The sequence below is a fragment of the Quercus lobata genome, chromosome 7 (assembly GCF_001633185.2).
Source record: "Quercus lobata isolate SW786 chromosome 7, ValleyOak3.0 Primary Assembly, whole genome shotgun sequence".
NCBI classification, from domain to species: domain Eukaryota; kingdom Viridiplantae; phylum Streptophyta; class Magnoliopsida; order Fagales; family Fagaceae; genus Quercus; species Quercus lobata.
This window is the reverse complement of record NC_044910.1, coordinates 39,550,426-39,694,604: the sequence shown is the minus strand read 5'-3', so window position 1 is coordinate 39,694,604 and position 144,179 is coordinate 39,550,426. Positions and strand designations below refer to the sequence as shown.

Sequence of the window (144,179 nt, the reverse complement as noted above, 5' to 3'; positions counted from 1 at the left end):
GATAAAATTCAAAGAACTGAATTCCTTTTAAATTCCATTAGTATCTAGCTTTAAGCTAATTGTTGTGTGGATGGAAAAATTAATTGGTTCTTGATTATTGAATATCTATCTATAATATTTTGTACATGAACAATAGTTGGGTTTGTAGTTTTAGATTTTGGATTATGTAATTTTTTTCAACAACTTGATTTTCTTTTTAGAATTTTCTCCTCTTGAATATCTAGAATACTGTGTACATGAGTATTAGACAAAACTTAACAATACTACTATACACTAAGTTTTAAATTTTGAATTTTGTTATTTCTTTCATTATTAAACACAGTATGATATAGTTGATGTGATCCAATGAAGGCAAAAACAACTACTATTTTTGGGGCATAGCAACTGATACAATTTGATAACTTTCCATAGCCATTTGAAGTTCATGAGCTGGAATGCTAATTGCCATCTTCTCCGAGGCAAGAACAATTGGCCGAGCTCAGCAAGTTTGCCGCCAACCTTGACCACAACGTGTTGGAAAATTTTTATAAAATTATTATTATGGATCAAATGGTCATTTAAGTGGAAAGATCAAATTAATTTATTTTTCATATCCTTTTCATTAGTTTTCTTTTTTACTAACTTTTGAGATTTGTAAATTACTTTCTATTTAACAATTAATTTCATATATCCTTCTCAAAAAAAAAAAAAAATCACATATATAGTGATATAAAGCATGGTTTAATTGTTTTTTACCACAAACTTAAAGGCTTAGGCTGAAGCTTTTTAAATCATAGAATTGATTGTCATGTGTTAACTACTTTTATGACAAACGTTTTGAATTCTTTAAATTCATAAACATTATCTATACAACTAGGAAATAACGGGTAGAAAAAGCTACAAGGCAATTAAAATATGGACTTAATTTGGTAAGGCTACATCTGACCACAATATTATATGGATGTACATGGTCAGGTTAGAAAGATATAATATATATATATATATATATATATGCCTATGTTCTTAACTCACTTACTTACCATTTGTATACACACTATTTGCACTATTTTGATTCTTTGTGGGAATTTAGAATATTGATAAAATGAATGTAATGGCAAGTGGGTGATTTGTATATGGACACATTAATAAATGTGTGTGGTGGACTAGACATGGGTGGAATTAAGGGCACATTATTGTTTAACAATTTGGTCTTTGATGGAAATTAGTACAAGTGAGGATCTATTAAATTTGATAATTTTGTTTAAATAAGGTTTGTTTAAACACATTTTATTTATTTACTTTATTGTAAATAAAGTTTTGTACGTGATGATTTACTTGTTAGGGATGTCAATGTTTGACCCAACCCGTGTACACGACACGAGTTTTTGCGGGTTAGGGTTGTGCCTTAATGGGTTTGGGTCATAAACGGGTCGATCCGAAAGCAACATAATAAGAAAACGTGTCATAAGCGGATTAATCCGCATAACCCGCAATAGACATATTTGACATGCCAATTTATTTGTGTCAACCTGAAATGACCCACTTAACACAACCTGTTTAACTCGTATAATAAATAAATATTCATTTTATTTTAAATTTCTCAAATACCTTTTATATCCAACATATATTTTAAATTTAAAAAGAAAAGTGAGTAATTACAAAAAAACTTATAAGGGATATAATTGAAAATTGAAATTTTACAAACCCTAGATCTCTAAACCCTACAAACCCTAAATCTCTAAACCTTCTTATAAATATCCTTTATTTTTTTTTTAGTCGTACTACTCACTCTACTATCTTATAGTCTCATGCTCAATTCTCAAACTCAAAGTCTCAAACTCAAAGTCTCAAATCGATTATTGCTCTCTCTCTCTCTCTCTCTCTGGATGATAATCATAGTCATAATCAAATTAGTCTACTATTTGCCCCAATTCTTTCAATATTGATACTTAGCATTTGGCGAGTTCCAAGGATATTATATTTTTGTTGAACTATGTTATTTTTGTTAAACTATGTTATTTTGAATTTGGATTGAAGTGCATGCACTTCTTTTAGAGTGTAAAGAACTTATATCTAGATGAATGTTATATTTTTGTTGAACTATATTATTTGAATGTGGGTTGAAGAATTGAAGTGTATGCACTACTTCTGGGATGTAAAAAAAAATTATTTCTAGATGGATGTTATATTAAATATTATGCAAGTTGTAATGGGTTATGTTGCATTCATGTCAAGCCAACATGACTCGTTTATTAAGTGTGTCAAATGGGTTGGATCAAGTCAGCTCGTCTTATTAACATGTCTAGTTTTTTTTATACGAACAAGTCTGGTTAGAGTTGAAAGATCATTACACGATTATTAAATGGGCCGGGTTAAGGTTAAGCCATTTAGTCGAATGCCCCTATCTCGAAACGACACGAAGCCAACACGCTAACCCGAATTGACACTCCTAACTTGTTAAACCTTACTTTAGGGTTTTCTTTTTTTTTTTTGGTGGTCTTATCATTTTCTGTTGGCAACTAATGTTCAAATTTTGAGGTGAACAGAGATGAACAGATTATCTTCAATTAATAGATTATGGATTATATCATATTACAAAATAATTATATATTCCCACGCATTGCGTGGGTCTGCAACTAGTTACTTATTAACTTCAAAATTTAGTGAGTGTAATTGAACTTTTGCAATTGACTTTGAATATTATTAGGGATAACATTATAATTATTGTTGTACATTATTATATGGCATTGTGAGAGGATATATTGGAAAATGACAACTCATTTTAGCTTTCTTAATTGAATTCAAACACATGACTGCATTGGCAATGAATTGCTGAGTTATGTTTAACTTTCCTTCAAATAAGAAAACACTTTTTGATATTGCTCTAATTCCTGGAAACATCTTTAGTTTATGAATTGCATTACAAAGAATGAAAGAATTTGAAAAATAAACTTGCAACTGGTTAATAAATGAATACATTGGCTAAGTGTGTGTTTGGCAAAATTATTTTTGCCAACTTATTTTATTATTTAGCTTTTTTTGCTACTAATTATGGGTTTCACTGCCCTTTTTGATATTATTCATGAGTTTCACAGTACTATTTCAGCTAACTTTTACTTTTATTTACTGTACTTTCAACAAAAAATTTTCAATTTTAGCAAAATAAACGGATCTCAAACAGACTCTAAATACAAGCATTGGCTAGAAATAAACAGACCTAATCAGCTAATGGCCTAAGGATAACGATATGGCTCTTAACATTGTATTTAGAGTCACTCCACTCTAGCAAAGCCGAGAGTAGCTTACTCCCAAATGGCTCTAAACCGCCTTTCACCTCAACGGTGAAAGATTGGTTCTCATTCAACTTGCTGAACTTCAAAGTTTCTGGGATAACTTTCACAATTAGACCCCTTGGTGATGTCACCTTCGATGTGTACACCGATGTGGCATATCCTACGTTAGTCACGGTCCGGTAGAAGGTGGCCGAGATACTTGTACTGTTACTGTCGAGCTGGGTATGCATAGTTGGGTAGTTAAGGCCATCAGTGCCTTGTGCTGGCTTGAATTTGGTGCAGTCAATATTTTCTGTGCCCCCAACAATTAGGCCAATTACTGTGTTGTTGTTGCCTTCTTTGCATAGGAAACTGATATAGTCACTCGTGGAAATGTCATAGATGAGTCCAGGGTTCACTGCTTGTGTTGGGTTTATTTGTCCTGATCCGGAACCCAGCTCGGCGTCTGCGTCTATGATTTTCATAGGAGTGGCTAAACCAAGGAGTAGAATAGCAATAATTTTGTCAATAATTTTCAATGAATACTCTTTCAACAGCATACGCTGAGTAAAGATAGTAGAGACGACATTTCATGTCCAGAATTTTGAGACTAATCAATTTGAAAATCCTGTTTCTTTTCTTTTCAAATGGACACCTATAATCAATATAAGAAGCAACAAATTTTGGTTCACTACAAACTTGGTTAATGATTAATTTACTGGTTATAGTTTGAAGGAAAACTGAAGGAGCCTAGGCCTAGAGTTAGACATGGTCAGTCCAAATATATCGACTACAAAATCAGGAGTAAACTTCACTACATGTAAGTTTAGGAGGTCTCACCTGTAGTCATGAGAGCAGACTTGACTGCAGCAGGTGACCAGTCAGGATGGATGGACTTGACATAAACAGCAGCTGCTGATGCATGAGGGCAAGCCATAGATGTTCCTGATATTATGTTGAATACTGTGTGTCGATCATCACTCGGAACCCCTGTTGTTGTTGGTAGTTTTGAATAAGCAGCTAATATGTCTATTCCTGGTGCTGAAATATCAGGCTGTCCATTGACAATTAGTACATATGAGATGGAGCAAGTTGATCAGTTAATTCAATAAAAATGGGTTTAGCACTGCACTCAATTTCGTTGGTACCATCCAATCAAATCCAATTCAACTATTTATTTGGTCAATGAGTTTTACTAATGGATACTCTTAAAGCATCCATTAATAAACAATTTTAGGAAAATGAAAAAGTAACTAATTTTTTTAAAAGTTTTTTTAATTTCTCATAAAAATTTTTCTAAAATGAATGATTAATAGATGCCTTAGAGCATCCGGGACTCTTATACAATTTAAATGAGTGAATTTTCAAGTTCAACCAACTCATTTTTAAAATGTCAAGCAGATGAGTAAAAGTCTTGAGAGAGGTTTTACCTTAAGGATGTTGAGATTGATATTTTGAGGACCTCTGGATGAGAAAGAAGCCACAAAGGGAGCACTAACATTAATAGTAATTGACTTTTGTATTACAGCCTGAGGGTTCCTGCAGTTTTCATCCCAAGATAGAACTCAAGAGGTCAATACTAAAACAATAGGTATTAACACTAGGTTGCTAAATAGATTAACCAAAACAAATTAGTAACATACTTGGTGGAATTAATATACTGCTCAATCATTTTGCTGTCCCTGGGGAAAATGGAGGTCCCAGGGATGACAGTGGAGTAGGCTGTATCTGTGACATCTTCAAGCGTCATGATTGCTCCCGCACCACCGGCCCTTTTGATGCTGTAATCCTGGCCGTTGCTTCCCAGGCAGTACACTATCTTTCCCATCACCTTATTCTTGTCTAGTGTCCCGAAATCACAAGCACTGTAATAATTTTTAAACTCAAATTGATTAGAACTTATTGATTAACTTAGGGAGAACCACTCAAGAAAGTATGTCACTTCAACAAATTTCAGTACCAAATCAAGCTAAAGTCTCATACCTGGCATTCCCATAGGGTTCACTAACATTAACTGCAAGGGCTCCACTTGTTAGTGGGTACATCATTTTTTGTGGTGAAAATGTATTGATTGAAATTCCCTATCAACCACCAACCAATCAATAAAGAGCATTAGAATGAAAGAGCTAGTATGAAACCTTCAAGAATAATGGTTAAATACGTAAATGACTAAATTCACCAATCTCCTAAGAAATTTTTTGGGACAAATAACTATCTTATTATTAGAGCACATGTTCTAAGTTCAAACTCAATATCTGCTTTATCATCTTGTTAAAACATCAATTATTTTTTTGGTACTAGTGGAATTTAAGCTTAGTAAGTTGCTTATTTAAAGATAAGATATCTTATAAATTGAATTTACTGGAATTTATACTCAAAGTGTGGTCTTTGTTCACCATAACAGACAAGTGGTAGAAACTTACAGAAAAGTGCTCGCCACTACCCAGAGTAGCCACAGTCCTATACTGCCTATCAGTACCAGAAGCAGCCACGGTCATTATCCACGGAGCAACATTCTGCACCGTTGAAGTATCAGGCCCATCATTCCCAGCAGAGCAGGAAGTCAGAATCCCCTTCATCATTGCATGAAAAGATCCAATGGCAATAGGGTCTTCAAAAAAGGACCTGGATGGACCACCCATGGAGGCTGATATCAAGTCCACCCCATCAGCAATGGCTTCATCAAACGCAGCCAAAACGTCTTTGTCACTGCAACCATTAACCCAGCACACCTTGTACATGGCAATACGTGCTGATGGCACGCCACCACGTGCGGTGCCTGTGCCTAGACCATAGAGGCTTGCATCCTTGACGAATACACCAGCTACAGTGGATGAAGTATGAGTGCCATGACCATCGTCATCAACCGGACTTGGAGTATCTTGATCAGTATAAGTTTGGTTCAGATTGAAGTATTTTGCACCTACCACCTTTCTGTCCATGTTACAAAAATAACAAAGAAAATATATACATTACACATTGTATAAAAGCAATAGTAGATTTTTTTTTTTTTTATTCTTTATTTTTTTTCACAAGTTGTTAATTATGGTGGTAAGTTATAATTAGATCAAAACCATTTTTACATAGATTTACCATTGACACCATATAATTGCACCAATCATAGCGCACCATTTCAATAATTATGAAAAATATTATATATTAATTGTATAAAGAGTTTCACAAAATTCCTTGAGAAACTAATTTAAAATTTAAATGATCATATATCCACAACCCCGTGTACATATATTTGTACATATATGTGCACTGCATGATGCATAATCATATCATACATTAGATTTTAATTTAAAAATAAACATTTTGAAATTTTTACAAGTATCAACCAGAATAACCAAGAAAAAAGAAAGTACTACCTGTTGCAGCCAGGGAAGTCTACGCATTTGCCTCTCCATTTAATTGGGACAGGTCCATAGCCTGTGTCATTAAAACTAGGAGCTTCGGCCCATATTCCTATTAATAGAAAAGCAAAAAAAAGGTTCAGGTTTCTTGGATACACTTTAATTAGATTTGTAATCTTTAATCTGAATTATGTAACAAATCCCTTTCAAATGGGGCAGGAAAAAAAAAACCAACCTGAATCCAAGAGGCCAACAATAATATCGCTCTCTTTTTGAGCGTTTGCTCGACTCAGTGTTTCAGACATTCCTAAGAAGTCCCATGTTCTCGTTGTGTGAAGTTTGCGCACTGTGTTTGGAAAAACTGATACAACCCTCTTTTCAGCTGCAAGTCAATGCAAGGGTTATATATAATATCAGAGGAAACAGTATCATCAATTTTGAGAGTAGAAGTTTATAATTGTGTATACCTATTAAGCTCTGTACTTCATGAGGCAAGAGCCTGGCTACAAACCCATTGAAGCTCTTTCTGTAGGTATATATTTTAGATTCTCTTGCAATATCCTCACTGCAAAAAAAAAAAAAAAATGAATGTTTGGTGTCACTGAAAACAATTTACAGTATTGAAATAACAAAGATTATTGATGGATGGAAGGTTTTGGAGTAGTACTCTCCAATTGCCGTCAAAAGCAGGTTGTGGTGGTCGACCATCGCAGAAGTTCCAGCACCTTGCAGTGCTCCCATGTAGACAATGTATTCCTTTTATTCAAAAAAATGAATATAAATCCATGTCAGTTCATCAAAGTATAGTTTTTTTGGGACATATAAATTAGCATTAGTAAAGTTCAAGATCAACGTTTAGAAAAACTAGCTAATGAGTAGTCAAATTGATGTGATTCTCTTTCTCAAAAAAAATAAAAAAATTGATGTGATTCTCAACCCAAAAAATAAAAAAGGGAAAAATGCTCAAAGCTCTAGGCTCTAGCTACTGTCAAGTGGGTCAACCAATCATTGATGCATTGAACACATGTCAAATGACATGTTATAATTCAAGTAGTATCATTTTTACACGAATTTACTGTTAGCATCAGTTTATTATGTACCAGTCATAATAAACTATCTCAAAGTCGTGAAATGTTTTATGTTCGTGTACTTATAGGCGATGCATGCACTATAGAACTTAAACCTCCCATGTATGTACCTTTCTTTCATTGTCATTTGATCCATGGACCAACGTTGTTACAAGACACAGACTAAAAACAAGCAGAAGTAGATTTCGGAACATCTTTGATGCCTTAATTAATCTCTCTCTCAACAATGAGAGAAATGAGTGTTTTACTGTAGATCGATTGAGAAGACGGTAGTGAGAGAAATAAGTTTTTTACTGTAGATCGATTGAGAAGATGGTTCTTATATATATATATATATATATAAATATATATATATATATATATATAAAATTATCAGCGCACCTTTGATGATGCTACGTACATATTCTCTGTCATGCGGTGGAATGAAGTTTTGACTGAAGATCAAAGGAGGAAAGAACATACAGATCATCTGTCTAAAATTTGAGAATATGGTGGTTTAAATTTAGGATTTTCAGTCAGTGATTGCCAGCTAAATACACCCCATGAGTAGGTGAAACATCTGAAAAATGAACTAATCAACCAGAGACTTGTTCGTGGCCATGTAAGTAATTATACTAAATGTTGCAAAGTGACAGTAATATATCTTTTTTTTTTTTTTTTTTTTCAAAATACCCAACATTAAATTATCTATTTTTATATTAGATTTTATTAAAATATTAATTTTCTTAATTTTTTTTAATTGTTTCTATTTTTTACATACAACAACTATCATCCACTCTTTTCCTTCAACCTTGAAATACATAAAAAATAGAGTAAAAAATTAAATGTAAAATAAATAGTGCAAGTGTTAATCTACACGGTTACTATAATAACTATGCATTTTTACATAACTTTGTGTGGTTTGAGATAGGTGAATTTTGACATATATAATTGTGGGGACCGTTCGGTTAATGGGCCCATAGGGTTCAGAATGGGTTCAGAATTGTTGGGCCCGTAGCCCATCCGAGGCCGTATACCCGTCCGAGGACACCATGCTCCTCGGCAGTACGCGTCCGAGGACGATCGCGTCCGAGGACGATCAGGATGTGGTCTCACTGCGATCAGATCTCAGAATTAGGTCACCGCAAAGGATAGAGTAGCCGACTAAAGATGAAAGAGATAAGACAAACAAATATCTGAAACTACAGCTGCCTCCGCATTAATGACCTCTCAACTAACTCTCTGGCCGCATTAATGTGGAGGTGATACCTGAACAGTAGGGAAGTAGCCTTACAGCTGCCCATAGGAAGTTCCAGGAGGTGCCAGATGGGACAGAAAGAAATCCTCCGGACACAACCTACACGTGTGCGGTAAGGATGAAGCGCAAAGGGGAGTATATAAACTAAAAGAAGAACATGAAGAAAGGGATCGGGACATAAAAAAGAAGAAAGGAAGAGAAGAAAGAGAGAGTTGCACTAGTCACCAAAGAAAAACATTCATCATACCAGCTTTAAACCTTGAACGTTCTTGAGAGTAAATCTTTGGAGGGGAGACCACAGTAAACCTAGTTCTTTACACCCACGCTCTAAAAATCATATTGTCTGGGCCTTTTACGTGCGAGCCCAATTCTGTTTAGGTTCGTTACGAAATTGTGTCCTTACAATAATTACACATAATGTTGCAAAGTGATAATAATAAATCTCTTATTTCTCTTATATTAGGGTAGGAGCATTCAAGTATAGTCGTCTATTTGCGTAGGAACTTACTTTTTTTTTTTTTTGACATACTATTCAAAACAATCAATACTAAATAATCTATTTTATACTATATTTTATTAGAATCAATTTTCTTAATTTTTAAATTGTTTCTATTTCTTTATACACAACAACTATCATCTACTTTTTTCCTTCAACTTTGAGATACATAAAAAAAGAATAATAAATTAAATGTAAAATGAATAGTGCAATTGCAAATTTACACAATTATTATAATAATCATATATTTATACATAACTTTGCATGGTCTGATGTGGGTGAATTTTAGCATATATTTTTACATAACTTTGCAAAGTTACAGTAATACATCTACCCCCCCCCCCCTTTATATTAGGGTAGGAGCATTCAAGTATATTCCTCTATTTGTGTAAGAATTTACTTTTTCTATTTTATATACTTACAATTCAAAATACTCAATATATAAAATTATCTATTTTATACTATATTTGATTAAAATATCAATTTTCTTAATTTTTTAATTGTTTCTATTTTTTTGCACACAACAACTATCATCCATTATTTTCCTCAACCTTGAGATACATAAAAAAAGAGTAAAAAATTATATGCAAAATGAATAGTGCAAGTGTAAATTTATACAGTTACTATAACAATCATATATTTTCACATAAATTTACATGGCTTGATGTGAGTGAATTGCGAGTTTGATTGGCTAAAATATGATACTTTTGCTTTCCATTGAAAAACCCAACATACTGCTCAATTACAACAATTATACTACAAGGTTCTTGATATTACTAGGTTCTATAATCCCAATATGCCACACATAATATTTGACAACCAGGGGCAACTTTTTGTGCTGGTGAGGGTGGTAACATGACCACTCTCACTTGAAAAAAAAAATTTATATATCTTAAAAATATTAATTTTAAATTAATATGGGGTTTTGACCATTCTTAAAAAAAAATCTTAACTGAACCTAAATAAAAATTTGACCAAATTAAAATTAAAATTTGACCTGTTCAAAATTTTGGTATGTTGAAGGTTAATTTTAGAAATTTGCATCAAAACAACAATTAATTTAGATCAATAGCTCAATTGTCAAACTAAATTTTTATCAAATGTTTAATTGTGAATTTTAAAATTGTGTTTTAATTTCAAAAAGCATATTTTAAAATTTCTATTTGAAAATAAAAATAAAAACACACCTTTTCAAATAGATAGTTTGTTAGTAATTGATTTTGTGGGGCACAAGAATTTAAATAAGGAACTTGTGCCATCCATAGTGGAGGAGTCCATTATCGTGCTGAGAAGGCCACATGTTCGGATATTAAGGCCACGTTAGTGGCACGTTACCAGAGGAGGTCACACTGTAGAGAAAGAGTTTCGAGGAGGGGGTTAGCCTTGACATGACTAAAGGGATGGTGGCTACCACCGCATTTAATGCATCCCACCAACTCTCCTGGCTACATTTATATGGAGAAGACCCTTGAACAGTGTTATCTTGGCTACCTCAACTCACATGGGGCTTGGAAAGGTGTTTGATAGGACAAACACTCAAGTAGTGGCCTAAACGATCAATAAATGAAAGGCCAAGATCATTTAAAAGGAGCTATATAATGTAAGAGACCCTCCAGGGAGAGGGGAGCGGAAAATCTATATAGAACACACTTGAGCAACAAGAACTGAATTGTATCCAAGTCCAAAAGAATTATATACAAGAATATTCTCCTCGGACCTCGCCGAGGAAGGATTTCCTTACTTTAAACTTGTCTTCTTTGCTTTCTTAATATCTTTGATCCATTGTGTGTGTGGCTTGATCCATTGAGGCCTAGCTTTTAAGCCCACCTTCTACAAATTTATTGTGTTGGCTCTTTGGGCCTGGTTCCTTCTATCCTTTGGGCTCAGGAACCAAAAGCACACCCTTATAGATTTAAGGGTCCGGCTCCCCTCCCGTTTGAAACCCTCCCGTTTTCTCCGTTTTTTATTTCGATGAATGACACGTGGCAAACAAGTAATCTAACGATTAGAAAAACGCCAACACAATCTCTCTATTTTTCTAATCTTTCTTTCCCTCACCTCTCCTCTTCTCTCTGCAAATTACCGCATCACCTGAGCATGAGAGACCCATCAATGGAAGCTTTATTCAACACAAGATTCCAAAGGAAATCAAATCCAGCAAATCAGATCCCATACCTCTCTTCTCTAGATCTTTTACCCAGAAAGACAAGAATTAAAAAAAGAAAAAACACAACTCAAGAATTAGAAAAACGCTAACTCAATTTTTCTCATCTTAATTTCATTCTTTGGCTGTCCTCTTCTCTCTACAACATTACCGCCGTCACTGGGCAACTATAAACGCAATCCACACTGCAAGCTATGATTCAAAACCAGATTTCAAAGCAAATCAAACTATGGCTCGTCGGTGTGGATGGGTCTGCAGTTGGAGATAAGAGGCATCAAAATCCTAATTGGGATTGTTTTCCGTTGGAGGTTGGGCATAGTGCTTCTGCTATGTAGTAATATTCCCTCTTTTATGATCCATATTATGTCTATATGACTCAAATAAATTGATAATGGTATTGTCTTCGGATTTTTATATTGTTATATTTAACAATGATTTTCGCAGCAGTTTTTTTTTTTTTTTACTGGGTAAAGATCTAGAGAAGAGAGGTACTGGATTTGTTTTGCTGGATTTGATTTCCTTTGGAATCCTGTGTTGATAAAGCTTCCATTGATGGGTCTCTCATGCTCAGGTGATGACGGTAATTTGCAGAGAGAAGAGGAGAGGTGAGGGAAAGAAGATTAGAAAAATAGAGAGATTGTGTTGGCGTTTTTCTAATCGTTAGATTACTTGTTTGCCACGTGTCATTCATCAAAATAAAAAATGGAGAAAACGGGAGGGTTTCAAACGGGAGGGGAGCCGGACCCTAGATTTAATATATCTTTAGCTAAATTTGTTGGATTTATGTGATACAATTTTTATATGTGCATGTGCACTAAATATCGCCTAAATTCTTTGAACATGATTAGTGTAATGGTTGAATGCCTAAGTTGAGTATGTTAAATGACCTTATTGTTCATCCTTTATTCTTTTACTAGCATTATGGATGAACTTGTTATAAAAAAAATCACTTGTGTTGCAAGATTCATCTTCTAGGAAATTCGTATTAACTTGAACAATCTTCTTTTAGATTCTAGGATATGAGAAAATGTCTCATATTTTCATCCCTTATGATCAAGATGAAATATGAAGAGCATATTTACAAGGAGGTTTTTGTCAACCTCTTAACCATGATTTACTGAATAAAAAAATTAGTGGGGCGTTGCATTGATTTAACGCTGATTGGTTTAAAGAATAAAAAATTTGGTTGGAACAAATCATAAAAAAAAAGGATGATGCATTTTGTTGATGCATTTTGTTCATATTGTTACTTATTTAGGCAAGATGTTGGTAATTGAATGGAAAATTAGTAGACAAACGATTGATTGGTTGTGTATATTGAAAAATATGTAGTTGGTATTATGGAAAATAAAGCTATTATACAATAATATCAAAATATGAAAACTATGAAAATTTTAAACTTTATGTATTTATTTGTATTTTTTTTCTATGTCAATATATTCAATTTTATTTTTATAAAAATTATTTTAATTTAAATTTCTTAATGACCATTCTAGAGAAAATTCTTCGAGTCGCAAATGTTGACAGTATCTTACTTGGTCATCGCAATTATTGTACAACGTTTTAATAAACTCACAATTTATGATCCATTAATTGATTCTATTTCAAAAAACAAAGTAAAAAAATACAAAAAGAAAAGAGATCTTAAAATGCATTGGACACTGCACAACACACACGTCCTAGTCCTACCCTAGCTGTACCTTTCTTTTTGCCCTTGTTGATGTTTATCACAACTGAATCATATTAAATTAGAAAGAAAAGTGATGATGCCAAAAAATCAATAGTAAGCTACACAGTTCTCACGTACTCAAAATAACACCTGCACAACACAAAAAGAGAAAACCTCGCAGAGAATACCGGTGTGATACCGACCAAATACCCTCCGAAAGTTAAGTTAGAATTTCTCACAACTCTAGAATGCCAGAGCGGGTAAATTATGCGTACCTTGGTTAATAAGGGTATTGGAGCTTTTATTGTAGTATAAGGTTGACATCTTTTCCTTGGTTTAGAAGTCCTTTTCTTATAAGAATCCTCATGATCGTATTTTACAGAACCCTTTCCTTGTAGGAGTCTTTATTGTTCAACATTGGGCACAAGGCACAAGAAATTTCCTTATACATATGTGTGAAGACCAAATTTGGGTTACGTTAGAACCGTCAGCCTAGTTCCTCCCTTCATCATGGCGGCATCAACTTTCAATCCCCGTCATAAGTTAATCTTGTCAGCTTTGTAGACTTATGGTTCGTCATGTGTTGATAGACACAAGGCCAACGGGTTGATTCGGGGTGTCACTCTACACCTTGCCATGGGTAAGTCCCAAAACTACAAAATTACCCTTATCAAAAAGAAAATCCAAAATCATATAACTTTACTCCACCCCTTTCTTTGTAGCACGTTGATACTTTTCTCACATAGGTTTGCAGCTTGCAATCCCTTGAATTGGTGTGGAGGGACTTTGTATAGTGTGAGCGTGTAATGGATCTAACATTAAGTACTGTTTACTAGATAAATCTTAACTATATAAATTAAATGATTAAGATAAACCTTAATTATAACTTAACTAGTTACTTTGGGATATAATGGGTGACTAGACTAGACATCTTCTCATGTTGTGACAAATGGTAACTAGACTAGAGGCGCCCCCATACTTGCACAGTTGCACTAATACAAAGCAAATGTTAAAAAAAAAAAAACTGGTTAAGGTCAGGGAAAGCTGATAAGACCTTTTAATACTTGCAACGAAGAAACAATGATAACGATAGTAATAACACGTCATAGAAACCCATGCATCAAAGAGCATGCTGCAACAAAAGGACCCATCCTTACTACCATCAGTGCGGCGGCTCTAGGAATTTTCTTGAAGAGTTCGTTAAGAAACTTAAATTAAACAAATTTTAATAAAAAGATAACTTGAATATACTGTGTTATTAAAAAAAAACACATACATGAAATTTTACAATTTCTTTTTACGAGTTTTTATATTTTGAGATTGTCACATAATAGTGTATTATCAATTGTCATTATCTATTGTCAATGTAAATGTAATCATTTTATTTTGTTAAGTTTGTATAACATTTCTATTTTTGCGTAGTTGTCATTACTTATTAGTTATTTCATAAATTATTGACCTTATATTAATTATTGACCCACATAACTACACTCATCCATACATAATAATATATTTAACAATCACTAACTTTACTAATTTTTTTTTCTTGAATCACTAGTTTTATAACAAAAAGTTATTATAACATCATAATAATATACACATGTAACAAATCTTCTGTATTTCTTGGTTATTAAATTATATAAAGTTATAGTATATTTATACTATACATGTACACCTTCACACATATCACAATTCACACAAATAACATTATATCAAAAAATAAAAAAAAATAATGCGCAAAATTAGTATCAAACACACACACACACACACACACACACTCACTCACACACACACACACACACATATATATAATATAAATTTATAATAAAGAGAGACATTCAGAACTCACAAACACTCATATTTTACTCTTAGAGTCGGAGATATATAGAAAGTTAGATAGAGAATAGAGATGAGATGAGATTCATGAGAGAAAGGGAGAGTGATTTGTGTTGTTAATTAGTTTTGGGATGAACTGATCTATGTTGTTTGATTTTGTGTTAAATTGATTTGTGATCAGGGTGTGCAAAATTTAAGCCAAGTTGTGCAAAACTATTTTTAAGGGTAATTAAATTAATAAAAAAATATTTTATATATATAATTTTTTTTTTCAAGTCAGGGGGTTCATTTGAACCCCTGACTTACAAGTGCAGCCGCCCCTACCTTGTCACTGAAACCCATTCATCAAAGAGCATGGCAGTAACAAAAGGGCCCATGCATGAATTCACCCACGCAAGATATAATAGAGCAATTACATTAAAATGCTACTTATAAGAAGATGAACAAATAGGACTCATCTCATCTCTTCATGGTCAATATATTTCTATTATTGTGGAATTTTCAATAGTTTATCATGGTATCATAATAGAAGAACATGTTAGGGTGTTTGGATTGATGAAAACTGAGTTATATAACTCAGTTTTCATCACCCAAAACTCAAAAAAGTGGGCCCCACTGAAAACCAAGTTGTTTGGATTGATTTTTGAGTTGAGTTTCCATAACTAAAATTCAAAATTCTGAATTTGAGTTACGAAACCTGAAACAAAATTTGGATGTTTTCAAATTTTGAGTTAAGTGTTTCAATGACACTATTGTAAATAACTCGGTCATAGTGGGGCCCTCATCAATGTTTTGCCAAATCAAATTAGTGGGTGACCATTAGGAGCTAGCTCTTTACTCTTTACTAGTCGCATACCCGCGCGTTGCGCGAGATAATTTTTTAGCATGATCTCATTAAATATTTTATTAATATTATAATTTTAGTTATTAATCATTGGTTTTTCATTAGTTTTTAAGTAAATAAAAATCTTAAATATACCTTTTTTTTAAAACCTTTATATATATATATATATATAATGTGAATCTTTACACATGCCTTTAAGTAAACTCTATATATTCCATTTCTTTGGATGCGTAAAACTATAGACTACTACTCCATAATAATAGTGGCTAATTAATTTTATCATTTTTTTAATGATCTCATTTGTAACGCTTCTTACCACTATCATATATTTATTAACTGATAATTTGCATAATAGAGACGTTAAATGAGAGATAGTGTTAGGTTCTAAAGACTTAGGTATTTATGTATATAGAACTCTAATGTGTATTGTTGGTAAACCATGATCAAAACAATTTATTTAGAAGTGTTTTAGTCTTGCTCAAAGTTGTGAATTTTATGTAAAGTTGGAATTGAGCTAATGCAGAAAAGATTATGCATTTCAGCCTGGCTCGATCGATCGAATCTCGGGCAGAATGTTTTTTTTCTGCAGATTTCCAACTCAGCCCTTGTTATTTAAAACATTTTAGGGTTTTCTAATTTGTCCTAAGTATAAAAGGCAAACCCTAGCCACGTTTTAGTGTTGCTCATATTGCGGTTTGTGTAAATCTCTTGTGAGATCTAGAGGAGCTTTCCTTTACATAAACTTAGGGTTTTCAAGGAGAAGATTTTATCTACACCTTGATGATCAACTCGATTGCTGCCATTGAAGCTTAAAGAAAACACAAGCGGGTGTGCTTGTATCTGGTGGTGAATCCAAGAAAGAAGGAGTTTGTGGATTCGGAGCTTGCACGTAGTTGTGTCAGTAAGTTCTACTGGTTGGTAGCAATAAGAAGTCGAGCATGGGGGCTTGTAAGTCTTGTTGTACGAACTTCGATTCTTTCAAGATAGTGGATTCAAGTTTACCTTGAGGATAGTTAGGTTAAATCCTCCCCAGGTTTTTACTGGTTTGGTTTCCTGGGTGATCATATTTTTGTGTTATTTATTTTCTGCTGCTTTGCATGATATGATTTTTGTAATTGTGATAACCTAGATTTGTTAAATTGGACTAAGTAACAACTTGACTAATTACCTAAGTTAAATCAATTGTGTTTTAAGGGGTCTAAAAACAATCAAGTGGTATCAAAGCGGGTTGCTCTCTTGTTATTGATTTTTTGATCACTGATCTGATCCTTAACCCCTGTTGTTATGGATTCTTAGAAATTCTTTTTACTTATTCATCAACTTGCTTATTTTGTGTATTTGTCACTTGTTGAGTTTGTTAAATCTTTCCTTGGACGTCTTGGTCTTATCATATGTGGTAATAATTATTTGTGTTATACTGTCTTAACTGCCTTAAAGGCACGTGATTCTTGTCTTTGGTATTTGGGTAGTGGTTGTTCTAAGCATATGATAGGAAACAAAGGATTATTCAAGACCCTCTTTGAAGGAAAGATTGGGACAATCACTTTTGGAGATGGAAGCAAATCTGTCATCAGAGGCATTGGAACTGTGGATATCCCAGGGTTACCGGTCTTTGAAAATGTTTGGTATGTTGATGGACTGAAGGCAAATTTACTCAGCATCAGTCAGATTTGCGACAATGGACTGAATGTTCTCTTCACTAAGTATGAATGTGAAATACTTGATGGAGGAGGTGACTGTATGTGTGTTGGTGTAAGGACAGTGGACAACTGTTATGGATTGACACCAAGCATAAGCAAAAAGTGTTTTAGTGCAAAGATTGATCAAGTTGATTTGTGGCATCAACGATTGAGGCATGCAAGTCATAAGCAGTTAGAAAAGATTTCCAAATGTGATGCTGTTGTTGGTTTACCTAAGTTTGAGAAGATAGATAAGTGCATATGTGGACCATGTCAGATAGGTAAACAGATAAAATCTAAACATCCGTCTGTGGCTAGTGTTCAAACTTTAAGACCTCTGGAGTTACTGCACATTGATCTTATGGGTCCTGCTTGAGTTTAGAGTTTAGGAGGAAAGAAGTATATTCTAGTGGTTGTGGATGACTTTACTAGATATACTTGGGTTGTGCTTTTGAAAGATAAAGCTGAGGTTCCTGAAAAGGTGATACATCTGTGTAAGAAATTGCAGGTTGAAAAAGATACTGTGATAGCCAGGATCAGAAGTGATCATGGAAGAGAATTTGAGAATACCAAGCTAGCTACCTTCTGCAATGAACACATCAAGAGTTTTCTTCACCCAAGACACCACAACAAAATGGAATAGTTGAACAGAAAAATAGGGTCGTTCAGGAGATGGCACGTGTCATGCTACACAATAAAAAATTGCCAAAATCTTTCTGGGGAGAAGCAGTTAACACTGCTTGCCATACACTCAACCAGGTGTATTTCAGACCTGATTCCAAGAAGACTCCTTATGAACTCTGGAGAGGAAAGAAGCCAGTTGTTAAGTATTTCAGGATATTTGGTAGTGATTATTATATTCTACGTGATAGAGAGAACCTAGAGAAATTTGATGCAAAGAGTCACAAGGGATATTTTCTAGGGTACTCCTCTACTAGTAAAGCATATAGAGTGTATAATCTGAGAATCAAAACTGTCATGGAATCGTCAAACGTTGTGATCAATGATGAAGTATGTCCAAAAGCACATTCAGAAAGTACTACTCTGGTTCAAGATAAGCATATGGAGGTTAATGACTCACTTCCTGTTGATTATGTTGGGAAACATAGTGATGAGGAGCTAATGGTGTTGAATGATGCAATTTTTGTGCCATCAAGTCCTGAACCATCCACTCCGGTTCATGAGACTCAACAGGCTCAACATGAGTTTAGTCTTTCATCAGAACAGAAAGGTACATCCACATCTCTAGTTAAAGGTCCTTCCTCTAGAGTAAGGCTTAATCATCCCTCCTCAAATATATTGGGAAGTCTGAATGATAACATGAGATTAAGGTCAAAGGCCTTAAGTGTAATTACACACTCATGCTATCTGTCCCAGTTTGAACCGAAAAAGGTAGATGAGGCACTTCAAGATGTTGATTGGGTAAACTCTATGCATGAAGAACTTCATCAATTTGTTCAGAATGATGTGTGGGAATTAGTTCCTAGACCAAAGGGTGTAAATGTAATTGGAACTAAATAGATCTTTAAGAACAAGTCAGATGAACATGACACTATTATCAAAAATAAATCAAGATTTGTTGCTCAAGGCTACACACAAGTGGAAGGGATTGACTTTGATGAGACCTTTGCACCAGTAGCAAGATTGGAATCCATTAGGATATTGTTGGCTATAGCTAGTCATCTGAATTTCAAGCTATATCAAATGGATGTCAAAAGTGCTTTCTTGAATGGAATGCTACAAGAAGAAGTATATGTTGAACAACCTAAAGGCTTTGTTGACCCTCACAGACCGGATGATGTGTATAAATTGAAGAGAGCTCTGTATGGTTTGAAACAAGCTCCACAAGTTTAGTATGATAGATTGACTGCATATATCACTGAGCATGACTTCAAAAGGGGATCTGTAGACACTACTCTCTGATAAGAACAGTTTTATTGTAGCTCAAATTTATGTTAATGATATTGTATTTGGTGCTATTAATGATTCTCTTACTCATTTTTTTGCAGATGAAATGAAGGCGAAGTTTGAAATGAGTATGGTTGGTGAACTAACTTATTTCTTGAGATTACAGGTGAAGCAAGCGAACTCAGGGATCTACATCAACCAAGCAAAATATGCAAGGAATCTAATCAAGAGATTTGGACTGGACAATGCTGCACATGCTAGAACACCAATGGTCGCCAATGCAAAATTAACAAATGATCTGTCAGGTGAGTCTGTTAATGTTACATTATAAGAAGTATGATTGGATGTCTTTTATATTTGACTGCTAGTCGGCCTGATATTGCGTTTAGTCTTGGTGTTTGTTCTAGATTTCAATCTAATCCTAAAGTTTCACACTTAAATGCTGTTAAAAGAATAATTAAATATGTTGGTGGAACTTGTGATTATGGATTATTTTATAGTAAAGAGTCTAATCTGCTTCTTGCTGGGTTCTCTGATTCTGATTGGGCTGGTAATGCTGATGATAGAAAAAACACCACTGGTGGGTGTTTTTATGTTGGAGCTAATCTCGTTGCTTGGATGAGTAAAAAGCAAAATTCTGTGTCCTTGTCTATTGCCGAGGCAGAATATATTACTGCTGGAAGTTGTTGCTCACAACTTCTTTGGATGAAAAATGTTTTAATTGATTATGGGATATCCCAAGATACCATGGTTGTTTACTGTGATAACTCTAGTGCTATTGACATATCTAAGAACCTTGTTCAGCATTCTAAGACTAAGCACATAGAGATTATGTATCACTTCATTAGGGATCTTGTTGAGAGAAAGATTATATGTCTTGAGTATATTCCTATTGAACGCTAGAATGCCGACATTTTCACCAAACCTCTTGATAGAAGTAAGTTTGAGACACTTCGTCAAGTAATTGATATGATTCTGTGTCCCTGATCTGTCTTGGCCTTCTTGGTCCTTGTGCTTCATTGCTCTACTCTTTGTGACCATTGTTCTTTGATTTTGTTTTTTTTTTTGTTTGTTTTTTTTTTTTTTTTTTTTTTTTTTTTTTTTTTTTTTTTTTTTTTTTTTTTTTTTTTTTTTTTTTTTTTTTTTTTTTTTCTGGGATTTGCATTGCATAATATTCATGCATTTCATTCTAGGAGTTTTTTAGATAAATAAAAAAATAAATAAAAAAAGGAAAAAGGGAAGAAAAAGGAAGCAAATCGTGTTTTGTACTATTATTCTTGGTTTTTGAGAACAAGGTTGGTCAATTTATTTTCACATAACATGTCGATTGTACCTTATTTAGCTTTGATGAGCTTACTTTTTGCACTTTACTAGTTGAAACTTTGTAGTGCATGTTGTGTGGGAAAGATGTTTATGGTTTTTGATTACACTGTCTTAATCTTGAAATCACATGTTTTTGACTGTCGGACTTGAACTTTTAGAGAAAGGCATAAATAACCATCTCACCACTGTTCACTAGCCAATCATGAACACCTTAGTGCATATCATAAGATTTTGTGCTCGAGAAAGTGTAGCACATGCACAAAAAGAACATAAGGTGAAGTCTCGGTTTAAATTGCTTAATACTTAAAACTAGTGTGTACTATTAGGCTTGATGCCAAAATCACATGACTTTAAATTGGTAGGTATATTATAAGGCATAAATTCAAGAAACTTACATGATTGCAAGCTTATGATCTAGGAGATGTGAGAGTTATATGATGTAATTCTTTAGGTGTTAGTCTCTTTTAAATTCTATGTGATGAATTTTGTAGACTTTGTGATTGATTGCTATTCACATATCACCTCACATGTATCTCAAGCTTTTGCTAGTTGCACACACTACACAAGTTACTCTTTGCTAAAAATTATACATGTTATTGTGTGTGCATATGGTCTGACCAACCAAGTTTTTGCAAATACCTTGAATTTTGTGCAAAATCAATTTGATGCTTGAAAATTTATGGAGAATGCAAGAAATTTTGATTTTGGAAATTTTGGGCTTAAATTCTTGTTTTTGAAAATCACATCATCACATATTCATGCATTTGGTTCTTCAATTTCAATACTTTGAGTTGTTTCTGAATTTTTTTCAAAAACTGTGTTTTTTCCTCAAATTTAGTGAGCCTCTGCCCATTTCAATCAATCCATTCTATTTTTCGATCGATCAAAATTTTTTAAAATTGTTTTGTTAAAGTCTTTGTTTGTTTCAATCGATCGATCGAAACTCTAAAATCAAGTTTTTTTAAAACTCAGATTGGATTGTTTCAAACTTACTTTTTCAAACTTTTTCAAACTTTCCTCTCTCTCTCCGACTTGGCAAGGCTCTACTGAGGATTTTTTGTCGTTTTCGACCAAATTTTTTCAAGGTTTTTGTCTCCCAAGGCCAGTAAGACCTTTATACCCTTCCTTTTGCATTTATTTTCATATTTTCATGCATAAACTCATGCATTTAAAGGGCATTTTCAGAACTTTTCACTATTGGGATTTTTGTTGAATCAATCCTCTTTTTCTAAAATTGATCATTGGGTTTTGCTCCTATATTGTTATATTCATGTTATGTGGTGGTTAATTTGATTAATTTGGGGCTTTGTGAAAAATTGAAAATTCTAGGGCTTGTAATTACCCCGAATTTGGGGATTTTGTTCAAATTTGGCTAAATTGATGAAATTGGCTTGTTTAATTGATGTAATTGGTCATTATTTATTGAACTCTTTCTTGTATGATGATCAATTAGTCAATATCTCTCAAATTGATCAAGTAGTTTTTCAAAATTTTGGGGTTTTTGTGTTAAAAACTCTATGCTCAAGCCAATTTTGTGAATTTGAACTTATTTGAACTTAATTGCACTGCATTAGGACATGCATCATGCCATTTAGATTGTTCATGCATCATATAGATTTTTGTTCTATATTTTTTTATGTGCTAACTTGCAGTCTGCCCTTGGTATTTCTTTTTTGTTTTTGTTCCTTTGCTTTGTGTTTTGGTCCTTATCCTAGCACCATGCCTAGGAAAACTAGAGCCCATAAAACCCCTTCCACTTCCTCTGAGTCTTGCTCTAGGAGTGAGATGTTTAGGAATGATAAAAGCAGAGAGGCCTTTGAGAATTTGAACCGTAAGCGTAAGATTTGGGTTGAGCGTGCTGTGATTTTAGATGAGATTGATCCGGCCATTAAGGCTAACTTTGAGTCTAGAGGTTGGTTGCCTCTCTTAAAGATAGATCATCCACCCCCGACTGCCCTGATTAGAGAGTTCTTCTCGAGCCTCTCTTGCCACATCTATGATTCCAATACTCTTGTTAGGAGTTGGATACGAGGTGTTGAGTTCACCATTACCCCTCGGGTAGTGGCTGAGGCCCTTGGGGTTCCGGTTGTTCGGGAGCCTGACTATCCTTATGATGAGTCTCCTTCCTTAGATGTTGTCATGTCATACATCACTGGGTCATCTATCTAGTGGGGTTTTGATCCTCGAATCACGTCCACTAGGCTTACCGAGACTGCCTATCTTTTCTTTAGGATAGTGTGTCATTCGTTGTGGCCTATTTCTCATTTCCACACCATCCCTTTAGAGCGATGTGTGTTTTTGTATGCGTTTGTTTCTGGTGCGTCTATCAGTTTCTCTCATCTGTTCCTTCGTTCTTTGAACGAGGTTCATAGGAGTTCTGTCGTAGGGCATGCGCTTATTCATCCTATTTTCATTCATAAGATTCTGCTGTTTTTGAGGCTAGATGGTTTCCCTTCTGGTGAGCCTGTTCATGTCGTTGCTCCCATAGGTGCCACCTTTCTTAGACAGAGAGCTGCTTACTTGAGAGTTGCTCCTTTTCATCCTAGAGGTGCGTCATCTAGTGCTGTTCCCCTTCCTCCTTCTTCTACAGGTGCAGATGTTGCTGAGACGTCTGGTGGTGGTGCTGCTGATGCTGATGTTCCTCCACTGACTAATTCGGATGATTCAGACATTTGACGTACGTTGGATCATGTCTTGACCATTCAGGCGGCTCATGGACAGATTTTGGTGGACGTGCTCGATGAGATCCGTGCCTTGCATGCGGAGTTGGCACAGTTTAGACGCTCTTCCACACCACCTCCCTTTTGATGATGAATTTTGTTTGCCCTTTGGCATTCCGTCACAAAAAGAGGGAGTACTTTGTAGAGTTTTTGTTTTCAGGGGGAGAGTATTTTGTTGGCTGGAACTTGTGGAATTTAGATTGTATCTAGGTGCTTCACTTTGTTTTTTTATCTTTTTAGCTCTTACCATGTGAGTATTATTTTTTGTTACCTTATATGTTTCTTGTTTTAAACTGTTTATTGATTTATATTTATGAGTTATTCATTGATATATGTCTTTATTGTGTGTTGTTTGAAATCAAGAATTTAATTTTTTTACTTGTATTTTTTTCCACACATGTGGTTATGCATTTTGTTAAGTGTTTCAGGAAATATACAGGTTGATTCAATTGAGCTGCTGTCTACACTTGCAACTGATGGATAGTAGTTAGGATTGAATTTGTTTTATGAGCATTATTTGTGTAAAGGGCTTTTATTTTGTAAACTTTGAGTTTCTAGTTGTGTTTTGTCACGGATTGCCAAAGGGGGAGTTTGTTAGGTTCTAAAGACTTAGGTATTTATGTATTTAGAACTCTAATGTGTATTGTTGGCAAACTATGATCAAAATAATGTATTTAGAAGTGTTTTAGTCTTGCTCAAAGTTGTGAATTTTATGTAAAGTTAGAATCGAACTAATGCAAAAAAGATTATGCATTTCGGCCTGGCTCGATCGATCGAAGTTTAGGCTCGATCGATCAAATCTAGGGCAGAATGTTTTTTTCTGCAGATTTCCAACTCAGCCCTAGTTGTTTAAAATGTTTTAGGGTATCTAATTTGTCCTAAGTATAAAAGGCAAACCCTAGCCACGTTTTAGTGTTGCTCATATTGCGGTTTGCGTAAATCTCTTGTGAGATCTAGAGGAGCTTTCCTTTACACAAATTTAGGGTTTTCAAGGAGAAGATTTTATCTACACCTTGATGATCAACTCGGTTGCTGCCATTGAAACTTAAAGAAAACACAAGCGGGTGTGCTTGTATCTGGTGGTAAATCCAAGAAAGAAGGAGTCCGTGGATTCGGAACTTGCACGTGGTCGTGTCAGTAAGTTCTACTGGTTGATAGCAGTAAGAAGTCGAGTGTGAGGACTTGTAAGTCTTATTGTATGAACTTCGATTCTTTCAAGATAGTGGATTCAAGTTTACCTTGAGAATAGCTAGGTCAAATCCCCCCAGGTTTTTACCGGTTTGGTTTCCTGGGTGATCATATCTTTGTGTTATTTATTTTCCGTTGCTTTGCATGATATGATTTTTGTAATTGTGATAACCTAGATTTGTTAAATTGGACTAAGTAACAACTTGGCTAATTACCTAGGTTAAATCAATTGTATTTTAAGGGGTCTAAAAACCATCAGATAGTATCATTCATTAGATTTTCAAAAGTAATAGTGTATGAATATATATATATATATATATATATATATTTTATATTATAAATAAGGTTAAATGAAATGTTAAAAATTGAATTTTAAAATTTTCTAACTTTATTACTTGTGTAATTTCTACTATTACAAGAGAACATCTCTTTTTTAGTTATGATTAGAAATGATAATGCACAAAAATCATCAGTGAGCTGATTGTCCTTGAACACTCCAATGGATACCTAAAGAACAAGAAAATGATAACCAAACAAAGAGCACTGGTGGGGTGCCGACCAAAGACCTTCCAAAGTTTAAGTCAGTGAATGAGAAATCTCTAAGAACTCTATAGTGAGAAAGCTAAGATTTTTTGCATACTGGGGAGAAGAGGAGGTCTAATGCTTATATAATGGTGAACAGCAGACCAAGATCCCTTGAATGTAGGGATCTTTCCTTGTAGAGAAGATCTGAAATTAGGGTTCCAAGATTTTAGGGTGTCTTTCCATATGGGGAAGATATGGGCGTGTAGTAGGGTCTTTGAACGTGGTGTGCAAGATATTTCCATATGAGTATATATGTGTGGAGACTACGTAAAGGAATGTGGGCCCCATCATTTCTACCCGTTAGCACGGCCATCCGTTCGTCAGTATAAAAGTGAGGAGATGAGGACCATCCGTTTGTCAGTATCCGTTCACCGTATGTTCGTCCGTCTAAACCTTTATCACGACAGACCCGAGGAGCACTTATCAAGACGGACCTGAGGCCTTTATTATGACTGGATCATGGTCGATAGGCCATGTAGCTTGTCCGCCGGGATGGCGTGGATGGGACCGTCGGCCCCTGTGAGTACTTGGCTAGACGAAAAAAAGGGTCTCATGCTCGACGGGGTCATTGGGATGGATGACCAATGAAAACTCTTGCTGGACGAAAATACCCTTATCAAGAAATATGGTTTCCATAGTTAGAGTTTGATTCATTTTAAGTTTAAATTTAGTACTATGATTCTATTTAATTGTCGATTATTGATTTAATTTTTTAAGTGAATTTAACGGTTTATTTTACTGCACTATAAAGTTTTTAATATTTTCCATATAGTCATCTCTATTTTATATTTTACTTCTCCTTATAACCTCTTTGTTTTCCAATTAACAGTTACTAATTGACGTTTGATTTTTTTTTCTTTATCTACTCTTTATTACTTTGTATTTTCTTTTCTTTACCATCTCTCTCTCTCTCTCTCCATTGGCAACCTATTATTTCCCAAAATTTGATGATGATTCCATGACACTAAATATGCATTATTAGTTTTTCTTTTTTAATTTAGTTTTTCTAAATTGACATTTGTTTTGTATTCTATTTTTCCTTTGATGCATTGAGAGTGAGAATGAGTGTTTCCCTGGCATTACTTTACTTTGTGAGGACAATTTTATTTATTGAATTTAAGCAAAATATTACATGTTTAATTTTATAAAATAAAAAAGGAGAGGAAATATAAATAATTTAATGATATATATGGAGATGTGGCTGAATTTAAATATTGAATAAAATAATATTAGAAGAAAAAAAAAAGTAAAAATAAAATATATAACAATAAATACTAATTTATCCAAATCATTCTATGTAATATAATAATATTATATTCGTATATACTATCTTTGTAGGTTCCAGTTAGTTCAACTAGTAAAGTCTCTGATGGTTGAATAAGAGATCTGGGGTTCAATCCTCGCCTACACCAAAAACTAATTGGTATTTTGGTCTGATGATAAAGAGCTATCATCAGGAGCGGACGCCATAAGTTGAAACTCTCTCAAAAAAAAAAAAAAATTTGAAATGGCAACAATATAACTATACCATATTCAAATAAAAGTATATACTATCTTTAATTCTTTATAATGCAATAGGATAACATTTAATAATCAAAGTGAAAAAAAAAAAAAAAACCTTAAAACACAAAATTAAATCGCATCAACCCAAAATAGAGTTCTAGAGAACACAAAACTTTATCAAGCTAAAGTAGAGATGCAATGCAAAAAAAATAAAATAAAAAATCCACCCAAAAAATGAGGGAGAAAGAAAGGGAAATAACCATTTTTTGTGAGGAAAAATTATGCAAAGAATGGAAGAGTGAAAGACAATTTTACACTAAGAGGATGATAATAAAAGGAAACAAAATAGAGGAAGATAAAGGAAAAGAGGAAGAGTGATATTAAGGTAGAAGGTTTGAAGAGATGAAAAAGTAAAGTGAAGGGGAAAGGTTGGAGAAAGTGTAAATGTTAAAAAAATGAGTACAATTTGATGAGGACAATTTTTTTATTTGAATTTAAGTAAAATATTACATTTTTTATGGCGTAAATGTACTTTTGGTCCCCTACATTTTGTGGTAATTTCTATAATGGTCCATACATTTCTATTTTACCACTTTTAGTCCCTAAAATGAAAAATGCGTTCCATTTTGGTCCTCACCGTTAGCCCACTAATGGAAATTGCTTATGTGGCAAATTGAGTGTATTGCTGGCACATTAAACGTTGACATAGCTAATTAAAAAATAAAAAACAAATTAATTGGCATTTAAAAAAATGTCATCTCAGCTTCTAAATATTAAAAAAAAATTATTAATCAATTTTAACCGAATAAAAAAAGAAAAAACAAAATTAAATACAATAAAATACATAAATTCAAATCTAATTCATTTTAAACAAGAACACAATCATAGATTTAAACATCAACACAAGAACATAAAGCACAAACCCAAAACCAAACACAAAAAACACAAACTCAAATTTAAACATTAACACAAGATCACAAACACAAAGAACACAATAACAAACATAAACTATTTACTCTCAAAATAAATGCCACGACAGATCCAGAAAATCAAACAAACCCAGAAAATCATACAAACCCATCAAGAACACACCAAAGCACAAACCCAAAAAAAATCATACAAACCCACAAAATCAATACAATCATTAACAAAATACCCATACAATTGAACAAACCCAGCTCAATCCCTCAACCATACCAACACAAAGCAAAACATCTCAACCTCTCTCTAAACCTAGCAATCAACAATCAACAAACCCATAACTGAACAAGTACAACAAGAACACTACTTCAACCATACCAACAAGAACACCAAAACAAACCCACTCCAACAACAAACTCACCCTTCAACCCACCACCAGACCCAACAGACTGCTGCTTCACAACCACCGATCGCACCCAATAGACCAAGGCAGAAAGGGGAATCGGAGAAGAAGAGAAAGTCATCAATAGCTAGCCACAAACCCACCAATCTGAGAGAGAGACCCACCGAGGGAGTGTCGATTTGAGCTAGAGAGAGAGAGAAGCACCTTATTGAGCCAAAGAGAGAGACCCATTGATTTGAAAGAGGATCTTAAGGCATTTGGGTTTGGGTTTGAGCAAAATCAAAAGATAAAGAGAGTTCAAGAAGGCTAAGCACCAAGATAGAGGGAGAAAGAAGAAAAAGAAGAAGAAAGAAAGAAGAAAAGGAAAGAATGGAGGTGGAGAAATTGAGAGAGAGATCTGGGGAAGAAAAAGAAAAATAAAAAAGAAAAAGAAACAAGTACAAACAAAAACGCAAAAATCTAAATTCCACTATTTTTTTTAATTATGTTTTTTATAATTTTTTAATTTTTAAAATTGATAAATTTATTTTTTTAAGTTAGAGGTTGACGTGGATGCTGATGTGAGATTTTTTAATATTATTTTAATGGACACGTTAGCATTTACTGTACCAACAGTGCACTATATTTGCCACGTAGGATATTTCCGTTAAGTAAATGACGGTAAAGACCAAAATGGAATGTGTTTTTTATTTTAGGGACTAAAAGTGGTAAAATAGAAATGTAGGGATCAAAATAGAAATGACCCCAAAATATAGGGACCAAAAGTGTATTTACGTATTTTTTTAATATTTTTTTAAAACAAAAAGGGAGAGAAAATATAAATAATTTAATGATAGGAGGATGTGGTTGAATTTCAAAATTGAATAAAATAAGATGAGAAGAAGAAAAAATAATTAAAATTAAAAGATATAACAATAAATACTAAATTATCCAAATCATGCTATGTAATATAATAATATTATATTCTTATCTACTATCTTTAATTTTTTATAATGTAATCAGATAACATTTAACAATCAAAGGGAACAAAAAATAATAATAATAATAACTTAAAACACAAAAGTAAATCGTATCAACCTAAATTAGAGTATTAAAAAACACAAAAAATTTATCAACCTAAAGTAGAGATGTAAGAAAAATAAAAATTCACCAAAAATTGAGAGAGAGATAAACTTTTTATGAGGGAAAAATATGTAAAATATGGAAGAAGGAATGACAAATTTATAGTAAAAGGGAATCAATAAGAAGAGACAAATAAAGGGAAGACAAATAAAAGAAGATGAAAGAAAATATGAATAGTGATATTAAAGTAGATGATAGTAGGAAGATGAAAAGGTAAAGGAATGAGAAAGGTTGGAGAAAGTGTATATATTTAAAATATAAATGAATGTTTAAAAAAATTATAAAAAAATTAAAAAAAAAAAAAAGGATAATAACGTGAACGTTGATTTGGTTTAATTAGAATATAATAACAATAAATACTATGTTATTTATTTTCGGGCAGTTTTTTTTTTCTTTACTCTTAGGAAGTCAATGCCCACCAATTCTCATTTCATAAATGCATTTACTTTTCCTTAACCTTTTCGCCTTCCTCCTTTCACTTCTCTGAAATTTTTCGGGGCAGCCGAAAAAGACCTTCAGCGCAGCCGAAGATTAGAAGTTCCAAAACCTTTGGTTCTATCACTTTGGGTCTATCACTCACCTTCTTCATTTTGCTAGCTAGATCTTGTCCCAAGTGACCATCATCTCTCTCTCTCTCTTTCTCTCTCATGTCCATTGTTGTATTGAGATGTTGCTCTATGACCATCCATACCGTAAACTTTTCTTCAACAGATTCAGTTCAACTGTCCCAAATTATCTAACCCAAAATAGATAATCACTTAAAACCCAAAATAAGCAAAACCCATTGATAAATAAATTCCAAATATGGAAAGACATAGTAACAACCCAAAATTTCGAAAGAATTTCATCCCTGTGACCTGAGGTTTGTATCGTAGGTTGCCTCAAAAAAGCAAAGACAAAACTGATAGGTACAGTACAAAGCAAGAGAGATAGAGAGAGACAAGTAAGGAAATTACCGTAGCCTATTGTTGAATCGATGTCGGCGAAGGTCAGCCATGAATAGTTCCGTAGGAGATCCTTGCTCTCTTGCCGAAGCAGACAATCTGAGTTTGAGAAAAGAGAGACCAAGTGCTTGAAGAAAATGGGTTTTGTTTTAGTTGGTGAGAGGCAAGAAAAATGAAATGAAAGAAAAGGACGAAAGAGAAAGGGCATGCAGGTATGCGTTACTGTTTTGAGATATATAGCACAGTAAGTGGGGCACCATTTTATGCACAATTTTGAGGTTTAGAGCTAAGATATGCACCCAAGAATCTAGATACAAACCAAACAAATATTTTTTGAGGGAGTGAAATAGTGAAGTTAAAGATATTAGTTATGGAAATTGAGTTGTGAGTGATGCTCAAACCAAATACCCAATAATTTAATTTGAACAGTTTTAACTTTTGAGGGCAATTGATACTTTATCAATATACATTACTCTGGCCATTCCACTGCACAACAATTTCTCACTACACTTGTTCATGTTTCACCTCATCCAATGCCTTGCTACAATTTTCAGAGGATAAAGTCAATCGTCCAAATTTCCACTTTTTCATTTTCTCTCCCATCAATTTGGTGGCTCCTTTTTTTTTTTTTTTTTTGGGTCACTCGTACAATTTGGTCTCGCTAACTCTTACAATTTGGTCTCGCTAATAACGTAATGGAAACAACAAAAGAAACCTATACATTCACCCACGTGGAATAGAATAGGGAAATTACATTAAATAGCTTGTTGAGAAAATTAAACAAAATTATACAGATTAGTTAAGAATAGGAACAAATAAATACAGATTAGGGACTCGTCTCATCTCTTCAAGGCCATTTTCCTTTCAACATCGATCAAACAAAACAATCTCCTGAAAACGTACAACTCCGGCCTCTCCACCACAGCACAACCATCTTTCACTACCCTTGCTCATGTTCCATCTCACCCTACGCATTGCTACAATTTTCGGAGGGAAAACTTCAATAGTTCGAGCTTCTGCTTTTCCATTTTCTTTTCCCTGTGTATTTGGTGGCTCTTCATCTCTGCATACCAAGGCTAGGTTATCTTCTGGAGTTTTTTTATTGCTACTTCTAGAATTTGGTCTCTTTTTGCTCTTGGGACATGTCAATGCTTCCTCAGGTCCAGATTCTGTACCAAGGTCGTCGCCATAACAAAGGGCTGCAACAAGATTGTAAGGTTGAATTTAATTAACCATCTTGTTGGCTTTATTCCGTGCCAAATTTTCTTGTATTTCAGCAATTAGTAACCTTGTATTTAGGTGGGATTCTTGTAAGGGTAGTGAGTGAAATAATGTGAAGAAATGCTCAAGAGTGTGCAAGAAAAACAGGGACTCGCGACTGGATCTCGTGGCTGCAAGCCGCCAGAAGCTGCACACGTGCCAGGCATGCTAGAAGTTGAAGCGTCATGCTAGCTGGAGGACTACAAGACAAAATAGGACAACTAGCCGTTCAGTTACCTTGCGGCTGGAACTCGCGACTTAGTCAAGCCGTGAGCCAGCCCTATTTTGAAAAACCTGACTCTTTACATTCCATTCTCACCTTAGTATAAATACCTCTTATACCCATGAAAGAAAGAGAGCTTTCAGAGAGAATTTTGAGAGAGAAACCCTAAAGAAAAACAAGATTGATTCATCCACAATCTTCACATAAAAGACTCTTCAAATTCCTCTACTCTCTTTCTCTCCATTGTCAAATCCTTGAGAGGCTTATTACCAAAACCGTTTCTCACCATATCCATTTCTGTGAGAGGCCTGTTTGGTGCTTTGGGAAGCAGTTAGGAAAGAACCAATTTCACATTGGTTGATGCTATGATCAAGTAGCGGAATCCGGGAAGCTAGAAAAAAAATAGGTTCGGCGCAACCTCGTTAGAGCAAGAAACTTGGAGAGCTTAGGTACACTGGGTAGATTAGGCTTGGAGGATCTATTGCTGTTCATGTATCCCAACTACATTTTCTAGTGGATTACTTACTGCTTGGAGGGCGGCGGAGAGGTTTTACGCCGAGGGATTCGGTTTCCTCTTCGATAACACATCGTGTGTTGTCCTTGTGTTTGCATCTCCCTTCCCTTAATCTTTGCCTTTTATTTTTTGCTGTGGATGTGATTTTAATTGGCTTAGATTGTTTACCAATTCTGTTTATAGTTTGTGTTCATTTTCCGCACACTTATTGTTTGTCATAAAGCTTGAATTGGTAATTTTGTTATTCGGGGTCTAAACATTCAAGGGTGTTTTATACACTATTTGAACTTTCATTTGGTATCAGAGCGGGTGCACTTACTGTGGTTTAATTACCTAAGTGCGATCCTAGACCCCTTTGCTATGGATGCTGCTATGGAAAAGGCCATGCTGAATTATGGTCTAAGTGTTTATGATAATGACTCTATGAGTATGTTTGAAGGGTGTCCTAATAATGAACTCTTAGAGTTATTAAAAACAAAGAAACATGCTAGGATATTTGTTCACATGCTGAAATATTTTGAAAATAAGAATCACATCTTACATAATAGCATATCTGAATCTAAATCTTTGATTAAGAAGTACAAAAGAAAAAAATAGAATATTGTGCGAGAAGGTTGATAATCTGAAAAAGAAATGTCAATATAACAGAAGCATGGAAATTGAAGATAAAATTCTGTTTGAAGGTCAAGAATGTTTGTCTCATGCGAGCTTATTTGTGCATACCTCATTGAAGGTATTTAATTCATGCTTATGGTATCTTGATAGTAGGTGTTCTCGTCATATGACAGGAGATAAATCACTGTTTAAGACACTCAAAGAGAAGGTTGGTGACTATGTGACTTTTGGTGATGGAAGTCATGCTCAAGTTCTCGGCAAAGGGACTATTGAGATACTTGGATTACCTCTATTGAAAGATGTCTTATACATCAAAGGGCTGAAGGCGAATCTTTTGAGAATCACTCAAATATGTGATGAGGATTTCCTTGTCCAATTTCGTGTAGAAGTGCTCGTGTTGACATGTTGGAACTTTGGCATCACAAATTTGGGCATGCGAATTTCAAACAAGTACCTAAAGTATCTAAACTTGAAGCAGTTGAGGGACTTCCAAAGTTTGGAAAGGTGAAGAAGACTATTTGTGGTGCATGCCAAATGAGAAAGCAAACAAAGGCAAGCCATCATAAGGTGAATGTGATTGCTACTTCACGATGTTTAGAGCTTCTTCATGTTGATCTAATGGGGCCTACAAGAACTGAAAGTCTAGGAGGAAAGAGGTACATTATGGTCATTGTTGATGATTTCTCAAGATACACTTGGGTTGAATTTCTTAGAGAAAAATCAGAAGCATGTGAAAAGTTGGAAATCCTTTGCAAGAAACTACAAAATAAGAAAGGGGTTCCTATTGTCAAGATAAGAAGTGATCATGGGAAGGAATTTAAGAATGCAAGATTTGAGTCATTTTGTGAAAAGAATGGAATCAAAAGGGAATTTTCAACCCCCAAAACTCCTTAACAAAATGGAGTGGTAGAGAGAAAGAATCGGATGATTCAAGAAATGGCAAGAGTTATGTTACTAAATAAGCAAATACCTCAAAAGTTTTGGGGAGAAGCCGTGAACACCTCTTGTCACATTGGCAATAGAATATTCTTCCAAGTGGGAACAAAGAAGACCGCCTATGAGATTTGGAATGGAAAGAAGCCCAAAGTAAAGTACTTCCGAGTGTTTGGAAGCAAGTGTTATATTCTAAATGATCGGGAGAACCTTGGGAAATTTGATGCAAAAAGTGATGAAGGTATTTTCCTTGGGTACTCTACTACTAGCCGGGCGTATAGGGTTTTCAACAAGAGAACTAAGACAGTAATGGAGTCCATCAATGTCAAAATTGATGATGCCTTAACAAAGGTAGAGATGATTGATGATGGAGAAGGGTCGAGCACCAAAGAACCCGATGTTGAGGTCAAAGCTCTTGATATAGAAGCTAAAGGATCTACACCAGAAGAAGAATCAACTCCCATGAACCCAAGAATGGAAACAAGATCAATGTCTAGAACATCAAGTCCTCTCACTCTTCCGGAAGTTCATCCTCCCATCTCACGGAATGATGAAGTCTCCACATCAAAAAAGCCATCATCAAGAGTGATTAAGAACCATCCGGATAGCAACATTAGGGTCTTTAGATGAAGGTCTTCGCCTCAGAAAAGGAAACATCCTTTTGGCCAATCATGTAACATACCATTGCTACCTTGCTCAATTTGAGCCAAAAAGGGTAGAAGAAGCTCTCCAAGATGAGAATTGGGTTGAGTCAATGCATGAAGAGCTGAATCAATTTGTGAGAAATGATGTGTGGGAACTTGCTCCAAGGCCTGAAAATGTTCATGTCATTGGCACTAAATGGATATTCAAAAACAAGACCGATGAAGATGGAAAGATAATACGGAATAAATCTTGGTTAGTAGCTCAAGGATATACTCAAGTAGAAGGAGTAGACTTTGATGAATCCTTTGCTCCTGTGGCAAGACTTGAGTCTATTCGAATTCTTATGTCCATTGCATGCACTATGAACTTCAAACTCTATCAAATGGATGTAAAATGTGCATTTCTAAATGGATACCTGAATGAAGAAGTGTTTGTTGAACAACCAAAAGGCTTTGAGGATCCTCACTTTCCTGATCATGTGTTGAGATTGAAGAAAGCCCTTTATGGCTTAAAACAAGATCCTAGAGCTTGGTATGATCGACTTACACATTACCTCTTGAATAGAGGATTCAAAAGGGGATATGCCGATCGGACTTTGTTTGTCAAGAATGATGAAGATTACCTCCTTGTGGCTCAAGTATATGTTGATGACATAGTGTTTAGGGCTACCATTGATGATCGGACTATAGAATTCTCTGATGAGATGAAGAAAGAATTTGAGATGAGTATGGTGGGGGAGCTCACATTTTTCTTAGGCCTTCAAGTCAAACAAAAGAAGGAAGGCATATTCGTTTCACAAGAAAAGTATGCTAGAAACATTGTCAAGAAGTTTGGACTAAACTCCAAAAAACATGCCTCAACTCCCATGAGCTCGTCTACTAAACTGAATGTTGATTCTTCCGGGGTGGAAGTAAGTCCCACCTTATATAGGAGTATCATTGGGAGTCTACTCTATCTTACAGCTAGTAGATCGGATATTGCGTTCAGCGTTAGTGTTTGTGCTAGATATCAAATTGCTCCAAAGGAATCACACCTGACTGCGGTAAAGCGAATTATACGATATATTAATGGAACTCCAGATTATGGTTTGTGGTATTCAAAAGACTCAAATGCTTGCCTTGCCGGTTATTCAAATGCAGACTGGGCTAGTAGTGTGGACGATCGGAAGAGTACTTCAAGAGGTTGCTTCTACCTTGGTAACAATCTTGTCTCGTGGATGAGCAAGAAACAAAATTCCGTGTCTCTCTCTACTGCTGAAGCAGAGTACATAGCCGCTGGGAGTTGCTACACATAACTTCTTTGGATGAAGAAGTCACTTTATGACTTTGGAATTCCTCAAGATACAATGTGTGTCTTCTGTGATAACACCAGTGCCATAAATCTTTCTAAGAACCCGGTCCTGCATTCAAAATCTAAACACATAGAGATACGTTACCATTTCATTCGAGATTTGGTGGAAGAAAGAGTTGTGTGTCTTGAATTCATACACACAGACAATCAAAAGGCGGACATCTTCACCAAGCCTCTCGATGGTCCACGGTTTAAATCCCTCCGTAAGACCATTGGTGTTGGTATAATTCCTTGAATATCTTGTGTGATGTGTGCTTCACCTATTTTTATTGTGTTATTTTATTTGTTGGGGCACACACTACTTTGTTGGCTATCTGTATAGCATGATTTTGTTGATTATTTATTGCTTTGTCTGTTTCTGTTGTTTTTACATTGTTTTTTTTTATCAATCTTTTCCTTCTTATGTGTCAAAAATCCAAAAACCACATAAAAAATAGAAAATCAAAAAGTTTGATTGACACTGTTGAGTTTTGTCTCAAAACTTGTTTTGCCTTGTACCTTTGTGCTAATGGCTTTGTGCATTTACGAGCATAACTTGTTCCTTTGCACTCATATCACCGTGGAAGAAATCTTATATTCTATGTGACTGTTGTAAATAGATTTTCAAACTTGTCATGAATGATTAGTGAATGGTTATGTTGATCTTGAGACATGCATAGACTTGTGCCTATATATCTTTCCACTCTTTATTTTTTTGTTTTTGCTAAAAAGAGCTCACCAAATGTAAATCTCCAAATGTAAAGAGATATTGAATTACAAAAACCTGTCGCACATACTAGTATTCGACTAGAAAAAAGGGAAAGCGACCAAAAATAAAGTGTATAATTTTTCAAAAAGCCAAAGGCTATCCCAATCAAGGTGAAATATCAAACATCATTCTCACAATGAGATGTGATTGTTTCAAAAGGATCAAAAAGATCAAATGTTATGATTGAAATTGGAGCCAAATGTAAAGCTCCAAGTTATGTAATCAAGTCTTGTGGGAGGTCATATATGCATACTTCTATAATTAAGATGATTCAAATGATCTAGTACTAATTGTGTATGCCTTGGTTGAATTAATCATTAAAGCTTCACATTAGACTAAGGACTATCTCATTGTTGATATCCACACACAACACACAAGTTTATGTTCAATGAATACCATATTTATTTGTGTGATTGTACTTGATAAAATGTGTTTTTACATGCTCAATATTTGTTGATTCAAACAAAAAAAAAAGATTTTTGAGTATTTTAGTTGTTTTTGGAAAGTATTTTATTCTTACAAAAACTAAAAATTTCAAAATAGTGTTGCCCTATTTTGGCGACTCAATCGCGGGTCAGACAAGTCGCATGCCACAATCGCAAGCTCGCGGGTCAGTTTTGGCGACTTATTCGCGAGTGGAAGGTCCAGTCGCTTGGGGTACACAGAGATTTTCGCAGCTTAGCTCGTGACTCCCTCGCGAGTAAGACTTCCAGTCGCGAAAAACATTTAGCAATTTTTTTCAAAACTTTTGGCTTGAAGTGTTCTGGAGGCTGGCCCTGGCGACTTGCATGCGATTTGACTCAGTCGCGAAAAACGCGTGTTTTGCATTGTAAGGGCAGTTTTTAAAACCTTTTTCAATTTTCCCTCAAACTTTTAATGACTATTCACTTTCTCTCTCAACTGAAACTAACCCAAACACTCCATGTCACTCTCTACAAACTCCATTTTTGCTTAATTTCTTCTCAAATCTTCAAGAAAAAGGTATGGGTCTTCTATTCCTCACTTCATATTTCATGTTTTGAGTATTATTTTCTTGCTTTATGAGTTGTCACTATGATTTGAGATATACTGTGTTCGAACATGTTTTTACTTAGATTGTTGGGTTTGGATGTTTAGGGTTGGTTGTTTTTGTTGCTGATTCCATTTGCTATCATAATTCAGTCTCATTGTGCTAATCTTTGTTCTGAGCTTTGTCTTTTGTTGGTTTACATACTCATTAGGTATATGGGTTCGGAGTTTTCTGTGTTTTGCTTCGTATGTGAGTTTGGATGTTTAAGAATGTTTGAGGCTTGGGATTGTTTATCTTATAATACTGTGATTTTAAGTTGCCATATTGTGTGTGTGCTTCTGTCTTGAGCTTTTTGAGTCATTTCATACTCATCAAGATATGTCTCATTGACATATGTCTATCCTTTGGATGATGTTATACTCTACAACATTAGAACTTTTCTGCAAAATGCTGTCTGTTCTTGAGTTTCTACTATTGGGTACACTCATTTGAGTTGTTGGTTTATGTTTTGAGTCATTTCCTCTATTCTTGACTTTAAGCCATCTTTGGTCTTGTTGCTCTACGCGTATTTCTTTATGACACTAACAAAGTACTGATTTTTTTGTATACATGTACTGTGCTTTGTTGTTGTGGCATTTTCTGCTTGTCTACAAATGGCTCCTTCATCCCCAAAGAAGAAAACACTTGCCAAGAAAGCAGATAAGAGAATGAAAATGGACCATAATCTGTTTAGGTCTATTCCCCATTTTGAGAGATACAAGAATTTTTTCTTAAGGGCAAGCATCATACAAGAAAGGTATGTGGATTTGGAGGATTTGAGAGACACCTTTATCCCAAATTGTTTTGAGGGGAGAGGATGGGAAAAGCTGCTGAGTGATTTACCAACTGTGTGTGAACCCTTGAATAGGGAGTTTTACTCCAATGCTGTGATAATGGAAGATGAGATGAGCTGCTGGGTTAGAGGAACAGAATTCACCTTAGATGCATATGACATTGATGATGTGCTAGGTCTTGAGGGGTTAGAAGATCATGATTTCATCAACTATAAGGATAGGATACTTTCTATAGAAACTGTACAGCAGAGGATTGGTGGACAGAGAGAGGGGAAATGCCTAAATACCACAGCCTTTCCAGTGGACATGAGGTGTTTCACTATTATCATGATGTTTAACATGTATCCTATAAAGAAGTTGACTACAATTAACAATGCCAGAGCAATTTTTTTGATGGAGCTTAAGGAAAAGACATTCATTGATATCAGCTCCCACATATTTGATACTATTGTGGATGAGACTAGAACCACTTCTAGGCCTAAACTGATCTTCCCTAGCCTACTCATAAGGATTTTCAGAAAGAAGGGTGTTGCAATCCCTCTGGACATCAGTCCCATGTCTACACTTTCAGCAATTAACAAGCAAACCTTCAAGAGGATATGTTTTCGTCTTCCAGGTGAAGAAGATGAAGGTGATGAAGGAGAGGGTGTCCCAATGGAGACTGAGGCAGAAGCAGCAGGTTAGGCATCAACTTCAACACCCAGAAGGAGAGGCAAGAGGACTAGAGTATCAACTTCTTCAGATATACCTCCAGATGCATTTCAGGTTATCCTGGAAAGACTTGATGGACTCAGAGAGGTCTAGACTGAGCAGTTTAAGAAGATAGCAGCCATGCAGGACCAGCTTGATTTTCTCTCAGTAAAATTTGATAGCATCACCACACATCATGAGCAGTGACCCTTAGGCCATTCCGGTCAAAAATGGGGAGAAGTTTTTTGAGAAGCAGCTCTTGAGGGGGAGTACTAATTTGAGGGGGAGCAGTCAAAAACAGTGTTTATCTTGTTTACATTGTTTATGTTTATGGTTATAGTATTATGTTTTGGATAATTGTTGTTATTATGGGTTTGATACACTGTGGTTATGGTTAATGTTAGGTTTAAACTCATAACTCATGGATGGTTTTGAAACTTTGATACTTTTTATATATTGATGATGTTTTTCAGTTTATAATGTGGTTTGTACCCATGTTGCGTTTGTAAGTTTTTAGAGTTTGTTTTCATATTTTGTAGGCTTTATGCAGCCTTTATGCTTTGTTAAATCAGTACTTCTAACTAAATGTCATGCATTTTCCTTTTAAGTACTGTCACTCTTGTGCCCTTGTAAGATTGTTCCTAGATGCATATACTTAGTGTATTATGCATTGGTTGAGTATTAGGCATGCAAGTGATTTGCATTGATCTTGTTAGCTTATATGTCCAAGTGTTCATTCCAAGTGTGAATGAGCATTGTGGTCACTACCTTGAAGTGATTGCTTGTTTGATCAAGCCATGGTTTGTTTCTTAACTCCATCTTTGCTTGATCACATCATGCCTGCTTCATATGCATTTTATGCTTTTCTGCATACAATGATCATGGTGTATTGTTGTGTTTCAGGAGATTCATGTTCATATGATTCAAGAGCTTCACAGTTTCTAGAGTTAGGTGTGAGTGAGTTATGTTCAACTGTTCCCAACTCATATGTTAAGTTTAGAGTCTGTTTTAGGGTTTTGTCACGGAATAGCCAAAGGGAGAGATTGTAAGGTTGAATTTAATCAACCATCTTGTTGGCTTTATTCTGTGTCAAATTTTCTTGTATTTCAGCAATTAGTAACCCTGTATTTAGGTGGGATTCTTGTAAGGGTAGTGAGTGAGATAGTGTGAAGAAATGCTCAAGAGTATGCAAGAAAAACAGGGACTCGCGACTGGATCTCGCGGGTGACTCGCGGTTGCAAGCCGCCAGAAACTGCACACGTGCTAGGCATGCCAGAAGTTGAAGCGTCATGCTAGCTGGAGCACTACAGGACAAAATAAGACAACTGGCCGTTCAATTACCTCGCGGCTGGAACTCGCGACTCAGTTAAGCCGCGAGCCAACCCTGTTTTGAAAAACCTAACTCTTCACATTCCATTCTCATCCTAGTATAAATACCCCTTATACCCACGAAAGAAAGAGAGCTTCCAGAGAGAATTTTGAGAGAGAAACCCTAGAGAAAAAGAAGATTGATTCATCCACAATCTTCACATAAGAGACTCTTCAAATTCCTCTACTTTCTTCCTCTCCATTGTCAAATCCTTGAGAGGCTTATTACCAAAACCATTTCTCACCATATCCATTTCTATGAGAAGGTTGTTTGGTGCTTTGGGAAGCAGTTAGGAAAGAACTAATTTCACATTGGTTGATGCTATGGTCAAGTAGCGAAATTCGAGAAGGTAGAAAAGAAATAAGTTCGGGGCAACCTCGTTGGAGCAAGAAGCTTGGAGGGCTTAGGTACACTGGGTAAATTAGGCTTGGAAGGTCAATTGCTATTCATGTATCCCAACTACATTTTCTAGTGGATTACTTACCACTTGGAGGGTAGCGGAGATGTTTTACGCTGAGGGCTTCGGTTTCCTCTTCGATAACACATCGTGTGTTGTCCTTGTGTTTGCATCTCTCTTCCCTTAATCTTTGTCTTTTATTTTCTGCTGTGGATGTGATTTTAATTGGCTTAGATTGTTTACCAATTTTGTTTATAGCTTGTGTTCATTTTCCGCACACTTATTGTTTATCATAAAGCTTGAATTGGTAATTTTGTTATTGGGGGTCTAAACGTTCAAGGGTGTTTTATACACTATTTGAACTTTCAAAGATTGGCATTAGAGGAAGTTTATAGGATAAAAAGAACTGTTGTCTAGCTTATAAAATGCATGTGGTAGTGTAATTGCCATAAATTACCTTCTTCTATTTTTTGGTGAAAAGGATACTTTAATTAACAACTAGCCAGCCTCTAAAACAGAGGGAACAAAATGATCATACAGAGCTCCTGCCGAATCAAGGCTAAGGAGAAAAACTACATCCGGAGGGGGGTCAATGAAAATAGAAAAATCTTGGCTAAGCAGAGCTCCCCTTCTAGGGAGGGCATCTGCACATTTATTAGCCTCCTGAAAACAATGTTGAATTCTTACACAAGGAAGGGCTTTCAAACTTTCCCTACAATCAGTGACCAAGACATCAATTCCGTTAGGATTGTCCAACTCCTTATTCAACAGATCAACAACCAATTTTGAATCAAGCTCCACAATTATTGCTGGAAGTTTGAGGGCTGAACACAAGCGAATACCATCTCTGAGAGCCCATAGTTCAGCTGCTACGCTCGTTGTAATACCTATCGCTCTAGCATACCCTTTAAGCCATTCACCCCTCTCATTTCTAATTAAACCCCCTCCACCAGCCAGCCCAGTGTTCCCCATTGAAGAGCCGCCCGAGTTTAGCTTGACCCAATTTGAAGAAGGAGGCAGCCATTGCACTTGGATTTTTACCTTAACCCGATTCTGCTTCTCAGTCATCCCAAGGTACAAGAATTCCGAAGCCTTGGCCGTGATCTCAAGTTTCAGGTCCCTGTGAAGGTTTGGATTATCAAAAGCAATGCAGTTCCGGTGTAGCCAAAGAGTCCACACCGCGAAGGGGAAGAGGATGCTCCAACTGATATTCGAAGAAACACTAGTCCTGGAGGTTTTACAATTCAGATTCAGCCAATCCACTAATTGCAATCCATAAAAGAGGTTTCTTTGGAAAGGCGGAGAGAGGGAATTCCATAAGGATTAAGCCTTGGGGAAGTCCCTTAAGGCGTGGAGAATAGTTTCTGGCTCATTATTACACACAGGGAAAAGGAAAGGAATATCCATACCTCTTTGAGCAAGTAAGGCTCGAACCGGGATGCTTTGGTGGCAACATTGCTAGAGAAAACATTTGATCTTTGGGAGTGAAGCAATTTTCCAAACCCAATCACCCTTGAAATGCTGCCTTACCATGTTATTATCATCCCTGTTGGCTAATCTGTAAGCTTCCTTAAGTTTAAAGTCCCCATTAGGAGAAGAAAACCAAGATAACCAATCCTCTCCTTGATTACAAAAAGGAAGAGGAGTGGCTTTCATTTCCAGAGCAAGAGCCTTAGGAAAGGCAAAACAAAGGCTTCCCCAATTCCAACCAGAAAAATTAGAAATATCCCTTAGAGAAAAAACTTCCTCACCTTTATTCAAAGGACCTTCAATTTGACTTCTTAAAGTACCCTTATTCATCCACTTGTCAAACCAGAGAGAGAGGGAGTTGTTTCTACCTGCAGTCCACTTGGAGTCGTTTAAGAAAGTAGCTTCACCTTTCTTTAGACCGATCCAAGCAGGAGAATTGGTGGGAGGACAACCTGAGCTCCTAGTCCTTCTCCGCTGACCTTTGCATTTTTTTGACAAAACTCTAACCCAAAGGGATGATTTTTCTGTGTGAAATCTCCAATTCAACTTGGCAAGAAGGGCAGTATTTTTTGGTTTGGCTGCATGGATACTCAAACCACCCTCTTCCTTTGCTTTTGTAATTTTGTTCCAGCCAACAAGATGAACCTTTTTCCTAGATTCAGAAGTGCCCCATAGGAAGTTTCTATTTAATTTATCTATCCCCTAGAGAATTTTTGGGGGAAGGGCCGTGTACTGCATCACATAGCTAGGAATGGTGGAGGTGACAGATTGGGTTACACAATTCTACCTGCAAGGGATAGGAGATTTGATTTCCAACCTGCCATCTTGCTTTTCATACGATCCAAAATAAATCCATAATCTTGACGAGTGCCTTTATGCTTGATTGGAAAACCCAAGTACTTTCCAAGAGAAGTAGTGGGTTTGAAACCCAAAATATCACACAAGTCTTCTTGAGAATCTTGGTCCACATTGGGAGAAAAATAGACTCGAGACTTCTCACTACTGATTTTTTGACCGGAGAGTTCACAGAAAGAATCCAGAGCTTCTTTGATGGCAACACAATTCAGATGTGGCTCAAATGAAAACTCCTGCATGGATAAATTAAAGGGGGTGTCCCCACTCTTGTTCAGTGACAATTCAGAATGTCCTAGATTTTTTTTATTGGCAAGTCAAGCATCCAATGGGTCCCATATGACCTTACTCTCCACCTTATACTTGTAAAGGGAGCAGTTTCCTTTTGAGTTAGAATTCATTGGAGTTCAGATTGTAATGTATTTATAAAAGGAAGAAGAGAGATTGGGTTTGTTAGAGATCATTTGTTCAAGATTGAATTTGTTAAACCAATCTTTATCAAAAGTGTATTTGTAATTTTAGAATAAGAGTATTTTAGATAATTTGATTTAAAATGCTTTCATTCCATTGCCTTTAGGGTTCTATTTTTGTGTTGTCATCAAACAAATGAATAATAATAAGTATTACATTACAACCTCTTGTATTCTTTGTAATATTTATTTATATTTTTATGCAATCACCATTATAGTGTACCAAACATGCCTTAGTATACTATTATATGTACTCTTTAAGTTTTTACCATGGTAGGTTCGATACAATTTGATTCCAAAGGTGATAATTTTAAGTGAACTTTTTCTTATATCAAATAATTAAGGAAAAAATATTTTCTATATTATAGTTTTTTATTTGAATTTTTTTTTCTATTAATCAAATCAAATTAAAATCAAATTGATACTACAAATTCTCAAATCAATTGTATACAAAGAATAAACTATATAAAGAATAAAATAAACTTGATGGTGACTAGTTCTCAAGAGATACTAGAGTGAAAGAGAAAAAAAAAGGGGTTTATTTAATTTTTTTAGTTAGGCATTGACAATTTTTTCAAGGGGGAAAAAAGGTAGGAAATGTATATTATTTTAAGTTAGCTACATATGAAAGAAAGATATTATGAACAAAATTATGGGGGTCTTTTTACACTTGGGGGGACTAAGGCGATTGCCTAAATAGCCTATATGGTAGATGCGGCCTTGGGTGGTCTTATCCTCTCTTTAAGTTGGGAGAGCTTAGTTTCATTGGTTTATTGGGCTTAAAAAATAAACTTGGCAAAAGTACAACTATATTTAGAAAAGGGAAATGTTATTGGTTTAGGAACTATTTTTAGAAACATTTTATTAGAAGAATGATAAAATAATAAATGTTGTTGTCTTGTTGATAGTTTTTTATATTTTCCATGAAAGTAATGTAAAAACTTTCCAATTATGGTTTATTAACAATTGCCCTAAAGGCATTCGTTAATATGATTCTTAAAAAAAAAATAAAGTTTTAAAAACAAAAAAGTTATATACAAGCTAAATAAGTTGGCAAAAAGCTTTGCCAAACAAGCCGTGGTGATATTTAGAATGTACTAGAACAATACATCTTTAATGTGACAAACAGCTGAAAAGGGAATGGAATTGAAACTGTGGTGATTTCGAGATAGAATTTCTCTGTAACGGACGTAAAGAGACAACATACCTTCAAGGGACCAAATTGCATGTAACATATGGACGCGTATTAGATCAAATCTAATAGATATCAGAGCTGAAAAGAGATGCAAACTTTTTATTTAAAATTTCTTCTGAAAATTTACAGAATGCTGAGCTTATGATCGATGTGGAAGCAGTCCTGTGTGTTGAGTGCATCAATCAAAAGATTCAAAACATTACTTTGAATTTCTCCTTCACTTCTCACTTTTGTTATATCATTTAGGTTCCTAAATTAAGACGAAATTTAACCGAGGTACTGAAAATTTTTCAAATATCATTCTCTGCAATTCTGTTATGTTACTGGCTGCTTGTCTAATTGAACCTTTCCTGTTTAGGCTGAAAAGGAAGAACGGAGAATTCGTAGGGTATTAGCAAACAGAGAATCAGCCAGGCAGACCATTCGACGTAGGCAAGTAAGCATTTAGTCATAGAGAATACTGACCTTTCTGGCTACCAGCCTCATCCTTATTGTAAGTCAAGAACACTCCGTTCAGTGTTGCTGCTTGCAAGTGACCAAATAGTACTAGGGGCATTGAAAAACATTTGGGAATGGGAAAATTTGTTATAATTATACTCCAAGCAGACCCTCTAGCTGGGCATGCATTCACTTATTAAACACGTCTGTTTGATGTTTTCTTTTTGCACTAAGCCTTATGCATGGACAATACCTTCTCTCCGTGGGGTCAAAATTTAAAAAAAAAAAGAAAGCATTTATTGTGATGTAGAAGTTCCTTGAGAATTCTTCCTAATCTGTCTCACAATTTGCTTGGATTTTTCTGTTGAGCCTAAAGTTACTTGAAGTCTGACAAGATAATTAGAAATTTTGATGCCTAGATATTCACCTGCATCAAATATGCTCACTCTAGCCAATATAAAAATGGGCTTTCTTAAGTTTTGTTTTTTAGCAACATACATATGTATCATTGATCTGTCCTGGAATAACCGTGGAAAAGTAATTTTTTGTTATAATGTCAATAAAAATTTATGGCCTCTCTAATTTAGTTTGCCACAAATGTTGGGGTTAAAATAAATTGACTCCAATTAATTAATTCAATTACCCAAGTTAATTAATTAAGTCAAATTACATGCAAGTTGTGAAGGCATCAACAAATCATCAAATAAACTAAATGCAACGGAAATTAAATTGACATGGTGATTTCTTGACGAATGGAGAAAACCTCTCACAAGGCAAAAACCCTACCAAGTGAATTTAAGATCAGCACTCCCAAAAATTCATTAATCAATAATCAACCAAAAATTTATTATTCAATAATCAAGTAGTTACAAGTATGAAAAATCTTATCACTGCCCTGGCCTATCCCAAAATACTAATCTATAGTTGAACTTTCGCTTCAATACCCAATTGAACTTAATCTTGTAGTAGACTTCTTTACTTTGCATAAATCTTTAATTTGTGACTAAATCCTTTGCACGGATCCTAGTACACAAATAACTTCAGCCAGGGACGCACTCAAGTGGGGCCCCAAGGGACCTCGGGCCCCTCCTGAGTCCAATTTTTTTTTTTTTTTTAGTTATAATATTTTTCATTTTTGTAGTTAGCCTCCTTTCAAAACCTTAGACCCCCCTTCTCCACAATAAGCCTAACTAGCATCGTCTAAATAGCAACTATCCAAACAAAAAACTTAACAAAAACAATAAAAATATTCACAATGGTGATTATATATTAGTAAAAAAAAAAAACTGTTTTACCACCATAAAACCAGAAAATCATGTGTTATTGAAGAAGTTAAAGTGAAATTTTTTGTAACTACAATAAACTAGAATAAATACTAGTTGACTGTAGCAAGTTGTTAAGAATAAAATACAATATTTTATTAAAATTATATCTTTTTCTTCAATTAAAAAAATCAAATTCTCTCACTTCCTTTATTATTTTAATGAGTTGTTTTTGTCATTTTAAATGAAGTGATAAAAAAAAAAAAAAAACATTTGATATTGGGTGTATTATAAAGTGAGGAAGTAGATAAAGTAATTTTTTGAGGTGCTAAAAACTAAAATTTTTAGCACTACCAATATGAATGCTCTAACTTCAAAAAAAAAAAAAAAAATCCTAGCTAGCCTAGTATTAAAAAAGACATTATTTTGTTTTAGTTTGTCTTTGTTGGTAAATGATTACATCTTAATGTATTTAGAAATAACGATTTTGAGTATTTATAATTTTTTAATACTATATGAATGTCTATTTGGATTTTTTTTCTTTATACTCCGATCCCTACTAGCTTAAAATTATGGGTTCATCCTTTACTCCAGCAACTTGATTAATTGTTGTTGGTTGTAAAGTTCTTCATTTCATAAACAATGGAGATAGGAAGCACCTGGTTACAAAACCTTAAGGTAAACAAATGCAGTAGCTACACACAGAATATATGAATTTGAGGTCTTTATTTCCGTACTTTATGACTTTTAAAATAAGTCTTATATATGACTAGGGTTAAGGAGAGAGAAACCCTAATTAATCATTCAAGTTATCATGGGCCGAATTTCAGATCTGAGAATTCTGAAATTGTAATTCTTGATAAATCAAGCTTGTATTGAGATTCTTCATTAATCCTCGATAGCAGCTAATGTCGAGCTTTAATGAAACCGTTTTTCTTCACTTATTTCTTGGATCAAACTCTATGTCCTTATTAATACCACTTGATATATTTGAACAATATATTTTTTAATACATTAAACCCAACTTAGATCTATCCAATTACAAGAGAGTGTTTTGTCAAAAGATTAACCAATTATATACAAAACATGACCCTAAAAACAAAGATAAGTACATGATTTGGATGTCTTCTTGAGTGCTTAAAGTAGGAAACAAGCAAGAAACGGTTTTTTTTTTGTTGTCAAGTCAAACGTGCTGGCCATAATGTAAAAGTATAACGTGTCAGTGTGTAACCACCATTGATATATAAAATATTATCAAGTTTTTTTTTTTTTTCTCCATTTTACATATCAAGATAATTTATCCATAATTTAAAAAAAAAATTATCTATAAATGAAATAATGAAATAAATTATTTGCCTTTCTTAACATAAGTTTTTTAGTAATATATGTGAAGACACTACAAAGTGTCCATTTTGGTTTTTTCGACTTAAATAAGCATTGTCTGTGGTGATAGCTAAATGAATCACTATTCTTGAGAACTACACATTACGAATTCTGATGCATTCACAACATTTATTTTATTTTATAAATTATTTTACTTTGATCAGACCAATAATGAGCTCTTTCATTTCTATAGTGCATGATATGGATCCTCTACATTATGCTTTCATGTTATGATGTTTATGAGGATCATTTTTCTTTTTTTTTGAAATAATTAGTTATGAGGATCATCTTCTTCTTTTTTTCCCCTGGTGTCCAGGCTCTTTGTGAGGAGTTAACCAGAAAAGCTGCTGACCTACAATGGGAGAATGAAAATTTGAAGCAGGTAGGGAATAGTACCCCTAAGTTATCAATAATCTTCTTATAAAACTTCCTTTTACTCTCTCCCTCACTCTCTCTCTCTCATGGACAATGGCATGTGGCATGGAAGTAATATAAAAAGTATTTCTGTAGTATGTATATTAGTTCTCATCCTTTTTTTTTCCTTGAACTTTCTTAAACAACGTCCCATTAATTTGTTCACATTTTGTGACATTTCTAATGAGAAGGAAAAGGAGCTGGCTTTGAAAAAGTATCAGTCCGTGGATACCACAAATAAACTCTTAAAGGAGCAAGTTACAGTTTATGTTTAGACATGTTTGACTTTGGAAGAATTACCACATATTTTGACATGCTTCCTGATTTTGCAGATGGTAATGGCAATAAAAGTTGAGGTTGAGGAAACTCCACCTGAGCATAAGTCAGCTGATGTTGCAACCTCTACCTCTTCATCTACAAATTGCCCATTGTTCTTGTTTAACCGTCCACCACTTATGCCTGTTTTCTGGCCTTCCATCATTCCATCTCAAAATCCTGTTCCATCATTACATGGGAGACAAAGTGCCACTGTCATTCCATCAAACATTGACATGCCAGGTATTTGCAGGCCTGATATTTCTCAAGAACAAGATAACCACATAGATGCCAATAACCAATATAATGCTAGTTCATCTTCAAATACTGTAGTTCAATTAGAGAACCACCATTACTCTTTGCCCGTTAATTAAAGTAAAGACAGAAGCTACTGCTTCAACAGAAGCCAGACCTACTAATGACCTAAACAAGACCCCAGTTGGGTGCCCTTCAGATGGAGGTAGTCAGCATACAGTAGTCCACTCTAAGGAGATGCTCTTTACACCTGAACCACAAGATTGTGTCCAACCTGCATCAGATTACACTTTGAGTGAAAAAACCTTCAAAATCTTGTCATATTGTTACTGCTTTTCCAGAAAAGAAGCAAGAATCAGCCATTTACCCAAATTAATAAGAAGCTAACGGACGCGGTTGCTGCAGCAGGAGCGAGAAAGAGGAGGACGGAACTGACAAAGCTAAAGAATCTCAATGGCCGTCAATGTCGAATGCATTGTTGAGTTTTATAGCCAAGATTTAGCTGAAGAGTACAAAAGAAAAGCTTTTTGTCCCCTAGGTTTTTGTGTGGGTTTAGTGCTGAGTTCTTAACAAATCCTTGGAAATTTTGCCAAGCTCAGAATGCTTAATCATAACCATAAAAGGCCCTTGAAGGAACAGAGGCTGGCAGGCCTGTAATCTGATGTACACTGCTCAAGGTTAAAAACTTTTTCTTATTATTATAGGTTAGGTTAACATGACAAATCTTCAATGAAGGGATAAGGGTGATTCTTCAAGAAAGTATTATTTCCGAGTGGATTATCCTAGGAAATTTTGCTGAGTAAATGAGTACAGAGTTGATGGAACAATACTGCCATTCTTCTGGGCTTTAAGTTAGAAAAGGGCAGCAAACGAGAATCACAGGGTGCTGACGTATTGTAACCATACATCATGGTCATGACTTGTATTACTTTTGCAGCAAGAGAAGAGTTCATTAGTGAGGTTTAACTAATGGTATTGGACTGCTCATTTTGGTTTATTTATACTCTTTTCAGAGTCGGTTGACCCCAAAATTTTGAGACTAAGACTTGTTATAATCATACTGTTTCTGGAGTTACTGTTGTATCTGCAGGATTCTTAGTTATATATATATATATATATATATATATATATTTTTTTTTTTGGTTAATGGGAAAACAGATACAAAGCGTTATCTCACACAAGCAGTGAGACCAGTTCCACTACTTCTAATCGGATTCACATCAGGTGCAATACCTCCACTTCCCTCACAATTTTTTTAACTTTTTTAATTTTTTAACTTTAACCCTTTTACTCTTTTTAAATATATTTTATTTAATGGCTGAGATTGAAAGTTACTTTTTCAATCTTTCAATCTCAGCCATTGATTAGGTATTGCACCAGGTGCAATACCCTAGGTATTGCACCTGATGTGAATCCCTTCTAATCATATACATGTCAGCTGTATCCATATTTACTAAATGATTCTTAGTTATATTGCTTAACAAGTAGGCACTCTCTTTAAATATATTATTTAACCTTGTAGACAATGCCTTTTCTTGGTTGTACTTGTGGCACCAACAGGGATGTAGGTCAAAGATTGTTGATTTGAACTACTTGGATAAAAATACGAGCCTAATCCTTCTATACGTGTAGCTTTGAGTTGTCTGAGCCTTCTATACATGTAGCTTTGAGTTGTCCGAGCCTTCTCTATCGAGAAACTCTAAAAATTCCTAAAAAAGTGTTTAAACACTTTTTTAAGAATTTGATGTAAAGCCTTCTCCATCAAGAAACTCTACAGACACTTTTTTTAGAATCTTATGTAGAAGATAATCTATAATTTAATTTTTGTAATTCATTTATTTTGTTATTTTTATATAATTTTTCGTTATTTTAGGTTTAATTTATTTATTTCATTTTTTAAGATGTTTATAATACTTTTTAAGTCAAATTTGATTCCTATTATGATTAAGTATTAATTAGGATATGTTTTAGACTATATTTTCTTCTTAGGTGAATTCCAGACTATCTCTTCTTGTGAATTCAAGGTTATTTTTAGAAGCAAACATGTTTTACTTTTTATTTTCTAGAAGTAGACATTCGTGGACTCGATGTTATTTTTAGAAGCAAACATGTTTTATCTCTTATTTTTTAGAAGTAGACCCTTATGGATTCGAGGTTATTTTTAGAAGCAAATTTGTTTTATTTCTTATTTTCTAGAAGTAGACCTCGTGGATTCAAATTTATTTTTAGAAGCAAATGTGTTTCGTTTCTTATCTTCTAGAAGTAGAATGTTTTGCTTCTTGTTGCTTCTGCACTCCGCTTCAAAACATTCTTTTCCCACACTTTCTCTTAAACTAATCACATCAATGGGTTGGTTGATGGGAGCAAGAAATTAGTTTATTACTAATTACTTATTAACTTTAAATTTTGTGAGTGTAATTGAACTTTTGCAATTGACTTTGAATATTAATATGGATAACATGATAATTCTCATTGTATCTCAAATTTTAGTGAGTGTAATTGGGCTTTGTAATTGACTTAGAATATTATTAGGGATAGCATGATAATTATCATTATACATTATTATATGGCATTATGAGAGGATATATTAGAAATTAATAAAAACTCATTTCAGGTTCCTCAATTAACTTCAAACACATGACTACATTGACAGTAAATTGCTGAGTTGTATTTAGTTGTCCTTAAAATAAGATAACACTTTTTGATATTACTCTAATTCCTGGAAGCATCTTTGTAGTTTATATTCAATATTGAATTGCATTACAAAGAATGAAAGAATTAGAAAACTAAACTTGCAATTGGTTAATAAATGAAGACATTGGCTAGAAATAAACAGACCTAATCAGCTAATGGCCTAAGGATAACGATATGGTTCTTAACATTGTATTTAGAGTCACTCCACTCTAGCAAAGCCGAGAGTAGCTTACTCCCAAATGGCTCTAAACTGCCTTTCACCTCAACCGTGAAAGATTGGTTCTCATTCAACTTGCTGAACTTCAAAGTTTCTGGGATAACTTTCACAAGTAGACCCCTTGGTGATGTCACCTTCGATGTGTACACCGATGTGGCATATCCTACGTTAGTCACGGTCCGGTAGAAGGTGGCCGAGATACTTGTACTGTTACTGTCGAGCTGGGTATGCATAGTTGGGTAGTTAAGGCCATCAGTGCCTTGCGCTGGCTTGAATTTGGTGCAGTCAATATTTTCTGTGCCCCCAACAATTAGGCCAATTACTGTGTTGTTGTTGCCTTCTTTGCATAGGAAACTGATATAGTCACTCGTGGAAATGTCATAGATGAGTCCAGGGTTCACTGCTTGTGTTGGGTTTATTTGTCCTGATCCGGAACCCAGCTCGGCGTCTGCGTCTATGATTTTCATAGGAGTGGCTAAACCAAGGAGTAGAATAGCAATAATTTTGTCAATAATTTTCAATGAATACTCTTTCAACAGCATACGCTGAGTAAAGATAGTAGAGACGACATTTCATGTCCAGAATTTTGAGACTAATCAATTTGAAAATCCTGTTTCTTTTCTTTTCAAATGGACACCTATAATCAATATAAGAAGCAACAAATTTTGGTTCACTACAAACTTGGTTAATGATTAATTTACTGGTTATAGTTTGAAGGAAAACTGAAGGAGCCTAGGCCTAGAGTTAGACATGGTCAGTCCAAATATATCGACTACAAAATCAGGAGTAAACTTCACTACATGTAAGTTTAGGAGGTCTCACCTGTAGTCATGAGAGCAGACTTGACTGCAGCAGGTGACCAGTCAGGATGGATGGACTTGACATAAACAGCAGCTGCTGATGCATGAGGGCAAGCCATAGATGTTCCTGATATTATGTTGAATACTGTGTGTCGATCATCACTCGGAAACCCTGTTGTTGTTGGTAGTTTTGAATAAGCAGCTAATATGTCTATTCCTGGTGCTGAAATATCAGGCTGTCCATTGACAATTAGTACATATGAGATGGAGCAAATTGATCAGTTAATTCAATAAAAATGGGTTTAGCACTGCACTCAATTTCGTTGGTACCATCCAATCAAATCCAATTCAACTATTTATTTGGTCAATGAGTTTTACTAATGGATACTCTTAAAGCATCCATTAATAAACAATTTTAGGAAAATGAAAAAGTAACTAATTTTTTTAAAAGTTTTTTTAATTTCTCATAAAAATTTTTCTAAAATGAATGATTAATAGATGCCTTAGAGCATCCGGGACTCTTATACAATTTAAATGAGTGAATTTTCAAGTTCAACTAACTCATTTTTAAAATGTCAAGCAGATGAGTAAAAGTCTTGAGAGAGGTTTTACCTTAAGGATGTTGAGATTGATATTTTGAGGACCTCTGGATGAGAAAGAAGCCACAAAGGGAGCACTAACATTAATAGTAATTGACTTTTGTATTACAGCCTGAGGGTTCCTGCAGTTTTCATCGCAAGATAGAACTCAAGAGGTCAATACTAAAACAATAGGTATTAACACTAGGTTGCTAAATAGATTAACCAAAACAAATTAGTAACATACTTGGTGGAATTAATATACTGCTCAATCATTTTGCTGTCCCTGGGGAAAATGGAGGTCCCAGGGATGACAGTGGAGTAGGCTGTATCTGTGACATCTTCAAGCGTCATGATTGCTCCCGCACCACCGGACCTTTTGATGCTGTAATCCTGGCCGTTGCTTCCCAGGCAGTACACTATCTTTCCTATCACCTTATTCTTGTCTAGTGTCCCGAAATCACAAGCACTGTAATAATTTTTAAACTCAAATTGATTAGAACTTATTGATTAACTTAGGGAGAACCACTCAAGAAAGTATGTCACTTCAACAAATTTTAGTACCAAATCAAGCTAAAGTCTCATACCTGGCATTCCCATAGGGTTCACTAACATTAACTGCAAGGGCTCCACTTGTTAGTGGGTACATCATTTTTTGTGGTGAAAATGTATTGATTGAAATTCCCTATCAACCACCAACCAATCAATAAAGAGCATTAGAATGAAAGAGCTAGTATGAAACCTTCAAGAATAATGGTTAAATACGTAAATGACTAAATTCACCAATCTCCTAAGAAATTTTTTGGGACAAATAACTATCTTATTATTAGAGCACATGTTCTGAGTTCAAACTCAATATCTGCTTTATCATCTTGTTAAAACATCAATTATTTTTTTGGTACTAGTGGAATTTAAGCTTAGTAAGTTGCTTATTTAAAGATAAGATATCTTATAAATTGAATTTACTGGAATTTATACTCAAAGTGTGGTCTTTGTTCACCATAACAGACAAGTGGTAGAAACTTACAGAAAAGTGCTCGCCACTACCCAGAGTAGCCACAGTCCTATACTGCCTATCAGTACCAGAAGCAGCCACGGTCATTATCCACGGAGCAACATTCTGCACCGTTGAAGTATCAGGCCCATCATTCCCAGCAGAGCAGGAAGTCAGAATCCCCTTCGTCATTGCATGAAAAGATCCAATGGCAATAGGGTCTTCAAAAAAGGACCTGGATGGACCACCCATGGAGGCTGATATCAAGTCCACCCCATCAGCAATGGCTTCATCAAACGCAGCCAAAACGTCTTTGTCACTGCAACCATTAACCCAGCACACCTTGTACATGGCAATACGTGCCGATGGCACGCCACCACGTGCGGTGCCTGTGCCTAGACCATAGAGGCTTGCATCCTTGACGAATACACCAGCTACAGTGGATGAAGTATGAGTGCCATGACCATCGTCATCAACCGGACTTGGAGTATCTTGATCAGTATAAGTTTGGTTCAGATTGAAGTATTTTGCACCTACCACCTTTCTGTCCATGTTACAAAAATAACACAGAAAATATATACATTACACATTGTATAAAAGCAATGGTAGATTTTTTTTTTTTTATTCTTTATTTTTTTTCACAAGTTGTTAATTATGGTGGTAAGTTATAATTGGATCAAAACCATTTTTACATAGATTTACCATTGACACCATATAATTGCACCAATCATAGCGCACCATTTCAATAATTGTGAAAAATATTATATATTAATTGTATAAAGAGTTTCACAAAATTCCTTGAGAAACTAATTTAAAATTTAAATGATCATATATCCTCAACCCCGTGTACATATATTTGTACATATATGTGCACTGCATGATGCATAATCATATCATACATTAGATTTTAATTTAAAAATAAACATTTTGAAATTTTTACAAGTATCAACCGGAATAACCAAGAAAAAAGAAAGTACTACCTGTTGCAGCCAGGGAAATCTACGCATTTGCCTCTCCATTTAATTGGGACAGGTCCATAGCCTGTGTCATTAAAACTAGGAGCTTCGGCCCATATTCCTATGAATAGAAAAGCAAAAAAAAGGTTCAGGTTTCTTGGATACACTTTAATTAGATTTGTAATTTTTAATCTGAATTATGTAACAAATCCCTTTCAAATGGGGCAGGAAAAAAAAAAAAAAACCAACCTGAATCCAAGAGGCCAACAATAATATCGCTCTCTCTTTGAGCGTTTGCTCGACTCAGTGTTTCAGACATTCCTAAGAAGTCCCATGTTCTCGTTGTGTGAAGTTTGCGCACTGTGTTTGGAAAAACTGATACAACCCTCTTTTCAGCTGCAAGTCAATGCAAGGGTTATATATAATATCAGAGGAAACAGTATCATCAATTTTGAGAGTAGAAGTTTATAATTGTGTATACCTAATAAGCTCTGTACTTCATGAGGCAAGAGCCTGGCTACAAACCCATTGAAGCTCTTTCTGTAGGTATATATTTTAGATTCTCTTGCAATATCCTCACTGCAAAAAAAAAAAAAAAAATGAATGTTTGGTGTCACTGAAAACAATTTACAGTATTGAAATAACAAAGATTATTGATGGATGGAAGGTTTTGGAGTAGTACTCTCCAATTGCCGTCAAAAGCAGGTTGTGGTGGTCGACCATCGCAGAAGTTCCAGCACCTTGCAGTGCTCCCATGTAGACAATGTATTCCTTTTATTCAAAAAAATGAATATAAATCCATGTCAGTTCATCAAAGTATAGTTTTTTTGGGACATATAAATTACCATTAGTAAAGTTCAAGATCAACGTTTAGAAAAACTAGCTAATGAGTAGTCAAATTGATGTGATTCTCTTTCTCAAAAAAAATAAAAAAATTGATGTGATTCTCAACCCAAAAAATAAAAAAGGGAAAAAAGCTCAAAGCTCTAGGCCCTAGCTACTGTCAAGTGGGTCAACCAATCATTGATGCATGGAGCACATGTCAAATGACATGTTATAATTCAAGTAATATCATTTTTACACTAATTTACCATTAGCATCAGTTTATTATGTATCAGTCATAATAAACTATCTCAAAGTCGTGAAAAGTTTTATGTTTGTGTACTTATAGGCGATGCATGCACTATAGAACTCAAACCTCCCATGTATGTACCTTTCTTTCATTGTCATTTGATCCATGGACCAACGTTGTTACAAGACACAGACTGAGAACAAGCACAAGTAAACTTCGGAACATCTTTGATGTCTTAATTAATTCTCTCAACGGTGAAAGAAATGGGTGTTTTTTCTGTAGATCGATTGGGAATATGGAACTTATAATTGTTAGTGCTCCTTTGATGATAGATGCTACGTAAATACTCTGTCTCTCAACGAAAAGCACGCATGCGGTGGAATGAAGTTTTGACTAAGAATATCAAAAGAGGAAAAAAACATACAGATCATCTATCTAAGATTTGAGAATATGGTTGCTTAAATTTAGGATCACCAGTCAGTGATCGCCAGCTAAATACACTCCATGCGTACGTGAAGCAGATGAGAAATGAACCAATTCAACCTGAGACGTGTTCACCAAAGCCGTGTTTTAGTGCCCATATAAGGTATTTAGTCCGGATCTACTAGCCAGTCTGTCGACTGTGTCCTAATTTTATACATACAATACAGGAAAAATATTAGTTATTTCTGGAGTACTATAAATGCATAGTCCCCCCTCTCACATGAATGATGGGTCTCACCATGAATTTAATTAATAGGACTCACCATTCATTGGGAAATTATTAGGTAGTCCGGGACTACAAGGTCAGCATACTGACCTTGTAGTCCCAGCCAATAGAGAGAAGACACGTCATAAAAAAATGAATGACATCAGTTTAACTGCCACATCATTCTAACACACCCACAGATTTTAACATCGTTAGTCTTGTCCGTTAACTCATTTGCAAATTTCAAAATTTCATTTGGGAATTGGGCGGGTTAGTAAGAGATTTCAGAAGGTAAAGCTTTCAAAATTCATTATTTTGAAAATTCTCATTTTTTTTCTCTCTCTGATGGTCCATCTCCATGTTCATCATCATCACTATTTGCTATTGTTTTCTTCCACCACAACGTTGGCAACACTTCTTCTCTATTTCTACTTCATTTGTTCTTGCCCAGGCCTACGGATATCTCATGGCTAGATAACTCTTTTAATTTTTTTCCTTGGTAAATTCGAACTCTTTTAGTTTTTTTTTTTTCTTCCCTTCTTAGCTCAATATTATCTGGGTCAAGTTCCTATTGCCTTACTTTTCTTTTATATTAAATGGGTCAAGCCTTATGGTGTTCCTTTAGTGGCACTTTGTTGGAATCTTAGGTTCTGTAATGCATGGACATGGGTTTTAGATTTGATTTATAGTTTAACTTTATCGATTGTTAAATATGAGTAATAGTTTTGTTTTTGTTTCCTATAAAAAAAATAATAAAAAAAAAGTTTTAGTTTTTGTTGGATTTGATTTGATGAGATAACTTTTGAGGGTGGTTGGGATCAAAAGTGCTTGATTTAGGCAAAGCGGCAATGTCCCAATTTTTATTATTATTATTTTTTGGTGGCATAGAAAGTGTTTGTTGAAATGCCTCATAGAGTTTTGGTTTTTCTGAACTTGTTATGGCTTTATATCCATGTTTATGTAGTTCTGCTTTTTTTTTTTTTTAGGTGTTAAATCTGGTGTATTGAATAGTTTATTTCTCAAACTGAAATAAGTTTATGAAAATATTTGTCCTATATCATGTAAAAAAATTACAATATTTCACTTTTCTTTTGTTATTTTGATTATGATTGCGTTTTATGCTATAGATTTTCCTAGAGACTTTATTTATACTTTCTAATGCTATGAGGAACACAATGGATTAATTTGCAAGATGCCATAATGCCACCCTGGTTATATAACGTTGTGAAGTGCAACTTCTCTTTGTTTTGTGATTTTGATAGCGGCCTATGGATAATTTTTATGGTTAAACTTGATGTTGGTTGCTTCAACATGGATGCGGAGTCTACAGACATGCAGCTTCTCAATCTACTTTACTCTAGTAATGGCAATCCATTCCTGACCAATTTAAGCGAAGTTGTTGGACAAAGTGGCTGGCTTCTGTTATGATTCAAACAAGCATCACCATTCAACAAGGGGACTCTAGGCTAGCTAAATAGTATGAATATCTTGCAGCAGCAACATAAGAAGCAAATTTCAAGCAACGTGGATAATAACGAGTGTTCCTTTATCCAAGGGAGCTGTTAGTAGTCTATTGGAATTAGAATTTAGCCAATAGGTAGATTTGTCAGATTGAGTTACTAGTTTATTATTTGTTCTTGGATATTATCAAGTTGATGTTGTATCAATTAGTCCTCTATCTCTATGTCAAGTTGATGTTTACAGGATGTCTGAATTATTCATCTCAAATAGAATGTATTTGATATTATGTTAGATTGCTCAAAGCAAATTCAGGATTTATGAATTCTTTAACCAAGCAAAAACCAGTAAAGTTATCACAAGCAGTGGCTATCAGTTTCATATGGGCTGGTTTTATATTTTTTAAAAGTTTAGTTAATCAATACCCATATAAACTGCAATCACAGCCACTCAAAAATGCCAATGCCATTGGAGTGCAAGTTTGGTCCCATCATTGCTAATACAACCTACTATAGATAGCTACAAAAAATAAAATTACTGAGATCTATTTTTTACAAATACTGTTCATTTTTTGATCAATCAAACACTTCACATGTGAGTTCTACACATGAAACCTAAATATTTATGCAAGAATTTGTAATACATTGGATGTACAAAATAATTTTTCCATACTATGAAGAACTTGATTCAAAGATGTAGAATAAAATAGAAACATAACATGCAAAACTAACGTTAAAGAGGTTCACCAACATTTTTGCACTTCCTTTCTATTATAGTCACTTACAATCAACATCTCCTTTCCCTCTACCATGATAAAAAAGAGCTAAAAAAAAAAACAAAGCTCATACATGATACAATCTTTTCCCTCTATTATGATGATATAAAGAAGAGCTCAAAAAATTAAAAAACTCATAAAACTAACAAGAGAGTTTGCAAAGTTAAACTTCAGGGGAAAGAACAATTCTCCCCATCCTCCCCCATTTACATTCAAATTGACCTCATCATTGTATTTGATAAATAAACCTCCATATTCTATAATAAAAAAAAAATCTCCAACTCATGCAACTATACTTTTTCTCCCATAGTCATTCGTAGGGCAACTTCAATTGTTCTAATTTGGGCTTCAATGCTAATCCTATCTGCAAGTAAACATTCACAATCACAATCGTCAATTAAAAAGAACTGTGCATGGTTGCTAAAAATATTGTGTGACATCATGTCATATCAACACTAATGGAATTAAACAAGATATGTGATGCAAGAATATAAAGAGGAAAATAAAGAACAAAATTAAAAAATAAATCCTAAGAATTATTTTGGTTGTGTTCCTGCATCAAGATGCTTATGCATTAATCGTGCATGTGCTTCTTGTTGTAATTGATTCTAGAATTGTGAACCTCTAATTGTTTGCATATAGACCTGAAAATAAGCATAATACTACTAATTTTATAAAATGTCAATTATGATGTTCATAAAGAGTGACAATGAACTATACTTGGACATGACTTCCAAAATCCCCTAAGAGATGGATGTGCATCCATAGTAGGCAAAAGTAACAATGAAATTACCAAAAACTTGCACATGAATTTAGAATAAGTCCACCTAAGTTTCTATCATACATGAACAAAGTAATCAAAACTGTCAAAGAGTTATTACAAGTTTAGCAGCTGAAGCCCATGGCACACTTATATGACACTTTAACTCCACTATCAAACTTTGAAGTCATGGGTTGACTAACTGAAAAAGAAAAGATACAAAATAATGAAGTTGTTGCATAGCAAATTTGTTATGCTTAGAGACGGCTTCAACACCGGATTTCACAAAAATAAAAACAGCAGAACCACATAGACATGGATATAAACCCACAGCAAGTTCAAACAAACCAGAACTCTATGAAGCATTTCAGCAAACACTTTCTATGCCACCAAAAAATAATAATAATAAAAATTGGGACATTGACGCTTTGCCTAAATCAAGCACTTTTGATCCCAGCCACTCTCAAAAGTTATTTGATCAAATCAAACCCAACAAAAACTAAAACTTTTTTTTTTTAATAGGAAACAAAAACAAAACTATTACTCATATTTAACAATCTATAAAGTTAAACTATAAATCTAATCTGAAACCCATGGTCATGTATTACAGAACCTAAGATTCCAACAAAGTGCCAATAAAGGAACACCATTAGGGCTTGACCCATTTAATATAAAAGAAAAGTAAGGCAACAGGAATTCTACCCAGATAATATTGAGCTAAGAAAAAGAAAAAAAAAAAAAAAAAAAAAAAAAAAAAAAAAAAAAACTAAAAGTGTTCGAATTTACCAAGTAAGAAAACTAAAAGAGTTGTCATCTAGCCATGAGATATCCATAGGCCTGGGTAGGAACAGATGAAGTAGAAATAGAGAAGAAGTGTTGCCAATATTGTGGTGGAAGAAAGCAGTAGCAAATAGTGATGATGATGAACATGGAGATGGACCATCAGAGAGAGGAAAAAAAAAGAGAATTTTCAAATAATGAATTTTGAAAGCTTACCTTCTGAAATCTCTCACGACCCGCCCAATTCCCAAATGAAATTTTGAAATTTGCAAATGAGTTAACGGACAGGACTAACGATGTTAAAATCTGTGGATGTGTTAGAATGACGTGGCAGCTAAGCTGATGTCATTCATTTTCATGATGTGTCTTCTTTCTATTAGTTGGGACTACAAGGTCAGCTTGCTGACCTTGTAGTCCTGGACTACCTAATAATTTCCCCCATTCATGTGGGAGGAGGGAGTACGCATTTATGGTACTCTGAGAGTACACAATAATTTCTCATACATCAAAGGTTTCAACTAAATATTTGGTATATATATATATATATATAATCTATATCTATTATATATATATATATATATATTTATATATATATCTAAAAACTGAAGCGTAGCATTTATTGTTACTACGCTTCAGTTGAGTTACCTCAGCAGCCACGTCATTATTCTTTTTTGTTTCTAATTTTTCCTATATATTTTTTAAAACATTTTCCCATTTAATAAGGTGACTTAAAAACTTTAATATTTAAAAAATAAAATATCTTTTAACCATTATTTTTATTATTAATTTTTCAAAACTCTCTCACCCCTTTACCTCTTCATCTCCCCACTACTTTCTACCTTAATATTATTCATTCTCTATCCTTTTATCTTCCTTTATTTTAACTCTTCTTATTCTCAACATATTACTATAAATTTGATCTTTTTCATTCCATACATAGTTTTCTCACACAAAAAAAAAAAAAAAAAAATGTTACCTCTCTCTGTCTCTCTGTCTCTCTCTCTCTCTCTCTCTCTCTCTCTCTCTCTCAATTTGTTTTTCATTTTTTTTATTGCATCCGTACTTAGGTTGATGAATTTTTGTGTTAATTAGAATTCAATTTTGGGTTAATGTGATTTAATTTTGTGTTTTAAGTTGTTATCTTTTCTATTTTCTTTGATTATTAAATATTATCTTACTGCATTATACATATGGTATATAATAATATAATGTTATTATATTACATAGAATGACTTGGATAATTTGACGTTTATTGTTATATATTTTATTTTTACTCTTTTTTCTTCTTATCTTATTTTATTCAACATTTAAATTCAATCATGTTTCCATACTTATGTAGCACAAATTAAGAAAATGGCTAAACACACACTTGTCTTCTTTTACCATACATTAGGAGAATCAAAATATTTGTATGATAAAGGGTCATATAATTTATAATTTATAATTTAGATAGCACTTTTTGAATGTGTCTAGGCCTATGGATTGAGCAATTTGTAGTCTTATAAGGCTATTGAGAGTGGACTTTTTTAACCAAGACTAAAAAATATGGACCACTATGTATCATTTAGATAAAAACCTTAATCATAGATATATTAATTATTTTTGCCACAAATTTAAATCACACAAACTTAATAATTTTATATTATGTGTTAGCATCATGTCTGCTTCTTCTAAAAAATATTATGTATCATCTGTAAAGGATGCCAACAATATTGATCTTATGGGAAAAGTTACATAAAATATTGAGAAAAAAATGTTTTATATTACAGTATACTAAAAAAGCTTTTTTTTTTTTAAATTTAAACCTTTCTATTTTTCATATCACTGACGTGTTTTACCGTTACCATATGCGATAACGTAAGTTTTAATATTCTCAAGTTATTTCGGCAAAAATAAATAAATAAATAAAAAGATGTCACAAAACAGGAGTTCATGTAAGGCCACCAAATTTGATAATTTGCAAATAATGGAACTATTCGCAACAATATTTGCATAGTTATATAGTTCCAGGTAAAATAACCAAGCAAACTTTTAGTCTTCACACTCTCAAAAAAAAAACTTTTAGTCTTCAAAAAACACATATCTACCAATGGTTAAACGTTCATTTTGGGTAGTTTTAAGTTTTTATATAATTTTACCTCTATATATTCATCTATTTTAATTTAGATTTAAAAAAAAAAAAACTTTAATTTAGATATTTATAAATAAAAAATGAAATAATGATTTGTGGGGACCGGCCCAGAATAATAGGTTGGTTGGGCCCTGGGCCCGTCCGAGGACTAGTCTGTCCGAGGAGACATCGTGGCTCAGAATCCTTATTTAGGCCCACTGGGGCAAAGAGAACATGTCCGAGGAGTAATTCCTCCTCGGACATTCCAAAATCCGGGTCAAAGGTGCGTCCCAGCTACTGTAGTCCTCCCTCCAAGTACGTAAAAAGAAAGGAAACCCGAAATATCTCAGCAAAGGCTGCCACCACCACATTAAATGCACCACAACTACTCTCCTGGCCGCATTAATGAAGAGAAGATCCCTGAACAGTGCTACCTTAGCCACTGCAACTCACAAAGAACTAATAAGGGTGTCTGATGGGACAGGTGCTCAAGTAGGGGTTTGGATGATCAACAAGTGTAAAGCCCAGATGATAGGAGAGGGCCTATATAATATGTAAAAGTCCCCCAAGAGAGGAGGAAGAAAAACGGAGAAAAAGGGAGGAGAGAACACTGTAGATAAATTTTATTTGCATGAACCTGTGCCCATTAATCAAGTTTGAGACCTTATCATTTGAGAAGGATCTCTCTTCACTGCTATCTCCTTTTGTTCTTATTTCTGTATCCCCTGAGCCCATGCAACAAACTGTTTAAGCTAACTAGAACCAAGTTCTTTAGCCCATACTCTACAAAAAATTCATTGTGTGGGACTTTTTGGGCCAAGACTTGACCAACAAGGATCGGGTCAACTAAAATCGTGTCTCTACATGATTCATGAATAATCAAAAAAAAAAAAATATATCATCTATACATATTTATCTTGTGTGGTCTACTATAATTTAGATGATTATAACTTAATAATGAAGTCTCTAAACAAGGTAATTAAAACAATCATATTTCTACAATTCAAAAAGTTCCCATTTCTTTTTTTCAAAAAAAGGCCTTTTACTTTTCCTTGGATTTTTTTTTTTTTATTTTTTAACTTTGACATACCACTAACCTAAGCGCTTCATACATTAAAAAAGTTTAATGCTCATTATTACTTCTGTTAAGATATTATGGATGTCTTAATTGATTGAGACCAAACTAGAGAAATGCCTTTAATATTTCCTTGAAAAAAAAAAAAAAACATTTGATATACCACTAACGTAACTACATCTATAACTATTTAAGTCATCCATAATGATATCTATTTGTTATTGATAACTATAAAAACTACAACTAGTGAGGGAACATACAAAGTAATCAAGAATAAATGATGGAAGAAAAAATGAAATGAAATCTATCGTCAACAGTAACCATTATTTGGAAAATAAAAAAGTGGCCAAGAGAAGTAAGAAATAAAATAGAAGTGACTATACAGAAGACATTAAAAACTTTATAGTGCAATAAAATCAACTATTACATCCATTTAATTAAATCAATAATCAACAATTAAATATAATAATACAAAATTTAAACTTAAAACTAATCAAACTCTAATTAGGGAAATTATATTTCCTATCATAACTAAAAATGAGATGTTCTTCAGTAATTTAGAAATTATATTAGAAATAAAGTTGGAAAATTTTATAATCTCATTTTTTGACATTTCATTTAACCTTATATATATATATATATACACCATAACTTAAAAAATCTAATGAACAATTCTACCTCTTATTTAATGTCTATATTATGCAAATCATCAACCAATAAATATATGATAATAGTAAGAAACTTTATAAACAAGATTATAAAAAATATGATAATTTTTTTTAATTTACAAAATCTAGGGATAAAAATAGTATTTTACCTAAAAATTATCACGCGTAACGCGCAAGTCTGTGACTAGTTATATATAATGTTGCAAAGTGACAATAATACATCTTTTTTTCTTCTTATATAAGGACAGTAGCATTCAAGTATATTCTCCTATTATGTAGGAACTTACTTTTTTTTTTTTTTAGTAATTTCTATTTTACATACTATTTAAAACAATCAATATCAAATTATCTATTTAATTTTATAATACATTTTCTTAAAATATCAGTTTTCTTAAATTTTTTTTTTTAATTGTTTCTGTTTCTTTACATATAACAACTATCATCCACTTTTTTCCTTTACCCTTGAGATACATAAAATAATAATAATAATAATAATAATAATAATAATAATAAAAGTAACAAATTAAATGCAAAATGAATAGTGCAAGTGTAAATTTACACAATTACTATAACAACCATGTATTTTTACATAACTTTGCATGATCTGATGTGGGTGAATTTTGGTGTATATAATTATACATAATGTTGCAAAGTGATAGTAATTCGTCCTTTTTTTTTTTTTTTTTTCCTCATATTAGGGTAGGAGCATTTGAGTATATTCGTCTATTTGCATAGGAACTTATTTTTTTTATTTTACATACTTACTATTCAAAACACTCAATACCAAATTATCTATTTTATATTATATTTTATTAATTAAAATATCGATTTTCTTTAAAAAAATTTAATTGTTTCTATTTCTTTACACACAACAACTATCATATACTTTTTTCCTTCAACCTTGAGATACATAAAAAAAAAATTAAATAAAAAAAATTAAATGTAAAATGAATAGTGCAAGTGTAAATTTACACAGTTACTATAACAACCATATATTTTTACATAACTTTGCATGGTCTGATATTGGTGAATTTTAAGTTTAATTAGCTAAAATATTATACTTTTTCTTTCCATTGAAAAAACCCAGCATACCGCTCAATTACAACAATTATACTACAAGGTTCTTGATATTACTAGGTTCTATAATCCCAGTGTGCCACACATGACATTTGACAACCATGGGCGACTTTATGTGTTAGTGAGAGTGGTCAGTGACCACTCTCTCTTGAAAAAGAAAATTATATATCTTAAAAAAATTGATTTTAAATTAATATGGGGTTTTGAACATTCTAGAAAAAGAAAAAAAAAAATTCTTGACCATTCTAGAAAAAAAAAATCTTGACAACCCTTAATAAAAATTTGAGCCCATTAAAAGAAAAAATTGACCCTTTCCAAAATTTTGGTATGTTGAAAGTTAATTTTAGAAATTTGCATCAAAACAGCAATTTGAGATCAATAGCTCAATTGTCAAACTAAAATTTTATCAAATTTTTAATTGTGAATTTTAAAATTGTGTTTTCAAAAAACATATTCTAAAATCACTATTTAAAAAAAAAAAAAAAAAAAAAAAGACACTTTTTCAAATAGATAGTCTGTTAGTACTTGATTTAGTATAGGCGTAAATGCATTTTTGGTCTCTACATTTTAGGCTGTAAGGACTCGATTCGTGACGAACCGTAGCGGTGTTGGGCTCGTACGTAAAAAGGCTCAAATAATATCATTTGTAGAGCGTGGGTTTGAAAGGCTAGGCCTTGGTCACCAGGCGGCGGGTTTTCCGTGGTGTTCATACATGGTTAAGTTTTCTTCACCCCTGGAATCTTACTCCTGAAGGTGGGCTAGGAGGCTCTGGTTTCTGGCCATTTTTCCCAGCCCTTTCTCTAGATTACTTACTTTTCCTTTTATACTAGCCTTTGTTCACTGCCCTTCGTCCACGTGTAGGGTCAACCTTTCCAGGACTGATAATTGTCCCATCAGCCTATACCCAAAGTCGTTGGGGGTGGTTGTAAAAGCCAAAGAATGCGGCTCTGTCAGGTGCAGAGTATTGAATGGCAGTAAGGGCAGCTTTCCCTTGATATTTTGGATTTTTCCTTCAATCTTAGTCCTATACCATTTCTGTCCCTCTGTCCGATGGGATTTTTGGTTCCCAAGGCCATCTTGTGCTTCATATTATCGGGCTTGGGCCATAGCCCTCCTCGGTTTGGGCCTTTGGATTCTCCGCGGGAAAATGGGCTTGGCCCATAAATTACTTGGGCCCCACATAGGCTATTTCTCAATTTGGTCTCTAAACTAATTTTGCTCCTAGGTCAGTCCCTGACTTTTTAAAATGGTCCCTACCGTCAACCCAATTACGGAAAAAGTTGAGGTGGTAAATGGCGTGTCCTACTTGTTGACATGGCACTGACGTGGATATTAAAATGTTATTAAAAAATACCACGTCAGCATCCATGTCAGCGTTTTAATGACAAGTCAGCATTTTAATTAATAAAAAAAATAAAAAAAATTAAACTAAAAGAATTCAAAATCAAAAACAAAAAAAGAAAAAACTTTTTCAGTTCCTCTCTTTTGCTGTGTTTGTGTCTGTATCTTTTTTCTTTTTCTTTTTTCCAGATCCTCTCTTTCTCTGTCTCTTCCATTTTCTCGTTGGCCACGCAGACGAGGTACCAAACGAACTTCGGCAACCATGACAGACTTGATGGTCCCCAACGGAACCTCCAGCCGAATCGAGCAGCGGATCGCGACGATCATGCACTTGTTGTTCGTGTTGGTTATGCCGGATTCTTTGAACTCGGCCAACCTCGCCATGGAGACCAGCGACTGAGCCGAGGTGAGGTCTTTACACTCCACGGCGATGATGAGCGGTTCGAAACAGAGGACGAGTTCGGACTCGAGTTCGGGTTTGGAGCGAGTTGGTGAGTCGGGGAAGAGGAGGGAGATGACTGAGTTGGGATCGGCCGGGTCATGGGAGACGAAGAGCCAAGAGCCACCTTTGGATTTTTTGTTGGGTTGGGTTTGGTGTATGGGTTGGGAGAGGATAGAGATACGGCCAGAGCCGGAGCTAATGTATGTGTTCGATCTTTTGATATGGGTTTGAGTTCTTGGTAGCTGGTGTATGTGTTCTTCTGATTTGAGTTTTGGTTGCTGGGTTCGTGTTATTCTGATTTGAGTTCTTGGTTGTTGGGTTCGTGTTTTTGTGATGGATGAGTTCTTGGTTTGTGTTCTTGTGATTTGAGTTCTTGGTTGCTAGGTTCGTGTTTTTGTGATGGGTGAGTTCTTGGTTTGTGTTCTTGTGATTTGAGTTCTTGGTTGCTGGGTTTGGTTTGTGAAGAACACAAAGAACAAGCTGAAGAACATGAACAACATTATAAAAAAAATTAAAAAAAAAAAAAACTTTAATTAAAATTTTTAATTAAATTAAATTTAAGGTTTTTCTTTAATTTTTTTTTTAAAAAAATTTCTGAGGTGGCTTTTTCTAAAAATTGAAATGCTGATTAGGCATTTATAAAATGCTAAATAGAATATTTTATTGTTATTTGAATAAACACGGTAGCATTTAATGTGCCAAAAAGGCACTTCGTTTACCGCATTAGATTTTTCTGTTAGTGGGTTGACGGTAAGGATTAAAATAGAATCGATTTTTTGATTTCAGGGACTGACCTAGGAGCAAAATCAGTTTAGGGACCAAATCAAGAAATTGCCGAAAATGTAGGGACCAAAAGTGTATTTACGCCTTTAGTATATCTTTAGCTAAATTTGTTGGATTTATGTGATACATTTTGTACATATGCATGTGCACTAAATATTAATAATGCATGAATGCTTATTGAACATGATTAGTGTAGTGGTTGAATGCCTAAATTGAGTATGTTAATAACCTTATAATTTATCCTTTATTCTTGCATTATGGATGAACTTGTTATAAAAAATTTACTTAGCACGTTGATACTTTTCTCAACATTAAGTGTTTATTAGATAAATCTTAACTATATAAACGATTACAATAAACCTTAATTGTAACTTAACTAGTTGCTTTGGGATATAATGTGCGACTAGACTAGACATTTTCTCATGTAGTGACAAATGGTAACAGAGTAAGGCGCCCTAATACTTGCACTAATACAACAAAATGTTAAAAAAAAAAAACAGCTGGTTAAGGACAGGGAAAGCTGGTGAGACCTTTAAATACTTGCAACGAAGAAACAACGATAACGATAGTAATAACACGTCATGGAAACCCATGCATCAAAAAGCATGCCGCAACAAAAGGACCCATGCTTACTATCATGTCACAGAAACCCATTCATCAAATAGCATGGCAGAAACAAAAGGGCCCATGAATTCACCCACGCAGGATATAATAGAGCAATTACATTAAAATGCTATTTATAAGAAAAGATGAACAAATACACAAAGATTAGGGACTTATCTCATCTCTTCATGGTTAATTTCTATTATTTTTTTATTTTCAATAATTTATCATAGTATCAAAATAGAAGAACATGTTTGGATTAATGAAAAATTAGTTATATAACTCAGTTATTATCACCAAAAACTCCAAAAAAAAAGTAAGCCCCACCAAAAACCAAGTTGTTTGAATTGATTTTTGAGTTGAGTTTCCATAACTCAAAACTCAAAATTTTGAATTTGAGTTATGAAAACTAAAACAAAATTTGGATGTTTCCAAATTTTGAGTTTAGTGTTTCAATGACACTATTGTAAATAACTTAGTTATAACGGGACCCGCGTCAATGTATTGTCAAATCAAACCAATGTGTGACCGTTAGGAGCTAGCTCTTAACTTCTTCTTTTTTTCCACCCTTTTCAAGCAACTTCTCTTCTTTACTCTTACACCTATAGTTGTCAGTATCGTACGATACGTATCATATCATATGTAAAAGTTTCGTATTGTATCAGCATATCGTAAGTGCTCATGAATCATACAATACAATATGCATATCGTATGATATGTATCGTATCGTAAAATCATACGTACCGTACGATACATAGTCAAATACTTTAAAATGAGATTTTTTGTTACAATTTGTATTTTAATTTGAATCTAACAAGTTGTTAGACTTGTTTTTAACACAAAATTATTAGGTTACTTCATTTAGCCTACTAAAATAACATATTCATAAGTGTTATTTCTTCCTCTTTTGGTCCCTGCCGTTACATCAGAAACGGAGAAAGCTATAGTGGCAAACGGCAGGAATAAATAATACTAAATTAATATTCACATGGCCTAAATTAATAATAAAAAAGGTTTTTTGGTATTAAAAAATGCCATATCAGCATCTAAATTAAAAAAATTAATTTATTAATTTTAACTAAATAAACAGAATTAAAAACTAAAAATCATATGAATTGAGATCTAAGTATATCTTGAACAAGAACATAAACTCATATCCAAGAACACAAACCCAGAAATTAAAAAAAAAAAAAAATTACAGATCTAAGTAGATTGCAACAAAATATAAATTAGATCTGGAAAAATCAACAAATCAAAGAATTCAAGTCTCACAAAAATAAATAAATAAATAATAAATCAAAAGGACTGAAATGCTCACTGCCTCCATTCACAAAGAGCAAAACCTTCCTCTAGCTCCATTTTGATCGATGGCGGAAGCATCGGACCGTCGGAGCTGAAAACACCGTCATCAATGCCGATGCTGATGTTGTTTTCATCAAAACCACCGTAACAGTTCTCGTTCCCATTTCCATTATCCACGTGGATCGGGTTGAACGGAGATTGGGAGTAGCTAGGGTTTGGATCGTCGAATCCGTAGATCTCAGGCGATGCGGAGGCGTGGTCGACGGCCGCGTCATCGTCAGCTGGAAATCCCCCAGATGGGAAGCTAGAGTAAGAAGCATAACCTTTGCCGGCGGCAGTGAAGCTCCGTTCATCTTCGTCATCAATGAAATGACTATTCAATGTGTTCACGTTAATCTCCTCCTCGCCATCAATGTCGTACGCGTTGAAGGAAGACATTGCTCTCTCTCTCTCTCTCTCTAAAAAAACAAGTAAAAAACAAGGAAGACATTTACTGGGGTTTTTTTTATTTATTAATTTCTGGGTTTGTGTTTTTGAATTTGAGTTTGTGTTCTTATTGTTCTTGTTCAAGACACACTTAGGTCTCAATTCATATGATTTTTAGTTTTTAATTTTTTTATTTAGTTAAAATTAATAATTTTTTTTTAAATTTAGATGCTGATGTGGCATTTTTTAATGCCAAAAAACATTTTTTATTATTAATTTAGGTCACGTGGATATTAATTTAGTATTAGTTATTCCTGTCGTTTACCACATCAGCTTTCTCCGTTTCTGATGTAACGACAGGGATCAAAATGAGAAGTGTTTTTCAAGATAGGAATTAAAAGCAGTAAAAATAAAATGTAGGGACTAAAATGGGAATCGCCTAAAAATATAGGAACTAAAAGGTGTTTTTCGCCTTTTTAATTTTGTCATAATTGTTATAAGTCCAAGAAACTAAAACGTCAAGTAGAAATATTTTTAAAAAATATATATATATATTAAAATAAAAAGAACAAAGGATATAGTAAATGTTAATGAAGATGAAGAAAAGCAAAATGATAAACATGATGATAGTATTGACTTAGATGGAGTTGATTAGGCAATATGATAAATATGATGAAAATGAATTATTATTTTTGGGTCATTTGTAATGTATATTATCACTTTTGAATTTAAGCAATTTGAATGTTTATGTTATAAACATATGCTAGTTTGATTTATTTTGTTAGCTTGTTAAATATTATTACATAAGTGATGAATAAATTAGTCATTCATTGAATATATTCAAATTTTATAATGAATATACCTGTAGGGACACAATTTTTAGTGACCCAATCCTTGTCGGTCAAGTCTTGGGCCAAGAAGTCCCACACAATGAATTTTTTTGTAGAGTATGGGCTCAAGAACTTAGTTTCAATTAGCTTAAACAGTTTGTTGCATGGATTAAGGGAATACAGAAATAAGGATGAAAAATGCCACCGTCAAGTGAGATCCCTCACAAATGATAAGGCATAAAACTTGATTAATGGACGCAGATTAATGCAGTAAGATTTCTCTACAGTGTTCTCTCCTCCTCTTCTTTCTCCGTCCCCCCTCTTGGGGGACTTTTTACATATTATATAGGCCCTTTCATATCATCTGGGTTTTACACTTGTTGATCATCCAAACCCCTACTTGAGCACCTGTCCCATCAAACACCCCTATCAATTCTTTGTGAGTTGCGGTAGCCAAGGTAGCACTGTTCAAGGGTCTTCTCTTCATTAATGCGGCCAGGAGAGTAGTTGTAATGCATTTAATGTGGTGGTGGCAGCTTTTGCTGAGATATCTCGGGTTTCCTTCCTTTTTATGTATTTGGAAGATGGACTGTGGTGGCTTGGACGCGCCTTTGATTTGGATTTTGCAGTGTCCGAGGAGAAATTACTCATCAGACATGTTTTCTTTGCCCCAGTGGGCCTAAATAAGGATTGCTTGGGCCAGGATGTCTCCTCGGACGGGCTTCGTTCTCGGACGGGCCTAGGGCCCAGCCAGCCTATTATTTTGGGCCGGTCCCTACAATAGCCCCTCAAAACTCCGGTTTTTGATCTCCTTTCGAGGAGAAAAGCGGGGTTTTGACATTATAAAAGATGGAATTAATTAGATCCTAGTTCATGCATGTGGGGGCAACTACTTTTGACACGCTACAATTTACGAGGCGCGGCTATTTACTCCAGGTGGCTTTGTGTCTCCCTTATCCAACGGCGAGGCGTAGATCTAACGGCTGACATTCTTCCCTGAATTCTTGAGCGGGAATGATTTCCTTTTTTCCACCTAGCTATATAAAGCCCTAGAGAGGTTCATTTTTCTTTTCTATCTGCATATTAGAAGTCCAGAGAACTCCAGAGAACTCCCACGCCCAGAGATTTACGAGCACTTCCGACCTCCAAATTTCTGTAGCCATTTCTGCAAAACATCCTTCCTTGAAAAGATTTCCACGCATTTTGCTGATAGTTTGTGAAGTTACTCGTAAGTTCCGCTCGTTTCGTTGCTTCGAATTTCTCCTCGGCTCTCAATTTTCTTCTCGGTTTTCTTTCTGTCACCCCAATTTAGCTTAGATAGGTAGATTCAAGGATCTAGTAGATACCCCAGCTGCCATGGAGGCCTTTAGGGCAAAATATCATATCCCATCGGGTGTGGTTCTGTAGTATTGTCCCCTAGAAGGAATATTAACAGATAGAGATGTGGGTCAAGTCGTCATTCTCATGATTGCTTTCATAGAAGGGGGAATGACACTTCCCATGCGTAGGATTACCCGGGACTACTTGTAGCAACATAGGTTGACACCACATCAGTGCGTTCCAAACATGTTCAGGGTATTAGACTGTGTAGATGTTCTGAACGAGCGGATGGGTCTAAGCCTTACCTGGCACGATGTGGTTCATCTGTACGAGTGCCATTACATCGAGAAGGGGGGGTATTACCTTAAATCCCGGTCCGAGGTCGTTAGGCTAATCTTCTGCCTCCCCATATCCAATAAGACTATGAAGAATGATTTCCTCATTGCCTCAAGAGAGTGAAGCGATGGTTTTCATTGTCCGACTCGGGCAGGAATTCCAGGTGTGGCGCCTTTAGGGCCAATCCTTTAAGAAGGGGGCTTAGCTCTTTGGATTCATTCCCTTTTTTGCTTAAGAATCAAAAAATTTTATAACTTAACTCTAATCTCCTTCTTGGCTATTTTGCAGATAGAGCTCTAGTTGCTCCTAAGTTGAGCCACGTATACGTTCAGGCCTTGAACTATTCGTTGAGGTCAGAAATCTACGTTACCGAGGACGGGCAGCTACGTGCGGCTCATTTGGTTTTGGACTACCAACCCCTAACCCGCTCTTTCCAAGCCATTGGCCACGCCATAAGAGCTGGTAGTCCAAGGTTAGCTAGGATTGACGTATCCAAGCCCAAGTTTTTGGTTCGACAAGATCTCAAGCCTGTCGTGTTACCTGGCGTTCGGAATCCTCCGTCAGTTGCGCAATTGCCTCTACCAGACAATCTTGAGGTTGCTACACAACCTAAAGAAGAAACTGAATCATCTCGTCTTTCTCTAGAGGAGGAGATAGACGAGTTCTACTTCAAAGAAGATATTCCCAAAGCTCCTCTGATTGAGCTTTCTGATCCCGAGGAAGAGCAGGACCGAAATTCAGTGGTCGGCACGCCAATAGTTATAGCCTGCTCGGAAGACTCCTCAGACGAAGAGGTAGATAATATGGCCTCCGGCAAAGGAAAAAGCCTTAAAGAGTTAATGGCCACCCGAGGCAAGGGTCAATCATCCAAGGCACCAGCTCAGTCGCAGACCCCTGTTCTTCCTCCGGTCGCTCCTCAGCTCCCGTCTGATCTCAGCCTTAAGGTTAACCCAGACCTAAAGAAGAAAAGGCCGGTTGACACCCCTGAGGAAGGTGAGGTGGTCCCCCGCCCGGTCAAGCAGCAAAAAACCACCCGGGGGCAGAAGAATAAAAGGGCTTCTTCCGTAGAAAGCCGAGAGGAAGAGAACCGGGCCGAAGTGCGTGTTAATCTGCGCACTTGGAGCCCGAAGCTGGAGGTAGACGGGGTCGCTATTTCCTATACTGCCTCGGTCCGAGAATACAACAGGGGCCGAGCAGGATACATAGCTGAGGCCCTGGAGTAGCCAGTGCTCCTTCCTCGGGACATGGAGGCCTACAGGCGATTCTCCCAGCCCGAGCTCTTTCTATCCCTCAAGAGGGACCTTGCAATGGTAAGTGACTCTTCTATCCTTCCATTAAATCATTAGACCTCGTTGCATTCTAAGACATTGTCTTCTTGTTTTGTGGGCAGATCACTCAGTAGGTGTTTGTGGCCGAGGAGTACTGCCGCAACAACCGCAACTTAGCTGAAGCTGAGGCTCAGTCTCGTGTCAAGGTTGAGAAATCCGTAGGGTCCCTCAAGCAAGAGAATTTTGAACTCTCGGAGAAGTTCAAAGAGTCGGAGAAAGCCCGCAAGAGCGCCCTGGTCGGGCTAAAGAATGCTGAAACCCAAGCCGAGGACCAGCGCTAAAAATTGTTCGTGACCGAGACCAGCCTTGCCACTGAGAAGCAAACAGTGTTGGATCTCAAGGCTGCGCTACAGAAAGATGAGGAGGAGATCCGGCTGGCTAAAGAAGAGGTTCAGCTAGTTCGGGAAGCTGCCGAGGCTGAAAAGAAGGCTGCTTATCAGCTTGGGGCTGGGGAGATTGAAGCCAGGCTCTCCGAGGAGATTCCAGAGGTATGCAGGGATTACTGCAGTATCTCATGGGCTCATGCCCTTGATGATGCAGGGATTCCTGCAGACTCGGCGCTGAGGTTGCCCGAGAAGGTCTTCTACCTGCCGGAGATTCGAGAGATTCCTGACGGCACTCTTGAAGCTTCTGAGCAGGCCATGGCTATTCCTGATGCCATCCCTTTGCTTGATAAGGCCAAGGACCTGCCAAGGAGTCTGTCTCCGAGGTTCTTGGGGTAGATTCCCAAGCCAAAGTGGTTCCTCCTCCTCAACCCAAGCAGAAAGAGAATCCTCCTACTGAGGCTTAGCCTGTAGGGTTTTTAATTACTGTATTTCATTTCATTTTTTTTTTTTAGAACGAGAGTTGTCTTATTTTTTGTTCTTTTGTGAAGACCTCTCTTTGTGTTGACTTCGGCTTATTGATATAGAATGTTCTTTTTTTTATTCTCTTTTGGTACTTATGATTGATGCTGATATGAATCCATTATTTTGTTCAAAGCTAATACAGTTCCTCTATTTAATGTTTGCAACAATATAAACAAATATAAACGAATGAGAAAAAACAATGTCGTGCGACGAACTTAAAACGATAGATGCCCTTATACTAAACTAGGCACGTACCTTAAAATCGCACAAGTGTTCCAACTTGTTAATTTCCCGTAAGTCCGTGGTTCGAGGAGCCATGCTGGACTTTAGTTCTATCTAAAACTTGCATAGACACCATAGTTATTAATTTCCCCTAAGCCTATGGTCCGAGGAGCCATGCAGGACTTAGGTTCTGTTTAAAACTTGTATAGATGCCATAAGTTATTAATTTCCCCTAAGCCTGTGGTCTGAGGAGCCATGCAAGACTTAGGTTCTGTTTAAAACTTGGATATATGTCATAAGTTATTAATTTCCCCTAAGCCTGTGGTCCGAGGAGCCATGCAAGACTTAGGTTCTGTTTAAAACTTGTATAGATGTCATAAGTTATTAATTTCCCCTAAGCCTGTGGTCCGAGGAACCATGCAGGACTTAGGTTCTGTTTAAAACTTGGATAGATGTCATAAGTTATTAATTTCCCCTAAGCCTGTGGTCCGAGGAGTCATGCAGGACTTAGGTTCTGTTTAAAACTTGTATAAATGTTGTAGGGACACGATTTTAGTTGACCCGATCCTTGTTGGTCAAGCCTTGGCCCAAAAAGTCCCACACAATGAATTTCTGTAGAGAATGGGCTAAAGAACTTGGTTCCAATTGGCTTATTCGGTTTGTTGCATGGACTCAGGAGACACAGAAATAAGAACAAAAGGAGGTAACAGTGAAAAGAGATCCTTCTCAGATGATATGGTCTCCAACTTGATTAACAGGCACAGATTCATGCAAATAAAACCTCTACAATGTTCTCTCCTCCCTCTCTCCTTCTGTTTGTTCTCGTCTCCTTCTCTTGGGGGACTTTTACATATTATATAGACCCTCTTCTATCATCTAGGCTTTACACTTGTTGATCATCCAAACCCCCACTTGAGCACCTATCACATCAGACACCCTTATCAGTTCTTTGTGAGTTGCAGTGACCAAGGTGGCACTGTTTAGGGGTCATTAATGCGGCCAGGAGAGTAGTTATGGTGCATTTAATGTGGTGGTGGCAGCTTTTACTGAGATATTTTGGGTTTCCTTTCTGTTTATGTGCTTGGGAGGGAGACTACAGTAGCTGAGATGCACCTTTGATTCGGATTTTGGAACGTCCGTGGAGGAATGACTCCTCGGACGTGTTCTCTTTACCCCTGCAGGCCTGGATAGGGATTCTAGGCCACGACGTCTCCTCGGACAGATGGGTCCTCGGACGGGCCCAAGGCCCAGCCAGCCTATTATTCTGGGCCGATCCCCACAATAGCCCCTCAAAACTCCGGTTTTTGATCTCCTTCCGAGGAGAAAAACGGGGTTTTGACATTTACAAAGGATGGAACTAATGAGATCTTGGTTTGCACGTGTGGGCAGTTGCTTTTAACGCGCTACAATTTACGAGGCAGGGCCATTTACTCCAAATAGCTTTATGTCTCCTTCATCCAACGGCAAGGCGTGGATCTGACGGCCAGCATTTTTCCTTGAATTCTTGAGCGGGAGTGGTTCTCTCTCTCTCTCTTGCTATATAAAGCGCCAGAGAGGCTCATCTTTTCTTTTTCTTTTTTTTACCTGCATATTAGAAGTCCAGAGAACTCCAGAGAACTCCAGGGCCCAGAAATCTACGAGCACTTCCGTTCTTCAAATTTCCATAATCGTTTCCGCGAAACGTCCTTCCTAAAAGAGATTTTTGAGCATCTCACTGGTCGTTTGTGAAGATACCCGTAAGTTCCGCTCGTTTCGTTGCTTCGAATTTCTCCTTGGATTTCACATTTCTCCTCGGTTTTTATTTCCATCCCTCCCGTTCAGCTTAGATGGGTAGATTCAAAGACCTAGTAGACACTCCGGCTGCCATGGAGGCCTTTAGGGTAAAATATCACATCCCGCAGGGGGTGGTTCTGCGGTACTGTCCCCCAGAATGAGTATTGCTAGATAGAGACGTGGGTGAAGTGGTCATTCCTATGATTGCCTTTATACAAGGAGGAATGACACTTCCCATGCGTAGGATTACCCGGGACTACTTGTTCCACCATAGGTTGACACCACACCAATGCGCTCTAAACATGTTCAGGGTATTAGGCTGCATAGATGTCTTGAACGAGCGAATGGGTCTAGGCCTGACCTGGCATGATGTGGTTCACATGTACGAGTGCCACTACCTCGAGAAAGGAGGGTATTACCTTAAATCTCGATCTGAGGTGGTTAGGCTAATCTCCTGCCTCCCCATATCCAATAAAACTATGAAGGATGACTTCCTCATTGCCTCAGGAGAATGAAGCGATGGTTTTCATTGTCCAACTCGGGCAGGAATTCCAGGTGCGGCGCCTTTAGGGCCAATCCTTTAGGGCCAATCCTTTAGGGCCAATCCTTTAGGGAGGGGGTTTAGCTCTTCGGATTCACTCCCTTTTTTGCTTGAGTCATAAATTTTGTAGTTTGACTCTAATCTCCTTCTCAGCTGTATTGCAGATAGAGCTCTGGTTGCTCCCAGGCTGAGCCACATGAACGTCCAGGCCTTGAACTATCTTCTAAGGTCAGAAATCTACGTTGCCGAGGACGGGTAGCTACATGCGTGTCATTTGGTTTTGGGCTACCAACCACTAACCCGTTCCTTCCAAGCCATTGGCCACACCATAAGAGTTGGTAGTCTAAGGTTGGCTAGGATTGACGTATCCAAGCCCAATTTTCTGGCTCAAGAAGATCTTAAGCCAATCGTGTTACCTGGTGTTCGGAATCCTCCACCAGCTGAGCAATTGCCCCCGCCAGACAACCTTGAAGTTGCTGCGCCAGTTGAAGGAGAGACCGAATCATCTCGTCTTTCTCTTGAGGAGGAGATAGATGAGTTCTACTTTGAAGAGGAGGTTCATAAAGCCCCCTTGATTGAGCTCTCGGACCCTGAAGGAAAGCAGGATCGAAACTCCGTGATCGGCGCTCCGATTATTATAGCCTGCTCGGACGACTCTTCAGACGAGGAAGTAGACAATATGGCTGGCAAAGGAAAAACCTTACGAGAGTTGATGTCTTCCCGAGGGAAAGGTCAATCTTCGAAGGTGCCTGCTCAGTCGCAGACCCAGGACCTCCCTTCCGTTGCTCCTCAGGTTCCTTCTGACCTGGGCCTCAAGGTCAACCCGGACCTAAAAAAGAAAAGGCCGGTTGAAATCCTTGAAGAAGGCAAGGTGGTGCCCCGCCAGGGCAAGCAGCAAAAAACCACTCGGGGGCAAAAGAATAAAAGGGATTCCTCCGTGGAAAGCCGAGAGGAGGAGAACCGAGCTGAAGTACGTGCTCAACCGCGCATTTAGGGCCTAAAGCTGGAGCTGGATAGGGTTGCTATCCCTTACACTACATCGGTCCGAGAATACAACAGAGGCCGAGCAGGGTACATAGCTAAGGCTTTGGAGCAACCAGTACTCCTCCCTCGGGATATGGAGGCCTACAGGAGGTTCTCTCAGCCCGAGCTCTTTCTATCCCTTAAGAGGGACCTTGTAATGGTAAGTCACTCTTCTACCCTTTCGTTAAATCATTAAACATTGTTGCATTCTAAGACAATTTTTATTTTGTTGGCAGATCACTCAGCAGGTGTTTGTGGCTGAGGAGTTCTGCCACAGCAACCGCAGCTTAGCTGAAGCTGAGGCTCAATCTCAAACAGAGGTGGAGAAAACCGTGGGGTCCCTCAAGCAAGAGAACTTTGAACTTGCGGAGAAGTTCAAAGAGGCGGAGAAAAAGCGTCGGAGTGCTGAGGCCGGCTTTAAGAACGCTGAAACCCAAGCGGAGGACCAGCGCCAACAATTGTACGTGACCGAGACCAGCCTGGCCACTGAAAAACAAACAGTGCTGGATCTAAGGGCCATGTTACAAAAAGCTGAGGAGGAGGTCCGGCAGGCCAAAGAAGAGGTTCAACTAGCTCGGGAAGCAGCCGAGGCTGAGAAGAAGGCCTCTTATAAGCTTGGGGCAGAGGAGACTGAAGTCAGGCTCTCTGAGGAGATTCCAGAGGTATGCAGGGAGTATTGCAGCATCTCATGGGCTCATGCCCTTGATGCTGCAGGAATTCCTGCAGACTCGGCGCTGAGGTTGCCCGAGAAGGTCTTTTTTCCGCCAGAAATCCGAGAGAATCCTAATGGCGCTCCTGAAGCTTCTGAGTAGGCCGTGGCTATTCCTGATGCCATCCCTATGCTTGATAAAGCCAAGGACCCTGCCAAGGAGTCCATCTCGGTTGTTCCACCTCAGCCAGAGCAGAAAGAGAATCCTCCTACTGAGGCTTAGATTTTAGGTTTTTAATTATTGTACTCTTTTTTATTTTTGAATGAGAGTTGTCTTTTTTTTGTTCTTTTGTAAAGACCTCTCTTTGTATTGACCTCGGAATATTAATATAGAATGTTCTCTTTATTCTCTTCGGATGATCAGTAACACTATTCCTCTTTTTAACGTTTACAACGATATAAACAAATATAAACTAATAAGAAAAAAGGGATGTCGTGCGGCAAATTTGAACGATAGTCGTAATTATACTAAACTACGCACGTACCTTGAAACTGCACAAGAGTTCTAAGTTGTTAATTTCCCCTAAGTCTGTGGTCCGAGGAGCCATGCAGGACTTAGGTTCTGTTTAAAACTTGGATAGATGCCATAAGTTGTTAATTTTCCCTAAGTCTGTGGTCGGAGGAGCCATGCAAGACTTAGGTTCTGTTTAAAACTTGTATAGATGCCATAAGTTGTTAATTTCCCTTAAGTTTGTGGTCCGAGGAGCCATGCAGGACTTAGGTTCTGTTTAAAACTTGGATAGATGCCATAAGTTGTTAATTTCCCCTAAGTCTATGGTCCGAGGAGCCATGCAGGACTTAGGTTCTGTTTAAAACTTGTATAGATGCCATGAGTTGTTAATTTTCCCTAAGTCTGTGGTCCGAGGAGCCATGCAGGACTTAGGTTCTGTTTAAAACTTGGATAGATGCCATAAGTTGTTAATTTCTCCTAAGTCTGTGGTCCGAGGAGCCATGCAGGACTTAGGTTCTATTTAAAACTTGTATAGATGTCATAAGTTGTTAATTTCCCCTAAGTCTGTGGTTCGAGAAGCCATGCAGGACTTATGTTCTGTTTAAAACTTGGATAGATGTCATAAGTTGTTAATTTCCCCTAAGTCTGTGGTCCGAGGAGCCACACAGGACTTAGGTTCTGTTTAAAACTTGGATAAATGCCATAAGTTGTTAATTTCCCCTAAGTCTGTGGTCCGAGGAGCCATGCAGGACTTAGGTTCTGTTTAAAACTTGTATAGATGTCATAAGTTGTTAATTTCCCCTAAGTCTGTGGTCCGAGGAGCCATGCAGGATTTAGGTTCTGTATAAAACTTGGATAGATGCAACTGGACTAACGAGTGTGCGTTGATCGTCAAACAAAGCATAGGCAGAGCTACTTTTATTAATAATAATATCTTCTTAGATTATTTACATTCCATGGGCGAGGTACAGTTTTTCCATCTAGGTCTTCTAGGTAATAAGCACCTATTCAGGCCACGGAGGTGATGCGGTACGGTCCTTCCCAGGTTGGTCCCAGCTTACCCCAGGAAGGGTTTTTGACACTGCTGAGAATCTTTCTCATCACGAGGTCAGCTGGACTCAAAGGTCGCAGCCTTACGTTAACGTCGTATCCCTGCTTTAGCTTCTAGTTATAGCAGGCCATATGGATCATCGCTTTCTCCCTTTTTTCCTCAGCTAAATCTAGACTTCTCCCCAATAGCTCATCATTATTGTCTGTGGTGAAGGCGTCAGACTTCAAGGTAGGGAAGCTATTCACGATTGGGAGTACGGCCTCAGCCCCATAAGTCATTGAAAAGGGAGTTTCACCCGTTGACCGCCGCGGCGTCGTCCGATAGGTCCATAAAACATGCGAGAGCTCTTCCACCCATCTGCCCTTTGCATCATCCAATCTCTTTTTCAGACCGCATGCTATGACTTTGTTCACGGCCTCGGCTTGCCCATTTCCTTGAGGGTAGGCAGGAGTGGAATACCAGTTAATGATCCCAAACTCGCAGCAATACTCCCTAAAGTTCTTACTATCAAATTGGAGACCATTGTCCGAGATGAGTGTGTGTGGAGTTCCGAAGCGTGTAATAATGTTTTTCCAAATGAATTTCTTGACATCCACATCCCTGATGTTGGCCAAAGGTTCAGCCTCCACCCACTTGGTGAAATAATCAGTTCCGAGTATTATGTATCGCTTATTTCCTGTCGCTTCGGGGAAAGGATCGACAATATCAAGACCCCACTGAGCAAACGGCAAGGGGCTGGAGAGAGGGTTAAGGACTCCTCCGGGTTGGTGGATATTTGGGGCGAATCTCTTGCACTGATCACACTTCTTTGCATATTCTTGGGCCTCCCTTTGCATGTTCGGCCACCAGTATCCTTGGGTAAGTGCCCTGTGCACCAGCGATCTTCCTCCGGTGTGACTTCCACAAATCCCCTCATGTAACTCTTCAAGCAAGGACTCGGATTCTTCTGGGTGTATACATAATAGGTATGGCCCAGAATAGAAGCGCCGGTATAGTTTGTGGTCTTCCGATAACCAGAACCAAGGGGCATTCCTCCGTATCTTCTCGGCTTCTAGTTTCCCTTTTGGTAGTGTATCACCCTTTAGGAAGTTCACTATAGGATCCATCCAACTAGGACTCTTTCTAACCTGATGGACCTGAGCTTTCTTTCCTCTAGTGGAACTTGTCTGGCATAAATCCTCAACAAGGATTGTCCTGGGCAAGTCATGTGCAGAGGATGTGGCTAGAGTGGCTAGGGAGTCTGCATGTGTGTTCTCACTTCTCGGAACATGCGTCAGGTTAAAGGATTCAAAGTCTAACTGCAGACGTTTGACCCGGCCGAGATATTCCTGCATTCGGGCATCTCTAGCTTCTAACTCGCCCATCACCTGGCCCACGACCAATTTGGAGTCCGAGAAAGCTTCCATTGCCCTTCTACCCAATTTCTGAACCATCATCATCCCTTGAAGCAAGGCTTCGTACTCGGCCTCGTTCGTAGCCGAGAACCCAAATCTTAGTGATTTCTCAATGGCAATGCCTTCAGGCGATATTAAAACTATCCCAATTCTAGATCCTCTTTGGTTGGCTACACCATCCACATAGACTTTCCAGCACAAGGTCTCCCATGTTGAGATTGTGCCAACGGATTTTCCATCCATGTCTTCCTTGTCGGTTATTGTTTCTATAGAGGGTTCAGCGAATTCTGTGACTAAATCTGCGAGGACTTGACCCTTGATAGAAGACCTAGGCATGTATTTAATGTCAAAAGCACCCAACAGCGCACTCCACATGGCGATCCTTCCTGTGTAATCGGCGCTTCGGAGCACCGACCGAAGGGGAAGCTGTGTTAAAACAATAACCGTATGTGCCGGAAAGTAATGAGGGAGCTTCCGCGTGGCATGCACTACTGCCAGAATTGCTTTCTCCAATGGTAAGTATCGCACTTCGGCCTCATGTAATGATTTACTCACGTAGTACACTGGTCGTTGTACCCCATTGTCATCCCGTATCAGTACTAGGCTTATAGCATGAGGGGCTACGGCTATGTATGCAAACAGTACCTCGTCTGCCTCAGGGCTAGACATGATGGGTGGTCGCGACAAGTATTCCTTGAGTTGCTGGAAGGCCCGGACACAATCCTCCAACCACTCAAACCCTTTCCATTTATTTATCAAGAGGTAAAAAGGTCGACATCGGTATGCAGATCGTGATATGAACCGGTTTAATGCTGCGATCATGCCAGTAAGTTTCTATACTTTTTTCGGATTTCGAGGAGCCTGTAGGCTATTGATCGCTTTGATTTGGTCTGGGCTTACCTCTATCCCTCTGTGAGTTACCATATAGTCTAGGAATTTCCCAGACCCGACCCCGAATGAACATTTGGAAGCGTTGAGCCGCAGCTTGTGCTCTCTTAAGATGTCAAAGATGATCTCCAAGTCCTTTACATGCTCGGACACTATTTTGCTTTTTACAACCATATCGTCTATGTAGACTTCAATAACTTTGCCCAGCTGTGGTTCGAACATTCTGGTCATCATTCTTTGGTAAGTTGACCCTGCGTTCTTCAGTCCGAAGGGCATTACCTTATAGTGATAGTTCCCGATGGGTGTCATGAAAGCCGTCTTCTCTTGATCCTCCAATGCAAGGGGTATCTGATGATAGCCCTGGAAAGCGTCCAGGAAGCTCATTCGAGGGTGGCCTACAGTTGCATCCACCAGTCGGTCAATTCGAGGCAGAGGGAATGGGTCTTTCGGGCATGCCTTATTCAAGTCTGTGAAGTCCACACAGACTCGCCATTTCCTCGTTTTCTTTCTCACCACCACTGTATTTGACAACCATTCAAGGTAAAAAACTTCTTTAAAGGCTCCTGCCTTTTTTAGCTTCATCACTTCGTCTCTAACAGCACTGGCATGTTCCTTTGAGGGACGTCGGGGTGGTTACTTCTTTGGAATGGAAGATGGGTTAACATTCAAGTGGTGACAAATAAGGCTAGGGTCAACCCCCGGGGCATCGTATCCGTCCCATGCAAACACATCGATATTTCTTCTCAGAAACTTGACCAGTTCCTCTTTTTCTTGAGGAGCCAACTCGGAGCCAACCTGGAAAAATCTCTCAGGGTTATTGTGAACGGCAAACTTTTCTAAACTCTCACACCTTATCTCCTCGGCTGGCTCATCGACCTGCCCTGTCTAGGTGGCTAGTTGCTATAAGTTCTCAGAGGCCGAGGACTCGGCATTGGACCGACGCAAGATGGCGGCCACCATGCACTGCCTGGCCATGGCCTGATCTCCACGAATCTCTTCTACTTGGCCTCTGGACGGGTATTTCACCTTTTGGTGAAGTGTGGAGGATACAGCTTCTAGGGCATGGATCCATGGCCTGGCTACTATCGCTGTGTAGGGCGAGTAGGCATCGACCACGATAAAGTCCACTTCCACCACCTCTGATCCAGTTTGTATGGGTAGTCTAATCTGCCCTTTTGGCGTGATAGTCTTCCCTTCGAAGCTGATAAGGGGAGAGTCGTAAGCCGTCAAATCCTCCGGCCTCAGGTTCAGCCCCTTGTATAAATCAGGATACATTACTTCTACTGCGCTACCCTGGTCTACCAGCACCCTTCTCACATCGAAGCCTTCGATTCTCAACGTAACCACTAAGGCATCGTCGTGAGGTTGGATAGTTCCCCTCTTATCCTCGTCTGAGAATCCTAATATTAGCGAGCTTCTCTTTTTAGACTTTTTAAATTCTCTTCCCCCGTCCTCGGCGGAGAGCTGAGCCACAGACAACACCCTGAAAGGAAACGACCCGGTTCTTCCTGGAGCGGCAAGGATGACATCGATCGTTCCTGTGGGGGGTCTTAAGGATACATCTTTTCGAGGCTCTTGCATCCCCTGGCCCGGATGACCGCTCGAGGGGTGTAAAAGGTGACGTAACTTTCCTTCTCAGACCAACTGATCTAGGTGATTCCATAGATTCCTACAATCTTCGGTGGTATGTCCATGGTTCTAATGATAGTGGCAATACAGGTTCTGGTTACGTTTTGAAGGGTCTCCAGCCATTTTTCCCGGCCATCTGAAGAAGGGTTTGTTCCTCACTTTCTCCAGCGCTTGTTGTACTGGCTCTCTGAACACGGCATTCACCGTTTGTATGTTACTTTGTCCGGCCTGTCTCGAAAAATATCTCCTTGGCTGATTGTGGTTATATCGTTCCGACCTGAAATCATTCGCCTTGGGGGGAATGATCTTCTCCTTTCCCTTTCCTTGTAGCTGATCTTCTTCCACCCTTTTGTACTTGTCGATCCTATCCATCAACTGATAAAAGTTGGCAACTGGTTTACCAGTGAGAGATTTCCTTAAGCCATGCTCGGTGGGGAGACTTCTTTTGAATGTGCTAATAGCGACATCATCATAGTTTTCATCCAACTCGTTATACATCTCCCAATATCTATCCGAATACGCCTTCAGGGTCTCTCCCTCGTGCATGGATAAGGACAACAACAAACTTAAGGGTCGAGGGACCCTGTTATTCGTAATAAAGCGAGAGTAGAAAGCCTGAGTGAGCTGCTTATATAAGCCTATGGAATTTGTCTTCAGGCTGTTGAACCATCTCATCGCCACTGGTCCCAAGCTGGATGGGAAGACTTTGCACATTAGGGCTTCATTTTGCTAATAGATGGCCATTTTTTGGTTAAACTGACTCACGTGCTCCACTGGGTCTGCTCGGCCATTATAGATGGCGAACGTTGGTTAACTAAAGCGTCGAGGTAACTTAGCCCCTTCAATTCTGTACATGAAGGGTGATTTTGAAATCTGGTCTAATGACCTATTCATAGCATCGTTTTCCAAACCCTTGCTGGATGGGCTCTCGTACTTTCGTACAGGCGAGACTCCTTCTCACAAGAAAAGGTTTCACTTAGGGTTGTTCTCGATCTCCATCGATAACTCACGTCCTCCTCGTTAGAGGACGCATCTGAACAGGAGGGAGATCGCTTGTGCTGCGCACGTCGCAACTTCCTTTTCAGGTCATCTACCTCTTGCTGCATGGCCTGATGACTGTTTCACCTTTGGGATACGTGACTACCTATCTGGGAATAGCTTTGGCTCGTCTGGGTAGTATGTATGCTTCCCTCACGATTCCCTCTACTACCTGGGTTGGCAGGGTTATTTTGTCGCTGGAACTCAACGGGTTCTGTCTGTTAAGGGTTAACCTGGTGAGGATTCTCCTGGTGTGGACCTGGTTCTGCCATGCTCAACCGTTGTGCTTACAGATACTCTAGTTTTTCCCACAGAAGACGCCAATTGTAGGGACACGATTTTAGTTGACCCGATCCTTGTTGGTCAAACCTTGGCCCAAAAAGTCTCACACAATGAATTTCTGTAGAGAATGGGCTAAAGAACTTGGTTCCAATTGGCTTATTCGGTTTGTTGCATGAACTCAAGAGACACAGAAAGAAGAACAAAAGGAGGTAACAGTGAAAAGAGATCCTTCTCAGATGATATGGTCTCTAACTTGATTAACGGGCACAGATTCATGCAAATAAAACCTCTACAATGTTCTCTCCTCCCTCTCTCCTTCTGTTTTTTCTCGTCCTTTTCTCTTGGGGGACTTTTACATATTATATAGACCCTCTTCTATCATCTAGGCTTTACACTTGTTGATCATCCAAACCCCCACTTGAGCACCTGTCATATCAGACACCCTTATCAATTCTTTGTGAATTGCAGTGACCAAGGTGGCACTGTTCAGGGGTCTTCTCTTCATTAATGCGGCCAGGAGAGTAGCTATGGTGCATTTAATGTGGTGGTGGCAGCCTTTGCTGAGATATTTTGGGTTTCCTTTCTGTTTACGTGCTTGGAAGGGAGACTACAGTAGCTGGGATGCACCTTTGATCCGGATTTTGGAACGTCCGAGGAGGAATGACTCCTCGGACGTGTTCTCTTTACCCCTGCGGGCCTGGATAGGGATTCTAGGCCACGACGTCTCTTCGAACAGATGGGTCCTCGAATGGGCCCAAGGCCCGGCCAGCCTATTATTCTGGGCCGGTCCCCACAGATGTCATAAGTTATTAATTTCCCCTAAGTCTGTGGTCGGAGGAGCCATGCAGAACTTAGGTTCTGTTTAAAACTTGTATAGATGGAAATGGACCAATGGGTATGCGATGATCATGGAACAAAACATAAGCAGAGCTGTTTTCATTAATAATAATATCTTCTTAGATTATTTACATTCCACGGGCGAGGCACAGTTTTTTCATCTAAGTCTTCTAGGTAATAAGCACCTATTTCGGCCATAGATGTGATGCGATACAGTCCTTCCCAGTTAGGTCCCAGCTTGCCCCAGGAAAGGTTCTTAGCGCTGCCGAGAATCTTCCTCATTATGAGGTCGCCTGGACTTAAAGGTCGCAGCTTCACATTAGTATCATATCCTTACTTTAGCTTCTGATGATAATAGGCCATATGGATCATTGCTTTTTCCCTTTTTTCCTCAGCTAAGTCTAGACTTCTTCCCAGTAACTCGTCATTGTTTTTTGGGGTAAAAGTGCTAGACCTCAATGTGGGGAAGCTGTTCTCGATCGGGAGTACGGCTTCGGCCCTATAAGTCATTGAAAAGGGAGTTTCGCTCGTTGACCGTCGCGGCGTCGTTCGATAGGTCCATAAAACATACGGAAGCTCTTTCACTCATCTCCCCTTTGCATCATCCAATCTCTTTTTCAGACCGCTCACTATGACTTTGTTCATGGCCTCGACTTGCCCATTTCCTTGGGGGTAGGCGGGAGTGGAATATCGGTTCGTGATGCCAAACTCGCTGCAGTATTTCCTGAAGTTCTTACTATCAAATTGAAGACCGTTGTCCGAGATGAGGGTGTGAGGAGTTCCGAAGCGCGTAATAATGTTTTTCCAAATGAATTTCTTGGCATCCACGTCCCTGATGTTGGCCAAAGGTTCAGTCTCTACCCACTTGGTGAAATAGTCGGTGCCGACTATTATGTATCGCTTATTCCCTGCTGCTTTACGGAAAAGACCGACTATATCAAGACCCCACTGAGCAAACGGCCAGGGGCTGGAGAGGGGGTTAAGGACTCCTCCTGGTTGGTGAATATTTGGGGTGAATCTCTGGCATTGATCACACTTCTTCGCATATTCTTGGGCCTCTCTTTGCATGTTCGGCCACCAATATCCTTGGGTGAGAGCCTTGTGCGCCAGCGATCTCCCTCCTGTGTGACTTCCACAAATCCCCTCATGTAGCTCTTCAAGCAAGGACTCGGATTCCTCTAGGTGTATACATAACAGGTACGGCCTAGAATAGAAGCATCGGTATAGTTTGCGGCCTTCTGATAACCAAAACCGAAGAGCATTCCTCCGTATCTTCTCGGCCTCCAAGTTTCCTTCTGGCAATGCATCGTCTTTAAGGAAGTTCACTATAGGATCCATCCAGCTGGGATTCTTTCTAATCTGATGGATCTGAGCTGTCTCTCTACCGGTTGAACTTGTCTGCCATAAATCCTCAACAAGGATTATTCGTGGCAGATCATGTGCAGAGGACGTGGCAAGAGTGGCAAGCGAATCCGCATGTGTGTTCCCACTTCTAGGAATATGTGTCAGGTTAAAGGATTCAAAGTCTAACTGCAGGTGTTTGACTCGACCGAGATATTCTTGCATTCTAGCATCTCTAGCTTCTAACTCACCCATCACTTGGCCAACGACCAATTTGGAGTCCGAGAATGCTTCCATTTCCTTTCCGCCCAATTTTTGAACCATCATCATTCCTTGAAGCAAAGCTTCGTACTCGGCCATGTTGTTCGTAGCCGAGAACCCGAGTCTTAGCGATTTTTCAATGGCAATACCTTCGGGCGATATTAGAACTAGCCTAATTCCAGATCCTCTCTGGTTGGCCGCGTCGTCCACGTAGACTTTCCAACGCAAGATCTCACGTGTTGAGATTGTGCCAACCGATTTTTCATCCATGTCTTCCTTCTTGGTTATTGTTTCTACGGAGGGTTCAGCGAATTCTGCAACTAAGTCTGCGAGGACTGGAACCTTGACAGAGGACCTAAGCATGTATTTAATATCAAAGGTCCCCAAAAGTGCACTCCACATGGCGATCCTTCCTGTGTAGTCGGCGCTTTGAAACACCGATCGAAGGGGAAGCTGGGTTAGAACAATGATCGTGTGTGCCTTTTATTGTAATGGGGGAGTTTTCGTGTGGCATGCACCACTGCTAGAATTTCCTTCTCCAATGGTAAGTACCGCACTTCAGCCTCATGTAATGACTTACTTACGTAATACACTGGTCACTGTACTCCGTTATCATCCCGTACCAGTACCAGGCTTACAGCATGAGGGGCTACCGCTATGTATGCAAACAGTACCTCGTCCGTCTCAAGGCTAAACATAATGGGTGGTCGCGACAAGTATTCTTTGAGTTGCTGGAAGGCCAGGACACAATCCTCCGACCACTCAAACCCTTTCCACTTATTCATTAAGAGGTAGAAAGGTCGGCATTGGTCTGCAAATCGTGATATGAACCAGTTCAATGCCACGATCATGCCAGTGAGTTTCTGCACCTCTTTCGGATTTCGAGGAGCCTGTAGGCTATTAATCGCTTTGATTTGATCTGGGCTTACCTCTATCCCTCTGTGAGTTACCATATAGCCTAGGAATTTCCCAGATTCGACCCCAAATGAACACTTGGAAGCATTGAGCCGCAACTTATGCTCCCTTAAGATGCCAAAGATGATCTCCAGGTCTTTCACGTGCTCGGACACCACCTTGCTTTTTACCACCATGTCATCTATGTAGACTTCAATAACTTTGCCTAGCTGAGGTTCGAACATTCTTGTCATCATCCTTTGGTAGGTTGACTCTGCGTTCTTTAGTCCAAAAGGCATCACCTTATAGTTATAGTTTCCGACAGGTGTCATGAATGCCATTTTCTCCTGATTCTCTAGTGCCAGTGGTATCTGATGATAGCCCTGGAAGGCGTCTAGGAAGCTCATTTAAGGGTGGCCTACAGTCGCATCTACCAGTCGATCAATTCGAGGTAACGGGAATGGGTCTTTCGGGCATGCCTTGTTCAAATCTGTGAAGTCCACGCAGACTCGCCACTTCCCCGTTTTCTTTCTTACCACCACCGTATTTGCCAACCATTCGAGGTAAAAGACTTCTTTGATAGCCCCTGCCCTTTCCAGCTTTGTCACTTCGTCTCTAACGGCACTGGCATGTTCTTTCGAGGGACGTCGGGATGGTTGCTTCTTCGAAATGGAGGATGGGTTCACATTCAAGTGGTGACAAATGAGATTAGGGTCAACCCCCGGGGCATCATAAGCGTCCCATGCAAACACATCAACATTTCTCCTCAAAAACCCGATCAGCTCCTCTTTCTCTTGAGGAGGCAACTCCGAGCCAACCTAGAAAAATCTCTCTGGGTCCTCGTCAACGATAAACTTTTCCAAACTTTCACACTTTATCTCCTCGGCTGGCCCGCTAATATGCCTCGCCGAGGTGGCTGGTTGCTATAAGTTTTCAGGAGCCGAGGACTCGGCCCTGGACCGACGTGAGATGGCGGCCACCATACATTGCCTAGCCATGGCCTGATGATCTCCGCGAATCTCTTCCACTTGGCCTCTGGATGGATATTTCACCTTTTGGTGAAGTGTGGAAGACATAGCCTCTAGGGCATGGATCCATGGCCTGGCCACTATCGTCGTGTAGGGCGAGTAGGCATTGACCACGATAAAGTCCACCTCCACTACCTCTGACCCGGTCTGGATGGGTAATCTGATCTGCCATTTCGGTACAACTGTCTTTCCCTCAAAACTGATAAGGGGAGAGTGTCAAATCCTCCAGCCTTAAGTTCAGCCCTTTGTATAGATCAGGGTACATTACCTCTACCGCGCTGCCCGGGTCTACCAGTACTCTCTTCACATCGAAACCTCCGATCCTCAGTGTAACTACTAAGGCATCATCGTAAGGTTGGATAATTCTCATCTTATTTTCGTCTGAGAATCCTAATATTAAAGAGCTTCCCTTTTTAAACCTTTTACACTCTCTTTCCCTGTCCTCGGCAAAGAGCCGCTCCACGGACAGCACCCTGGAAGGAAATGAGCCGGTTCTTCCTGGGGCGGCGAGGATGACATGTATCGTTCCCGTGGGAGGCCGTAACGACACATCTTTTCGAGGTACTTGCATTGCCTGGCTCAAATGACCGCTGGAGGGGTGCAAAAGGTGACGTAACCTTCCTTCTCGGACCAACTGATCTAGGTGGTTCCATAGATTCCTGTAATCTTCAGTGGCATGCCCATGGTCCTGATGATAGTGACAGTACAGGCTCTGGTTGCGTTTCGAAGGGTCCCCAGCCATCTGAAGAAGGGTTTGTTCTTCACTTTCTCCAGAACTTGTTGTACTAGCTCTCTGAATACGGCATTAACCGTCTGCATGTTACTTTGTCTAGCCTGTCTCGAAAAATCTCTCAGCTGGTTATGGTTATATTGTTCCAACCTGAAATCATTCCCTTTGGGGGGAATGATCTTCTCCTTTCCCTTTCCTTGTAGCTAATCCTCTTCCACCCTTTTGTACTTGTCAATCCTATCCATCAATTGATGAACGTTGGCAACGGGTTTACCAGTGAGAGATTTCCTTAAGCCATGCTCGGTGGGGAGACCACTTTTGAATGTGCTGATAGCGACATCATCGTGGTTCTCATCTAGCTCGTTATACATCTCCCAATATCTATCCGAGTACGCCTTAAGAGTCTCTCCTTCGCGCATGGATAAGGACAATAACGAACTTAGGGGTCGAGGGACCCTGCTATTTGTAATAAAGAGAGAACAAAAAGCCTGAGTGAGCTGCTTATAAGAGCCTATGGAATTTGTCTTTAGGCTGTTGAACCATCTCATCGTCATTGGCCCTAAGCTCGACGGGAAAACTTTGCACATCAAAGCCTCATTTTGGGAGTAGATGGTCATTCTTTGGTTGAACTGGCTTACGTGCTCCACCGAGTCTGCTCGGCCGTTGTAGATGGCAAACGTTGGTTGATTAAAGCGACGAGGTAACTTAGCCCCTTCGATTCTGTGCGCGAAAGGTGATCTGAAGATCTGATCTAATGCCTTGTTAATAGCGTCATTTCCCAAACCCTTGCTGGACGGGCTCTCATACCTTCGCACATGGTGAGACTCCTTCTCGTAAGAAAAGGTCTCGCTTGGGGGTGTTCTCGACCTCCGTCGATAACTCACGTCCTCCTCATTAGAGGATGCATCTGAGCTGGAGGGAGATCGCTTTCGCTGCGCACGTCGCAACTTTCTTTTCAGGTCATCTATCTCTCGCTGCATGGCCTAATGATTGTTTCGCCTTTGGGATACGTGACTACCTATTTGGGTATGACTTTGGCTCGTCTGGGTAGTATGTACGCTTCCCTCATGATTCCTTCTGTTGCCTGGGTTGGCAGGATTATTTTGCTGCTGAGACTCAATGGGTTCTGTCTGTTGAGGGTTAGCCTGGTGAGGATTCTCCTGGTGTGGACCTAGTCCTACCATGCTTAATCGTTGTGCTTACTGACACTTAAGTTCTCCCCACAGATGGCGCCAATTGTAGGGACACAATTTTTAGTGACCCAATCCTTGTCGGTCAAGTCTTGGCCCAAGAAGTCCCACACAATGAATTTTTTTGTAGAGTATGGGCTCAAGAACTTAGTTTCAGTTAGCTTAAACGGTTTGTTGCATGGATTAAAGGAATACAGAAATAAGGATGAAAAATGCCACCGTCAAGAGAGGTCCCTCACAAATGATAAGGCATAAAACTTGATTAATGGACGCAGATTAATGCAGTAAGATTTCTCTACAGTGTTCTCTCCTCCTCTTTTTTCTCAGTCCCCCTTCTTGGGGGACTTTTTACATATTATATAGGCCCTTTCATATCATCTGGGTTTTACACTTGTTGATCATCCAAACCCCTACTTGAGCACATGTCCCATCAGACACCCCTATCAATTCTTTGTGAGTTGCGGTAGCCAAGGTAGCACTATTCAGGGGTCTTCTCTTCATTAATGCGGCCAGGAGAGTAGTTGTAATGCATTTAATGAGGTGGTGGCAACCTTTGCTGAGATATCTCGGGTTTCCTTCCTTTTTACGTATTTGGAAGATGGACTGTGGTGGCTTGGACGCGCCTTTGATCTGGATTTTGTAGTGTCCGAGGAGAAATTACTTCTCGAACATGTTCTCTTTGCCCCAGTGGGCCTAAATAAGGATTGCTTGGACCACGATGTCTCCTCGGACGGGCTTCGTTCTCGGACGGGCCTAAGGCCCAGCCAGCCTATTATTTTGGGCCGGTCCCCACAATACCATTTATATATGTATATCTATAATTGTTTATATATTTTATTAAGTGTTTGTGTATCTTACAATACACGATATGAAAAAATCAAAAATCAATTCACGATACAATTTACGTTTTGACAACTATGTTACACCCATCACAGAGGAAGTCCACACCCACCTCTTCTCATTTCATAAATGCATTTCCTTTTCCTTCATCTTCTCTCCTTCCTCATCTCACTTTTCCTTTGAAAATTTTTGGTGCATCTGAAGAAGACCTTCAGAAGTTCCAAATCCTATAGTTCTCTCTCTCTCTCTCTCTCTCTCTCTCATGTTCATTGTTGTATTTTGGGTTTTATGTGATTATGTGTTTTGGGTTAGATAAATTCCAAATTGAAAATGGAAAGACATAGTAACAACCTAAAAATTTCGAAAGAATTTCATCCCTGTGACCTGAATTTTGTACCATAGGTTGCCTCAAAAAAGTAAAGACAAAACTGATAGGTACAAAGCAAGAGAGAGGTGAGGAAATTACCATATCCTGGGGTTGAATCGATGTCGGTGGAGATCAACCACGAAAAGTTTCGTCAAAGATCCTTGCTCTCTTGCCAAAGCAGACGATCTGAGTCAAAGGAGGGAGAAGCCAAGTGCTTGAAGAAAATGGGTTTTGTTTTAGTTGGTGAGAGGCGAGACAAATGAAATGAGAGGATGAGAGAGTAGGGGCACGCAAGTATCAGTTTCAATAAGTAGGCCCCACTAATTTATGCACAAATTTGAGTTTTAGAGATGAGATATGCACCCAAGATATAAAACCAAATAAATATTTTCTAAAGTTGGTGAAAAAATAGAGTTAGAGATACGAGTTATGGGTATTAAGTTTTGAGTTATGGAAACTGAGTTGTGAGTGATACTTAAACTAAACACCCAATGATTTAATTTCAATAACTTTAACTTTTGAGATAATTGATACTTTATCAACGTACATTACTACCCTTCTCACTACACAACAATTTCTCACTACCCTTTCACCTCACCTCATTACGGCCATTCCACTGCGCAACAATTTCTCACTACCCTTGTTCATGTTTCACCTCATGCTATGCCTCGCTACAATTTTCAGAGGATAACGTCAATCCTCCAAACTTCTACTTTTCCGTTTTCTCTCCCATCAATTTGGTGCCTTTTTCTTTTCTTTTCTTTTTTTTGCCACTTGTACAATTTGGTCTCGCTAATTACATAATGGAAGCAACAAAAGAAACCTATACATTCACCCACGCGGAATTGAATAGGGAAATTACATTAAATAGCTAGTTGAGAAAATTAAACAAAAATAAATAGATTGGTTAAGAAGAGGAACAAATATATACAGATTAGGGACTCGTCTCATCTCTTCAAGGCCAATTTCCTATCAACATCAGACAAAACAATCTCCTGACAACGTACAACTCCGGCCTCTCCACCATAGCACAACCATCTTTCACTACCCTTGTTCATGTTCCACCTCACCCTACGCATTGCTACAATTTTCGGCGGGAAAACTTCAATAGTTCGAGCTTCAGCATTTCCATTTTCTTTTTCATGTGTATTTGGTGGCTCTTCATCTCTGCATACCAAGGCTAGGTCATCCTCTGGATTTTTTTTATTGCTACTTCTAGAATTTGGTCTCTTTTTGCTCTTGGGACATGTCAATGCTTCCTCAGTTCCAGATTCTGTACCAGGGTCATCGCCATAACAAAGGGCTGCAACAAGATTGACATTTATAGGATAAAAAGAACTGCTGTCTAGCTTATAAAATGCATGTGGTAGAGTAATTGCCAAAAATTACCTAAAGTTTTGGCATCCGTACTAGGACCTTTTGCCATCTTATCATTTGCTCTTTTCACATGCTGTGGCTCAGATGAAAACTCCCGCATGGATAAAGGGGTGTCCCCGCTCTTGTTCAGTGACTTCTTCAATGGGAAAGGGGTATTTGGTACCGGAGTGTTAATAGTGATAAGTGATTCCTCTTCGGTTAGTGACCCACAAAGAAAATGTGGGGTCCGATTTCGTGAGGGATCTTTGTCTACTGCTTTGCTTGTAAGCTGATTAAAAACACAACATAATCATGTTAAAGAAAAGCTTTAGCCTCATCTTAGAACTGCATACAGTTATTATTTTTCTTTCTCAAATCCTACTAATAAAGGATATTTATTAACAAGGGGTCCCTTTGTGTCCAACCACCTGGCCAAAGCATGAGTTCCTGAGCACAATAAACAGAATTGTGGATAATTTACAGTGCTACAAGACTCCCCAGAAGATGAGCCCCACTAAAAAATTTGTTAATTTGAATTATCATCATGATCAGAAAAGGTTGAACCTTCTAACTTGACAGATTTTACTGATACATTCCAAGAATGTCTCCACCCTCCACTACCAAGAATAAGTGAAAATCAGTCAGTCCAAAACATAAAATCAACGATATATTATATGTTGCCATGTTGGGCACATATCCTAAAATGACCAATCCATGAATATGCAAAAGGTGCTTAGGGAAGCCAAAACCAAAACTTATAGAAGTCAAGGTAGGTACTGAAGAGTGAAGATTTTCTTCAGAATTGAAGATAAGAAGAAAATTTTAGCAGGTGAGATCCATAACTGGAACTAGCCAATGAGTTATGGCTCAAATGGTACTTCCTCTAAGAATGAGGTTTCAAGACCCACTTAGCATACGTGTAATTACCAATTAAAAAGAGAAATAAAAAGATCCATAGCAGGAGCTCAAAACTCACCTGGAAACGGAGAACAGTCCCATCTGCAGTGCAATATGCAGCCATGCCTAACATTTAAAATCAAAATTCAACAGTTGGTGGATAATTGATACCAGAAATTAGCTATTCAATTGACTTAGTTCAGAGTTGTATGCATAACTGGATTAGATGACAAATTTCCACTTATGATCAAATGTGAAAACTATGAGTCTGTTTGGATACCACTTATTTTGCTAAAAATTGAAAACTTATTGCTGAAAACATTATAGCAAAATAATTTTTAAGTTATGAATAGTGCCCTGGGACCCAGGATTTACCTAGAAATCTGCATTTTCACAAGTTTGGCTGGGTCGTAACAATGCCGTGAGACCCAGCCAAAAACGCAAAACGCAACTTCATTTCTATCCAAACGCACGTTATGACCATCTATTCACAAGAAAATTATATTTTAGATACAACTGTGCAATTTTGCATTAGATTTATGGTTAATGATCCATCATTGAATAATTTAACCAAAAGGGCCAATCCAGAAATATTCACATGCCACTTTTAAAGGAAGGATAAGAATATATGTATTCTGAGTTTCAATCAACTGATGCATAATTTAAGCAGGGAAACATTCTGTGGAGTGTAGAACCAAAAATATAATAGAACTGTTTCTTGGATCTAACCATCTAAATTTTATTTCGTAATTGTATGCATGCGACAATTCAGAATAGATTTTTTTTTATTGGCAAGTTAAGCACCCAATGGATCCCACGTGACCTTACTCTCCACCTTATACTTGTAAAGGGAGCAGTTGCCTTTTGAGCTAGAGTTCATTGGAGTTCAGACCATAATATATTTACGTTCTTAGGATCTGACAATTGAACTTTTTTACACAGTTTGCTTGCATAATTAGAGATGCAGTGAAACAAATTATTAACAATAAGAGACCCAGATATGATTTGGAATATTGAAAGGAAAAGGCTGATGTAGTTATTTTTGGAGCATGAAAATTAAGTCAATGTATCACTATAGTCTTATTTTTTGTTGTGATAGAAGTAAAATTTACTAGTCATTTAAAGGCATATGCGAAATACCTGTTATTCGTGACACTTGAACACTCCAGATAGCAAATGATGAACAGTAATAACTGTGCAACCCTTGTTGTTTTGTCCCACCAAAGGGTTTTCCAGTGACAGAAACATCATATGCAGCCTTAAGCAAGCTGAGGATTCTCATTGTTCCATCATCAAAGGATAGAATAACACATCTAAAAAGATGAAGAAAGAATGCTTCCAATGTAAGGAACAATTTTAACTTAATAATCCTAATTTGTGCTGCACCAATCATACACTACCTTGGATTTGACAGCCAATCCAGACTGTATATGATCCTTGGCACAGGATGGAGGTCCCACAAAGGACGGTATGGATCACTGCAAACAATTTAAGGTTATAGCTGTTGAGTATGGCATGCAATTATATCACTACTTACAAATTAAACATATCAAAATTCTTAAATAGTAATCACCAATTCTGCCTTCAATGCTTCTAGCAAATGAACTCACAGATTTCAGCCCTTCCTCTCCATAAAAATCATGACACGGAATAAATTCAAAAACGTACCATTAATGGAACTTTTACACAGCTAGAATTTTCATTGCATGTTGAGATCAAGTTTCCTAGAATGCAATGTAAAGTCTATAGTCTTATGCAAGAACCTTGCAGCTCAACTGGCACCTACTGGTGTTTCCAACAGAGACATCTCCCACCTCCCCCAACTATTGAATTAACCCAAAAAAATAATTACATATTATTTCTATTTTTAATTTTAAGTGCTCGCAAAGTTCTTGGAATCATAAATTTTAGATACTGATATCCTAAAAAGGATTTAATTACTTGGAGGAAATCTTATCTAAAGAAAATGAAATTTACAATCTCCAAACTAGGAGGCCAGAATGAGTCAAATAAACTCAAGAGCCAATCTTAATAATCGATCAAAACTTTAAACCTTGAAGTGAACATTAAGTAATCAAAACAAAGCAGTAAAGTAAATGCAACTAGCATAATTCAGATGAGAAATTTAAAATATTTATTAGTGCATAATAAAGGTTCTGTTCCCTAAAGACATGCATACTGCTAGGCATCAAATTTTAAATTCATAATTTATATACAAATTATGACAATGGCTGATACTGCTACATATAAACCTTAGCATGGATATTTCTGTAATTTCCAAATCCAGGCAAAACAAAACAATGGCGATTAAGTTTAAGAAGGTTATCTGAGTACAATACTTCTTACTCCCCATACAAGGACCATATCCCCTACATAACAAGTTGTCTGAGAGTTTGAGACATTTCTACAATTCATGTGCCACAAGAATCATCCATTACATAAGGGCCCACCCAAGACCCATGTTAGTCACATGTCAGGTCACCATACATGAATGGTCTAATCTTTGTATTGTTGAATTGTAGATGCCATAGATTGTGTGAGATTATGATAGAACAAAAATATATTAATTATGGTATTAAACTTAAGGGTAAAATGCAAAACTGACCCTCTAAATTTCTTTAGATTTCATTTCAGTTCTCTAACTTTGCTTTTGTTCATTTCAGTCCTCTAACTTTCAAGTTTATTCAATTAAGGCTTTTCCATCAACTTTTGTTATATGTTGTGGTTAATTTTTCAATTTTATAAATTTTTCTTCAAATTTTTTAAATTGAAAAAATTCAATTAATGATTGAAAAATATTTTCCAGATTTTCTTTTTCCAAAAAATTTTAACAAAAGTTAACAGAAATGCCTTAATTAAATAAATCTGAAACTTAGAGGACTAAAATGAACGAAAGTAAAGTTAAAGGACTAAAATGAAATTTAAAAGAAGTTAGAAGGTCAGTTTCGCATTTTAGCCTAAACTTAACTAGACTCCTGATATTCATGAGATATTATAAGAGCACACAACGGCATTGTTTCACCAATCCATGAGAGAAACCACAATACAAATGGAATTAGGGTTCAGTTTGAAACAAATTGTGGATGTATATTACTCCCTTGGGGCAATAAATACACACTAAAATATATCACCAGAAATAATCTGACACAATATAAACAGAAAGTTTGACTAATTCAAAGACTAAGATTTTAGGCTACAAGAAACTCTTTTCCCTCAAAGTAAAATCATACCATGAGAGTTTGTGGATCCCAAACAAAACTATCAAAGATAAAGGTGCTCAAGGCTTTCAATTGTTTGAAGTTTCGTTTTTCAGGAATGCTGCTAAGTACTTCAATAGGACTTTTATAGACCAAACACACACCATACAGATATATCATGATTACTTATAACAATTTTGATTTAAGTTCTACTTGCCCAAATAATCTAATATTTTTGTGCAATTAAATTGAATTATATACAATTCCAAGAATCTTTATTCAGATTAAATGAAATGTGCACAACAAAACCATCAAAATTTTAAATTTGGTAAGAGAATATTAATGAGAATGTATACAGAAGAGGAATCATATGTACCGTAGGTCCCAAAACTTTAGGCCCCCATGTCCAGCAGTAACTATAACATTTGCACTCTCTGGATCACTGAAAATCATTAACAACAGTGAGCTATATATTTCCATCACGCAAAATAACAGTAATACCAATACCTTGCATCATAATTTAGCCCAATACCCACAGCAATGAGTTTTTAAAATCTTCTCAGCATGCACGTGATTCTAGTGGATAAAAACAATATTTTGCTTTATTGCACCATTGATTAAAAGTGATGGTCTTTTGTCTGTATTGTGTTTGTAGTTCGAGGATTGATGCCTCAAACTGTTGTTGACGTGTACTTTAGTCGGAAAAATTTACTTAGGTATAGTAGTATGTGTACTTTGGAATGCAGCTGCTTTTTGCCTCACATGGACGCATATGGTATTGAGCCAACTCTTGTTGAGATTAAATCTTTATTCTTACAGACCCTGTATGAGTGGTTTATTGCTTTTGCAAGGTTTGAACTTCTTTGTAGATTAAATAGAATTCTTATATTTTAGATTGTAATTCTTTTGGGAACCCTTTGTATATATCATGAATGTTTGAGGTCTCACTTCTTTATGATATAATTTCATATTAAACATCAACATAAGAGATGTTTAATATGAAATTATGCCATAGCCATATCTTCTTCTAACATTTCTTGGTTAATTCTCTTCATACTTTGAGATAAATCATAGAAGTTGCAATGCAGGCACTCCAAAGTTGATGTCAACAACATAAGCAAACCCTTTTAGGTAAGATAGATTCTAATGCAGGACAGGGGTAGCAAAATAGAGATAAAGGGAAAAGAAAGATAAAACAGGACAAATTCCAAACTTCACCACCTAGAATTTGCCCAAAATCCTTGGGCATCACCACCAAACAAGAGAAAACATTCGCTAATCACAAAATTCTTATTCAAATTGACCTTCTAGAGCCTCTTTTTACTTGGCTTCAGGGATTAAATTAAGCTACAATTGCATCCCATAAAATCCTCAATCATAATAAAATTCAAATTCAAAATTCAAAAGTAAAACCAGAGTTAATGGGCTTTACTTTATGTTTGGGTTGATTGGTTTTGGGTTTGGTGTGCTTGGATTTTAATCATGGGCTTTGGGGTTTTGAATTTCGGACTGGGCTTGGCCTTATTAGGAAAGATGGGTGTTGAATTAGTGGGTAACCGGATTGGGAGCACAACCAAAATTATTTCAGAATTTAGAATTTCAGATTTTCTTTGAGATACCAGATTTTATTTTTGAATTTGGCCTTTATCATGACTTAGGATTTTATGGGATGTAATTGTGGCTTAATGTGATCCCTGAAGCCCATTAAAAAGAGGCCCTAGAAATAGTTTGAGGAAGTACAATTTGAACAAGAATTTTCTGATTAGAGAATGTTTTCTCTTGTTGGTGGTGATGCTGAGCACCCTCAAGTGGTGAAGCCTAAGGTTTTCAAGCAAATTCTAGGTGGTGAAGCTTAGGATCTCCTGTTTTCTCTTTCTTTTTCCTTTGCATCTATTTTGCTACCCATGTCCTGCATCAGATTCCATGAGAAAAACATTGGCCTCAATATCACAGATGTTAACCACCACCAGCCAAATAAAAGCATGTGATTTTAAAGTTGCTAATCTGCTATTAAAACTGATTTGTAATTTTATTGATATCTGCATTGAGCTCATCTACATTCTGAAACTAACAACAAACAGGATATATTAGATTCAAATTAAATGCATACCATAGTTTAGACTATCACAAGATAACATTTTACACAATGCAGATAAGGCTGTCTATCATAAGGCCCAAAATCACAGCTAAATAGAAGAGAGAGTTAAAAAAAAAAAAAAATGCACGTGAAAATAATTCTCCTCAAAGTAAAAAACTAGACTGAAGGAGTCCCTCCAAAAAAGCACCACTACTGTGAATTATCATTTTGCACAAAAGATCATCGTAGAGCTGAATATTTTATAAGATGACTAAAAGCTGAATTTAATGAAAATCCATCTTTGGGTATCACTTACCTTTCAAGTGGAGCCCAGGCAAGTGCTCTAATAGGAACTGTATCTGCACTGAAGCAAAGCAGCGGCCTAGTATCTGCAAAGCAAACAGTGGAAATGAAGTTCACCTAAGTATTCATAATGCATCACAATTCAAATCCTTGGAACCATCTTACAATATGCCCGTTACCTTCAGATGAACAGCTTGCAGAAAACTTCCATAAAGCAACCTGAATGTATGACAAACTTCTTAAGTTCTGATACCACATATGAATTCAAAATCACAAGCAAACATGATCTTTAAGAATCAACAATTGATGGTTTTGGCTGGAAAATCTGGCATCAATACGATCAACAGTTATTTATGATGGTAACCATACTAAACCATGTATCATTTACCAAAAAGAAAAACCTATTTCCTTATTCCCAATTATGCAAAAGCATGATTAAGTACTGACCCATATCAATTAGGATGCAATTAGAAGCCAAGAAGAAAAAACATAGTAAATATAAATAATAATAATAATAAAACAAGATATAAAAATATTACTGTTCCATCATGGCATCCAGCAAGTAGGTAATCATGTGGGGGTGAAGCTGACCACTCCACTGTCAGAGGGATGCTGCATTAAACGAAAATGGCATATTAGCTTTTAATCAGATAAAGTAAACCACATAACAAGGTCAACACAGACAGCTGCCTGTAGAAAATAGTTACGGTAACTCATTACAGTTCTGCATTAGTTAAATATGTCCAACAAAATCTTAAGCCCTCCATAATAATGGAGGTGGAGACAATGACCCCAAGAAAAATTTACTTTGAGGAAAGCTTGTTGAAACATGAAAGTCAAGCATCTCAGATTGCATTCAACAGCATATGGAAGATCAGTAAACTACAGACTTTTTTTTTTTTTTTGGGCGGGGGGGTGGGGATAAGTAAAAAGTTTATTGAAAAAAGAAAAGAAAACAAGGGAGCTACCCAAGTACAGAAGGTGAATATTATGGGTGCAATAGAAAAGAAACAGAGAAACAAGAAAAATAAATAACAAGATGGAATTCATGAAGACTCAAAGAATCAAGGGATTTCAGTCAGAGAGTGCAAATTCCAATCATATAAAGTCTTCAGCAATATATAGTTTCAATTAAGTAAGACTAAAAAATAGAGTACTTGGAATGTAAGTTTAGTAAAGTAGAAACATATATGAAGGGGCAGTAAGATTCGATGGTCAAGAGATACTAAAGAGCGAGAGCTTCCGATATCTTGGATCAATAATACATAAAGATGGAGAGATTGCCAACTGTCTTGTATAGTTGTATTAGAAAGGAAGTCAAACCTAGTCTCTATGACAAGAACAATTTGTTGCCAAATTATTTTGTACATGAACCAAGCTCGAGCTCATCAACAAACTAGATTACATGTTCAAGCTTGGTTCATTTTCTTATCAAACAGGCTCAAGCTTGTTTATAATCTACTTGATTAACTTATTCCTTTCCCAAATATAGCAAATGATACAACTAAAATTTTTCAATCCTTCAAAAAAATATATTCTAAAACTACATAACTAAATTATAGTCGAGATTATATTATTTGAGTTGATTAGATAGTATGATTTTTGTTTATGAACTTATAGAAAGTAGATCCACCAACCTTGTATTGTTTCAATTTATGTATAATTTCTACCCCGAAATAAACTATTTATATTATCAATAAATTACAAATAATAATTAGATATTTTAAGAACATATTACAAACTTACACAATCCAATATCAAGTCTATATAACTATATAAGTATATTTTTATATATGTATACATATAAACATATAATATTTACTAAAATCGAGCTTAATACTTATAAACTTGTTCATGAACACATTATTGTGTTTAATCTTGGCTGGTTTAATAGATAGTCAAGCTTAAACTGGGGCTTGAACTTGACTGTTTGACATAAATAATCTTTTTCCTTAGTAAAGCCTGAGCTATTCAATAGCTTGGTTCTTGAATCCACAGCCTCACCTTCCATCTCATTCTTTATGGCATAAGAAAGTGCCGGTTGAGCTAGAGCTCATCGGGAAGTTAACTTTCTTTTCCATTCCAATAAACTTCCAAATCAGTAATCAAAAAGAGAGAAACTGACCTACCTTTGTATGCCACCGCATTTCAATAATGAACCTCTGAATACAGGCTCTAATTTTACAAAACGGGGATCTGTACCCTCCTGATGCACAGAGGAATAGATAACTTTCATTGTACGAGGAAGAGGAACCTCCCAACTGCATTGACAGGGTTGGCAAAACAAGATACAGATTACAGATTGTAATAAATATTTTAGCTGTAGAAGCAAAATATTGCAGAAGAATGATGTTATATGAGGACATAATCAGAAAAGGATAACGTTCAATATGGAATTTTTAAGTCCAATTTGTTGCAATACACCAATTTTACCATGTTAAAGTAGTTTGATATTCAAACTGGGATAATATTTTAGCTTTTATTTTTACTTGCCAAGTCCACCTTTTTTGTCCTACAGCTCATTCTTTGTGGGTGCATATGCTTCATATCTTTGGGATTCATTGGGTCATGTCAGGGTCTATAGCTAGCTTATTATTTTGTTGGTGGCAATGTGTTGGGAAACATAATTCCAATATTTGGATTTGATCCTAGGATGTTTGATGTGGATCATTTGGATGGAACAGAACCGTTGTTCCTTCGAGAATACTAAGAGATCATTAGTTCAGTTGCAAGACTTGTGCCAACGGACTCTCTTTGATTGGTCTAGGTGTTGGGTTCTCTCAAATTGTTCTTCTATCACAGTTTATTTCTTCCCTTAGAATTGATTCTTGATTTCTATGCTTTCTGTGTTTTCTGTTGTCTTTTGTTGTTCACCATTATGAACACCTTGTACTTTTCTTCCTTTTTTATTTTTAAAAATATTACTCTTATAATCTTATTACCTAACCAAAAAAAAATTGTGTAATCCAATAATCCCCCCACTCCCAACTATTGAACTATAAAAAATTAAAATTAAAAAATTTTAATTTCTCAATTTTAATTTGTCTATTTTAGCTTTCCAGCAAAAAAGAAAATCTATGACAGTCGGTGTTAATTTATGCAACCTTTATTTTGCATAATAACATAGTTCATTGATTAAAAAGTAACCATGAATGCTCCCGTAATATAACAGAAAAGAAGAAACTGCAAAACCATCTGAAAAGACTTGATAGATATAGGCAAAAGAAAGTGGAGACAGAATATTTAAGGGGACAAAAAAACCAACAACTGAAGCAGATTTCTTACACTTCCAGAGATCCGTTCCCCAGCAAGACAGCAAGATAGCCCATCCGATGCTTACATTTGGATTGACATGCATTAGAAGGTCGCCACTTAACATCCCATGCAACCTTCCCATTATGAGCTAGGCATAATACAACTCTTGGCAAAGCAACATCCTTTGAAATCAAGGAACTAGCTGAGCTAGTTCCTAAGGAACCTTTGTCAGACACATTATCACTTGCAGCAAGTTCCTGTCCAGAGTAATGTTGTATTTGATTATTTGTAACAGAAGATCCCATGTCTTCATTTTGTGTTAATAACAGTGGACTTGTATTATCACTGTGGCTCACTGCCCGCTTCTTATGTTTCAATCTTCTACTCTGCATAGGAGTTTCAAGTGCTAGTTTACATGCAGATACGGCTCGCTTCTGTCGTTTTTGTTTTTTGCCAGTGTCTTCTTGTACAGAACCTTCTTTGGCATTCCCAGGAACCTCATCCACAGCATGTGATTCCAATGAATCTTCTGTGTGTTTAACAGCCAGAGCTTGAACAGCCAAATTATCAAGAGATTGTTCGATCAAATTCTTTCTAGGTCTTCCTCTAGGCCTCTTTGATTGAGTTGTGTCTTCTACTGGCTTCTTTCTAGGTCTTCCTCTAGGCCTCTTTGATAAAGTTGAATCATCTATCACAGCCCCATTATTTTTGGTTCCCTGTTTTGGCTTTGCTAATGAAGTTGGCACCTCTTCCTCATTCACGCCGACATTCATAAGACACCATATTTGAATGACACCTCTACCGGTAAGTGGGGCACCCATCATGTGATATGAAGTTCCCGGAGGATGAGCAGCAACAGCGATAAACTGGAAAGTACGAAACCAGAAAGAAGGCAGGCACACAAAAATGGTTTAACGTAAATAAGCCAAGTAAATCATCACAAATTCTCTTACAAAAAATCAAACTGCACATCTAAAATTCTTATAAAGGAGTATATCTAATTCTTCTTTCTTGTAAACAAAACAGAGAAATTATTTTGCTATAAAGCAATGAATAACAATGCTCAACAGCACGAATTAGGACAATGTCCTCTAACTATTCCAACTAGCCATTTTTAGATGTTACCCCATAATATCACAAACAATTGCCTAAATGAAACTAACTCAAAATTCTTAAATGGCACACTGCCTAACCAAATATAAATAAAAGATTGGCCTTTGGCAATCAACATTGCATACTTGATTAAGATATTTGTTGTTTTTAAAAATAAGCAGAATGCTTCTTCTTCTTTTTTTTCTTTTTTTGGTTGTCAATATCAAAGTACCACACACATGCATGCTTGACTAAGATATTTACAATTTGAAAAAAAAAATTGGTAGTCAATATCAAAGTTAGATAAAATTTTCCTCCATGTTCAAGTATCAATCACGTAAGAATTAAGCAAGTTGAAATTTTCCAAGCCAAGAAGCTTTCTGGATATGACAACATTTAGTTAAAAAGGATTTTTATCAATGAATAAGAGAAACATGGAGGATAGACAGGCTAAATTGTGTTAAGGTCCAATACAGATAGACTTATTCTCTGCTTTTGATTATCTATTAGAACCATCCAAATGAAGTAAATTTTCTGAACACATAATCTTACAAACAAGGATAAGCTATCTAAACATCAAATCCAACAACCTTTTGAGTTTTGACAAGTATCAATTAAAAGTACACACAAATGTGGGGGGGGGGGGGTGTTTAGCCCCCAAAGATTTCCAATAAAGTAATATATTTACACACACACAAGAAAAAGGAAATATATATATATATATATATATAGAGAGAGAGAGAGAGAAGTACCTCACATTTATTATGATAGTCTGGCGTTTCACGAATTCTAGGACACCAATCCAAAGCCCAAACATGCCCTCCAACATAGATAACAAAGTCTTTGCTGCAGCAAGATCTGTTGAAAGAAATTTTGCAAATGTGCATATCAATCATCAATAATATAGTCATCATAGATAGCAACACTGACAGAAATTGTAAACCTTCTTTTATAATAGAAATTGCCAAAAAAATTTAAATTCAGCACTAACATCATCAGCTAAAACATAAGAAAATCTAGAAGTCCTATCCTTCTAATTCAGTTATATTTTATAAAATAATAGATGCAATTATTTTTTTGATAATTAATAAACTTCATAAAATAAAAAATGCAATTATTTTTTATAATAATATATGCAATTATATTACACAATTCAATTGGAAGTAGCACTTAACACAGATAACAGGCAAGTATTGAAACAAACGAAACTCTTTGAACTTGCTACAAGAAGCCACTACCCAAAAATTTCTGTATACAAGAAAAAGAACCAACCTGAAAAACTACAATTAGCATTGAGCAAGCCCCATAACTGTGTGCAATACAAGCACATGATTAAGGAAAGAAATAAGCATCAACTATGAGCAACATCATGTGCCCATTTAGTATCTTTTTTTGATACCGCACTTTTTCAAAGTGTAGCTTTTTTTAACTTCACTATTTTCTAGATACAGCTTTTTAAGACAGCCCATTTTCAAAAAGCTGAAAAAATAAGTTAACTGGCATCATATCATCAGTGATAACTATTTTTGTTTATCTGATAAGTTAATTGCGAATCTTTTTTTTTTTTTTTAATATGATAAGTTATGCACCTGGTGTACCTCACTTTCCACCTTACTCTTACAAGGAAAGGAGATGCTAATTCAGCCAGAACTCATTAGCATCATTAGAAATATTCATATCAAAAGTCAATGAAAATTCATACAATATTTTTAATTCTTCAACATAATCCAATAAAAATAACTATCACCCTAAATCTAATGACATAAACAGTGCAGTGGTACACTTGTGTACCAGCACTACATTACATGAGGGTTCTACATGCTATTCATGTTCTGCACATTATTTATTCCTTCTTCCAGTTATTTTACAACCAAATTTTCTCCAAACACACAAAAATAAAATAAAATAACTTGGTGGATAATGGACTAGTGAATAGGATGGCACTATTTCATTAACTTGCAACTACCATTTTACTCATCAACACCAATATATCAAAGAGTCACCTCTAACTAGATGTACAATGTGGTAGCAAACCCTATTCAACATAAATACATAAATAAAGGAAATTCCAACATCACCCTCATTATCAAACTTTTGTAAGATTCATATAACACACATACTTTCCAGCCATTCTCACAATCTGTTCAATAACCAAAACACACAGAGGACGAAAATTTGCATAGAATTCTAGTAAATAAACAGGAACACTAAGATACTTTCCTCATGACTGACGCACAAAAATATCAACAGAAAAAAAAGTAAAGTTTATTGTAGCATTAACAAGTTTCACAGTTTATCATTATATCAGTGTGAAATCAATGTCCTATGAAAAATACCTGGATTCCACATATTCAGCATCCCCAGATGATCCCTCCTTCTACAACAGCATGCAAACCAAATAAGGGACTTGTATGGCAGAAAATTGTGTAACAAAAAACCCCCACCCACCAAACTACAAGAGGAAAAAAAAGGAGGAACTTGTTCTAATTTACCTTAGGAACAGTTGCAGAAGAAAATTGAGGTAAGTGTATTCCACTAACAACATCTTTCCCTTCAGGGCTTCCCACTTCACAGGCAAAGCTAACAGTTCTTGGTTCATAATTAAAATACTTCCATTCACTGCAGATATGGAAATTATAATTTATAATAATAAGAATGAGAACAAAAAACAACAACAACAACAGCAGCAGCAGCAATAATGATCATAATAAATAATAACTGCCATAATCATAATCTGAGCTTGCAAAAAAATCTGACATCCATTTTGTATATTATAGGGTAACTTTCTCGTCCCTCAAATTTGGGGCATGCACGAGTTTAGTCCCTCGATTTTTTAGTCCTTCAAATTTTAAAAGTGTAACAATTTAATCCTACTGTCAACTTTCCATCCAATTTTGCTAATGTGGCAAACAGTTAGCTGACGTGGATGCCCCAGGATTAGGATGGAAAGTTGATGGCAAGACTAAATTGTTACACTTCAGAAATTTGAAGGAATAAAATAGAGTACTTGAAAATTGGGGGACCAAAATTGCGCATGCCCCAAATTTGAGGGACGAAAAATGAAATCAACCAATCACTTCTTCAACAAAAATTCCTAATCGAAGCTGTTGTCCACGAGCACACCAGATAATCTGCTCGTAATCAATAATGTAAAACAAAAAATAAATAAATAATCATAACTTGATCGCGCTTTCAGCCTCTTTGATAAGGGCTTTTAAATGAACCTAGCAGCTCCTCATGAGTAACTAATTCAAAATTCAAGATTCCAAAGCCAAACTAAAGTTTCGAGCTTCAGCCTAAAGTTTGTATATAAATTCACATATATATATACACACACTCATATGTATACTCATTGAGCTTAGCTCGTTTAATAATCGACCTAAACCTAGAATTGAGCTTGATTTGTTTAACAATCAACTGAACATAAATAACATTTATTCAAAGCAAAGCATAAACAGCTCAGTTCATTCACAGCCCTAATTACTTAGCTAAAGTTCAAAATTGCACATACATTCATACATACATATATATGTATATGCGTAAAATTAGGAGGCATTGTAAACCTTATGAAGGTGATTGAGGAAGATAATCGCTTAATTTCGCTTTCTTCAATAGGAGCATCGTCTTCCTCTGCCTCTCCGCAAAGCTTAGAGATTGCGTCTATGGCTTTGAAGTGATTCTCCACCGATTCGTCGAAAGCCAAGACCGTAACCTTTTCGCCATTGCAATTCTCTGCAAATCCCGATGGATTCTCAGCGTTCGCTGAAGGAACTGGAGCATCCTTCTTCTTCTTCTTCTTCGCAGTTCCTTCGGTTGTTGTCGTCGTCTTCTTCTTCTTCCCGCGCTTCGCGCTCAAAAGCTCAGAAATCGGAGGTTCCTCCATATTTTGAAATTACCGGTACAGAGGAACCCTATGCTCCATGTACCGGTTCAAATACCGGTCTATGCAGGGAAATTTCGGACGTTTCGGGCGATTTCGACTATGCCCAGAGGGCCGAGATCGTGAGTCTGTGACTGAGCTCCAATTTTTGAAACCCCAAAGGAAAACTGATGTGGTGAGAAATATTATAGACTATTTTTTTTTTTAATAAATTTAATGCACTCTATGTATACATGTGGGGCCCAATAAATTGTGGCCTGGCCCATTTATTCATTAGAGCCCAAAGCCCGAGCCGAGGAAGATTATAGCCCAGACTCGGTAATACGAGTACAAAATAGTCTTGGGTGCAGTCGAGGACGATTCAGTCCTCGATATGTCCGAGGTCTCACTAAAAGGAAGGGCAAAAACGATATAAGAGTAGTTTGGAAAAAATCTAAAATATCTAGGTCAATAGAGAAAGATTCGCTGGAAAATATAACGACTAGGGAAAGCTGCCCTTACTGCCATTCAATACTCTGCACCTAACAGAGTCATTCTCTTCAGTCATTCTCTTCATTCTCTTTGGGTATGGGCTGATAGGACAAGTATCAGTCCTGGAAAATCGAACCCCACACGTGGACGTTGGATAAGGGATGCAGGCTAGTATAAAAGGAAAAATAAGCTATCCGGGAGAAGAGACTAGGAAAAATGGCCAAGAACCAGAGCCTCCCAGCTCGCCTCCAAGAGAAAGACTCCTAGGGCGCACACGATTTTAATTACGTATGCCCACCACGAAAAACCCACTGTCTTGTAACCAAAGCCTAGCATTTCAAACCCACGCTCTACAAATGATATTGTTTGGGCCTTTTCACATGCGAACCCAACACTATTACGGGTCGTTACAAATCGTGTCCTCACAATTGGCGCCGTCTGTGGGAAAGGCTTGTGTGTTGGCATAAGCGGTAGGTCGAGACAGTTCCCTTGTCATTTCTAACAGCCGGTTGCAGTGCTCTAGCGTAAAGTTCCACTAGGGGCTATGTTTCTTTACTAGGGGCTACGCTTCGTAGCGTCAGCCGCACGGATGGTTCTAGGGGCTGGGCCGAGGAGCTAATTCCCTTAAAACCAAGGTCTCGTGCCATAGCTGAGGGGTTAATTCCCCCAACTACTTAAAAATTGAGTTTTGGACAGAATCAAGGTATTGCATAGTCCTTGGACTCAAACCTATGGGGAAACCAACTACTTAGAAGAAAAAACTGAGTTTTGGACAGAATCAAAGTATTACATGGTCCTCGGACTCAAACCTATGGGGAAACCAACTACTTAAAAGAAAAAAACTGAGTTTTGGACAGAACCAAGGTATTGCATGGTCCTCGGACTCAAACCTATGGGGAAACCAACTACTTAGAAGAAAAAACTGAGTTTTGGACAAAACCAAGGTATTGCATGGTCCTCGGACTCAAACCTATGGGGAAACCAACTACTTAAGAGGAATTCTAAGTCGCTCAGTCCTCAGACCAAATACCAGAAAAGGTCAAGGTTTTGAAAGTTATTAAAAAGATGGTGAAACGTCTTATTACTCAGCGACCAACAGGGGGGTACATTTTGGGTTATATATCCTCAGATGAATTACTTCCTACATGGCATCGAGCATTCAGCCATCACTTCGTTCAAATTTGGGGTATACAACCCACTTCCAAGTCAGTCTTATTGTACACGATAACTCCAATAAAATTCATAGTAGTATCTTTTATCTTTGTAAGGGATTTTGGCCCTAAGTATCGCTTTCTCAGGTCGGCATTATTGTGCCGAACAATGTTATTAAGTTCATTATGAACACCTTTTTCTTAGTAAAAGTTTTCTACCCTAAGTGCCATTTATTCAAGTCGGCATTATTATGCCAGATAGTTCCTATAAGCACAGAGCAAGATCTTTTTATTTACTGAGATTTCGGCCCCAAGCATCGTTCATAGTATAAAAATAAAAAGAAAGAAGTTACAGGATAGTACGTCTATTCACGACATAACTATTTCAAAAGAAAAGATAGAATATACGAAATCAAGAAATGACGACCTTTATTAATGTAAAGATGTGTTACAGTGTACAATGAAGGGCTTAAACGAAGCCTATATAGAAAATGAGTTACAAAAACAATAAAAAAAAAAAAAAAAAAAAAAAAACAAATAAACAAATAGAAATCTTTTTAAGCTTTGCTCTCAAGTCTTTCCAAGCTCTGCCCCAGTGGCACCCATATTGAGAGGAGGACCTTCCTTGGTGGGAGAGGAGAAGAAGAGGAAGAAGGAAAAGCACCAGGATGGATCTGGTGGTGGAAAGAAGAAGAAAGAGAGGCAAAAGGAGGCACCAGTGAAGGAAGAGAGGAAGAAGCAGGGATACTTTGTCCCTGCGTCAGTCCTGACTCCTAACACGCTGGTGCCATGTTAGCTATGCTCATAAGAGAGCGGCTGGTACTGATAATGGGTGATCCCAGCTCAGCCGTACCAAAAGTTTGACGCAACGAGCCCCTGCTTCGGATTTTGACTGAAAGGAGGATGAGAAGTATCTTGAGTCTCTCCCATCCCTACCTGCGTCAGTCCTGACTCCTAACACGCTGGTGCCATGTTAGCTATGCTCATAAGAGAGCGGCTGGTACTGATAATGGGTGATCCCAGCTCAGCCGTACCAAAAGTTTAATGCAACGAGCCCCTGCTTCGGATTTTGACTGAAAGGAGGATGAGAAGTATCTTGAGTCTCTCCCATCCCTACCTTGACCGAGCCATTTTGAGCTTCGCAAGAACGTGGCATTTCTGGGAAGGGTATGGTCTTTTCATTCCCACTCCTATCTTGGACTTATCACGATTCAAGGTGTAAGCAAGCGGATAAGGGAAACTCTGGGGGAGGCTAAAGATTTTTAGACTTCAAAAGGATTGAAAGGGCTTTGTGTAAGAGAGATAACCTCTTGCTTTCCTTCTTATATGAAGGTCAAAACAGGAGGCATTTAATCTATCCATATTTCCAAGAAAGTTGGTAAACGAGAATATACCCATTCCACTTCCCCATACTGTCAATAACCGTCGAATTTAAATGGTCTCGTAAAGGGAAATCATTAAAGGCGCGTTTTGGATAATCAAACGGTAGGAACGCATTGTGAATGAATTCAGAGGAATGTCTCATAGCCCGGTATGTCTCCTGGGTAGATGAAGAGACACCAACATTAATGAAGGACAGAGTTAAACGAGCCATAATAAAGGTTTGGCACTACCAAAACCCTCCTCTCCAACCAAGAGGTCGGACAGCAGGATTTTGAGGGGCTATTGTGGGGCCCAATAAATTATGGCCCTGGCCCATTTATTCATTAGGGCCCAAGGCCCGAGCCAAGGAAGGTTATAGTCCAGGCTCGGTAATACGAGTACAAAATAGTCTTGGGCGCAGCCGAGGACGATTCAGTCCTCGGCATGTCCGAGGTCTCACTAAAAGGAAGGGCAAAAACGGTATAGGAGCAGTTTGGAAAAAATCTCAAATATCTAGGTCAATAGAGAAGGATACGCTGGAAAGTATAACGACCAGGGAAAGCTGTCCTTACTGTCATTCAATACTCCGCACCTGACAGAGCCATACTCTTCAGCTTTTTACAACCACCCCCAACCATTTTGGGTATGGGCTGATAGGACAAGTATCAGTCCTGGAAAATCGAACCCCACACGTGAACGTTGGATAAGGGATGCAGGCTAGTATAAAAGGAAAAATAAGCTATCCAGGAGAAGAGGCTGGGAGAAATGGCCAAGAACCAAAGCCTCCCAGCCCGCCTCCAGGAGAAAGACTCCTAGGGCGCACACGATTTTAATTACGTATGCCCACCACGAAAAACCCACTGTCTTGTGACCAAGGCCTAGCCTTTCAAACCCACGCTCTACAAATGATATTGTTTGAGCTTTTTCACGTGCAAACCCAACACTATTACGGGTCGTTACAAATCATGTCCTCACAATACATACATATATATATATATATAGCATTTAATAAATGCAAAAGATAATTTGTTTTTAAAATCATTGTTATTAATTCCGTTTCGAACCCTGTTTCGGTATATATATATATATATATATATATAGCATTTAATAAATGCAAAAGATAATTTGTTTTTAAAATCATTGTTATTAATTCCGTTTCGGACCCTGTTTCGGTTTGTCTAGTGGAACGGAATATTTCGGTACCGGCCTATTTCGACGTACCGTTTCAAGGTGTTTTGGGATTCCTAAAAAAAAATATATATATATATATATATAAGTATATGAGCACACACATATACAACCTATTATTTATAATTTATTGTGTAAGTATTGTGAAAATATTATCAATAACATTTTTCTAATAATCATATTTTTTTTAAAAATAAATTAATATTAATATAAAGTTATAAACCACTGTAGGAAAATAAAAATAACACCTCTGAGTTTCTGACATTTGCTTTTGAATTTTTTAACTTTTTTTTGTCATTACCAAAGCCACTCATGTGATGGGCTTAAAAGTTGAAGTTGAAATTTGAAATACTCTAGAAGACACCAGACACTCAGACAATGGAAAATAAAAGAGCAAAACACCAGTCCCACTAACCAGTGGATACAAAACGGAAAAGAAGAAGAAGATGATGAAGAAGTGGGCTGGGACGCTAGGTTCATTCAGGTAAATGGTAGGCCGGCGTTGTTTGGACCTTTACTATTTTTTTTTTAATAACAGGCTAAATCCTGTACCGGCCGGAATTTGCATCTCGGTCGGAATTGGCCGAAATTGTCCAGAATGACCGGAATGGCCTGAAATGACCCGAAATCTGACCCGAAGTGGAACATGGGGTATTCTGGTATCGGTTTGCATATCAGTACGAAAAATTCCGGCCGTTTCGAAACGGAACGATATCAATAACAATGTTTAAAATAATAATAAAAAAATTTGCATAATTTCTTTTTTAATTAAAGAAGTGATAACCCAAGTTTTGCCACACTAATTGGGCAAAATTTGCTTAATAGTTTATTTTTTGGAAAATTTTAGGTAAATAACATAAGGGCGAAATTATTTAGTTATTTAGACTCTTTTTGGAACCCAAAATCGAATTTATCAAACTCAAGTTTCAATTAGTTTAAGTTGCATGGCAGTTTGACGTTGTAGGGCTAAGGGAGCTAAGAACATATGTTGGGCTTTGCGCCTTGTCCGAGAATACTTTGTGGTCCGAGGGCAAATAAATAGTCATGAGTAGGTAAAGCTTAGGATCCCATGAGTGAGCTGTAGGTGAGAATGCTAGGGAAGGTAAGTCGAGGAGGAGTATCTCCTCGACTAAGTGAAACAGAGGTCAGAAGGAGTGTCCAGTCACCCAGGATGACCTTTCTGGAAATTCTAGTGATAATGATATACGTTATAAACGTATAAGACAACTAAGAAGTGGGAAATATTTAATGGAAAGTTGCTATTACCGTATTGAATGTTTTGCAACTAACTCTCTGGCCGCATTAATGAGGAAGTGATACCTAAACAGTAGTTTTCAGCCTTACAGCTACTCTCCAGAGACTTTAGGAAGGTGTTGATATGACAGAGATCAACACCAATAATCTAATCTGTACGTGGAGGGAAAAGATGAAGAAAAAGATATAATATAAAATAGGAAGAAGGCAGTGGGAGGAAAGGATTGAGAAATTGAGAGAAAAACACTGTAACAATCAAGAACTGAACTTGTAATCAAACTTGAGAATAAATATATAAGAACCGATCTCCTTGAATTGTGCCAAGGACGATTTTCTTTTGATTAAACCAATCTATCTTCATTTTCTTTTCAACTGGATCCGCTACACTTGTTGTTTGACTCATTAAAACCCAGTTTTTCAACCTACTCTCTATAAATTCATTGTATTGGGCTATTTAGCCCTAAGTTCATTCATCCTTTAGGCTTGAGATCCAAATTGTGTCCTTACAATTGGCACTGTCTGTAGGAATTTCTAGTGCTGTAGTGATTTTTACATCCAACCATGGTAGGTTTAGGTCTGAATCTGGAGGAATCTATAGGGTCCCAATGTCAAGATCATTTTGTTAATCTTGAGCACAGAAGGGACCGGGAAGTTAATGTGCATACCACCCATACTAGTAGGAGTCAGTATTGAAGCGGGAGCCACCTTTCTCATGAGGAGAATACCAAAGCCATGCAACTATAGATTGATCACTTGAAGAGGAAATCGCACCACAAACAGCAAAGGCAAACCCCCTCTAATTCTAACTTCTCTTTTGACGATGAGGATGATGGTAGTTATAGACCCAAATCAAGAACTCCTCCTAGTGAGTCTTTCTCGTATGATGAAGACTACTACCATAAGTGCAAAAATATGAACTTATCTTCCAAAGGCTTGGGAAATGATGAGATGAGCAAAGCATTCAACCAAATTTCCAGATCACATTTCACGCGCAGAATTAAGAGAGGGAGGCTTCCTTGGCGGTTCACCCAGCCCACATTCATCATGTACAATGGTCGAACAGACCCCGTGGAGCACGTAAGCCGCTTCAACCAGAGAATGGCTGTGCACTCCAAGAATGAGGCTGAACGGTGCAAAACCGCAAGTGCACAGTATCGTAGTTTTATAGTAAAGTGATGAGAAGAGTATCGTCCTCAGGGACTGGTAACTTACTTTTGACAAATACCAAAATTATGCTAATCTCAATTTTATCTAGAGAAGTCACTAAGGTTTTTGTAATTGGAATTTAAAATAAAATCAATTTAAATAAAAGATATGCAGAGGAAAAGAAAAATGTTGCTTGAAAATCAACTTAATGAGAAAGAAACTTCTAGGAAATCGATTTCACCTAATCCCTCACTATGCTTTACTCATCTAACTAATTGAATTTAATTCTCTCTGTTTGTTAGCAATCTCCAAACTCATCCAAAATCCTCTTTCGATAGTCAATTGGAAACAATCTTGTTCATCAATTTACACAAGAGTATGCAATTTAATAAAGTAAGAAAGCATTAAGACCAACGATTTTAATACTACATAGGTTCATACAAGTCTTTCGATCTCTATATTTACCTATGCTGAAATATTCAAGATCTATCTTATAATCCCCTCTTTCGACAGCAAATCACAAGATTAAAATCATCTAATTAATGACCAGCTAATTAGAAGCAATAAGTTTAGAATAAATCAGACAAACATGAAGAGAAATTTGTTCAAATTAACATAGAAAAGCAAGCATAGTTCGAAACTAGATTACATCGTTTTCCTAGAATAAAGAAAGTTTAGTTTATGCTAAAAATTAAATCCAACACAAACGAGTTCACCATAATTTTTTCTGAGAAGATTGGAAAGAAAATAAATGTTGAAAAATTCTCTATTCCAGCCCTCTCTTTCTTTCTGCTTCAGCACCTTTCTTCCTTTTTCTGCTTCAGCGGTTGCCTTTATTTTTTCTCTGTTTCGGCTGCCCTTTTTTTTCTCTTCAGCGTTCCTTTTTTTTTTTTTGCTTTTTGCCCTACCTTTTTAAAGTCCAGCCCTTTACTTGTTGCAGCCTAACACAGGCCAAAAAGCCCAAACGTTTTTCAGCTTTTCAGCCCAAACGTTTTTGCTTCAGTTTAGCCACTCTTTCTTCTTGTTTTTTCTGCTTTCTTCTTTTCTGGTTCAGCCCAAAAATGTTACATTCAGCCCAAAACGTTTTTTTCTTTTCTTTAGGTTGCCCTTTATTTTTCAGCCCAAGTGTTCAGCTCAAAACCTTTTTCAGCTGCTTCATGTCTCTTTATTTGAGTAAATCTTCATTTTCTTCAAATCTGAAATAACATTTAAATAACAATAATGAAGTCTAAAATCAACAAAAAAAATAAAATAAAATTAGACTAAAGTTTAAAGTTGAGAAGTGATAAATTACACTCAATTATGCAAGTCATCAAACACCCCCAAACTTAGAACTTTGTTTGTCCTCAAACAAAAAGAAAATAAAATAAAAGACAACTTTAGACACTATAAGCTAGACCCCATAGAGTAATATCATCACTCACCAAGCCATGATCTGAATTTAGATTTCAACACTAGTAACTTACTCTTTTAACATCAAAGATGGCAGGAAAATCAATCAAAAATTTAGCAATTTGTCAAGCAAGAGTTAAGCATTTGCTTCAACCTAAAGCTAAGTCCTTGAGTGTGTGTGAAATAGTCAATTTAACTCCAAACCACCAGCAAATTCAGATAACAGTAGAACAACTGAAATCAGAAGAATTCTCTCAAAACTTAACCCCATAAGTCCAATTTTCTACGAGAAGGGGAGACCTTGAAAACATACTTAGACAGATACTGAGAAATGTTCAATGAGATTGATGGGGACTCTGATGACGTGGTTATAAGGATTTTTAAGATCAACCTGCCTGCCGAGCATGATTTGAGAAAGTTTTTAACCAAGAAGTCGGTAAGGAGTGTAAGTCGGCTTATGGATCGTATTGACAAATACAAATGGGTTAAGAAAAACCAGCAACAAGGGAATGGAAAGGCTAAGGTTATCCCTTAGGACAAGAGGGATTTCAGGTCGGACAAATACAATAATAATAGGCCCCAAGGGGATTTTGCTAGGTAATCTAGGTCTACGACTTCTCGGGTGGTAAATACGGTGTTCCGAGAGCTAGTACATCAAGTCTTGGAGAAGATCAAGAATGAGTCATACTTCAAATGGCCAAACAAGATGGGAGGAGATCCCATGAAGCACAACCAAAGTCTTTATTGCTAGTATCATCAGAAGCGAGGGCATACCATCGAGGACTGTAGAACTCTGTGGAATTATCTAGAGCAACTAGTCAGATATGGAAGGTTACAACAGTTTCTGTATCGACCCAATGGGCAAGGAGACCAAGCAATGTCAGGGGCTTAAGGGAACGCTTCTTCAAGGCCCCATTTGAGCACAATTAATGTCATCTTTGCTGCACCTGGGAGAACTAGTTCTCATCCTTCCAAGGTGATGTCTGTAGCTCAGCTGCCCACCAAGAACTCTAATTCTGAGCCAAAGACGGTTAGAGTGGAGATCCAACTGACACTGATTTTTTCGGACGAAGACAAGATTGGAACCATACAGCCACACGATGGTGCTTTAGTGGTCACCCTCAGGATAAGAGGGTATGATGTGAAGAGGGTGCTTGTCGACTAGGGTAGTAGTGCAAAGATTATGTACCCTTACTTGTACAAAAGGCTAAACTTAAAGCCTGAGGATTTGACAACCTATGATTCACCTTTGGTGAGCTTTGATGGGAAAGTTGTCATCCCGAGGGGTCATATTATATTGCCCATGCAAGCAGGTTCAATGGTGGTGGAAGTAGACTTCATTGTGGTGAATGATTATTCCCCCTACATTGCCATTGTGGCAAGGCCCTGACTCCACGCCCTAGGGGCCGTTTCTTCAACTCTGCACTTGAAGGTGAAATACCCCTCGAGGGACCAAATTAAAGAGCTTATGGGGAAAAATCCATGGCTAGACAGTGCCTCGTGGCTGTAATTATGCATCAACCTAAAGTTGAGTCCTTGTTCTTTGCTGAGGGGGGCTCATAGCAATCAAGGGTCCCGATCTTATCTACAAATGCGGTGTCGGAAGAGGCAAAGTGTGAGAGGTTGGAGAAAATTGTTATAGATGGTGATCCAGAGAAGTTTTTTCAGGTTGGAGTTCAGTTGCCTCCTCGGGAGAAGGAAAAGCTGTTGGCATTTCTAAGAAGGAATATTGATGTGTTTGCATGAAATACTTATGAAGCTCCTAGGGTGGATCCGAACTTTCATTTTCCATCACCTGAATGTTAACCCAGTTGTCCTCCCTAGGAAGCAACCACCTCGGCGTTCATCTAAAGAGCATTCTGATGTTGTCAAGGAGGAAGTAAACAAGCTTAAGCAGGCTAGGGCTATTAAGGAAGTGTTCTACCCTGAATGGTTGGCCAATACAGTGGTAGTGAAGAAGAAGAATGGGAAGTGGCGGGTATGTGTGGACTTCACAGATCTAAATAAAGCTTACCCTAAGGATCCTTTCCCAATGCCTCGAATAGATCAATTGGTGGATGCCACTATAGGCCATCCTCAGATGAGCTTTCTAGACACCTTTCAAGGGTATCACCAGATACCTTTGGCTTTGGATGATTAAGAGAATACAGCTTTTGTTACTCCTATTGGAAATTACTACTATAAGGTGATGCCATTTGGTTTAAAGAATGTAGGGTCTACTTATCAAAGAATGATGACTAGAATGTTTAAGCTGCAGCTAGAAAAAAACATTGAGATTTATATAAATGGTATAGTGGTTAAGAGTAAGTTGGAATCAGAGCATATTAATGATCTTGGGAACATCTTTGGGATCTTAAGGAGACATAAGCTGCGACTTAATGCTTCCAAGTGCTCTTTTGGTGTCGGATCAGGGAAGTTCTTGGAGTACATGGTTACACACCATGGAATTAAAGTCAACCTTGATCAACTTAGAGCAATTAACAATTTACAACTACCTCGGAATCCTAAAGAGGTCCAGAAGTTGACAGGGATGACTACTACCTTGAACCGGTTCATTTCTCAGTCATTAGACAAGTGTAGGCCTATCTTCCAATTATTGAACAAGTGGAATGAATTTGAATGGACCAAGGAGTGTGTCTTGGTCTTCCAGCAGTTAAAGGAATACTTATCTCGGCCACCCATTATGTCCAGGCCTGAGGTGGATGAGGTTTTGTTTGCTTACATCACGGTGGCTTCTTATGTGGTGAGCTTGGTGCTAGTACGAGTTGATGGTGGTGTGCAGAGGCTAGTTTACTATGTGAGCAAATCATTGCATGAGGCTACTGGAGAAGGCCATTTTGGCAGTGGTGCATGGTCCACGTAAACTCCCCCATTATTTTCAATCACATACAATTGTTGTCTTAACTCAACTGCTGCTTAAATCACTTCTTCGGAGTGCTAATTACACTGGGAGGGTTGCCAAGTGGGGTACCATCCTAGGGGCTTTGGATATCAAATACATACCCTACACCTCTGTTAAGGGCCAGGTCCTTGCTGATCTGATACCCGAGTTTGCTGAAACCCCATTTAAAGAAGAGGTTGAGAAGTAGAACATGGATGGAAAATCAGTTGACATGGTCTCCCTGCAAGAGCCTTTACCCTAGAGAGTACACGTTGATGGTACAACGAATCAAAAAGGATCCAGAGTGGGGCTAGTTATAATTTCTCCTGAGAATATCATTATTGAAAAATCTTTAAGATTGAGCTTCTTGGCCACCAATAATGAGGCCGAGTATGAGACTCTATTGGTAGAGATGACTATGGTTCAGAGAATGAGTGGAAAAGTAGTGGAGATGTTTTCAGATTCAAGATTGGTCGTAGGCTAGGTTGGGAGAGAGTTGGAAGCCAGAGATCTTAGAATGCAGGAATATTTAAACTAGGTTAGACATTTACAGTCAAGATTTGAGTCTTTTAATTTATCACAAATCCCTAAAAGTAGAAGCACGTAACTCGTATTGATCAAATTAGGGTGGGACCTAGCTAGATGGACTCTATTATGCTATTCCTTAAGAAAGACATCTTGCTTGAGGGTAACTTCAAGGACGACAAGGTACGAAGAAAGGCTCATTAGTTTTGGCAGTCCGTGGACCAAAAATTGTACAAGCGCTTTTTTTTCTGGACTATATTTGCTATGCATACACCCTGAAGCAGTTGAACTAGTCCTAGAAGAGTTACATGAAGGGATTTGTGGAAGTTACACAAGAGGCAGATCTTTGTCTCACAAAGCTCTCACTCAGGGATATTAGGGGCCAAATATGCAGAGGAAAGCACAAGAATATGTGAAGAAATGTAACCAATACCAAATATTTTCCCCAAACATTCACCAACCAAGAGGTGTCCTTAATCCTCTATCCAGTCCTTGGCCTTTTGCTTAATGGGGCTTGGATATTGTAGGGCCCTTCCCTAAGGCAACAGGGAATAAGATAGTTGCTGGTAGTTACGGATTACTTCACCAAATGGGTTGAAGTTGAACCACTAGTGAATATCAGGGATATGGATGCCAAGAGATTTATTTGGAAAAATATTGTCACTCGGTTTGGAATCCCTTTCACACTCATCTCGGACAATGGTCTTCAATTTGATAGTAAAGCCTTTATGAGGTATTGTTGTGACTTGGGTATAATAAATAGATATTCCACTTCGGCATATCCATAGGGGAATGGACAGGTCGAGACTGTCAATAAGGTCATAGTGAGTGGGTTTAAAAAGAGGCTGGATGACCCAAAGGGAAAATGGATAAAGGAATTGCCACACGTCCTTTGGACATATCGGACTATATCTCGTATGACCACTTGAGAGACACCTTTTGCGATGACTTATGGAGCCAAGGCCGTGATTCCTGTGGAGACAGGATTTCCAACATTGAAGACAAGTTCTTTTACTCTGAGCAGCAATGATGGGCTGTTGGGGAAAAGTTTAGATTTAATTGAAGAACGAAGGGAAAATGCTATGGTTTAGCTGGCGTACTATCAACACAAGCTCAAGCAGGGGTACGACTCAAACGTAAGGTCAAGGCCACTAGCACTTGGAGACTTGGTGTTAAGAAAGGTGTTAGGTACTGCCAAGAGCCTAGCTTGGGGAAAGTTAGGGCCTAATTGGGAAGGGCTGTATCGCATCACTTCAGTGGCTAGAATAGGTGCATATTATCTTGAAGATCTAAATGAAAATGTTGTACCACACCTCTGGAATGTAAACAACTTGAGAAGATATTATTATTAATGAAAGTTTTCTTTACCATATTTTGATTTATTACGTTATGTGTCATGCATCCTACTATTTGTTTGAATATCAAATAGAACCTTGGTCATGCCTGATTCCTCGGACCACGTACCTTGGGTAAATTGATATTTTAATTTATCTATCTAAGTATTAAATAGAACTTTAGCTATGCCTGGCTCCTCAGACCACATACTTTAGGTAAATTAATACTTCCTAACATCCATCTAAGTGTTAAACAGAACCTTAGCTATGCCTGGCTTTTCAGGCCACACAGTTCAGGTAAATTAATACTTCTTATTATTTTCTAAAGTATCAAACAGAATCTTGATCATGCCTGACCCTTCGGACCACATACCTTGGGTAAATTGATATCTTAAGTTATTGGTCTAAGTGTTAAACAGAACCTTAGTTATGTCTGGTTCCTCGGACCACCTACTTTGGATAAATTAATACTTCATGACAGTTTTCTAAATATCAAACAGAACCTTGGTCATGTCTGGCTCCTCGAACCACATACCTTAGGTAAATTAATATCTTTTAATCATTTTTCTTAAGTGTTAAACAAAAGCTTAGTTATATTTGGTTCCTCAGACCACCTACTTTGGGTAAATTAATACTTCATGACAGTTTTCTAAGTATCAAACAGAACATTGGTCATGTCTGACTCCTCGGACCACATACATTGTGTAAATTGATATTTTTTAATCATTTTTCTAAGTGTTAAACATAACCATAGTTATATTTGGTTCCTCGGACCACTTACTTTGGGTAAATTAATACTTCATGACAGTTTTCTAAGTATCAAATAGAACCTTGGTCATGTCTGACTCCTCGGACCACATACATTGGGTAAATTGATATCTTTTAATCATTTTTCTAAGTGTTAAACATAACCTTAGTTATATTTGGTTCCTCGGACCACCTACTTTGGGTAAATTAATACTTCATGACAGTTTTCTAAGTATCAAATAGAACCTTGGTCATGTCTGACTCCTCGGACCACATACTTCGGGTAAATTGATATCTTTTAATCATTTTTCTAAGTGTTAAACAGAACTTTAGTTATGTTTGGTTCCTCGGACCACCTATTTTGGGTAAATTAATATTTCATGATAGTTTTCTAAGTATCAAATAGAACCTTGGTCATGTCTGGCTCCTCGGACCACATACCTTAGGTAAATTGATATCTTTTAATCATTTTTCTAAGTGTTAAACAGAATCTTAGTTATGTCTGGTTCCTTGAACCACCTATTTTGGGTAAATTAATACTTCATGATAGCTTTCTAAGTATCAAATAGAATCTTGGTCATGCCTAACTCCTCAGATCACATATCTTAGGTAAATTGATATCTTTTAATCATCTTTCTAAGTGTTAAACAGAATCTTGGTTATGCCTAACTCCTCAGACCACACGCTTTGGGTAAATTAATACTCTCTACTTATTTTTTCTAAGTGTTAAACAGAACCTTGGTTATGCCTAACTCGTTAAACCATATGTTTTAGGTAAATTAACACTCTCTATTTATTTTTTCTAAGTGTTTAAACAGATCCCGGGTTATACCCAGCCCCTCGGATCACTTGCCTTGGGTAAGTTAATATTCTTGTTATTTGCCTAAGTACATGGTCATTTTCCTTATTATTTATACGTGTTTAATTTGTTTGAGTTAGAAGCAATGCACTACTGTTAGCTTTAGTAAAGTCAGGGTGGCAATAATTCACTACAGTTAATAACATCATCAGTTTTAAGTCCCATCAGAGGGAAAAATGATAACTACACCAACTATAAAATAAATATTACAGAGAAAGGAAAGATTCATGAAGTAAAAAGTGCAGACCTTTTTATTAAATAAAGGAAATGCACATTATATACAATGGCAAGTTGCCACCACAAAAGAAAAAATACAAAGGAAAACTACAAAAAGAAAAAAAAAAGAAAAATGACAGAAAGAAAATAAAATCCTAAGAGCTAGACCTTGGTTGGAGGAGGAGGATCTTCTTTCTTGCTCGGCTGAAAGGCAGGAGCATCTTTGGCCTTGGGGTCAGCCTCTTTGAATTTCGCCTCGGCCTCCTTCGCTTTGACTACAACATCCTTAGCCTTGGCAGCATCCTTGGCCTCTAAGGGGGGCTTGGCCTCTGAGGGGGGCTTGGCCTCTGAGGGGGGCTTGGCCTCCTTACCCTTGCCCTATCCTAGGTCACCTTAGCCCCTTAGCCTTGATTACCAGTTTGGTTGGATCCTTTAGAAGTCTCGGAGGGGGGAAGAAGGGCATGAGCAGTCATGTTGCTCAAAGGATTCTGGAACAAGGGCAGAGGGAGATAGGAGGGCAGTTGGGACTTCGCAGAAGTCGGGAGGGTAGTAAAAACTCCTAGCCTCCCTCCACTCCGAGGCAGTAGGGACCCCTACAAGGTTAAGGGCCTTCATCCATTTCTCCTTACAGTAATCCCTACATACCTCGGCCAGCTCTTCAGCTAGCCGGATCTCGGTTTCTTCTACCCCGAGGTTATAGGACGCTTACCTCGAGGCCTCCGTAGCTTCCTCGGCCATCCGAGCGACAGTTTTGGCTTTCTCCAAATCAGCTTTAAGGTTCAAGACCAGCTACTTCTGGGTGGCCAGCTCTATCTCAGTAAGATAGAGCTTTTTAAGCTGATCTTCAGCCTGATCTTGGACATTTTTTAGGCTAGCCTTAGCACTCCTCCGCGCCCTCTCCTCGACGGTCAGCTTGGAGGCCAATTTCATGGCTCCTAGGGCCTTGTTGGTTTCGGCGTGGAGATTGGCCTCAACCCTGGCCTCATTCTGAGCGTTCTTGACCCATTCCTCAGCTACAAAAACCTCCTAGATAGCTTGCACAAAAATGACAAATGAATCCTATGTAAAAAAGAAAAAGAGGAGAGAATAGAAGGGGCATCTTAACATTTAGCTAAAAGATAGGATAGTGAACTTATCATGGCAAGATTCCTTTTCAGGGACATGAAAAGGTCTAGCTGCCTCATGTGCCTTAAAGCATCCATGTCTTTCGGAAGGAGGAGGGGCTGCTCTAGGGTTTCAACAATATAAGCGAAGTGCCATTTCTGGAACTCCCTAATGGAAGAGTTCCATGGGATGGCTGCGCCATCCAACTCCAACTGAGGAGCCCAAGTACGTTGTTGTTGGCGTACCTCAGCCATACTTAGGTCCTCCCTACTATCCACAGATGAGGCCCGTTTGTCCTTGGCTGTCTTTTGCTATTTGGCCTCCTTCTGAGGGACCACCTCACCCTCCTCCACTTCCTGCTCCTTTCTCTTCTTCTTCAAGTTTGGGATGAGGAGCAAGCCGACTGTGGTTGTAGGAGGAGGAGGGGGAGGGGGGAGAGTAAGGGGAAGCTGGGATTTAAGGGCCTCCTTGGATAACGACCATTTGTTCCTCCCAGCCATGAGGTCTTGCAAGCCTTCCTCGGATTCAGAGCCATTGCGTCTTCCTCCTTAGAGCTGCTATCTACCTCGGCAATTATCAATTGGGGGAGCGAGCTGTTGAGGATCTGTTAAGCTCACCCTTAGAATCAGAGATCTCAATGGGATTTACTCGCACCTCTTCTTCTTCCTTGAGTTGAAATTGATCTATTTCCTCCTCGAGTGATAAGTGTGGGGAAGCGATTTCTTCCCTTGGAATCACTGCTTCAGGGAGAGCAAAAATGGGAGGCAGCTCAGCGGGCACGATGTCCTCTCGGGCAAGGAACCCAAGTACAAATACGTCTATCATGCGGAGCCTAGGATCGCCTGCCTTGATCGTGTGGCCCACTTCCTGGAAGTTGTCTGAGATTGGTTCAAAGTCCAAAATAAGGTGGACCTCTTTTAACTGCCTATCCTCACTCATAAACACCTCAAATCTTAGGACTTTGTTGAGGTGCGCAATGTTAACCAAACTGTGGCAGGGTGCTACATGCCTTTTATCTACAAAAACAACCGAGGAGCAAATCATGGTCAGACCAATAAAACCCATCATCAAAGGAAAACAAAATATTAAAGGAAAGAGTGGCAAAGCTAAAAGAACTAAATCCCATGCTAAGGGACCTAACCCTAGGGTACCCCATCTGGCTCTCCCTCTCGAGTTGGGCAGTGAAGATTGTTATGCCATTCCCTAGGGGCGATCAAGTAGTCGTCCTTCATGCCCTTGTTGGACTTGGGAAGACACGATATGAGCCTAATAATGTTGGACTTGGAATTGAGGTAATACCCCAAGTCAGCAAGTGAATGGCACTTGTACATATGTACGACGTCGTGCTAGGTGAGTCTCAAACCCATCTGCTTGTTGAGAGCATCGAGGCTACCTAAAACTCTAAATAGGTTGGGAGCGCACTGGTGGGGACACAACCTATAGTTGAATAGGTAGTCTTAGGTCACCCTACCCATGGGAAGCATCATTCCTCCTTCGATGAAGGCGATTATAGGAATGACAACTTTCCCTTCATTTCTATTTGTAACCACTTGGTCTAGAGCACAATACTGCAGGGCACCCCCCTATGGAATGTGATATTTGGCCTTAAAACCCTCCATACTGATGGGAGAATCTACAAAGTGCTTGAATCTACCCATTTAAGCAAATTAAGGGAAAGTAAGGTAAATGTTTTTGAAAGGAATGGAAGATTAAAAGGCCGAGGAGGTTGGCTAAGAAGAAAATAACTTAAGGACTTAGAGACTTACGAAAATGAAAACTAATGAAACTTCAAGAGCTTCTTGAGAGTTGGAAGATTTGGGAAGACTTGAGAGCTTGAGAGTTTGAGAGGTCTTAAGAGTTTGCAAATTTGTGAAGTAGAGAAAAAAGTAAACCCACCAGGTGCCTTATATAGGAGGCAGAGTTAAGTGGGAGTTATCCCACTCAAATTTCAAGGAGAAGTGCCAGCCGTAGGATCAACATCCTACCGTAGGATGTAGGGAATAGAATGCCACCTGGAGCAATTAATGAGACATCGCGGGCTTCGAAGCTTCAGGAACAGTTACGGGACATGTGAAGCGACATTCTCACGTATGGAAATCAGAGAGTGGAATTAATTATCCAAATTCAAAACCCCATTTTTTCTCCTCGAACGGAAGGGAGAAAACTGGAGTTTTGAGGGGCTATTGTAGGGCTAAGGGGCCCAAAAACATATGCTGGGCCTTAGGCTCAGATAAACAGTAATGAGTAGGTAAGGCTCAGGATCCCATAAGCGAGCTGCAGGTGAGAATACTGGGGAACGTAAGTCGAGGAGGAGTATCTCCTCGGCTAAGCGAAACAGAGGTTAGAAAGAGTGTCCTATTACCTAGGGTGACCTTCCTAGAAATTTTAGTGATAACGATATACATTATGAATGTATAGGACAACTAGGAAGTGAGAAATATCTAAGGGAAAGCTGCTACCACTGCATTGAATGCTCTGCAACTAACTCTTTGGCCATAATAATAAGGAAGTGATACCTGAACAGTAGTTTTTAGCTTTACAGCTACTCTCCAGAGACTTCAGGAAGGTGTTGATGTGACAGGGATCAACACCAACAATCTAATCTATACGTGGAGGGCAAAGATGAAGAAAAAGATATAGTATAACATAGGAAGAAGGCAATGGGAGGAGAGGATCGAGAAATTGAGAGAAAAACATGTAGCCATCAAGAATTGAACTTGTAATCAAATTTGAGAAGAAATATATAAGAACTTCTCCTCAAATTGTACCAATGATGATTTTCTTTAGATTAAACTAATCTATCTTCATTTTCTCGTTAACTGGATCCATTACACTTGTTGTTTAACTCATTAAAACTCAGTTTTTCAACCCACTCTTTACAAATTTATTGTATTGGGTTTTTTGGGCCTAAGTTCATTCATCTTTTGGGCTTGGGATCCAAATTGTGTCCTTACAGACGTTATATAACAAATTGGAACTCAAGTTTGCTAAACTCAATTTTGGGTTGGAACTCGAGTTTGATAAATTCAAGTTCTAAAAAGAGTCTACATAACTAAATAACTTCAGTTACATGCTATTCTCCTAAAATTTTCCTTAAAAAATACTGTGGGGGCCAGTTAATCAATAATTATTAAAACCGTGTTAATTGGGTCTGTGGCCCATCCGAGGACGTTAAACTATCCGAGGAGACCCACATAAGGTTATAAGGGGAATCAAATAAAAAGAGGAGTAGATATCACATGAGATGGGTCTAATATTCGTCCGAGGACAAAACCTTTCTCGGCAATATGTGTCCGAGGACGACCTGAACGCCGTATTGTCACAAACATCGAAGTTGCATTACCACTAAAGGTGGGACATGGGGCCAAGGGTAAGAAAGAAAAGATAAACAAATATCTTTAACGACTGCTGCTTCTATATTAATTGCCTCTCAACCAACTCTCTGACCGCATTAATGTGGAGGTGATGCCTGAACAGTGATGAAGTAGCCTTACAGCTGCTGGTTGAAGGTTCTAGGAAATGTTAGATGGGACAGGAAGGGATCCCCCGAATCCAACCTACACGTGTGTGGTGAAGATGACACCAAGAGGGCAGTATATAACATGGAAGAATGCATTGAGAGAAAGGATCGGAACTTCTAAACAAGTGATGCCTAGAAGAAAATCTTATAAAATAAAGAACTTAGCTTGTTTCAAAGAGAAATTGATTGTAATATTTGTGTTCATCCATCTAGAAACGTTAAGTTTAATCATTTTTCTTTTGAAGTTAATCTAGTTCTTTTATATCCACGCTCTACAAATTTATTATTTGGGCCTTAAGCGATCGAACCCAATACGAGTTTGGGATCGTTACAAATTGAGTCCTTACAATTGGCGTCGTCTGTGGGGAGAGCTTGATTGAAATTAAAAGAAATCCGGTTCAACGTTCATGATGGAGGAAGCAGGTCCACATCACTATGCAGCAGGACCACACCAGGTAGATGCCAACCCATACCAAGCAGAGTCAAGAGGTTCTCAGCATGGTGATCCGCATTGGAGTCTCAAACGGAGAGAAGGCCATGAAGGGAGTGTGCACACAACTCATACCACCAAAAATCACTTTCGTGGGAAGAGTCATGTTTCCCATGCAAAGAATGATAGGAACTTACAACGTGAAATTGACGAGTTGAAAAGAGAGTTGCGCCATGCCCGGCGAGGACGTTCCCCGCCTTGCTCCAAACCATCATCCGAGGAAACGGATGGAGCTAGTTATAGGCGGAGATTTAGAACTCCGCCTAGTGAGACTTTTTCCTATGAAGAGGAGCACAGCCATCGACATAGGTACAAAAGCTCGCCTCGCAGGGGCTTGGGGAACAATGCCATGAACAAAACGTTAAGCCAACTCTCCAAATCACCCTTCATAAGGAATATAGAAGACGCGATTCTTCCTCGGTGATTCCATCAGCCTACATTCACCCTATATAATGGTCGAATAGACCCAGTAGAACACGTTAGCCATTTTAGCCAAAAGATGGCTATCTACTCCAGAGATGAGGACTTGATGGGTAAGGTCTTTCCATCAAGTTTGGGTCCGGTGGCGATGAGATGGTTTAACGATTTAAGGGCCAACTCTATTAAATCCTTTAAAAAGCTTACCCGGGCTTTTGGTGCTCGCTTTATCACTTGCAGTAGGGTTCCTCGGCCTTTGGGATCCTTGCTATCTATGTCCATGTGAGAGGGCGAGACTCTCAAAACTTATTCAGATAGATACTGGGAAATGTTTAATGAAATAGAGGAAGAGCATGATGATGTGGCTATAAGTACTTTCAAGGCTGGTCTTCCAGCCGAACATGATTTAAGGAAATCTCTAACTGATAAACATGTTACCAGTGTACACCAATTAATGGATAGGATTGACAAGTACAGAAGAGTAGAAGAAGACCAACTTCAGGGAAAAGGAAAGGCTAAGGTAATCCCTCAAGAGAGGAGGGATTTTAGGTCGGATCGTTACAATAGTAACCGACCTCGGAAAGACTTCATTGGGCAATCAGGTTCTGCTGACACCCAGGTGGTTAATGCAGTGTTTCAGGAGCCAGTGCAGCAGGTATTGGAGAAGATAAAGAATGAGCCATTTTTTAAATGGCCAAACAAGATGGCAGGAGAGCTTAAGAGACGCAACTCGAATCTTTATTGCCACTATCATTAGGATTATGGGCATATGACGGAGGATTGCAGGAATTTATGGGACCATTTGGAGTAGCTGGTCCGAGAGGGGAAATTGAAGCAACTCTTGCATCATTCCAGTGGTAGGGTAGGCCAAACAGGATCAGAGATGCGTGGGGACGTTTCTTCAAGACTCCCCCTTGGCACAATAAACGTTATTTTTGCTGCCCTAGGGAGGACTGGATCTTGCCCTTCTAGGGTACTGTCAGTGTTCCAACCTCCGGCCGAGGAACATTGCCAAGCGTCAAAAAGAGCCAGGGTGGACATCCCCCTGATTTTGGGTTTTTCGGATGAGGACAAGGTTGGAACCATACAGTTCCATGATGATGCTCTAGTGGTCATGATGAGAATTGGTGGGTACGATGTAAAAAAAGTGATGATTGGTCAAGGTAGTGCTATTGATATAATGAACCCAGATTTGTATAAAGGGCTAGGTTTGAAGCCTGAGGACTTGGCAGCCTACAGTTCCCCTCGGGTGAGTTTTGAGGGAAGGATGGTCGTTCCAAAAGGACAGATCAGACTACCTGTGCAAACTGGTATGGATGTGGTGGAGGTGGACTTCATTGTTGTAGATGTTTTCTCTCCATACACGGCCATTATGGGCAGACCCTGGCTTCATACCCTGGGAGCAGTCTCATCTACTCTACATCAGAAGGTGAAGTACCCATCTAGAGGCCAAGTATTGGAGATAGTAGGAAGCCAGGTTGCAGCTCGGTAGTGCCTAGTAACGGCTATACAATATCGGCTAAAGGTAGAGACCTCGGCTACCGCCGATAATGGATCATAGCAATTAAAACCCCCAGTATTACCCTTAGATGGACCAGCCGACGAGGTAAAGTGTGAAGATTTGGAGAGGGTAAGTGTTGCTGATGATCCGGAAAGATTTTTCCAGGTTAGGGCTAAACTGCCTTTGCAAGAGAAGGAGCGATTGTTGGAATTCCTTAGAGAAAATGTAGATGTGTTCGCATGGAGCCCATATGAAGCCCCAGGTGTAGATCCAAATTTCATTTGTCATCGACTCAACGTGAATCCTTTCGTTATTCCGAAAAGATAGCCTCCTCAGCGACCATCAAAAGAGCACGCCGAAGCTGTCAGAAGTGAGGTGGCCAAGTTTAAGCAGGCTGGGGCTATCAAAGAAGTTTTTTACCCTTAATGGTTAGCCAATACGGTGGTGGTCAAGAAGAAGGCAGGAAAGTGGCGAGTGTGCGTGGACTTCACGGACCTTAATAAGACTTGTCCCAATGATCCTTTCCCATGCCGAAGATAGACCAGTTGGTGGATGTAACCGTTGGTCATCCTCAGATGAGTTTTTTAGATGCCTTTCAAGTATACCACCAAATACCGCTAGCAATCGATGATCAAGAGAAGACGGCTTTTGTCACCCATATTGGAAACTATCATTATAAAGTGATGCCCTTTGGTTTGAAAAATGCAGGATCTACCTATCAACGGATGATGACTAAAATGTTCGAACCACAACTGGGCAGAAACATTGAAGTCTATATTGATGATATGGTAGTGAAGAGTAAAGTGGTTTCCGAGCATGTGGAAGATCTTATGAACATCTTTGGAATACTGAGAAAGCATAAGCTACATCTGAATGCTTCAAAGTGTTCCTTTGGTGTAGGCTCCGAGAGGTTCTTCGGATACATGGTGACTCATAGAGGAATTGAAGTGAACCCAGATCAGATTAAGACCATCAACGATTTACAAGCACCTCGGAATCCAAAAAAGGTGCAGAAACTGACTAAAATGACTGTTGCTTTGAACCGATTTATCTCCAGGTCGGCCGAGAGGTGTCGTCCCTTTTTCCTTCTATTGCATAAGTGGAAAAGATTTGAATGGACCGAGGAGTGTGCTGTGGCATTTCAGCAGTTGAAGGAGTATCTATCCAGGCCGCCTATCATGTCTAGTCTTGAGGTGGATGAGGTACTGTTTGCTTATCTGGTAGTTGCCCCTCATGCAGTTAGTTTTGTCTTAATACGAGAGGATAGCGGCGTCTAAAGACCATTTTATTACGTAAGTAAGTCCCTTTATGAAGCCAAGGTGAGATACTTATCATTGGAGAAGGCCATCTTGGCGGTGGTCCATGCAACACGCAAACTTCCACATTATTTTCAGGCCCATATTGTGGTTATTTTAACTCAGCTACCTCTTAAGTCCATACTTAGAAGTGCAGATTATACTGGGAGAATTGCTAATTGGGACACAATCCTAGGTGCTTTCGACATCAAGTATATGCCTCGCATCTCAGTGAAAGACCAAGTCCTTGCCGATTTGGTAGCTTAGTTTGTCGAGTGTCTAGAAGAAGCTAACATGAAGCAAAGTGACATGGATGAAAAGTTGGTTGGTCTGATCTCCACACAATGCGGTTCCTCCTGGAGAGTATATGTAGACGGAGCAGCAAACCAACGGGGGGCAGGATTGGGGCTAGTTTTGATATCCCCTAAGGAGATCATCATTGAGAAATCCTTGAGGTTGGGATTCTCGGCTACTGACAATGAAATAGAATAAGAAGCTTTGTTGATGGGAATGAGTATAGTCCAGAAAATGATTGGAAAGGTAGCAGAATTATTCTCGGATTCAAGATTGGTAGTCAGCCAAGTGAAAGGAGAACTGGAAGCCCGAGATCCAAGAATGCAGGGATATTTGAGTCAAGTTAGGCGTATGCAAACGAAATTTGAATCTTTTGACTTGTCGCATATCCCCCGAGGTGAAAATACTCCCGCCGATTCCCTGGCAACCCTTGCCACCTCTTCAACACGGAGTTTTCCTCGGGTGATAATCGTCGAAGATTTGTATACCCCTACCCCACCAGGAAAGGACATATGTCAGGTTCATCAAGTCAATCTAGCGCCGAGCTGGATGGATCCCATATCGAAATTCCTTGAAAGTGACATCTTGCCTGAAGAGAAAACAGAAGCTGAGAAAATACGGAGGAAAGCTCCTCGGTTTTGGTTATTCAAAGACAAAAAGTTATACAAACAGTCCTTTTCTGGGCCGTACCTACTTTGTATACATCCCGAGATGTCAGAGTCACTCCTAGAGGAGCTGCATGAAGGCATTTGTGGAAGTCATACAGGGGGAAGGTCCCTATCACACCGGGCCATTACTCAAGGATATTGGTGGCCAAATATGCAGAAGGAAGTGCAGGAGTATGTTAGAAAATGTGACCAGTGTCAAAGGTTCACTCCAAACATCCAACAGCCTAAAGGAATTCTTAACCCTCTGTCCAGCCCTTGGCATTTTGCTCAATGAGGGCTAAATATTGTCGGCCCTTTTCCTAAAGCCTTAGGAAACAAAAAGTTTCTACTGGTCGGCACGGATTATTTTACTAAATGGGTCGAAGCTGAACCTTTAGCTAACATCAGAGACGTAGATGTTAAGAGGTTTATCTGGAAGAATATTGTTACGCGATTTGGAACTCCGCGCACTCTTGTCTCGGATAATGGCCTCCAATTTGATAGTAAGGCCTTCAGGCAATATTGTTTAGACTTAGGTATAAAGAATATATATTCCATTCCGGCCTATCCTCAAGGGAATGAGCAAGTTGAAACTATTAACAAAGTAATAATCAATGGACTTAAGAAGAAACTGGATGATGCAAAAGGAAAATGGGTGGAGGAATTGCCACATGTTCTTTGGACCTATCGAACAATGCCTCGACGATCAACAGGAGAGACTCCTTTTTCCATGACCTATGGAGCCAAGGCCGTCATCCCTCTGGAAACTGGATTCCCAACATTAAGGACTAGTACATTTTCCTCGAACAGTAACGATGGGATGTTGGGAAAAAGTTTAGACTTGATCGAAGAGCGAAGGGAGAATGCAATGGTCCAATTGGCTTACTACCAGCATAAACTCAAGCAAGGCTATGATACTAATGTAAAGCTGAGACCGTTAGCGGTAGGAGATCTGGTGCTGAGGAAAGTTCTGGGAACCACCAAGAATCCAACTTGGGGAAAATTGGGGCGTAATTGGGAAGGGCCTTATCGGATTACATCCGTAGCCAGAATAGGAGCTTATTATCTAGAAGACCTAGATGAAAAAGTTGTACTCCATCCTTGGAATGTAAATAATCTCAAGAGGTATTATTATTAATAAAAGTAGTCTAGTTTGGGTTTCCTTTAATTTATGCTGATCATGCATCTTGTGTTTCCACATCTAATGGCATTCTATGAAGTATTAAACAGAAACTAAGTTATGTCAGGTCCTCGGACCACAAGCTTAGTGGAAATTAATGCCCTATGACATCTATGAAGTATTAGACAGAAACTAAGTTATGTCAGGTCCTCGGACCACAAGCTTAGTGGATATTAATACCCTTTGACATTTTATGAAGTATTAAATAGAAACTAAGTTATGTCAGGTCCTCAGACCACAAGTTTAGTGGAAATTAATACCTTATGGCATTTTATTGAAGTATTAAACAGAAACTAAGTTATGTCAGGTCCTTGGACCACAAGTTTAGTGGAAATTAATGCCCTATGACATCTATGAAGTATTAAACAGAAACTAAGTCATGTCAGGTCCTCGGATCACAAGCTTAGTGGAAATTAATACCCTATGACATTTTATTGAAGTATTAAATAAAAACTAAGTTATGTCAGGTCCTCGAACCACAAGCTTAGTGGAAATTAATACCCTATGACATCCTGTGAAGTATTAAACAGAAACTAAGTTATGTCAGGTCCTCGGACCACAAGCTTAGTGGAAATTAATACCCTATGACATCTATTGAAGTATTAAATAGAAATTAAGTTATGTCAGGTCCTCGGAACACAAACTTAGTGGATATTAATACCCTGTGAAATCTATTGGGTCACTAAGTGGGTTCCTTAGAAACTAATACAGCCTCTTTCTATTAAAATGCTAGGGCCACTTGGGCTTATGCATTCCAGAATAACAAATTCTCAAATATCGTTCTAAGATCACAGGATTTTTAATTACCTATTGAAGATATAAACCCCAATAAGCCTATAAACATCATCTAATGTATAACTGAAGTACTTTAGACCCAACTTTATCCAACTTTTGAACATTCCCTTAAGTTTCAATTTATTAGAAGGAATGTATATGTATCCAAAATGTCTCCCTGAGATCTCATAGTATTAATGTTTATCACCCATTTTAACCGCCAACGGTTAGTGTGTATAAGTTATTTTTTCTCTTGCAAACAAAAGATAGTCAAGATGAATCCATTCAAGCTAAGATAACAGAGCAAACAATTACAAAAATGAGATAAAACGGCAACAACAATAAGCAAATAGACATAAAATCCTTACAAAAGTCCTAATCAAATTATAAAATAAGTCTTATTTTTTCAACTTAATTTGGAGCTTGGGAGCTTGGTTGGCTGATTTATCTGCTTCCGGGGTAGTAACTCCCTCTTTGTCCTTAGTAGCTCTCCCAACTGGCATGACTGTGGAAGCCAAATCCTGTTGAAAGTCTTGAGAGGCTACCTCTGCCTCAGAAGCTGCTGCAGTCTTGTCCAAGGAGGATTCTAGAGGGGCATTAGTCTCTTTAGTTGGTTCTGGTTGGCCAGGAGGAGGAAGATTTTGAGGCAAAACCTCCTGATTAGGATTAGTGGTTGAGGGAGTGTCTTCAGCTTGACTGGATGGAGGAACCAAGGTGCGGATTGCTGTAGGGTAGAACACATTCTCTGCCTTCCTCAACTCGGATGAAGCCTCAACCCCAGCTCGGTTAAGGGCTTCATTCCAAGTTTGGGCGCAGTAAATGCGGCATACCATTGACACCTCTGCCCTTAGGGTCTCCTCTGTCTCAGCCACCCCGATTTCGTAGCCTTTCTGTTCGGCCTCATTCGTTGCCTGTTCGGCCTCAGCCTTTGCCCTCTCGACTTCCTCCCTGGATTTTTCAGCTTGCTCCCTTAATTTTTGGGTTTCCTCCAAGTGCTTTTTAAGAACTGCCACTTGCTCCCTAGCAGCCTTCAATTCCTCATTTGCTTCGCGCAAACGCTTTCTCTGGTCCTCAACTTGCTTTTGGAAGCCTTCTAAGGCCGAGTCAGCGCTTTTGCGAGCTTACTCCTCAACGACTAATTTTTTCTTTGTTTCCGCCAAGTCTTGCTTGGAAATTGTTAAAGTTTGTAAGGCCGACGATCGTCTTTTCCTTTCATCTTCTAACTGATTGTAGCAATTATTGAGCATCTCATCCAGTCTAAACGTGTTTTGGATAACCTAAAAGGAAGAAATTAACACTATAGTCAGTAAAGAGTACACATCAGTGAGTAATGATCACAAAAAGAAAAAGAAGAGAGTTAGCACTATACCATTCCCAAATATCTTTTATTGTTGAAGATGAGTTCATTCTTTCTCGCATTTTTTATTTCGGTCATGTCCTTTGGGAGTAACAAAGCCTCTTCTATAGCTGAGACTATGTGATACCTAATGCCACCGTTGAAGTCCCTAATAGATGCATCTCATAGGGGCTCCCCACCATGCATGGGTGCTGGCAACCAGGTTTAAGGCTCAGGAGATTGAATGTCAGACCTCTCTTGGCCTCGCTGAAGAGGATGGCTAGTCTTCTGCTGCTTTGCAGCTCGTTGGGCATCTTCTTCGCGGGTCGAACAGGACTTTCTAGCATCCATCACGTTTTTCCCTTTCTGCTCCCTGCGCCTTTTCAATTCGGCAGCATCAGCTCTGACTGGCTGGGGAGGTTGATGAGAAGGTTGATGAGGGATAGGAGGAGGAAACCTGGTGGGAAAAGGAGGAATCTGGGATTGCGTTGATTTTCCCGACGCACTCTTCCCAGGTTGATTCTCTATCAGCTCCATTAGACTTTTTTGGGGCTTCCTTTGTATTCCCATCTCATCAAGATCTTCCTTGGAGCGTATAGGTTGATCAAAAATTCTAAAGTTGTCCGAGGAGTCTGATAGTTCTACAACTTCCTTTGGACTTTCTTCTTCTTCTTCCTCTTTTTCTTCTTCTTCTTCTTTCTCTTCTACTTCCTCTTCCCTGAGGGCAAGCTGGGATGAAGAGACTCTTGTTGAGATAGCGGCAACAAAAAGGGGCTTAGTGCGGGAGGTGTCCTTAGGAAGTGCAACACCTTCTGGAACGATGAACCCCTTGTAGACAACGCTAATACGGTGAAGCCGAGGATCGCGGGTTTTGATCACGCACTTCGGTGCTTGGAAAGCAAACGAGAGGGGGGTGTAGCCGAGGATTAAATGGGCTGCCCGGAGTTGGCCGTCGGCTTTGTTTATGTAAATCTCGGCTTTCAATACCTTGTCCAAACTTGCTTTGTTGACTAAACTAAGTTTGGGCTTGGTAGAACGTCTATCTGTAAAATCATTGAATTAAAATGAAGTGTCATTAGAGATAAGAATACTGAGACTCAAAAAAAAAAGGGGGGGAAAATATGTATGTATAAACCAAACGTTACGAATCTATGACTGCATTCCCACCTGGTTCTCGTTCCTCCATGGGGCATGGCAGACCATCATGCCATTCCCCAGAAAAGATAAGGAAATCCTCATTTAGGTTCTTGTTTAAAGTGGGAAGGCATTGAATTAGCCTCACCGCGGGATACCTTGACTTGAGATAATATCCCTGCCCCTTCAAATGGTTGAGGTTGTACACCCAATTCACGTCATGATGAGTCAGGTTTAGGTCCATTCTCTCATTCAAGGCTTCTATATTTCTCAGGACCCTAAACATATTTGGGGCACACTGAGTGGGGGATAACCTAAAGAACCTAAGGTAGTTCCTAGTAATAGTACCCATGGGGATGGTCATCCTGCCTTCTATGAAGGCAATCATGGGAATAACCACTTCCCCTGTTCTTCTAGTGCCGGCCCATTCTCCTTGGGCTGCGTACCTCATACCCACTGTTGGGGGGATCCTATACTTAGCGCGGAAACTTCTTATACCTTCCTTGGGACTCAACCAGACATCGAAACTTACTCACTTTCCCCATTTTTCTAAAGGGTTTTCGTAGAAAAATTAACGAGTTTAAGATGAAAGCTGAAAAGATTTTAAGAAGACTTACAGGTTTGATAGTGGTTCCTAGGACAAGATTCTAGTATTTGCAGATGCACAGGAAAACGACGAAAAAGGAGAAAGACAGGTTCAGTGTATGAGCTCTAAAATTGTGTGATCGCTGAAGGTAAGAAAGAGAGTTGGTTTGAAAATTCCTTTATAGTCGTGCAGAAGTTATGAGCGGGAAAGTTCCCGCTCGCAAAACGAGACAGACCCTCCACCGTTCGATTTACATCTTACCGTTGAACGTGGGGGACAAGGGCGTTGTCAAAATTTAATGCTGTTGCACTCGGGACGCTGAAACATTAGGAGCATGCCCAAAACATAAAAGGGTATGGGCTTGTGACATCAAAATCAACCTTTTCTCCCGAGGAGTCGAAAAACAAGATTTTAAGGGGTTATTGTGGGGGCCAGTTAATCAATAATTATTAAAACCGTGTTAACTGGGCCTGTGGCCCATCCGAAGACGTTAAACTATCCGAGGAGGCCTACATAAGGTTATAAGGGGAACCAAATGAAAAGAAGAGTAGATATCACATGAGATGAGTCCAGTATTCGTCCGAGGATAAAACCTTTCTCGGCAATATGTGTCCGAGGACGACCTGAACGCCGTATTGTCACAAACACACTTCGAAGTTGCATTACCACTAAAGGTGGGACATGGGGCCAAGGGTAAGAAAGAAAAGATAAACAAATATCTTTAACGACTGTTGCCTCCGCATTAATTGCCTCTCAACTAACTCTCTGGCCGCATTAATGTGGAGGTGATGCCTGAACAGTAATGAAGCAGTCTTACAGCTACTAGTTGAAGGTTCTAGGAAGTGTTAGATGAGACAGAAAGGGATCTCCCGAATCCAACCGACACGTGTGTAGTGAAGATGACACCAAGAGGACAGTATATAACATGGAAGAATGCATTGAGAGAAAGGATCGGAACTTCTAAACAAGTGATGCCTAGAAGAAAATCTTATAAAATAAAGAACTTAGCTTGTTTCAAAGAGAAATTGATCGTAATATTTGTGTTCATCCATCTAGAAACGTTAAGTTTAATTGTTTTTATTTTGAAGTTAATCTAGTTCTTTTATATCCACGCTTTACAAATTTATTATTTGGGCCTTTAGCGATTGAACCCAATACGAGTTTGGGATCGTTACAAATTGAGTCCTTACAATTGGCGTTGTCTGTGGGGAGAGCTTGATTGAAATTAAAAGAAATCTGGTTCAACGTTTATGATGGAGGAAGCAGGTCCACATCACTATGCAGCAGGACCACACTAGGTAGATGCCAACCCACACCAAGCAGAGTCAAGAGGTTCTCAGCATGGTGATCCGCATCGAAGTCTCAAACGAAGAGACGGCCGTGAAGGGAGTGTGCACACAACTCATACCACAAAAAATCACTCTCGTGGGAAGAGTCATGTTTCCCATGCAAAGAATGACAGGAACTTGCAACGTGAAATTGACGAGTTGAAAAGAGAGTTGTGCCACGCCCGGTGAGGACGTTCCCCACCTTGCTTCGAACCATCATCCGAGGAAACAGATGAAGCTAGTTATAGGCGGAGATCCAGAACTCCGTCTAGTGAGACTTTTTCCCCTATTTGGATTGAGGGGGAATAGAGTAGAGTAGAGTGAAATTGGTTCAAAATTAGCATATTTTTAGCCAACTCTACTCTACTCCTCTTCACTCCTCTTCTCTCCCCCCTCAATCCAAATAGACCATAAGAGATATTCTCTTGATTAATTTCTTACCTCACACCCTTGGCCTTTATATACTCTTTCAAATCCATACTATCTTTTCCAATATGACTATGACCATTCACACGTCTCCTCTTATAAACCTTTATCAAATACACCTTTAAATTCTACAAAATGTTAAACTAGGGAATCATTAAGAAAATTCTACTTTGTTAAAGGTACTTTAATTAGGTGGGTCCAAACTTCAAAGAAAGATGTACTCATAAATCATAATCACAAGATGTACTCATAAATCATAATCACAAGACTTGCGTAATGCTATCTTATCTTAGATTCTTTAAACGGCAATAATGCCATAAAAAGCTCGTGTCAAAACAAGCACCTAGTGGATGTATTTAGAAAAAACTGCAAAAGATATAAATATTAATTAATTACTTTCTCTATGTTTTTTTGACACAAGGTAGAATTTTTACTCTAATTTAATCTAAATGTATATGTGTACAAGTCTCTCTACTAGAGACTTAAACCCTGACCCTTGCCTTCTACACCCCACAAATATTTATACTTATAGAGTGATTACCTCACCAAGGATGCGCGGTGGTTTACTTCCTATATGTGTATGCAAAGCGATTATTGCATTATATTAAAATTAGTAGTTCGTAAAAAAAAAAAAATGTTATATTTTATGAAGTAAAAAAAAGAGTGTTATTAGGGTAAAAAATCTAGGTAGTCCCGAACACTGCTCCGGGTTCTAACAAATTAATATGTAAAATTATCAAAATTTTAATTTAAAACAAAAAAATTAAAAAAAAAATATTTACTATGTTCTTTTTCTAATATGGATTTATAGGAGTGGACAAGGATGCTCACAAGTTTTGAAACCATGACCTTAGAACTGCTAGATCAATGGAACCTTTTGGGGTTTATTATAGGATTAATGTAGTAAGATTCACATTTATTATGTTAGTTTGTAAGCCTATTATAGTAAAATGGATTTTACCTTTTGCATTTTCCTGTTTAAAGAGATTTTGATCTGCTAATATATAATTAATTGAATCCCAAATTGATATGGGATTTTCCCCAAATCTTCTCCAATTATTTTTATTTTTTTTTATTTGTTTTGCTTTTGTTTGTTGGTTTTTTTTTTTTTTTTGGAAACAAATTCTAATGCATAAAAGGAGAAGGATCTTTTGCATGGGAGTTGCAGGGAGAGATGTAGCTCACAACAGAATGTTGCGAATATAATTTGATCACACCCTGAAGTCACCTGAAGAATTCTTCTTGCACTTCATCCTCTACATATTGAGATCAATTACCAAACTGAGCATATGAGGGCTTCATACTTATTCATTGGTTTAGTTAAATTCAATTGGGGTTTTTCTTTTATTTCTTGAAAAAGAAACAAAAAAAAAAAACCAAAAAAAACAAAAACAAAAAACAAATTGGTTGGCAAAACTTTTAGGAAGTATGGAATGGAGGTGAAGCACCCTAGACTAGGAATAGATATGAGAGCTTTGGAATTAATTTGTCATCTGAACTCCCAAGATTGAACAGTCATCTCTGCTAATTACAATTCTAGACATATAATTTTATTTACTTTACGAGCATACTGTTTGTTTATCAAAAACTAATCAAAGTGTCACTTTCAATAAATAAATAAATATATATATATATATATATATAAATAGAAAGTAGTCAAATTAATAGAATGTAGTACAGTTTATCAAAAAAAAAAAAAAATATATATATATATATATATATAGAAATTAGAATGTAGTACAGTTTCAATAGATGGAGAATGTAGTACACACGTATACTATTCTGGTGGACACCAAAAGGCCCTTGTCCAATCCCTTTAATCGACTGGGATTGATGCAAAGGAATTGTTTATATTTAATTCATATTTAGGTGGGATTGGTTGGGTTGGTTGATAAGATCAAATCCTGTCAGCCCTATAACAAAGATGGATTCAACTCCTTTACAATTACAGTTGGAACATTCAACTGGGTCATGACAAAATCCAAATACTCTACAGTGCGACTTAACTAGATAGTCATATAAAATATTGTTTCCAAGATATGTATTCCTCATGAACAGTTGAGCTTTTGAAAGTTATCTCCAAACCGTAGAGGTATCAAATCTAGCGTAAGGACACACACCGGTAAAGTATGGCCAATGTTCGGCAAAACATGAAGGTCTTTAATTGCTTCCAGCAAACCTTTGCATTTTGAGCCCTGTGGCCTTTGCTGCAAGTATCCTAAGTGGTCTTTGTAATTCTTTAGTTGAAACCATAGCAATTGAGTACCATTTATAGTAAAAAAAATTTACTCCTCTCCACTCTATCATTTGAATTATTCAAAAGAAGCTATTTCTTATTGTTGAGGGATTACAATTTGGTTTTCTGTGACCACTTTAAAAATAGGCTTATTTCAGTATGTCTTTCTCATCACCAATTTGTTTTGAGACAAAATGGCATAGCTCAAAATTCGACACATATATCTTGTTATCAACAGTTAATTGTAAAGATAAATTTACACAATCACTTAAATTAAAAATTGTATTAAGTGTGCGTTTGGATTGAAATGAAAAATTAAAATTATTTTACTATTCAGCTTATTTTGCTACTATTTATGGAACCCACTATACTTTTTGACACTATTTATGAGTTTCACTGTACTATTTTAACTAACTTTTACACTTATCTATAGTACTTTCAGTAATAATTTTTCAGTTTCAGTAAATTAAGTGGTATCTAAACACACCCTAAATAAGAGGATGAAACCATGATTGTTCCGTTGTATTGAATAATTTCTCCCACCTTAAAAGAAGGTAAGAGAGAGAGAGTACTCGGATGTCACCAATATTGAAACCAAACAAGGTAAAGAACATTATATATGAAATTGCTTTGGCCTCAATCCACCCCATGAGCTCATGCCTTATATAGTACATTGAAGTTTGATCTTTACCAAACATTGGTGTCACGTATTACCTATACCTCTTGAGAAAGAAAGGTGTTTGCTAGCGATCTCTTAGTTTGGAGAAACCGGTTTTGATGAAAAACTCGCATCTTAGGTAAAGAATATAAATCCAAAGCTGACACAAAACCCAGAGTATAAAAATGATTTGTTCTGGATAGTTGATGAAACTCAACGAAATCCAGAATTAGTAAATTAACCTAATTGTCATCATAGGGTGCTGAATGGATAGCTATAGGGGGTAGCTAGATATATATTGTTGGTCTAATTAACTCTTAATGGCTTTGATCATTGCTTCATAATGAATTAAGTCACTATATACCATTGTTTTCTAAGTTATGATTAGAATTTAAGATTCCATTTTTATTATAAAACTGCAAATACGTACACGTACATGTCTAATAATTGAATTACATTTGTCGGTTTGTTTTATAAACAAAACACAAATCATTATAAATTGGGAAATTAAGCACGAGAAAATTCTCTGCAAACATGTCACTGACATTCTTAGATCCTGATTGCAACAATTGTAATTTGAAATTTCACCAGAGCATCAATACAGTCAAGTATTAGCAAACATCAATCAATGCAAAGACTAATAAAAATGGCCACTATGATGGTACTGTATGGAGCAATATACGTACGTCAGTGCCTATTATTAAATTGGAATTGTATGCCAAAAACTAGTAGATCAAGATCAAATTACCAAAGCATGAGAGAAGCAACTTTGCAGATCTTGGGACAACATGGAAAGTTGGAAACTGTAGCCATCGAAGTGCAGAACACAAACAGTGTTGTGAGAGCCATGACAGAACATGTACACGTGAAGACATCGTGAAAAGTAATTTGTACCTTATTCACCTCCCAATACTTTTTGCTTCCCAACCATTTTCCAATTACATTCCAACTTTCTTTTTTTTTGGGTCTGTTTTTACTGATATAGATATTGGTTCAAAAGGTTTAAGGTAAATTTAAGGTTCATTTCTATTTTTTAAGAAATG

General features: G+C 37.6%; 7 protein-coding genes and 2 long non-coding RNA genes across 21 annotated transcripts; 3 read left to right on the top strand and 6 right to left on the bottom strand.

Annotated features, from left to right (window-relative positions):
* Positions 1-3,159: 3,159 nt before the first annotated feature.
* On the bottom strand, positions 3,160-7,889 carry LOC115952980 (subtilisin-like protease SBT4.15). Its single transcript, XM_031070376.1, has 11 exons — positions 7,806-7,889; positions 7,275-7,363; positions 7,075-7,172; positions 6,843-6,989; positions 6,623-6,719; positions 5,675-6,185; positions 5,235-5,332; positions 4,895-5,116; positions 4,682-4,790; positions 4,092-4,305; positions 3,160-3,744 (listed from the first exon to the last, which is right to left on the bottom strand). The coding sequence occupies exons 1-11, from the start codon at positions 7,887-7,889 to the stop codon at positions 3,197-3,199; spliced, it is 2,217 nt and encodes a 738-aa protein (XP_030926236.1). The 3' UTR covers positions 3,160-3,196.
* A 36,431-nt stretch (positions 7,890-44,320) lies between these two features.
* LOC115952035 (bZIP transcription factor 68-like) lies at positions 44,321-48,996 on the top strand. Its single transcript, XM_031069130.1, has 5 exons — positions 44,321-44,383; positions 45,169-45,246; positions 48,210-48,275; positions 48,499-48,564; positions 48,640-48,996. The coding sequence occupies exons 1-5, from the start codon at positions 44,321-44,323 to the stop codon at positions 48,994-48,996; spliced, it is 630 nt and encodes a 209-aa protein (XP_030924990.1).
* Positions 48,997-51,547: 2,551 nt separating this feature from the next.
* On the bottom strand, positions 51,548-56,484 carry LOC115953982 (subtilisin-like protease SBT4.15). The gene is made up of 11 exons (XM_031071820.1): positions 56,330-56,484; positions 55,799-55,887; positions 55,598-55,695; positions 55,366-55,512; positions 55,141-55,237; positions 54,194-54,704; positions 53,754-53,851; positions 53,414-53,635; positions 53,201-53,309; positions 52,611-52,824; positions 51,548-52,263 (listed from the first exon to the last, which is right to left on the bottom strand). Exons 1-11 carry the CDS (start codon positions 56,411-56,413, stop codon positions 51,716-51,718), a joined length of 2,217 nt encoding a protein of 738 aa, XP_030927680.1. The 5' UTR covers positions 56,414-56,484; the 3' UTR covers positions 51,548-51,715.
* Positions 56,485-57,178: 694 nt separating this feature from the next.
* LOC115953683 lies at positions 57,179-58,582 on the top strand. Its single transcript, XR_004083759.1, has 2 exons — positions 57,179-57,375; positions 58,139-58,582. It is a non-coding gene; the product is annotated as an uncharacterized LOC115953683 (long non-coding RNA).
* A 479-nt stretch (positions 58,583-59,061) lies between these two features.
* On the bottom strand, positions 59,062-60,855 carry LOC115954004. The gene is made up of 2 exons (XR_004083808.1): positions 60,656-60,855; positions 59,062-59,473 (listed from the first exon to the last, which is right to left on the bottom strand). It is a non-coding gene; the product is annotated as an uncharacterized LOC115954004 (long non-coding RNA).
* Positions 60,856-70,062: 9,207 nt separating this feature from the next.
* LOC115952480 (clathrin light chain 2-like) lies at positions 70,063-93,902 on the bottom strand. The gene is made up of 2 exons (XM_031069662.1): positions 93,727-93,902; positions 70,063-70,508 (listed from the first exon to the last, which is right to left on the bottom strand). The coding sequence occupies exon 2, from the start codon at positions 70,486-70,488 to the stop codon at positions 70,063-70,065; it is 426 nt and encodes a 141-aa protein (XP_030925522.1). The 5' UTR covers positions 70,489-70,508; positions 93,727-93,902.
* On the bottom strand, positions 81,022-82,638 carry LOC115952034. Its single transcript, XM_031069129.1, has 2 exons — positions 81,784-82,638; positions 81,022-81,624 (listed from the first exon to the last, which is right to left on the bottom strand). The coding sequence occupies exons 1-2, from the start codon at positions 82,636-82,638 to the stop codon at positions 81,022-81,024; spliced, it is 1,458 nt and encodes a 485-aa protein (XP_030924989.1).
* Positions 93,903-94,428: 526 nt separating the features above from the next.
* On the bottom strand, positions 94,429-109,862 carry LOC115952771. 13 transcript variants are annotated; one of them, XM_031070016.1, is made up of 17 exons: positions 109,368-109,862; positions 108,297-108,423; positions 108,141-108,181; positions 106,557-106,662; positions 104,743-105,578; positions 103,587-103,718; positions 101,997-102,069; positions 101,637-101,676; positions 101,471-101,543; positions 99,454-99,519; positions 97,281-97,358; positions 97,021-97,193; positions 95,960-96,006; positions 95,548-95,600; positions 95,412-95,430; positions 95,017-95,272; positions 94,429-94,930 (listed from the first exon to the last, which is right to left on the bottom strand). In XM_031070016.1, the coding sequence occupies exons 1-17, from the start codon at positions 109,685-109,687 to the stop codon at positions 94,575-94,577; spliced, it is 2,796 nt and encodes a 931-aa protein (XP_030925876.1). In that variant the 5' UTR covers positions 109,688-109,862; the 3' UTR covers positions 94,429-94,574. The 13 variants fall into 13 exon arrangements, 10 of the variants coding, with proteins under 10 accessions (XP_030925876.1, XP_030925879.1, XP_030925877.1 ...); XM_031070019.1 differs by having other exon boundaries at positions 106,562-106,662; XM_031070024.1 differs by lacking the exon at positions 94,429-94,930 and adding an exon at positions 96,256-96,364 and having other exon boundaries at positions 95,200-95,272.
* A 20,762-nt stretch (positions 109,863-130,624) lies between these two features.
* Positions 130,625-131,233, top strand: LOC115952033. Its single transcript, XM_031069128.1, has one exon. The coding sequence runs from the start codon at positions 130,625-130,627 to the stop codon at positions 131,231-131,233; it is 609 nt and encodes a 202-aa protein (XP_030924988.1).
* The last annotated feature ends 12,946 nt before the right edge of the window (positions 131,234-144,179 follow it).

Bases quoted from the DNA above. Each gene is read 5' to 3' on its own strand.
- LOC115952771 (XM_031070016.1), bottom strand. From the start codon at position 109,687: ATGGAGGAACCTCCGATTTCTGAGCTTTTGAGCGCGAAGCGCGGGAAG. The intron at 102,070-103,586 runs GTAGGTCAGTTT...CGTTTAATGCAG, and splicing joins AAATGCGGTGGCATACAAAG to CATCCCTCTGACAGTGGAGT. The intron at 101,677-101,996 runs GTAATATTTTTA...TCATACATTCAG, and splicing joins CTGGATGCCATGATGGAACA to GTTGCTTTATGGAAGTTTTC.
- LOC115952035 (XM_031069130.1), top strand. From the start codon at position 44,321: ATGGTAGATGCGGCCTTGGGTGGTCTTATCCTCTCTTTAAGTTGGGAG. The intron at 45,247-48,209 runs GTAAGCATTTAG...CCTGGTGTCCAG, and splicing joins AGACCATTCGACGTAGGCAA to GCTCTTTGTGAGGAGTTAAC. The intron at 48,565-48,639 runs GTTACAGTTTAT...CTGATTTTGCAG, and splicing joins ATAAACTCTTAAAGGAGCAA to ATGGTAATGGCAATAAAAGT.
- LOC115952033 (XM_031069128.1), top strand. From the start codon at position 130,625: ATGCGTGGGGACGTTTCTTCAAGACTCCCCCTTGGCACAATAAACGTT.
- LOC115953982 (XM_031071820.1), bottom strand. From the start codon at position 56,413: ATGTTCCGAAGTTTACTTGTGCTTGTTCTCAGTCTGTGTCTTGTAACA. The intron at 55,888-56,329 runs GTACATACATGG...TTTGAATAAAAG, and splicing joins CAAATGACAATGAAAGAAAG to GAATACATTGTCTACATGGG. The intron at 52,825-53,200 runs GTAAAACCTCTC...GTCAATGGACAG, and splicing joins TCAATCTCAACATCCTTAAG to CCTGATATTTCAGCACCAGG.
- LOC115952034 (XM_031069129.1), bottom strand. From the start codon at position 82,638: ATGCCTAGGTCTTCTATCAAGGGTCAAGTCCTCGCAGATTTAGTCACA. The intron at 81,625-81,783 runs GTGCACAGGGCA...CCGTTTGCTCAG, and splicing joins ACACCGGAGGAAGATCGCTG to TGGGGTCTTGATATTGTCGA.
- LOC115952980 (XM_031070376.1), bottom strand. From the start codon at position 7,889: ATGTTCCGAAATCTACTTCTGCTTGTTTTTAGTCTGTGTCTTGTAACA. The intron at 7,364-7,805 runs GTACATACATGG...TTTGAATAAAAG, and splicing joins CAAATGACAATGAAAGAAAG to GAATACATTGTCTACATGGG. The intron at 5,117-5,234 runs GTATGAGACTTT...AAATTATTACAG, and splicing joins GAACCCTATGGGAATGCCAG to TGCTTGTGATTTCGGGACAC.
- LOC115952480 (XM_031069662.1), bottom strand. From the start codon at position 70,488: ATGTCTTCCTTCAACGCGTACGACATTGATGGCGAGGAGGAGATTAAC.